The 143426-nt window shown below is 40.3% G+C and overlaps 1 protein-coding gene and 1 long non-coding RNA gene across 2 annotated transcripts; both read right to left on the bottom strand.

Moving 5' to 3' along the window:
• Window positions 1–46676: 46676 nt before the first annotated feature.
• On the bottom strand, window positions 46677–49925 carry LOC134529346 (uncharacterized). Its single transcript, XR_010074545.1, has 2 exons — window positions 49643–49925; window positions 46677–46970 (listed from the first exon to the last, which is right to left on the bottom strand). It is a non-coding gene; the product is annotated as an uncharacterized LOC134529346 (long non-coding RNA).
• Window positions 49926–54400: 4475 nt separating this feature from the next.
• Window positions 54401–102748, bottom strand: LOC134529345 (RING finger protein 11). The gene is made up of 3 exons (XM_063363308.1): window positions 102294–102748; window positions 77676–77824; window positions 54401–62281 (listed from the first exon to the last, which is right to left on the bottom strand). Exons 1-3 carry the CDS (start codon window positions 102405–102407, stop codon window positions 62110–62112), a joined length of 435 nt encoding a protein of 144 aa, XP_063219378.1. The 5' UTR covers window positions 102408–102748; the 3' UTR covers window positions 54401–62109.
• Window positions 102749–143426: the final 40678 nt, after the last annotated feature.

Here is a 143426-nt window from a genome sequence, read left to right on the forward strand (position 1 = left end):
ACATCACAAACACTCCGACGAAGCGCGCCACAGCAGGAATCACTGCTCGACGAATCTCTGGGCCAGGCAGGGGCTGCGTAAACAGTACACGGAAGTCTCTAACACTACGAGAGGGCCAACCTCGTAGGAGACAACCAGCAGGAGCGGCGGGCACACCGACGAGAAGAGATGGCGCAGTCACTGTCGAGGCTTATGTCCACAACACGTAGGAAGCAGGAGCCGCCCGAAGAGCGTGACGCAGGCAGTGAAGAGTGGACGTCTCCTCTCTTCGCTGGGTGATGACTGAAGAAAGGCGGCGAAGACGGCTCGCCAGCAGCAGGGTAATGGAGTGGCGGAGAGGAAATTACAAAGAAAAACATACAACACACTGCGCCACCCACAAATACTAAAAATATAGCTTCCCAATCACACAACTTACTTTCCAGTGCACTGGAAAGATTCACATAGTTTAGTAGGGAATAAATATACAACAAAACATAAAATACATTGTAAAAAAAAATAGCACCCCACTCAGCCAACAACCCTTTTATAGAGCTGGGCTGCCATACTAGTTGCGTACTGTAAACACTTATTCAAAGATTATTAGGACATAAATAATAAATCATAATATGGCTATAACTGTTAAAATACAAGTCTTAAACTATCCCTAGAAAATAATTCCAAACTTCCATGGGAAAATTTTAACAATAAGGCTAGGCCAGAGCAAGTAGCTCCAGATGAATATTCATAAATGACATGCAGGTAAAATCAATAAAAATACAACGGGAGAGAAAACCTGCTAATACTTACTAACAAAACAACTTACACATTAAGACACATAAACTTTCAGCTGGCTTACATGGCACTTTTTATACCTGGTTTTTTTCTTACAATCCTGGAGAAGTACAGTATTACTGCCCAAAAAACGCACAATAGTGAACGGGCCTTCATATGGGGGAAGCAACTTAACATTGATCTGTGCCGCTAAAGAAGGGAGAACATATGAACGCACCAGTACAATATCGCCAACCTTAAAACCATGGGGCTGCCTAGTTTTGTTGTACTGCGTCTCGACAATGTGGCGGGCCTTCTGGAGATTACAAGGGACAAGATCAAGAATTTTCTCGAGGTCAGCCTCAGTTAGGGCGGAGCTTAGAGACGGCAGTTCCCAGAGATTCAGGAGAGGGTGAGTGAGCTCGCGGCCCAGAAAAGGAATGGAAGGAGGAAAACCGGTGGCGGAGTGCACAGCAGAGTTAAGACCCATGTTAATGTAGTCCAGATCGGAATCCCAAAGTGTCTGATCGGAACGATAAAAGGAAGTGAGAACCCCCTTGAGCACCTTGTTGACACGCTCTGATTGGTTGCCCTGAGGGAAATATGCCGAACTATAGATAGGTTTAATTTCCCATTCAAAGCACATATCCTTGTAGATGTTAGACTGGAAGTATCTGGCATTATCAGACACGAGCATGGCAGGGGCTCCAAAGAGCTTCCACACTTGTTCCCGAAGGGCTTTGACAATCGAAACTGCTTTCATGTTTTTTAGAGGTAGAAGTATGACAAATTTAGTGAAAATATCGACCAAGACAAGCAAGCATATATTACCCTTACGCGAGCGCGTCAATGGTCCAAAGATATCTAGATGGACAACATGCCAGGGTGCCACCGGCGGGTCTGCACAGTACAGGCCCACCCTAGTGTTTTGGGGTGGCTTCGAAATCTGGCAATCATGACAGGATCTGACAAAGGTACGAACGTCGTTGCGAAGATCCGGCCAGTATAAATGCGCAGAAATGCGGCGGAAGGTTTTATCCATACCAAGATGGCCTCCGATCAGGGACGAATGGTAGTATTTAAGTACCATAGGCCTTAATATTAATGGCACAACTGCCTTACGAGCTCGACCCGAGCTGCCAGTAAAATAAATCAGACCCTGTTCCTCCACAAATGGGACCACTTTCTTGTCTCGCAAGTCCTTACGGATTTTCTGACAAACAACGTCGTCAAGCTGACACTCACGAACATTAAGGTAGGACTCCGGGAAAACCTTGCACACACATAGGAGTTCATCGGGACTAGGTGACTCGTTCTCTTCAACCAAAAACTCCTCGGGACAAAACATCCGCGAAAGCGTGTCGGCCACTACATTGTCGGCTCCTCGAACATGATGGATAACAAAGTTAAAACGAGAAAGACGAAGTATCCAACGTCCCAGCTTGCCCAGTTGTTGAGGATGGTTACAGAGCCAGCTCAAAGCCTGATTATCTGTAAAAAGATCGAATTCCCTACAGTCGAGATAACATTCGAACTTTTCCAAGCCGAACAGGCAGGCAAGAGCCTCCTTCTTGTAAGTACCTAACTTTCGTTCAGACTCCAGTAACGAGCGGCTGGCGAAGGCTATTGGCCGGAGTTTGCCCTCTTCCAGGTGGCCGAGAACAGCTCCTAGAGCAATGGACGAGGCATCAACAAACAGGGCAAAACGCTTGCTGAAATCAGGCAGGACCAGAACAGGAGGAGAGCCCAATTGAGACTTCAGGGTAGCGAACGCCTTTTCCTGTTCCGGGCCCCAAACAAAGGGAACGTCCTTCTTACGAAGGGCATTTAAGGGGGCACAAAGGGCAGCAAAATTCTTGATGAAGCGGGAATAATACCCAAGCATGCCCAAAAAACGTTGCACGCCCTTGATATTCTTAGGTCTGGGGAAGGCGACAATGGGGGCAACCTTATCCGGGTCCATGAGCAAGGAGCCCTCGGAAATAACATAGCCCAGAAACTTCACGAACTTTCGGCCAAGGGAAATTTTCTTAGGATTGACCGTAAGTTTGGCAGCACGAAGGCGAAGGAAAACCTCCCTTAGGTGGTCAAGGTGCTCCTCAAAAGAATTGCTATATACAATAATGTCGTCAATGTAGTTGAAAACAAAACGAAATTTGAAATCACTTAACACGTGATCAAGCACGCGGCTCAAGGCCTGGCTGCCAAAACTGACGCCCATAGGAATTCTGTTAAACTGGTAATGACCGAAAGGGGTTGAAAAGGCAGTATATTTACGGCAACTTGGGTCCAACATACATTGGTGGAAACTATGATTAAGGTCGATAACAGAAAATATACGAGCCTTGCCCAAGTGCTGTAGAGCACTCTCCACTGTAGGTAATGGCCATCTGTCATCAATAATCTTCTGATTCAATTCCTGGAAATTATGAACTAATCGCCATTCCGTACTGTCCTTCTTGGGTACCAAGAAGGTTGGGGTACTGAAATCGGATGTAGATGGGGTAATAACATCGGCAGCCAACAATTTTTGAATAATTTCTCTCATGAACTGAAGTTTCGGGGGTGACACTTTTATATATCTGCTACGAACGGGTACCTCATCCCTCACATAGAATCGATAAGGCAGTACAACACACCTGCCAATCTTTCGGGTTATCACATCTGGAAACTCGCTTACTAAGTCAGCGATAGCCTGGTCGGATTCGTGACTCGTCAGTTCCTTACAGGACATGACAATGGGCACGCGTTTTTCGTGCCGCAGCTGAATTTTTATAGATGGCGCAAAACCAAAAGACAACTCGTGTCTATGCAAATCCAACACGCAACGCGTGTTACTAAGGAAATCGAGACCCAAAACAAAATTAGACGCAAGTCCAGAAACCACAATAAACTTCCAACTCCAAGAAAATCTGTTAACCTTAAAGTGTAAAATCACCGAGCGACGGGCGCGCACGATGTCGCCATTGGCCACGGAAATGATTACATCAGGCTCATTGACAACGAAACGCTTCAAATGACGATGCTGGCTAAGCAAACTGTCAAAACATGCCTCGCTGATGCACGAACAAGTGGCTCCTGTATCGACGAGAGCGGGGTAAAAATTACCCAGTACAAGTAAGGGAAGAAAATGTAAAAACGCTTGAGGAAAGGATTTGCGCATAACACGACGACTACGACCCTTCCTGCGTGTCGTCAATGCCGGTTTCCCGGACATTGGACTCGGTAATGGCCCGCCTGACCGCAGCGGAAACACCGCCTATCGCCAGCATTAACTCGAGAACTAGTGCACTCGGCCGTAACGTGTCCGAAAACACAACAATTAGCACATCGGCCACGGCCGCGAGTATCAATCCTAGCGGGGAGCGCGGCTGCGTTATTCACGGCCAAGTTCAAGGTCGCGGCAAGGGGCGGCTCGCTTACACGAGCAAGCGCCGCGCCGCTCGACACACCGCGGGGGCTAGCAAGCGCGCCAGGCGGCTCGCTTACACAAGCATGGATACCGCCGGTCGGGCGGCCACGCGGACGGGCCGGCCCGCCGGGAGACTCGTTCACATGAGCGCGCACCCCGGCGCGCGTGGCGACATACGGGAGCAACTCTTCGAACGAATGACGTAACACGTCACTCACTGGGGCGCGTCCCTCGAAAACAGGCGCGGCGTCGCCGTAACATGCACTTCCGTCAGGTGGTCGCGCATAAGTAGCAGGCCGACAGTCAGTCATGCCGACATGCCTGGGGGGAAAATATTCTCTACTGAAAGGTGGCGACTTAGAGTCAGCGCCGCGCGTAGACACGGGAAATTCAGAGCGGTACTTGCTTGCCGCAGCGATACGGCTTTCTACCTCACCGCCCCACTCACGTAAGGCATTCAGGGTAGATGGAGGTGTCAACATAGCGCAGTTCTGAAGCACCACCGGCGCAAGATTACCTAGGATCAACTGCACAAATTCCCCTTCAGGAATTCCCAAACTCAAAGCATCGGCATAATCACTAACAGAATTTACAAACTGAGTGACAGATTCATCGGGCTTTTGAAAGCGAAAAACCAGCTCTCGTTTACACACGTCGAGAACACGGGGCGGACAAACAGTGTGAACCAACTGTTTTTTAAACGCCGCGAAATCGTCTCCATGTGAAATAGCCTGCGTAAGAAGTTGCACATAAGTGCCAGTGCACTTACTCAGTAGGGCTTTCATGAAAGCCTCAGCAGGAACCAAATTCAATTTAAACAATCGCTCCGCGGCGATCACAAAATCCAAAGCGGCACGCGGCTCGCTTCCGCCCAACACGGGGAGCGGCTTTAAGGCTACAAAGAAGAGCTTCTGATTAAAGGAAGCGCCCGTGGGCGGACTCACGTCAGGAGGGGACTGCCGTGTCCGGGGCTCAGGAATGGCTGCACACGAGTCACGCACGAACTGAGCGAGGCGCGCGCGAAGCACCGCCACGGTGTCCGTCGCCGAAGCCTCTAATTGATTTTCTTCGCAATGTTGAATGAGTTCCTCCTTGTGCAGCTTATATAACCAGGCAACCCCCGGCGAAGACATGGCTCTGAAACAGTAAACACAACAGCAAAAACACTCCGCAAGCAGAGTTGCGCAGAATTTGAAGTATCGTGAAGGGGAAGGGGAAATCCACCTCACTTTACCTCAATGACGTTAACAATAAGAAACAAAAAAAACTATGGCCCTTGTAAAGGGACAGGCAGAGTGCCAGACGTGTTGTGTAACCCCTAAAGAAATAAGCGTAAATATCAGATATACAAAAATACACAATTTTATTATTCTTTAAATCAAGCCCCATATGAATATAGAGGGGCAACATATAACAAGAATTACGAAAGAAAGAATTACGTAAACAGGTACTGATGAGCAATACAAATAGCCAATATACACATGTTATGTGCTAACGTTATTTAAATCATGGTAATAGCAGGTAGAATGCTGTCTGTCCGGACGTGAGAGGTGCGGCGGAGAAAAACGACAAACGCCCCGACGAAAATGGGTCGAAAGCAAGAAACAAATTCAAAGAAATGCACAAGGTGAAACACACTGGCAATGCAAACCAGGAATTACGAAACAAATTCGGAGTCCAGCAAACATTACTTTATGAGGCCAAAAAAGAGGCAAACCAAACATGACGCAGAAGGCAAATTACATAATTATCAAAAAAAAAAATGTAAGACACCGACCAGAGAACACCTCGTAGCCATGCGTAACACGGCGCGACGCCGAAGCACCCCTCACGGCGATCGCTCCCGGAACAGAACAGAACGAGCAAAATAATTACACCCCTATATATAAAAAATCCAGATGGCTCTAGTGTCGCATTCAGTAGGCCTGGAAGGAGGCGCCTACGTCACGCGGACGTCACAAGGGAGTGCGGGAGGGGGTTTTAAGGGGAACGAGGGAAGGGGAGGAGCCGGCGGGCCTCTGAATGCCGAAGCGCACGTTTCAAAACAATAAATGAGATACACATTTTTTTTGTTAACTTATCTCAGTTGCAATAAGGGTCTAATTTCAAAACTGACCACATTATCAATTTTTAATGATTCTTAGCCCATAATTTCCCCGGACTTCATCAGATTCCCTACTATATAGTTTTTTAAAATCCAGGAATGCCTGTTCCACAATAAAGCTAAAACAAAATAAAAATAGAATCAGATTACCTATGGAACAGCAAAATATTAACTTTTCACAATATGTATGTATGATGCTTTCACAGTGCACAACAACATAACAAACAGCAACCAATAATATAGAACATCACGCTTACGGAAAATTAATTAAATAAAGAGTAGATAATAAAATTACATGGTAAGGATATATACACAATAAAAATAAATCAGAAGTAATAATAAAACACTAGTTAATCTTTAGTTTGAAAACCTCTTAAAGTATTTAAAATATAACAACACATAGCTAAGGCCGTGGCCAAATCCTGGTGTTTTATTTGTCGCGCACTAAAACATAAACAGTAGAGCTCTACAAGGTCGAGCTAATCCGTATGGGCCCGTATCACGTGGACCTCGATATTTCCCCCCACCCCAACTTCCACCATTTACCAATCAGAACAAAATTTTGTCCATTGTTTTTACTCAGTTTGTGCTACATAATTCAGTTTGTGTTAGTCTTGTTAATGAGATATTAATTAAATAAAGTGGGTGGGCTAGTGAAATGGTAGCAACCCCACCTTCACAAACCAAGAAAAAGATTTTGTCAGTGGTTTGTGCTCGGTTTGAGTTAGTTTGAACCACAAATATAAGAGTCTGGTTAATGAGATATTAATTAATTAAAGTGGGGAAGCTGGTTAAATGTTGGCCCCACCACCAATAGAGATAAAGTCTAATATGTAATTTGTGATCAGTTTGTGCCACAAATTTCAGATTTTGCTCATTTTCTTAGTTGACCATCCAGATTAAAATGAAATTTTGTCAGGAGGTTGTGCTCAGTTTGTGCTGCAAATATCGGGGCTTGTGCTAGTCTGGTAAAAGTGATATTAATTTAGGTTTGGGGAAGGGGGACAAACAACATGTTAGAATTTCCATAACGATCAATATATTTGGCAGTGGTTTGTGTACAGTTTGTGCCTCAGATATCAGAGTTTGTGGTCGTCTAATTAATGCAATAATGCTAGTCCCCAACCATCGCCAAACAAGATGAAATTTTGTCAGTGGGGTGTGCATAGTTAGTGTTCGTTTTTGCCGCAAAGAACAATGTTTGTTGTAGTCTAATTCATAAGATATTAATCAATAGAATGTTAAGGAGTGCTGGTGACACACAGCCCCCCCATTATCTATATAATAAAGAAGAGAGTTTACACGGACTCCTTGCTGTTCATCAACACCATATTTGTTCCAGTTGTAAAAGTAAGTAGGTATGTGGCATATTTAATTTTAACAGTGTATTCCTTTCTTTAAAGCAGTCGTGTGTGGATGTTAACATTGCAGTTTTGATTTTAGGTTCAGGATAAAATACTTTCTCTGTGGTAGTTTTGAGTAAATTATTATTGCATTCTCTCCGCCTTAACAAAGGCAAAATGTGTAATACAAATAGATAAATATTTTCAAAACCTTTCATTTTTAAACCCAAACATATATTTTGATTTATAATTATTGTTATTATGTATTCTTTTATAAATATACTTTTTTTCATAACTAGGTTTCTAAAACTTTAATTTATTTTATTTTATTTGGTGTGTGGAAGGATTGCACCATGAAGAGGGCAGAGGCAGACTGACGTAGTGCGGCAGTGGCAGACGTGTAGGGACGGGCAGCGGCGTACCCACAGGGAGGAGCCGAGGTGGACTTTCGTAGTGCGGCAGTCGCTCGCTGACTAATCACAGTAGGTGTAACTTAATAAAAAAAATTAACAGCTAATATAAAAAAACATAGCCACTGTAAAAGCACTATGGTTATTTTCCCCAATTCATGCATAATAAGTAGTGCGAGTGTGTTCTACCTGTAGCCTTACGTAGTGACGCACTGGTACAGTAGCTACTCAATAATAAAGATGAAACTTTATCAGTGGTTTATACTCTGTTTGTGTTAGTTGGAACCGCAAATATCAGAGTTTATGCTAGTATGGTTAATAGGAGATTAATCAATTAATAAGGCGGGGGGGGGGGGGGCTGGCAACATTACAGATAAAGATAATATTTTATCAGTGGTTTGTGCCAAAAATGTGAATTTTTGTGCTATACTGATAAATGAGATATTAAATGATTAAAGTATGGGGGTGTGACGATATTGTAGACAACCCCGCCCATGCCAATGTCGCTCAAGATGTCCTCAGTTGTGCTGTAAATATCAGTTTGTGTTGTCTAATAATTAAAGAAGGGAGGCTCTGCTAACATTGCCATTAAGATTACAAATGTGCAAAATTGCTGTTAGGCTTTGCTCTAAATATCAGTTTGTGCTAATCTAATCTAATTAATAAAATACAACAGGTGCTAGCGACATAACATTTTATCTGTGGTTTGTGTTCAAGTTTAAGTTAGTTTGTGCCGTAAATATCCAGAGTTTGTGTTAAATAGTTAATGCAGGGGTGCCCACAAGAGGGGGTAACGACGCAGATTGCGTCATTAAAATTTCAGGGGGGGGGGGGGGTGGTTAAAAGATGAGAAAAATGTATATATTATTTACATAATTATAGCTTCTAATGTGAAAATACGTTTCTGGTGCTTTGATAATTGAAAGGGATGTTGTAAATCAAATTGGCAACCCCGCACTTTCCTCAACAAAAGCAGTTTGGTATCTGTCGGTTCAGGATGGAAATATTACCTGATATGACCAAAATTATTATTAGAAAATCAGTTTTAATTAATGCAAAATGTGATAAAATATAATACTAAAAAAGTATAATATTATAAAATAATTGAGTAAATCATTGAGAAAATGGCATAAAAAAAATTTTTGGGGGGGGGGGGGGCCGCATCATTAGGTTAGGGGGGGGGGCACCTCTGGTTAATGAGAAATTAATTGATTAATGAAGGGGACCTGGCAACAAGCTAGGGGGCTGGACATAAGATCAAATGACAAACTTTCATCTTGATAGATGATTGTGGCAGGCTATCATGTCGCCAGCCCACTTCATTAATAATTTAATTGATATATCACTAACCAGACTAGTTTACTATAATTAATAATATCTCGTATACCGTACTACACAAACTCTTGATATTTGCGGAATAAACAACTGACAAAATTTCTTCTTGTTTGTTGATGGGAGGGGGCTGGCATGTTTTCTTTCCACAGGTTTTAATTAATCAAGAAGACCAGCACAATCTTTAATATTTGCGGCACAACTAGTATAAACTGAGCACAAATTACTGGCAAACTTTCATTTTGATCGGAAATGGCTATATGCGCCCGTAACAGTAAGTTTAAATTTGAAAATAAAAACAATGGCCGTAGTGACATTACGAAATGTTAGAAGAACTAAAAAAATACCTTTTTCGAAATTTTCTCAAAATTTTCTAATGTTACCAGGAAGTACCAAACAATAAAATTGCTATTAATAAAACATTTAGCACTGATTCGTCATGTGTACTATTTTAAAATAATACACGAAAACTAAGTTGAGATTAATACGGTAACCATTCTTAACATTTTTTAGAAACAATGTAACACAATTACACAATCCATAAATAATACAAAAAAATCACCTGTTTCATGCACAGTTTTTAATTACTACCTACAAGCCGTTACACTACAAATATCCTTAAATTTTAATATGTAAAAAAATAACGCACAAAAATTCGTTTGTTTAAAAGTTTCTTATTGACCTGTACTTTCCTGCATTCGTTCTTTTCAGCAGTTATATTCTTCTTCTTTTTAACGAATATTGGCCTACGTCTACGTTGCAGCCATAAGCAACTCTGGTACTCCATATTTCACAGTAAGAACGAGAAAAGATTTATTCTCACAAGTGATACAGAAGCTGACACGAGATGCTGTAAGAATGCTTTAGTGTTCACGATGATATCACAAGCCAGATGCGTAGTTAGTTATCAAGAAGTCTGTGTGGCAGCTTCGGACGTGCAGATTGAACACGAAGTAGACATAACATAGAGACATATGGGAAAAGACAAGTTAAAAGACGATATTATTGACACTTATAAATTCGTACATAGCTTCATAGGCCTAGATGTTCAAAGGTGACAGTACACTTTCCTTGTTATAGGGAGGATATAGACCACATGCAATAAGCTTCCTGTTCATGATGTATCGAGCTAGCAGGAGATGGCATAGAAACAATACCTATGTAATTTATATCCTGCCTTTCATATCCACAGTCACAAACTAGAGTATCAGAAATAATTATTTTATGCAGATGTTGCTTGAAACGGCCGTGATTGAGGTGGAGACAAACCATCATTGTAATGGATTTGCTTTTTTCGGTCACCTTACGATACTAGCCTATACTCCAGTCTGTAGTTGTGGTTGAACCAATCGGTATGACTGGCCTGTCTTGGAAGCATGTCAACCCTTTGTCCACTGCTGTCGAATTTCCATTTGAAGAATATTAGTAATATAAGCCAGAGTTAAATTTGCAACAGATTCACCAGAAACCATTTTAGCCATTTAAGCAAGTTTGTCTGCATGCTCATTTTCTTGTACTCACATGTGGCTCAGAGGTGGAATTAAAGATTGCAGTCTCTATTTTTTAAATTTAAACTTAGCTCGTACTATTGCATACTTTGATATCTTATATTTCTTATTTATTTATTTTCTCTTCAACTGACCTCATAATCAAGTGGCTGGCACCCTTACAAGAAGAATTGCCATATCTCATTGTAGAAGTGAATACACAATCAGCTGATGCGATCATTGAGGGACAGCGTATTGTCGATTTGCAAAAGGTTTAAAACAGCATGCGAACATTGTCATGCACTATAAATCGAAGTGCACAGGAGGATGGATGGATCTACAAAAAGAAGTACCGTAACCTGGGGTGAATGGGGACATGAGGGTGAATAGGGACAAAAACTGGGAAAAACTATATTTATAATATATTTTGCTTAAACTAATGAGTATTAAATTTATATATAGTAGACTACGTTAAAAAATTGTTTGTTTATCTAAAATAGCAAGTGCAATTGTATTTTGTAGCTTTTATTTCATGTTGGCAGCCCTAGTTAACAGCTGTTGAATTGGGAGGCCATATTGTGCCATCACAAATGTTGTTTGCTACAAGCTTATTTCAGCTTCTATGTTTTATTGAAGTAAATGTCAGCTTTTAGTGTAGTCTGGTAAGTTTTTACAAAAAAAATATTAAAGATCCTCCTATTTTTAAAAAAATGATCAGTTGATTTTTATCAAGCTTGTAATTTCTTCATAAAAATGGGGTGAATGGGGACATAAAATCAACTTGTACAAATCACTTATAAAAAAATTTTGTTACAGTTTTTGTTATTAGTCATATTATTAAATTAAATTTATTATAACTAACATTATTCAGTTCTATATTTTGTTTTGTAAGTTGTAATTTAGGACTTTACTTTCTTTTGCAGTGATAAAAATGCCTAGAAAATACAAAAGGGATCCTCGTTCAAAAGAGCATCGTCCTATAGACAGGAAAAAGGTGAATCTGGCAGTGCAAGCAGTTAAAAATGGCATGACTATTAGGAAGGCTGAAGAAAAATTTGGAGTTTCGAAGTCTGCCCTGCATCGTTATTTGAAGCAGTTTAGAGACAATGAAGGTAAACATATTGATTTCAAGAGTAAAGGTGGTCAAACTTTGCTCCCTTCAGATTTTGAGAAGGATATTTTTGAGTGCCTCCAAACTTGTGCTGGATGGGGATATCCTCTAAGTGCGTTCGACTTACGCTGTTTTGTCAAATACCACTTAGATAGAGAGGGCAAGACCATAGCAAAATTCAAAAACAACATGCCTGGCTATGAGTGGGCACTTCGCTTTTTAACTCGACACAAAACTGACCTCTCTCAAAGATTATGTCAAAACACTAAAAGGAGCAGAGCAGAAGTCTCACCTCCTGTCATCAATAAGTTCTTTGATGAACTAGAAGCGACTGCAGATGGCATACCATCACATTTAATAATTAATTATTATGAGACAGCACTCTCCGACGACCCAGGCCGGCGGAAACTCATTTTCAAAAGAGGCTGCAAGTACCCCGAACGAGTAATGAATCAGAGTAAAGCAAGTGTATCTGTCATGTTTGCTGCAACTGCTTCTGGGAAGATGTCTCCATATGTGATTTACAAGTCCACATATTTGTACGATTTGTGGAGTGAAGGTGGACCTCCTGGAACCTTTTACAATCGTAGTAAGTCCGGTTGGATGGATGGCAACTGCTTTCTCGACTGGTTCAAACGAGTTATCATCCCATACTGTCGTCGATTCGAAGGAAAGAAACTTCTCATAGGTGACAACTTAAGCTCACACTTATCTCCTACAGTAGTCAGATTATGCGAGGAAAATGAAATCTTGTTTGTTTTCCTTCCTCCAAACTCGACACATCTGACACAGCATTTGGATGTCAGTCTATTCAGGCCTCTCAAGATGAGCTGGAGAAAAGTTCTAGAAGAAACGAAGGCCAAGGCTCAAGGAAAACACAAGCCATTTGATAAGAAATATTTCCCTTCCCTCCTGAAAAAGACCATGAATTTGATGGAGAGGGAACTTGAACATAACATCCAGGCTGGATTTGCTAAGGCAGGCATTTTTCCTCTCAACAGGAAAAGAGTGCTCGACAAGCTACCTTCTGGACATAATGAGGATGAACAAAAAGAACAGACTGTAGACAGCAGCCTAACAGAATTCCTAAAAACTATGAGGTATGGAACTTCTGATGAAGAAGTAACAAGGGGCAGAAAAAAGAGACTAAATGTCCCTGCAGGGCGTAGTGTGACAGTTGCAGATTTAGAGGGATCTGATACAAGTGATTCTGAATCAGAACATGTGATGTCAGAACATGATGAATTGGTTTTAAATAGACACGCATCCAGTGAATGTGAGATACCTAACGGCAAGGAAGGAGAAAAAGATCCAACAGAAGGGGACTGGGTAAAAGTCAGATTTGCATACGATCGGGGCATCAAGATTTTCATAGGAAGGATAATGAAGAAATTTGAGACGGATGAGCACCGGTACATTGGAACATTTCTGCGGCAATCAACCAAGTGCTCAAACATATTTGTTTTTCCCAATGTGCCAGATGAAAGTAACTTCTCAAAGAATGACATTTTAGCTGTCCTGAATGAACCAATTGTGCGCAGGGGACGTTACTCATTCACTCCAAATCCACTTTCGACTTGAACTCAGTGTAAATTTGAGAGCAGTTTCATGATTCTTATAATTATTGACATGTGTTCCAAATATTATTAGTGTGCATTGATCATTGCTATAAAGATTTTTTTTTTGGAAATAGAACAATATTGTCAACATTTCGTTAGGAGCCTCCTTTCATTAAATAAAATAGAAAATACCATGTAAAATTAAATAATTACTATTTACTTATTTGGTACAAATGTAAATGTCTGCTTGATGCTTTGTAAATTATGTCCCTATACACCCCAGTGATTTAAAAATAGGGACTACCATTAATGATACACTATTGTCCCTATTAACCCCGACATTGGGGTGAATAGGGACACCAATAAAAAAATTAATTTATGTTAAATGACCGCAGGTAGCAAACATTTATAACAGGCTATGAATAGCTTAAGGGTAGTGCAAGAAGGAAAAAATACTGCCTGTTCACAAAAAAATTACATTTAAAAGTTACTTGTAAAAACAATTAAAAACTGTCCCTATTCACCCCAGTTTACGGTACGTAAGGGTGTTTTTAGTATACTCACATTTCATTGCCTGATGTGTGATACGGATGAGAAGCTATTTACTGATAAGCAAGACAGACGACCTTCCATAAATGATAGTTTGGCGTGGGCGGCAACTGCTGTTGGTATTGGGCACACACAAACAGAGGAATTGTTTGGAATTTTAGATGTGCCAACTTTGGCTGCAGGTAGTTACAGGTCGCATGAACAAAAAGTTGGCAAACTGTATGGCAAAGCTAAAAGAAAACATGGAGCTCGCCATATAAGAGGAAATCCAGCTTGCCCGAGAAGAAGGCCATGTCGATGAGGGGAAAACCTGGATAAGTGTAACAGTCGGTGGTAGCTGGGGCAAGCAGACATACGGGCATGGATATTGTTCTAATTCAGGATTTGCTTGTATAATCGGGACTCGCACACAAAAACTGCTTTACATGGACACCAAAACCAAGTTTTGTATGGTATGTGCTTCATACTCAAATCAGGGCACAGAGGTAAGAGAACACGAGTGCAACCGCAACTATACTGGACCATCTACAAGCATGGAGCACACTATTATTGTCGAAAGTTTGAGGAAATTGTATAATGACAATGATATTTGGGCCCCATACATTGTTGGGGACGGCGATTCCAACGTATATCAAAATATTCGGCAGTTGACACCACGAGGATGTGAGGTCGTAAAGAGAGAGTGCGCAAATCATGTCACAAGATGTTACACTGGTAACCTTCACAAGTTGTTGCACGACACATCTGTTGACATTTTTGCAAGAAATATTCTGCGCGGGAAGATTCCTCGACTAACAAGTGCAGTCCGAGGTGCCATTCGCCAGAATGAGGGAAGTGAGCTGATTTGAGAAATGGCCCGAATCAAGTTTTCGGCAGTCATTCAGCATGACGTGAGACATATTGCACAAGAAAAGACACAGAAGAAAAAAACTTTATTCCAGCACTGGCAAAGAGTGGATTTTTGGATAAGATTAACTTCCAAGTAGAAAAGGTAGTCCAAAAATCTGATCGTCTAACTACAAATGAGACTACAAACACAGCTGAGCACCTCATGTCGTTTGTAAGCAAGTTTAATGGTGCAAAACGTGTGGACTACGCATAAGGCCAATCTTATCATCGTCAATGTGTAATGGCTGGTCTTGCACATACTGGTGGACTGACATGCTATGTAACTAGTCCGTGGAAATTAGCATCTGGAGCTAGCCCCGGCACTATCACAAAGAAAGTGGTCCAGAAACATCAAGAAAGAAATTAAAAGCGAAAGTTGCACTATGACAAAGAACTTGAAGGAGGTAAAAGGAAGAAGAAGGTACGATCAACTCCACCAGACAAAAATTATGGAGCTACATTAGAGCAACAACCTGATGTTAGTGATGAAGAAAGAAAATAGAGGGAGCAAGAAATTCTTAAAATGTTGCTGGATAAGTCAAAACTGTTGAGGATACAGCTAACCTCCAGCAAGCTACAGTGGGGCAAAACGACAGGAAGGACGATGCTTGACGTAAGGCACGCAGGTATCGTATCACTGCTTCAAAGTTTGGAGTCGTGTGCAAAAGAGCTGAAAGCACTCTCTGCGACAAGCTCGTCAAGCAAATCACAGTACCACCTATCCTTCGGATGAATGCGGTGCTTTATGGCCTACGACACGAAGAGTCCGCGAAAAAACTGTACGAAGCACGATACAAGGTTGACGTAGAATCCTGTGGAATCTTTGTGCCACACTGGTTACCTTGGGTGGGAGCCAGTCCTTATGGCTTGGTTCTGGAAGACGGCTTTGTGGAGGTAAAGTGTATTCCTTCCTTGGGCAATTATTCATTAGAATCGTGCCTGAACAACCCTGCCCTACGTAAACACCTCCCAGTCCAGTAAGTAAAAACCAAGGAAACCAAATGCCAACTGAAAGTGAAAAATTCCCATAACTACTACTACCAAATACAAGGTCAGTTAGCAGTTACTGGGCGAAAATGGTGTGATCTACTACTTTACTGGCCTGGGGGGTTTTGAGTGCTTGCGCATTCATGCAGATCAAAGTTTCTGGCTAGAAAAAATGCTTCCAAAACTAGAGCGCTTTTACATGCATTGTCTACTTCCTGAGTTGGCAGACAGTCGTTCGTCGCGTGGGTTGCCCTGTCGTGAACCAGAGTACATCATTAATGCCCGAGCACATAAAGCACATATTAAGTTGAGCTGTGGAAAAAATGGAAAAGAAAAATTGTAATATGTCATGAGTAGCTACAAAGGTAATAAATAGTCATGATATTCCACATGAAAGTGTGTACCTATTTAATGATTATCATTCGCTCAAATGTTTTAAGAGTGGTACAATAGTTGCAATATTATATTTTCGTTTCCTTTATTTAACTTTGTACGATAGCACTATTTTGATACTATGGGTGAAAGCATGAACAATAGTTTGCACCTTATGAACTCATATGCCAATAAAGTTGCTTACGGAAATAAAATGTAAAAAAATTGACAAGTGGTGCAAAGAATTTTCCGCTATTACTTTCAGATAAATGAAACTTGAACATTTTGTATATTATGCAATGTTTGTCTCATATTTACATTTTCTTTATGCATTTTAATTGAATATAAAACGAGTGGTTGTTTTGTGTAAAAAAGACAATAGGGCCTTATTCTTGTATAACAGTGTATAATATAAAGTGTTATAAATTTACATCTTTATTATGATTTGCTACTGTCTCTTTGCTAGATGTACTTGATAAATTTCACTTATTTATCGTATAAAATTGTGTTTGTTGTCATAACATCGCATGCAGGTTTGATATCTTACAATTTGTAATCCTCTGACTGTGACATGTTGTTATGAAATATTCTGTGACGGTGTATGGGCGTGTTTCAAGAAAAAATGTGCTTAGTGACGTCTGTACAAAATTAATGGGTGACTTGAAATAAGGCAGTGTTTCAGTTTGTTGTTGTACGCAATTACTACCTCCATGGATACCACCACCAAACACAACAATCATACAAGCTTTTGGCTTCAAATGGTATATAGTCTATCCCATGAACGAGTGTAGGCCTACTTCTTTACATCTCGTAAAAGTAATTTTAAAAACTAAACGTAGTACCTATTTATATTCGAAAATCTATGATATAACTTGCCACAGGGACGATTAAAGGTGAAAGCGGAGTCACATTAGTGTTCAGTCAAGAATACTTGGAAAGAAATGTCTGCCATTTTTTTTTCTTCCAGTGGAGCACACAATCTGAACAGAGTTGGTGTCAATGCTGCTAAAATGCATCATGATGTTTTGACATTTTTCGGAAACATTGAAAGTTTTTATTCTTTGCTCTCCAGCAGCCCTGGTCAATGGGAAATGTTACAACAGCATGTTCCTTTGTCTTTGCATGGCCTTTCTGAAACTCGTTGGAGTAAGAGACTACAAGCTGTGGGCCCGATTGTGGAGCACTATTCTTCTATCCACAAAATTTTAGATGTGCTCATGTAGGATAAGGTACCTACAATAACTCCATCAGCAAGAAATACTGTTTTGGGACTCAAGATGAAATTAGGATCTTTCAAAGGCTTCTTGATGTCATCGTTTTGGCACAAGATATTGGCCTAAATTCATCAGAAAATGTCATCATCCAGAACAAAGAAATTTCCTTCAATTGTGACCGTGTATGGTCACGAGACGTTAATTTAAGATTCTACACACAAACGTTTAAGGACATAAAGAAGCTTACATTTCATGTTAGCGGGTAGGAATAAAAAAACCTCTTGTAACGTCACGACTCATAGATAGGCTACGGCTGTGTGCGGCAAAAGACAGTGCACTTTCAAACAAAAACCATAGAGAAAGTGGAGACTTCATTCCAACACAACATCGAATTCAGTGTTACCAACTCCAGATTTAGCAGGAAGAAGAATAAATCCTGGAAATCGGTTATTTATCGATTATGTGAACTGGTGTGAAGATCCTTCTAGAACATTCGAGAATCATCTTTATTAAACCAGAGAATTGGAGGGGCAATAGGAGGGAAGGGGAGAGAGAAAATGGGTATATAAGCCCAGGGTTTTGACCAGTTAGGCATGGAGCAGCAGGACCATCACCATCAACATCATGAGGCATTAGAGAGAGAGAGGGATCGACAGCAGGAAAGGTGTTTTGGAGAGCTAAGTATTTGTAGGGTTGTAATTATGAAATGCCCAGTAGAGTTTGAATTTGTAATAATAACTTTGAGTAGTTTGTGTATTATCTGTTGGACTTTTTTTTTGTGAATATGATGCACCTGTTAAAACTTAGTGTTGTTTAGGTGCTCATAATGTGGATTGGCACTTGTTCCATTTTTCTGCACCTCCTGTGCATTTTCTCGTTTAGTGGCCATATTGCTTTCAATAACTTGAATTAGCACTCCAAAGACCTTGCCTTATGAGTTGGTTAATAGTTTGTTAATAATTTTTGTTAGTAAAGATATTAAGCACACAAATGTACCTTATAAACGTTGGCTTTATACCAAAGAAAACTATAGTCAGATATAGTATTTATTGTGTGTAAATTATAATATTTGTTATTTATGAAATATGTCTAGTCATCACAAGATATAACTATTTTTACTGAAGTTAATTATTAGATATGTTTGCAACCGCCCTGCTGCTAAAATGCCGCAACAGTGCGATTAACAACTTTTCCCCACCTTCATGCACCAAGGCCAACCAAACTTAACCAAAATTAAATGGCTACTTATCCGCTTATAACCCGGGCAATGTGTGAGTTCCATAAAAAAAATCAAACAATTTAGTGCAGTCATTATTTACTTTCATGGCTATTACTCATTACCAAGGATTACAACCCCCCACGTATAAATTAAATACATAGTTATCCTACCAAAAGGTATACAAAAATATATATAAAATCTATAGTTGAAAGATACTATACAATTTAAGAGATAATGTTTCTATCAGTCCTGTGCGCGCACTTTCCCTAAACTCGTTTGCTCGTGGGTGATACTGCAGTCCTCGTAATATTCAAACAAAAGTACGTAAACTGTCTCCATGCACTCCATCAAAATTAGTACTATGCAGGCCCGACTAAAATAATAAGTACATTAATGTTCATCCACCAAAAATGTATTGACCGGTCCTGAGTAAAGTAAAATTACGTTGCTAGTCATTTATTTCAGCAAAACATATTTCACAGCCCCGAGCTTCGCCTATTCTGGCCATAACAAGTATGAGTGTCGACTCCTTAATTTGAGCATGTTGACTGGGGCCCCAGCTGGTGGTCAATGCGCCTCCACGCCGCTGCCACACCGCGGGCCGGACGGTCACACCGAACCATCCTCCTGCTGTCTCTCCGGCTCGCAAGTCCCGTTCCGCACACTCGCGCGCCACCGCTGAGCGCGTCACTCGGCTACGTCACCATCGAGCTTCTTCGGCCGTCCTCGGGTACACTCGTAACAACCAAACCCACACATCACTAGGCGGCCGTTGAGCAAACAGTTTAATTTCTTTTGTGTCCTCCTGATGCAATTTATTAATTTAAAAAAGGAAAAACCTAATAAACATAACTATGAATAATTAAATAACAATAACAAAAAGAATAAATAAATTATTAATAACAAAAACAATATTTAAATCATTAAATGCAAAACCAAAGAAACGCTTCTTAAAAGAAAACAAGCAACAGCCAACTAAATCGCAAAGAAAGTTACTGGAAACGGTAACATGTTAAAGATTAACAATGAACGTTGGAACTAATTTGATGTGTTCGGTCAATGTTCTGCCACCTTACATTTTTCAGCATAGGTTTTGTCCCTTTGATTTTGTTTTTGAATTTAATATGCAGTTTTGGCCCCATCTGGGCAAGTGTTTACCTTGTGGAAGGTCAGGCGCTTAGGAACCGTGGGAAGGTGGGGGGGGGGGGGGGGGCGACCCAGGGGACTGCCCGGCCATAACATTTCATGGCCGGGCAAATTGATGGTTTTGCCCGGCCATTGCATCAGATGAACAAGAGGCATTGTCTTCATTGCAAAGCTAAGTGGTTTTGTGGGATTTTCTTGTCTGTGCGTTACTTTATTCTTCAAATAAATTAAGACTTTTCGATAAGTGTACAGGCACAATAAATACGGCAACTGTTCTTGTTTTCTTCTAAATATTCACGTTTCACAGTGCTGATAGCGGAAATATTGTGGAATACAAGACCAGTAAATGTTTTCGCTCGTTGCAGTAGCTTACGCTCAGTTTTTGTCCACCCTTGTCTACCTGGCCTTCAGACCCTTGCATTTACCCCGCCCAGGGGGGTTAGCCAGGGGGGGGGGGGGGGTTAGGGGTTCTAACCCCCCCCCCCCTTAGTCAAAATTATTTTTTCTTAACTGAAAGCAGGTTAGCTAAAAGCCTGGGTGTCTTACTGCTATCACCGGCTACTGCACTGGAGGGGAAGAGTAAGCGAGCCCTACCGATTCTCCTTCCCTTCCCCTTCTTTCAAATATCTTACACATACTGTATTTAACTAACGCGGTAATTATAAGCAGGTGTTGACTGGGCTTCCAAAAGTGTAAGGATTGCTGTGTGTGTATAGAATTGAGACGACGACATGATGTCATGTAACTCTTTAAACTAAAGCTAATTGTTTCCAGGAATAGATCAGTTCTGCCGAAACCCAACCCTTTTTATTCTTTTTTTTTGTATTGTCGAGCTTCGAGTATGATTTATGATTTTGAGTGGACGTAAACAAGGCACTTGGTTGATAAAAATATCTTTAATTAATTTCTTACTTCATCACTCAAACAATTTTGTTATTAAAAAATTATAATATTTTTATTAATACAATATTTAAAGTTAAGTACCGAAAACTGCTAAAATAGCACTATTTTACACCTTAAAATCCAAATTTATTTCTGGGGGTGGAACCCCGGTCTTCCCCGTTTTAATAGGGGGGTGGGAACCATACTTCTTAACCCCCCCCCCCCTCCCCCGCCATACACAAATCCTGGCTACGCCACTGATTTCAGTGACAGATGGTGGCAATTTCTCTAACTGACCGACAGCCTTTTACTGGCGTAAGGTCGACCTGAAGCTATGTCACCACTCTGGAGTCTAGTCCGACGCCACAGTTCGCGACCGCCCCACTTACACGATCATATTACACAGCCACAATGAGTGCTAACTGGCAGCACGACGGGAAACGGCATAAGCCGCCCCCAAAAAGACCAGACCTGACCAAACCAATGCGGACTAAAAGTCCAAGTGCCCCACCCCTTGCATAGTAGAACTTCTACCACGCCCCACTCTTCTTCCAGGACCATCCTTCTATTCCTGTAATCCACCTGCTTGTAATAATGCATGACCTTTGCATCCCGCATGTATGTGCCCAGGGTTTTCCCTCTGTCTATGGAGGTTTTACCTGGGCCCAACTTATCTAGTTTTAGTCTAGAATTAAGAGTGAGGGGAGTTAGTCATGGCGAAAACGTCTGCCATGGCTGGCCAATCCCCTCCTAGCACATGATGCACGTGACCTTTTCTGCATGGTTAAAAACCCGCATGTTTAGAGCGTATAGGGCTTGCCCTGAGACGCACTTAGAGTCTTCCCTACCTAGACCCCTCCCTTACACACTTAGTTTTAACTTAGGTTAGGAAAAAAAAAACGCCACTGATCCCCGCCTCGTTTCTACCTAACGGTAACGACCTGACGTGCAGAGCGCTTTCCACATCTGTCATCATTCAACAGCTGTACGTCTTGCTTTTAAGTCCAAGAAACTTTGTGAGCCGTACTACAGAACTGTTTAAAATAAACTTATTTATCTGTAGTATCGTGAGTGAGTAGTGCGGAATGGCAGTGATGAAAAACATTTAGGGTTTAAGGAGAAAATTTATAACAATATTTTAATTTTTGCGGCACACAATGACTCAGAAAAGCATCAACTTTTTCTTCAACAACCGTTCTGCACAGTCCTGCAGTTCATCACAACCACCGCCTAAAAAGCAGTGCACATTAGGCTGTAATGCCTGTGAAGAAAAAGATCCTAAAGAAGAGTTGGATTCATTTAACTCAGGTATTACTTTTCAGCAGTTTAGACTAAGACAAATTTTTACATGATCCCGAAAACCATAGCTAATATACCTATTTAACATTAAAGTTTAGCATGTCTGTACATTATTTTTTTCCGCTCGTGGCTCGTGATTATTCCATCAAGTAATAAAGAAATTTCTTTAAATCTAAAAATCATTGAACAAGAATTTATCAAGCAGTTTTGCAGTTATTTTTAAGCATCTTCACTCGCCTATTCTGTGGGGTTCGCATTTTAAACTTATTCTTAAGGGGAGTCTGACAGTAAAAAAAAATTAAAATATTGACTTTTTTAATTTTTAATACCAAAATAAAATTTCGACTTTCCTGAATAAAATGATATGAGTGTTATTGCGAAAACCTTTTTTCCATCTTTAATTTTTTATTTTCATTTCTAGTAGCTGTGCAGTTGTCAATGAAAAAATACGGATTGTTTGTACAAATAATTATGAGTACCGACAACCGCAGAGCCTGATCACGTGCAAGGCCGGGCTTCTTCAGGGGGGGGGGGGGGGGGTGTGTTTGACGTCGTACCGACCGAAGGCCATTAGCCCGGCCTCAGCCCGCAGTACTGGCTCCTGCTGGCGAAACGCACCCCTCGCCAAGTCTCCACCCAGATGAGACGAGTGGCGTAACCTTGGCGCACGGAGGGAGTGTCCCCCCCCCCCACCCCACGCAAACCCCTGAGGCAGTTCTGATCAGCTCGCGGGCCGGAGCGGACGTGCGCGTACCGTGGGGAGCCTTCTAGTTTTGTCTCTCTGATTCCTCACGACTGGTAACTATAGTCATCACCAAATACCTTCTTCAACACAAATCCCCACGAGACTCCGGGTCGGTTTTTTTTCTACGGTGCAGGGATTAACCCGGCCGTCGCTACTTTCCAAGTCAAGCCACCGAGTCTAGGGGACACGCTGGGGCCGATCGACCCACTCACGGTTCGACGACAGAGCTAGCCTGGCGCCCTCCCGGAAAACACCCCAATTTTCACGTACAGCTCCTTAGACTTGCTGCGGGAATCGCACCCGAAACCCCGGCTGATGGCAGTACCACAGCATCAATATTTACAGGATCGTGTCCTCAGGATCAAGTGATCTCCTTGGATACGCAATACGAAACTTTTACCAATATTACAAATAAATGTGTGCCATCATAAGAATAATAGTTTATATGAATTAACGGTACCGACATTAAAATACGGTAAAACTGGAAGTGTAACGATATCTGTTAAAAAAATTATTAAAAATCCCAAAATAGTGTCATTTTGTACTCCTTAACTTCCCTTTTTTCATTTAAGGTGGTGGAGATAAAAAAATTCCAAATATTTAGGAGAGATCACCATTTTGGTAAAACTGGAGAGTAAAATTGTGTTTTTTAAGGAAATACCGTACTGCTAATCTACATATTTACCCAAATATTACCCACAATTCTTGTATTGAAACTGCAATGGTATTTTTTAATGGTAGCACATCAGAACTTCAAAGTATCATTTCAGTAGGTTAAAGTGAGCCACTGCCCCTATTTTTACCTGTAACCGTTTACCACTGCAACAGGAATCAGAAACATGCATTATTCTGATTTCATACGTAACAACACGCAACATAACGTACCCAACCTAACTTAACCTTTGTTTGTTTGGTATAGTATTCTACAATACACCTGCGAATACTTTTAAAAACTAACAAAATAAGTCTTCAATATATTATTCACAAAAAGTGACGGGAACTTTTGTGTACACAAGCCCAACATTATATATTCGGAAACGGCCGTACGTGAAGTGTGTCTATGGAGGTTATGTATACAACATGGTATTCGCGAATCCACAACATATACACTTCATCATTCTAAACATAACAAACAAAACTGCATTAAATAGTAGGCCAACATAGCCGTTACAAATCTAAACTTACCAAACTAGTCCAGAACAACGCCAATAATATACCAAAAACACGCCTTAACCGGAAATGACCAACTGCGCAGAAATAATTCAAACATCTGTTGAAATCTAATTTTTAAAAAATACTTATTACATTTAGTAAAAAGGACAATAAACATTTATTAATGTTATATTATTATAATTTTACATTAATTAATTATACAGTTATTACTTTATAAAACTGAACATGATGGTCGAAAGATAGACGTCATATCGACGTCTTGTAGCCGACTCTAACCTCAGGGAAACTGAAAAACACGTCGCTCCGACGTGGACAATGTACACTTACTTCATGGTTTCAAAGACCACGTCGATTCGACGTCGGTTTTGGTGGCGTGACCACATTTCGACATTACCACGTCGATGCGACGTTTCTTACACCAAGTGTGCTGTATGGGTTCATTTACCATCTGTATTTGAATCAGTTTCTGTAATTTTGCCATTTCCATTACAATTATTCCTTCCTTCATAAATGAGACCACGTTGTACTGGTTAAGAAAGTCACACCCAAGGATTATATCTAAATTTAGGTTTTCGATTAGGTACTAGAAATATATGTGTGTATTAATGCACCTGGTGTGTGGGGGCCGGAAGTGATTCTGTAGCTCCTACGAGTGTAATGTTTTTTTTCCATGGTTCCATTATTTGGCTGGTGATTATAGTGGGTGCGATGTAACTACGCGTACTACCTGCGTCTATCAGTGCAATCCTAGTTGCGTCTCTTATTTTGACAACAACCTTAGGCATTCTTTGTGTTTCATGTTGCTGTTCCTGCATATGGCCAGCTGATTCTCTCCCCCTCTAGCTGCTATCTTGTTCTTCGGACCTGTTATTTCCACTCTTGTTTGCGTGCTGAGGTGCGCGCGTGTCTGATGTCACCGCGTCATCGGGTTCGCTGCGGCCTTTCCTATGCGCGCCGTGCTCACAGGGAAATACATTTCTTGTCAGGCGTAGCATTCTGTCTGCTAATTTGAGTGTAGCTACTTTTTATTTGCAATCGATTTCCATTAGTTTTGTTTTGCTTTGGGAGTGTGGAAATCACTGTTTTCACTCCCTGCGATGCTCGTGTTTTGAGTGTTGTTCGTATGACATGCCCTGATTTGTGTATTTCCTATTTCCCCAATTTCTTTCTCCGCTCTCGCTTCTATAACCTCTATTTATACTCCTCCATTGACTGTCTTCGATCGTCTTCGTCCATCAAACAACTTCTTGTTTGTCTCTTCCTTTCTCCTTTCAATTCTTTGTTTATTTTCTGCTTCATAATAATTCGCGCGCTTCTCTTTTCTGCGACTCTCGCTATTGTGTCGTCTCGGCGACTGCCTGAAATGTGTCTGTTGCATATAGTATCGAGTGTGCTGACACTGTGCGCAACTGTTATTATGAGCATACTGAGGCGGTTTGCTTCTGAATACCGACCTACCTGTACTGAATGTTCTACATCTATCTATTTCCTCTGCGGGCCTGCGCTGTGGTATGCTTATGTTTTCGTGTGTGTCTCGTATGTGTTCCGTTTCAGACTGACTTTGTCGATTGTTAAATTACGTAGTTCTTCTTTCAGATGATTTATTTCTTTTTCTAAGAACTCCGTAGTCTGAGCTGTATTTTCGATATTGACTTTGTATTTGCTATTTCCTACTTCTATTTTTTCAAGCATGCCTTAATGTCGTCTAACATACGAATGTCTTGCAAGATCAGTTTGTCTACGACAGATGGCAATAATGAATTCCACAAAAAAATCTAAAATTTCTTCTTCCTTCATGTTCGCCTTATAGCAGTTTGCAAGGTAAACATTATTCTCTACATGCAGAATACTGCTCTCGTCGGTCTGTTGTCTTCGAACAGTTATCGTCTACGTTTTTTAACGTTTGTTATTTTTGTCTGGCGACGTAAACAAGGTTTTCAATCTTTCCACCGTCTGTTGCCAGGTCATGTTTGGCTCCTGTTCTGCCTGCAAGTTTTCATACGCCCTCTTGGCTGTACCCCGTAAGTATAGGCCTAACCGCTGTTATCATTCCTGGTCTGTCCATCCGTTAATTTGGCCAATTGTGTCATAGTTTTGAAGAAACTCTTCTATGTCTTCCAACACGGTGCCCTCGAATGTACCTATAAGTATCTGTGACTCTAGAAATACTTTGACTGGTTGTTGCGCCATGTCGTTACCGTATGTGTGTGTCTCTAAGTGTGCACTCCTCGTGTTTTCTGCGTTTCTATCGTGGTTCTCCCCAAATGAATTTCCTGAACCTACCTCATGAAGAACATCATCATACTGTGTATCGAGTTATTTATCATTCGCCTGTGCTTGGTCTAATCCCTGAGAAACAAGTTTACCGAGGAATGCTCGCGTAATACATCTTCCGGTGTTATCCAACTGTTGTAACACCTCTGGATTAGTGGTAACAAGCTGCTGTGCCCGTGAAACTAATGAATTAAAATCCTGTGTTACATTTGTGTCTGTGTCCTGACTCAGGCCTAACTGCAAGGCACTTGCTCTGGAACCTGGGCTTGCTGACAGTGTCTCGTATAAACACTTGGCTGAACTTTAAATGTGACGCGATCCCTCGTCATTCGCCATGTACTATTATTACTATCCACATGACACTTTTATTACTAGAATTAGTTAAAGCAAGGCAATATTAAAATAGGTTAGTTCACATGCAACTGTATACAAACATGACCATTTATATGTGTGATAGGTCTGGCTGTAGCTGTTGATATACAAAAATAAAATAAAGGATAGGGTGGGTGATAGGGTGATGGACTCCTTTCTTGCTGTAAGAGGTGGGAACTTAAGGCGCCTCCACCAGTGTTATGTCAATTTCTCTCCTAATGAAAGTCTTATTACCTTCTTTCATAAATGGGGCTTGAAGGGAATAAGCGGTTATAAAATAAGGTCTCGACATTAACTTTAGTTCCACTTCAATTTACTATTAACTATTGCAATTGCCAATGCCATCACCCGTTGAGTTAAATCTATAAAATATATTTAAGTTAATCTACGTGCTTCGCTATCACACCTGTAAGTCGGCGAGGCGGGAAGCGGCGGCGAGAGACACACGACGCGCCCCGGGCTCCATCTCTGCACGGCCACCCCCAAAAAGCCCCCTTTCGGGCATGGCTGCCGTATTTGAGACCTTGGGTCCAGGGCATCGTCGATAGTCCTCATTCTTACCCCCTCACCACCCTGTTCGCTTTTCGCAACGGTGGCCAGCCTCGTTCCGAAGCACTGTCCCAGTATTTGCGCTGACGCTGCTGTTGCGCTGACGCCGCAATGAGGCTGGCCCACACGTCGCTGCAGATGTGTCGTAACAATATGCACAGAATAATCTAGTGGCCACGATTTACTTAGAGTTTTGAAATTTTCTAAAAATTTTATTACCTATTCAGAACAAATTTTTTATTATTTTTTGAAAAAAAATTTTTATATGGTTTTGAAATTTTTTTAAAAATAAAAGCTGTGATAAGATATGAATATTTCTTGATCTGGTTTTAAAAAATGGCTGCTGGATGAACAAAAATAAGTAGCTGTTTCAATAAAAAAGATATAGTTGTAGTAGTTAATAATGTGAGAGCACGGTGTTTCTGTGCAATTCCAGAGATTATCATAAAAAAATTATAACCTTCCTCCATGTATGTTTTCAGCTTTCCAAGGTAGGCTACCTAAACTTCCTTTCTTAAATGTGAAGGAGCTGTCTGAAGATCGGTTTCAGTTTATGGTAAATATATCAGTTGCTGGTTTCAGTCACCTAGGAAGTTCGGGCCAGTATTCAGATATGTTTAGTTTGAATCAAATGTGGCCTTCAGGTTTAAACTAATACACCTTAAATTAAGACAAACAAGTAATTTTCTTTGATTCTGGTCCAATACTTTTGTACTACCCATTAGAGAAGTCATAAAATTCTTGTAAAAGAGAGTTTATACATGATACAGGCTGGGGTGCTTTTTTGACTCTTTAATAGCTTTCACAAAGTCAGCAGGTACACAGTTGATGTCGAACCTCCTGTAGCAGTAAAGCCCAGTCCCCACCCTGCCAGTACCAACCCCTACTGACGGAATGCACCATCCAGCCTGCACGCCCGAGTCAAGGGCGCAACTACACAAGATGTGTTTGCCATTGATGTCCATTTAATACATGTCTACTTGGCCGCGAGTATTAGGGGTGGTCTTCTCGAGAGTAGAGACCACAAGTCAAGGCAGAATGAAGACCAGAGAAAGGGATAGCTGTGGCATTTTTGTAAATAGAGAAATTCGGGTACAGCTTTTCGAGACAGGAGTTACTGTCCTTAGTCGAAAGATATGTCGAAACCTTAAAATGCCATTCAAGGATCCAAAGCCGAATTTTGATTGGCTATAACTATAACAGTTCATAAAAAGACAAAACATTTCTCTTAAAAAAACACCAATTGTGGAAATTCCCAGACAATGTTACGTGGATCTGTTTGTGATTTATCTATATTTTGAGGCACTAAAAGAAGCCATACAAATATTAGGATTAGCTGACAAAACTCACCTTATTTTTAATTTGGATGAGACGAGTTTAGTGCAAGATCTCAGCAAAACTAAAGTTGTATGTGGTAGAGGCCTTCCATCTTCTTCTTCCACAAGCTTGTGCCGCAAATTCCAAATAATTGGCACAATTTTTTTTTACCTAAATTCCCTAATATAAACTTTGTTAGCCCATTGTTCATTCTGATCAAATCTTTCCTACTAGAGTCCCGCTAGCTTTCCAGTGCTGCAACCGATAGCCTGGTGTTATTTCGCCAGGCAAGTAATAGCCATCATTTTTCTTCCCGCCTCGAGCCACGAACGCGACCAGTGTTTGACTTTGTGACCGATAGTGCTTATCTCGACATCCTCCCAGGGCAGCCCTCTTCCCAGAGGTCAGCTTAGGTTAGCAGCTCCAGTCATGTCCCATTATAATGTTCCAAGGCTGTCGGGCACATATAGGCACTTGCCCTAACACTTTTCTCACGAGCCAGCAGACCCCCCCTCCTTCTTTTCTACGAAGTTCAGCAAGTGTGAGCCTAAATCTTCTGGCTGGCGAAAGGTCTGCATTCGACATCTAGTGGCGAAAATGACAATCACTTAAATGTATTAGTTCTACGAACTCTAGAGCCGCCACCACACCTCTCTCTAGTTACTTTTTAGCCCGACAGAGCACGAACCAGTTGGTCCCATAAGGGCTACGCTTACACTAGTCCCTCTTGTGGGACTTTTGTGAACTAACCCCGAGTCTGTTTCGCTTGTGCCCCGATGGAGCACACTGCCTTCCGAAGTGCGAGTGACCTCCGATGCCCTTTAAGTTAGGCTACCAGCCAACTTTGATATTTTTTCTTTTGGTTGACAGAGCGAGCTCTCTGCCACCCCTTCCAGCCATACAGAGGCCAGTTCCCCCACTTCCTGGGCCTTCGGGCCCCTAACTCAAGTTTTTAACTACATGCAACCCTATGGATTCATCGATTCATCCTTCTGTCGTCACAGTGGTCGCTTTTCTCCTGTGCTTCTCGCCCGCGACTCCATTCGAGAAGCTGTGCCGCAGCAACTAACTTAAGGGATGTGATCCCATGTAGTTCTAGAGTGATCCCTAAGTTTTTTTTATTTTCTAGTTTGCTTGTCGTTTTAGTTTGGATTAGGTACTAGGTAATCTCGTGCCGCGAGTACTAGTGCTTCTTCCGAGGGAGTGATTTTCATCATTCCACCCCCAAAATGATTAGTGGAAAATTCTACGCCCTTTTGCCTATAGTTGGCTCCCTACTTAACTTTTACCCTGACTTCTCGATTCCTGTTGCTTGCCAACTCAATTTCTATTCTTGACCACTGGATTCCTTATTTTTGGTTCCAGATGGGTACAAGAGATGGTGTAAGAGTTCAGGTTTTTATTCGGCTCAAGCCCATCACGAAATTCAACTAAATGTACATGCTGGCTTCTTACACTGACATGTATTCTACACGTCTCTCCCGCTTCTAGTTACCGCCAGTGCACAGGCAACAATCAGATATTGTTAAATCAGAATAATCATAGTCCCGCACTGGTTGGGCTAACAAAGGTTTAAATTATGCTAGTTAAATTATTTATGTTAGTTATTGTGTAAGCTTGATTATGTCAAAGGAAAATGTAAGATTTATATGCCAGATAAAATTAATAATCTGTAATTGATAAGTTTGACGGCCGAGGCCCCAATGAATTTTTATCTGTGTAGCCCTATTCATGTAATTCTTGAAACTATCAAAAGAAAATAATGAAAACTATAATTAACAATAAAAAGGGCAAGTTTTAAGCAAATTTCCCTTTTTTATTTATTGCTTCAAATACGATCCATTTTCTACTTCCAATTGTGAGAAGTAAGTTTCCCTTTTTTTAATATTTCTCCCTTGTGTACCTCTGAGTATACTGTAGTATCTTTCGCCCACTTAAAGCAACTTCCTGGGATTTTATAACAAAATTAATTTAAGGCTTTCTTTAACTACACAAGGGCAGTAACAGGTGGTAGCAGAGCATGATTTGCTTATAAGCATACCCTAGTGTTACAGAATAAAATTTTAAAACCAAAAATTTTTGTTTGATTTCTATGTAAACTGTAAACTGGCAGATAGCATTTTCACATCATGATACTAAATTTTACTCCTTAAATGATTTTCACTTAAAAAAAATTGTCAGCATTGCTTCTCATTTCGGCAAATTATTCTCCTTTCAGTAAGCATTATAATTGTTTATGCAATCAACTCCTGACCTATGGGGATGTTGACATATAAGATCAGAAGACAACATTTAGTTCAGTCTCTCGCTGGCCATCACTAGACTTCGGCGCGAACCAGCCGCTCACAGCTGCAGCGCGACGTGTCTTATCATGCATGCCCCCCCCCCCCCCCCCGCGACCCTGAGGGCCAAGCCAGCAGACGACCGAATGCCCAATGCTATCGCACGCGCGGATAACATGCGGCTACATGTACAACCCCCCCCCCCCCCCCCCTCTTTCTTCAAACTATCAGCTCCGCGGGCCATTGTACTTCTGTATTTCGTGCGAGTGAAACAAATTATAAGTACTCATCTGACTGATTGTGGTAAAACAGGGTGTAGACACCATCTATTATAAATTAAACATATACCTACTCCTTATTAAAACACAACAGTACTCTAATTCAATTTCCTTTGATTACAAGCAATGTAAACATGACCATATCATTTATTTGTGTTACCACACACCTTCAAAATAATCACCCATCAATGTGTCTAGCTTTGTTTTGATTGATTTCGATATCACCCAATGAGGTGTAGTCACTCTTTCTTTCGATGAAAGGTTTTCTCAATTAAATTTTCTGTGTGTTGGTAGAATTTTCCACAGATTTCCTATGCTAGCACTGAGATCATGAATTTTTTTTAGATAGTCCTTTTTTTTACGTTGACTGTTCTAGCAGCAATTAAGCTGTAAATTCCAATTTGCACACACAGTATCTAACATTGAATCATTTACTAATAATTTCTTCTGTTGTAAATGTCAGTGTCATTAATGTTGACACAGGTTCCATTTTCCTTTTCTTATCATTTTCTCAGCTTAACTTCTCTGGTTTTCCAGGTAAAATTTTGTTTAAACACAGTTCACAGTGCTGTTTGATTTTCACAGTAACAAGCTCACGAGGACGTAACATTTCTGTGTTTAAATGGTTTCTGCAGCAGGTGACAAATTACCACTATTGATAATCTTTAAAGGAAAGAATACGTGGGATTAATGGCAAGCCCCTGCAGCGGAAGCTTATCCTGGGTTGACTTACTTATACAGTTACATTTAATGGGTGGATGGAGTCAGAAGTGTTTGAGCAGTACTTCGAAAGAACATTTATACCTCTCATCTTGGAGAAGACAAGCCTGCTGCTCTAGTCATCTGTGTTGGACACAAAACTCATGTGTCCTTAAACATGATTGAATATACAAAGAAGGCTAGTATCACCATTTTGGACACTACCTTCTCACTCATCGCACATTCTTCAGCCCCTCGACCTGAGTGTAACGAAGTCCTTAAAGAGTGCTTGGAATGTTGTTTTAGTGGATTGGCAAAAAACACATTGAGCAAAAGCTGCTGAAGAAAGAATAAATAGTGTGGCATGGAAGAATGTAGAACCCAGTATAATTATATCTGGACTCAGAAAAGCAGAGATCCATCCTTCAGATAAGGAAAAGATCCCAGAAACTAAATTTGATCCCATAAGTCTCACAGGTTGGAAAAATATCCATTCAGAAGGAACCAGTGAAGATGTACGTAACACATCAACTCAATACCTAGAACATGAGTAAAAATAGAAAGTGATCCAATCATCCAAAACCAGGCCTCTGAAAGGGATGATTTTTCAGCCATACAAATGGTAACCCTTTCTTTTACTTGTACTCAAACTTCCCACCTTGCAACATAGACTCAGATGTGCACAGTAACAAGATCCAGCCTCGAAGAGAAAAGAGTACCATTGCAGCCACCCTTATCTTATGCTGTGTCATGCACTTCCCACCACCAAACAACTGAAGGTTTAGCAACTTCTGTAAAGTCTTTTCAGATGATGGTTCTGGAGACAATTAAAAGCCACAAGGTCCCAGAGCAGAAAAAGAAGAAAATGGTAGCATGTGGGGCATTAGTGATAACATCAAATGAAGTTTACAAAAGACTTCTTGAGGAAAAACATAAGAAAAAATAAATCAATGATGCAAAGGAAGGAGAAAAATTATAATATAGAAGATGAAGTCAAAAATGCCAGAAAAAGGCTAAAAAAAAAAAAGGAAGTCTATGGAAAGTTCATCAGAGTCTGAACAAGATAACGGTGATCATGGTTTCTCAGTTCTAGACTCTGATGTGTGTGACATTTTGATGGGTTCATGAAAAATATGTTTGCTAAAGAGGAACCTTCTGATATCTTTAAATCAGTAGATGAATTGGCCTTCAGAGATTAATTAACTGTCAAGTTTGCAGGAAATGCTAACATTAAGCATTCTGTTGGTAAATTAATTAAGTTTGGAGAGGATGAACCTTTATTCAAGTAAGTGAGAAAGTACTCATCACACACTGGAGGTTTTACAACTTTCAAGTCACCTCTAAAAGAAGAAATAAGCTCTATGGTGAAAAGTGGCATTGTATGTGTATTTACAACTCCCAAGAAGGAAAAACTTGGGAGTAGTCAAATTTGAAATTAATTTTTCAGGTTATAGTGTTCTATAATTTTATTAAAAATTGTTGTCAGATTCATTTTACTTATATACCATTAATATTAGTGTTGGTCTTAATATACATAGTATTGTCTTCTTTAATTCCTATTTTACTAATGTAAATATTATTCTTTAACTGGTCTCATACATTTGACGTCGTCCAGGACTGCGGCCCCCCTTTCAGCCCGATATGCCACCGCCCAAACACCACCATCTCTGTTCAAACCTCCCGCTTGTGCGTGCGTGTGAGCGTGTGTTGGTAGTCCGGCAAGAGGGCGCTTAGCTGCAGTGGGCCGCACCCCTTTTTTAAATAATAATATCATTGTAACCTTTTCTTTTCGCCCCAAAATAGTGTCACAACGATTCTGTATGTGAGTGCCTTTTGTTTCATTAATATATTATGTTTTTCAATAAAATACATGCAAGCACGGACAAGGACCCTCCCTAGCGGGCGATGACGGAACTAACAAATAACTTTATTTAAACTATTTTTTACCACATAAGTAATAATTACAGACGGTTTGGTCGTGGATGTGTATCTGGTAATTTTCTAAAGAGTTCATGTTATTTTCTATAATAACCCGGGGCACGCAATAGCTAAGATGTTAACGGTAATTGTGTTGGGCGCGAAGGGCGCAATGTTGCCTGCCACAAGCCCTTGTCTCAGCCCAGTCTCCTTCTTCAGCCGGCCGAGAGCGGACGTCTCTGCAGACACCCCGTGGACATCACCGTTGACTCACCGATAAGTAGTTCTGCTCAGTTAATTTATTCAAATCGTTTTCTTTATATCCTCGGGGCCTCTCTCGGTCGGTGAGACTGTTTAATTAGTAATTCTCATACTGTCTGGAATTTTCAACCACCAGTGTTATAAGTAACGACTTGAGGCGACCACGTGCGTGGTTCGCCTCCTCAACTAAATCGATTCGTGCCTCGGGCATTTTCTAACAGTAACAAGGAAAGCTTGTATAAGGGCGTTTAACGTGAGTAAATAAAACCAACTTAATTGAGTCACGTGTCTTTGTGTTTGGGGGGGGCCACGTGGGCCCTTAACCCAGTCAGCGGCGTGTGGGACGCCCTAAGAGCCCACTGCGGTTAATTAGAAGCTTGCTCTACGCTGAGAGCGGGCTCGGTTAGGAACAGGTGCTGGATTAAATATCAGACGGGCTAATATCTCGCCGCACACGGACCACGTAACGCCCTGAGTTAGAGTATCAAGCCGGGTCCACATGCCCACTCACGTGGTGGCGCCCACTATTTCCACCAGTAATTCGAACCTTAAAGCCGGTACGCCCTCAAATGGTGCCCAAGAGCGTGTGGCGAGATATCGAACGTGTCGTGAATACCAGGCCCACACGAGTTAGCGCGTGTTAGGCGGTCGTACACCGGAGCGCGAGAGATAACGGGACTGGCCGGCCACGTGACCAGACGAGTGCGTGCGCTTCCGAGAATTCCCAGCGAGCAGCCAGGAGGCCGCATTCCGCGCGAAAACAACACATTCCGAGCAGTATGTTATCGCAGTGCTGATGTGGACGGAGGTATTCGTGAGTAGTTCATGAGAATGTGGATGTGAGGACTGATCGTGTGAAGAGGACCGCATGTGTAAATATGTATGCAGACGAGTGTATCGGGTGTTACTTCCCCTGCCCGAGTTGGGACTTGTATGGCAGGACAGCCGCCGGGTACGAGTGTGGCTATTGCACCGAGTACCGCATACACGGGGTGATGAAGTGTGGAGCTAGGTCGTGTCCCGGAGGTAGTAGCGAGGGATACCAATGTCAGGAATGTGCTGGCCTGTGGCATTGGGGCTGTAACGGCGAACATGAATGGACTATACTGCGCAAGTTTTTTACCTTTACATGTGCGCGATGTACCGCCTACCTAGCCACCCAGGTGCAGTATCAGGCAGAGACTCCGAAAAATTATCCTGCACGACACGCCTCGACGCTTCCCGATCCACCGACGCCGCTCACACCGACGCCAACCACGCCGCTCATGCCGACGCTGAAAATGACCCTGCTCGACTCGCCGATGCACCACGTGTCAAGGACGCCATTTGTTGCCGTACCGGCATCCCCGCAGCACCAAGTCGACTCCTCACGCACGACACCGACACCAGCATCACGAAGGTACGTCCTGACGTCACCCAAACCGTCACGTGTTACATTACCGACGCCTACCGCACTGACGTAGATGCCCGTCGCCCTGACGCCGACGCCTGTCATGCCGACGCCGAAGCTCATCGACTTGACGCCTCTCGACACAAGTCCGATGACGCAATCACCTGCAAGACCACGTTTCATCGACCCAATGCCACTTATCCCCACACCGACGCTCGCCGTCCCGACGCCGACAAATCCGCTCCCGCCACCTCCTGTCCCGGAGCCGCCAGCCTCGGCACCTCTCGTTGACCTGACGTCTCCCGACACTGGTCCGAACGCATCATCGCCAGCAAAACCACGTTTCGTCGATCCGACGCCACTCGTCCCGACTGTGATGATGCTTGACCCGCCAAAGTCAATTGAGCGACGCACGACGACGACCGTCCCGTCTCAGTCTGCGACACCGTCCAGCACCCGCCTCGTGTCGGAGACACCTCCCGACGCCGGAATGACCTCGCCACCGCACCGAACCGCCGTCCCGACGCCACTAAGGTCCATTCCGACGCAACCCGCACCGTCTCCGTCACACAACTCGCCACGGACGCCACCAGACTCGACGCCGACGCTTCACGCCACCTTGTCGCCACCACCTGGCTTCGACGTCATCCTGCCTTCGTCACTGCCACCCGATTGTGCAGTTGCAAACGGGACGCTTTGCAACACGATGTCCAGGGCCCTGACGCCAAAACGCCTGAGCGCTGCCACACCACCTGCGTTTGCCCCTCTGTGCTCGCCCAGCTTTGCTCCTCTGTGCCCGCCTGGCTTCGAGGCACAGCCAGTTGAACATTCCCGAACGAGACGGACGCGCGCGATGCTGACGCCGCCTACATGGCCACCTGACGCGATGCCAGGAACGTCCGAGACGCCACGACGCCCGATTCCGACGCCGAGCGCCGCAGTAACGAAACAACGGTCCAGGGCCCTGGTTCCCGTTATGCCACGTACCTGTCGCAAGTTGGCAACATTGAGACGCCGCACCTTCAAGTCACTGTGGCTACGGGGTCGCCTGAGCTCCCAGCATCCGCCTGTCGCAATGCATGTCGACGCCACGACACCTGGACGCACGAACGTCCCACCACCGAACGTGACCATCACCCGGACATCTGCACCTGTCACCCGTCTATCACAACAGGCCGCGAAGCGCCCACATGTCGGCGAGGCTGAGCCGGGCCGTGCCGAATGCCGCCCACGCTTGCTGCCTGCCTGCCACGAGCCGCCTGACCTTGGTCGCCGCCGCCCCTGTCGGCCGGCGCCCTGGCCACCGCCGCGCCGCCACATGCAGCAGCCGCCGCAGCCACAGATTCGGAGCTCGGAGCAACTGGTGGGTCTCCACCCCCAAGGTTAGTCCGCCAGCGCCCAATCTGCCCGTGTGAATTGTTCGTCCATCATGGAAACATTGCTCTCCTTCCATCATGTAAACATTGTCCGCCCACAACGTCAACATTGCCACCTGTCCGCACGGACGTAAACATAAACATTACCATGTGGGAGTGCTCGATGTAAACATTACAGACAACGCCCCCCAACCATCTGTCACACGGCGCTGTCATATCGGCCTACTTTCGGAGGGGGCAATTGATGTCGTCCGGGTCTGCGGCCCCCCTTTCAGCCCGATATGCCACCGCCCAAACACCACCATCTCTGTTCAAACCTCCTGCTTGTGCGTGCGTGTGAGCATGTGTTGGTAGCCCGGCAAGAAGGCGCTTAGCTGCAGTGCGCCGCATCCCTATTTAGAATAATAATATCATTGTAACCTTTTCTTTTCGCCCCAAAATTGTGTCGCAACGATTCTGTATGTGAGTGCCTTTTGTTTCATTAATATATTATGTTTTGCAATAAAATACATGCAAGCACGGACAAGGACCCTCCCTAGCGGGCGATGACGGAACTAACAAATAACTTTATTTAAACTATTTTTTACCACATAAGTAATAATTACAGACGGTTTGGTCGTGGATGTGTATCTGGTAATTTTCTAAAGAGTTCATGTTATTTTCTATAATAACCTGGGGCACGCAATAGCTAAGATGTTATCGGTAATTGTGTTGGGCGCGAAGGGCGCAATGTTGCCTGCCGCAAGCCCTTGTCTCAGCCCAGTCTCCTTCTTCAGCTGGCCGAGAGCGGACGTCTCTGCAGACACCCCGAGGACATCACCGTTGACTCACCGATAAGTAGTTCTGCTCAGTTAATTTATTCAAATCGTTTTCTTTATATCCTCGGGGCCTCTCTCGGTCGGTGAGACTGTTTAATTAGTAATTCTCATACTCTCCAGACTTCTCAACCACCCGTGTTATAAGTAACGACTTGAGGAGACTACATGCGTGGTTCGCCTCCTCAACTAAATCGATTCGTGCCTCGAGCGTTTTCTAACAGTATCAAGGAAGGATTGTATAAGAGCGTGTAACGTGGGTAGGGGAGAACGGGGCACGATGAGTCGCAAAAATTTTAACTATCAAGTTTATGTCTAAATATGAAATTATTGGTTCACTATTGTGTACATAAATAAAGAAAGGTATATATTTCAACACACACTTATGTTATTTAGCCTACTTCGATTAGTATTTCATACATAAATTTAATATGGTTTTTTTAGAAGTGACCCATAGTGCCCCAAACTTGGTGCACTATGGGTCAGTATCTGGGGCACTGTGGATCATTCTTATGAAACAGAGTTTTGGTCTAAAACATGAAGTTGAATTGTTTTTAAAATAGGTTTAATTAAATAAACATGATTAAAATATTAAATGAACACAAAAAATAATTACAGTTACAGCAAAAATATGAAAACCCGCCATAAAAATTACACTTTATCCATAGCAAACGATTTAGAAATAGCCACTTGTTGTCTGTAAGTAGTCTTTTTAGCGCATGTTGAATAAATAAAATGACACAGCAAATTTTAAAAATGATCTTTGGTGATCAGTTTTGTTATCACATGTTTCAGGCCTTGGCAAGACAAACAAGATATCGGAGCGTCCCACTATCGAAATATCACCTTCTTGTGGAAAAATAAACTTATCAAGGGTTTTCTTTGAACTTCTCATAAATTTCACCTCATATACTTTTCCTTAATTTGATGCATTTGTAATCGTCAACACCTGTCCAACATAGTGCAATTTACTTTTCTTATCCTGAAACTCCACAAGAACATAGTCACCTTTGCCGTCGCCCGGGTTCTCGTGTTCGAGACTCGGCGGTGTTCCTAGCAGGAAGGCTGTTTTCTTGCGGGGAAACGTGTCCGGGAGGGCACCAGGCTAACTCGGTGTTTAGCCACGAGGTGGGTCGTGAAATACGAAGGCCCTTGCGTGGCCCACTAGGAACGGTGGCAGTGGTCGTGATGTTAGGGGTCCCTAATGCCTGCTGTATCACTGGCCCTACACAGCATAGGACGCTGATCCCTAACTGGATTGGGGAGGTTCACAAATAACGTACACGGTTTTGCACTGTCGTTTACACGTCGCGCACGGAGTGTGCGGAGTGGACGTTTAATTACGCTCGCATTTACACTTGCAAATTACAGTCACACGATTTCCCTACATAAAAAACACTATCATTATACACTGGGCGCTCTGGCGCGCCGTCACTAAAGTTACGTCCTCACGCCAGTCGAGGTTGAGGGAGAGATTTTGATTGGAGTCGGCCAATCCCGTAATTTGTGAACGGCGATGCGCAGGCTCACCTGTGTGGACCGCGGCTCGCTATTAAATTAAGTAAAGGTTTCGATTAGATGTAGCCAGTGCCTGTGCACTCGGCAGTTAATTGAAAGTCTGGTATGGCGGGAATCGGCCTGTGCTGTATATTGCACTGCCCCGCGTAATGCGTTGTGCGGGGCGTGTTATGTTTACGCGGCTGGGATAGGGCCTACACCAGAAAAGGACCGGGCGCATACGGGGAGTAATTTTAAAAGGTTTCGAAGTTTGACTAGTTACCAGAAGGAAGTTCAGTGAAGACAAAGGATGATGTCTCTCCGTGGGACGTGCGTCCGTCCCGGTCCGCGAGTCGCTCTGTACTGGCATCTGGCCCTGGCACGAGGGGAGGGGTGAGCATCCTGTCGCGCCAGAGTTTCTAAAGTTCCGTTATTCGTAAAAAACTATATTAATAACAAAATGTAAGTGGCTCTAAATTCACCTAATAAAACTAAATAATTAACTCTATATATTGACGCCACTCCCGCTGCCTAAGTTTTTTAATTGATTATTAATGTTGAAAGTGATCTCAGGGGTTTTAACGGGGGTTCGGCCTCGTGACTGCAGGCAGGAGCACGTCGCTGTTCGAAACCTACCCGCACTGTTCAGGCCACCCAGGACACCATATAAATAACTGGTAAACGATTTGACACGACACTGCACTTTATTCAGAACCGATACTCTTATTGGTCCAGGCACTGGCCGCTTCTGTTGTCTGACCGCTGCGACACGCGTATCTCTCTACGTAAACGGTACGCGCGACCAGGATAGGTTGCTAAGTGGTGTACACGGACTTATACAGTGGCCGATTATAAATGTGAAAGGTGCGGCGGATAGCCACAGATCTCCTGTGCTGCAAGAACTTCTACAGGCAGTTACGTTAACATGGAAAACAGCACATACAAACGGACGTTCCAAAGTTATTTGCAATCTAACCTAGGGCGAAATATTGAGGTCCCGAAAAGTACGTAACCCGGTACGCTGGAATCATACACGTTACAGTCACTTTGTAATTGGAAATTACTCGGTTATATTGCACATTACAAGTTACACATTTACAGACGATGAAAGTTAGAAGGCGAAAGTTAGCGAGTAAGAACTCGACACACGTTGCTTAAAGTCTTCGATGATAACAATTAAGTGGCTGTGAAGCCGAAACTACGTAACTCAATTACGCTGTCCTTAATCTCTGGACACGAAATTACGTAGAAAATGTAAAGTTCCCTGTTGGGATAAAATTAATTAGTTACGAGTCGCACGAAATATCGTGCGACTGGGTGGGGTCGGCGCAGAGCTCGTAAAAGGATTTTAAAACTTACACTATTGCTGATATGTAGATGTAGCGCGAAAGTTGATGGCTCTGCGTTCGCGGAGCGTCCAACCCCTGCGAGCTCCCGACGGTAACTGAACTCGAGACTGCCCTGCGGCCTCGCGCCTAAACGCGTGGAGCGCGGGGAAACAGATCCGGCCAGTTTTGGGCTTAAAAGACATGTTACACAATATATGATTATAAAACAATTAGACATGATTTCCCTTGAATTAATTATCTTTTAAATTGTTATTAAATTGGTTGATTTTGATTTGAACAGAATAATTACATATTTAATTCGGTGCATTGCCACACCCGGCCGGGCGCTGTCGTCGCTTTGGTGTTCATCGCGGCGCACTTTTACACACTCGGCGGAAATCACGCTCGGGCGTGTTCGATGCACTTAAGAGGTGTGTTGTGATATAACGGCCTGTGCGAACCAGAGGGAGCACCGGCGGTCGGCGTCAATATATATATGTTTTATAAATTAGATGTAACAATTTTATATAAAATAAGTTTGAATTATCAGAGTCACACTGGAGACTGTTCGTCGCTTGATGACTGCTCCAGTGGCGAATGATAAATGCTAATTTGGGGCGGTTTTAAATAAGTCACATATTACACTATTTAAATCAGGCTGAAGGCCGCAAGGGGAGCACTCACAGCTGTTTTACTAAAAAAAACCACGTGACTGACCCGGGCACTCCTACGTCGCACTTGTGTTGCACGGTGTTGTTAATTTAAAGTGGTGTATTCTTTAATGTGTAATGAATTGACAGTGTACGGGACTCAGTTTGTCTAGCCGATTAAGTTAAGGGCGTTGATTATACCTATGTTCCGCGGCACTCGCCTGACTCGGGTGGGCCATGGCTAGGGGCGCGTTCCGTTAGAGGGGTCGGATACTGGCGGTTGCAGGTCGGGCTTTATGGTGGCCTTCGGTCGGACGACGTCACCTTCATTTGGCTCTGTATTGCGTGAAAGAAATGATTTATGAGTTTGCTGAGTTTGGATTTGGGATTCCATACAGTTATCACAATCACTGTCTGGTGGGCTAATCACCTTGTCTTCACCTTCGGATTCTGAATAATCTTTCTCATTAACAAAAATTGGCTGTCTGTAAAGTCGGTTTACGGACGATAGTTTAACGTGACGTCATAACAAAACATTGATGAAATGATTGATCCAGAGGAAAAGGAAATATCATATTCGGCCTGAGACTGAGCCTTAATAGGTTTTTGTACCCAAACCATTTAGGCATTAAAAATATTATATTCTTTGAGGAAGATTTTTTTTTTAATTTGTCTAACTTTTGTATGATAAAATCTACCTCTGCATACTTTTATGAATCAAATTGAATCATTTCTATTGAATTATCACTATTTTGTATGGATACAAAGGAGTGAAATGAAATGTACAATTTAATTAATAAATTTACTTTTATTTGCATTCATTATTCAAATATATTTATTACTTTTGAAATGTTACGTGCGCCGTATTTATTTTTACAAGTTCAAAAAAAAATTTCGCACCTGCCGGGATTCGAACCGACAACCTTACGATTAGAAAATAATTGATAGTTTCAAATGTTATATATACCTTTATAAAAATTTTGTTCACGGTAGGGGAATAATATTATTTCGTTTTAATAACTCGATTTTATAACAAATACGCATCCCAAATACACCAAACTTATTTATAAGGTGTTACAATATTTTTTAAAACATTGTGCAAAAGATCCCGGTTGTAATTTGAATTATTATGTGTAACCGTAAAACACCATTGTTGATTCAAAACGTATTTGAATATTCAAAATTACTTTTAAATAACTGTACCGACTGTGCTGAAAATCGGTGAACGATCGTTAAATTACATAATATTAACAATTCAAACGACGAAAATATGATTGAAAAGTCAAATTGATGGTCGTTCCAACCGAGTGGAAGAGAGATGCCACGCATGCGTACAATGAGCATGAAGAGAGATGCCACACATGCGTACAATGAGCAAACAGGAACATCCGTAGTGGGACATCCGTAGTGGGACACTTTTTCGTGCATGCAGCCGACGTTCATTGATTTATTAGACGTTGTCACGTCAAAAAGGCGATGTTTCACTACTGCTGATTTTATTTTCTTTGTTTTTTTTTTCTTTTCCCCAACAGAATTTCTATCTGTGGTGTAGCAGTCAAAATCTTGCTGCTTCCCAACTGTCTGCGTTTCCTAGTGTCTGTTCGATATTCTGCTTTTGGGTATCCTAGAAATTCTGTAGGACTTTTGAAATGCCGTGGAGCACTATCACCTATTTCTTCATCATGTCAAATTTGATGACTGGGACAGTTTCGAAACTGAGCTAGGGAGGAAGTCATCACTAAAAACATGTGGATCATGAGGGAATTCCAGTCTTTTTAAAAGCACTGATGATGTTATTTGGCATCATAGCACGTGGGAGGGATGTGCCAACAAATCCACCTACATCGTAAATTGTACCGTTTTTCCTGGGTGAGTCAATAGCAGAACTGTAAAACTTCTGAAAGGGACCATACAAACCAACATCCAGGGGCTGCATTCGGTGCGATGAATGTGGAGGAAGTGTCAAAATGTGAAAACCATTTGCTTTTGCTAATTCGAAGACTTCTAAATTAATGTGGCTCTCATGGTTATCGTATATCAGCAGACTAGGATTATCTTTCGTGCTGTAGGAATATTTTATGAAATGTTTAATTGATCTTACAAAGAGTTCCCCAGTCATCCATCCTTATGGGTTGGCTAGCCCCAGTGTGTTTGGTGGTGCCCCAATCAGCATGTGATCACGAAAATGCACTCGAGGAAATATTAAAATGGGCGGCAGATAATTGCCATCTGCACGGACAATACAACATGTTGTAACCAAAGTGCCTTTTACCAAACTTTTGACTTTACACACAGCTTTGCAACCTTTCTCAGCAATTACTCTTCCACTTTTTTGAACAGTCATTGTTTTGGTTTCATCTAAATTGAAAATTCGTGAAGGATTTCCAAGCTGTGGTTCTTTCAACAATAATGCCTGGTAATTGTTAAAAAATGCCTCTACATTATGAAGATTGAAAGCAGTAGCGCGAGCAAGACTACAGCCCTCTGGAGACCGAAGTGACAGATCTTTGTGTCTTTTAAAAAATCCTGCTAACCAATCTTCACCTGCCATTTGTTTTGCATGCCATGATTCAGGACATTTTACACCATTAACAACAGCAGTTTCATATGCCAGTTTGCGACAGTCTTTTGTTGTCAGTCCATAGAACATTTTGCAGCACTTTTTTAAATATTCAACAATTAAAAGTTCTTCGTCATCACTATAAACTTTTTGATGGCTGTAGTTTGGTTTAAGTTCAAATTCTACTGGAGTTTGTGAGTTCATTAACTTACTCTTGTGTCTTAGAGTCTCTCTTTTGACACCACACTCGTCAGCTGCACTTCGAATTCTCCTTCCTTCTGCGACCAAATTAAGTGCTGTTTGAAGATTAGCTTCGCTGAATAAGCTCTTTGTAGTCTTACGTTTGTATGTTCGAACCATGATCTAAAACAAAAAAATTTATTAGGCCTAACTGTTTTGTATTTGATCCTTTCTAGTATAGCTAACATAAACATTTAGTGGCAACCCATGGTTCCCCAAGGTTGCCTGACCCATCGTGCCCCAAAGTGCTTGTAACAAATAAAATTGTTGAAACATAACCTAAAATAAATGAAACTAAATTACCTGCAATTTATGTAGATGCGATAAGATACATATACATTTGTGCTGCTCAGTCAGTATTTGTACCTTATAATGCAAACAGATTAATAAAACAATAATAACTGGTTAGCAAAATAGTTTATCATCATGTAGATAATAAACACAAAACACACGGACAGCCTAAGTTTCACCCCCATAGATCGACATGCACGAACAGTTCCGAAGTACGTCGCTCGATCGGGTAACTTCGGTAGTAGAAAAGCGCGGGCTATAGCTACAGCTTTTGAACGTGAACAATGATATCGTTTTTTGATCTAGCAAGAGATAAATTGCAAAATTGTACCAAAAGTGATAAAGATAACACTATTCCGGGATATGTAGACAGTGAAATCGGTTATAACAATTTCTTTGATGCCTTAAAAAGTGCAGGTTACTCGTTCTGTTAGAAGTAGTGCAGCACAGGAGCAATTCAAAATATTAGATTTAAATTTTCTATAGAAGACGAAGCAAGCAACTTTAAAATGTTTATCTTGCTTGCTTCAAATCCTCAACCCTTATATCTGTCAATGAAGGAAATTAATTGAGCTTTCAGCTTGGTGACCTCTAGATCATTACAAAAAAATGAATGGCTATAAAATGCTAATGATATGACAGAATTGATGGGTGAAGTAACGTAAGAACTCTGAGAAAACCAACTAACCACTGCAATGTTTGCTATGTCCCCCACTATCAAAAGATCCATTAATGACCCTGCTGAGAATCAAACCCAGATCACTTTGGTGACAGAAAAGTGAGCACTTAAAAACAGAGACCTAATGTTTGCCTCTAATGACCACATTTATAAGACCACAAACCTAATGCTTATTACCTTTTCCACCATTAATTTAATTACCTTACCTTTACAGATCTTAAGCAGCAGGAAATGACCAGTATACTGAATGAAGTCTTTGAGATTAAGGGCTTCTTATGTGTAGGAATGTTTGCAATTTTTGAAACAGCCCTTTTCGGAATTTTATTATTCTACTACTGTTAAAAGTCTCTTCTCTACAAATTTGCTTTGTTCTCTGTTACTAATTATTATTAATGTAGGGCATCCTCCATCCATTGCATACCTTTAGTGAACATATTAACATATTATATTTTTATTCTCCTCGCTGGTTCTGTACGTTCAACTACAGCTGATTCAGTTGTGTCTTTATATTTTTAATTATTTATTTGTTTATTTATTTCCATAGTTTTCCATGGCAAACAATGCAAAACTTCAATGCCGTTTATCCAAAAATTGGAAGTATATCATATTTTGAAGGTTTGCTATGTAACAAATCATTAGGTATTTAAAAATTTATTGTAATGTTTAAATTCAAGAAAAGTTTTCTGATGTATGTTCTGAGAAAAAGAAACATTTATGGAAGCTTACTGTAACACCAAAAATGAAGTATGATGTTACTGATATCATTTGTGTTTGATTTAATTAATTATTAGTGTTAAAAGTGCATTTGCAGTGCTAATTTCTGATCCCGTTCACATACAAGCATAAGTGTGATAACTAAAATGAAGTATGGCAATTTAAGAGTTAAATGTTATGTTTAATCTCTTTCCCTAACGGTTTGATGAATATTTTAAGTGCAAATGTGCAGTTTGTAGTTCTTGTTAGATCTAATTCATACTATACAGGCTAATGTGCATTGTTTTATGAAGAATAGTGTTGTAACAAACTGTCAGATTAAATTGTTTTGTTCCAAAATAGAGCAATGCTCTTTGGAACATTGCAGAAAATAAAATTTTAAGAATTACAAAGTCTAGCACAAATATTAATGTAAATCAGCTCCAAGACTTAAGTTGTAAATGTGAAATTAGGCCTATGTGATTACAATCTTATGGCATTAAAGGTCTAGTAAGCCTACCTACATTTGTATTTTAAATAATCCAAGTTCATAAACATTTAAAGAAATTGCTGCAAATATTTCAGTTTAATGAACTGATTCAAATAATAAATTATAGGTTGAAAGATAATCTAGTAATGAAGCCAATAGTATTATTAATTAAAATCTTGTCTGTAATCTCAGAAGTCAGAGAAGTTGAACCTTCATGCAAAACCCAGAGCTGGTAGGCAATAATTTTTTTTAATTTACTAATCATTTTCAGGATTTTTTTTTATCAAAGATTGATTAATTTACATTGATTGATACCAAACATATACAAGAACTTCAGAATACAGATTTTCCTTCATATCGAAATATTGTTATTTAAAAAAAATTATTTTCTTTTATTGATAATACACTTATTGGAATTGGCTCTAGAATATAATAGTGAATAATCTGTACTTGTCTATGATTTTTTTTTTATGTAAGTGTATAGTGTTTTTTTTAATGGTTGTTGGCTAGTGTTATGTATGTATGTGCACTATATGCAAATGGTAGTTCTGATAGTATATGTTCATAATAACTAATATACTGATATCAGACTAGCTCAAAATTGGTCTATATTGTACATATATGAATACTTTATAAGATATGTATTGAAATATAATTTGAGTTAAGGAAAATTGTTACTGTAGAGTGTAGATGATTGATTGATTATTGAAAAAAAAATTCCTTCTGACAATCATTAATAATTTTTACTGCTTTTTATTAATCTTCATAAAAATTCACAAGTCACCATGGTTACCATCTTCCAGCCACAAAACAAATATTATCAGTAATTTTAAAATACATCAATAAATATTATCAGTGATTTTAAAATACATCAATAAATATTATCAGTGATTTTAAAATACATCAATAAATATTATCAGTGATTTTAAAATACATCAAATAAACTCTCTCGCTGCATTCATGAAATCATTGTTTATTTACATTGGCCAGCCAAACAGTAGATAAAAAAAAGCTGTTCTCCACAAGCCTGAAACAAAAAATAAATCAAAGTTAAATGATAGATATTGTACTAAAGAGAAATGAAACTGATAAATAAATGTATCAAAGAAAAAAGTTATGCATACGAGAATGATAAATTAATTTCAAAACCATTTTAGTTAGAAATTTGATACTTTCAATATTTTGGTAAATTCTCATTTATGTACTACAATTAACATTTTTCTTTGTCCTTTCAAACAGATATTTTTTTCCAAATACTTTTTGACAAAAACTCATTTATGTGAAAAAAATTATATGAAAAACATAATTCTATTGCTCTTGTGCCCATTATTGCAGAAAAATTAGGTATTTAACAATCCAAGTAACTACACAATTTCAGAAGTATGTTTCTCAGGGCCTCAAGTGATGTAATTGCTTGTTATTAGCTTAAGCAAATCTAGGCTTTGACTCAAGCAAAATGTTTACAAGTTGAATTAATTTCACATAATGCCCAAAGTCTTCGGGGAGAGTATTAGTAGGTAGGTTATCAAAATTTGTAAGATTCTATATATATATATATCCTATATGGTCATATTTTAGTCGTATCAACAAAATGCCTACACGAGAATAGATGTCAGCATGTTATTTTGCAGCAGTCGATGGCATTACTTCATAGTACAGTTGTGAAATCACTACAAAATGTGTCGGATGTATATTGCAATGATTTACAATTATTATCGGTAATCGCATAACTGCAGAGTTCAGAGGGTGTTAGAAAATTAAAATATACCACACATTGTTTTTTTTGTTTCTAATAATATTAGTTTATATTCCTACAAAGATGGATTCAGAAATTTCCTAGAGTAACAACTTTTCCACACAAACCAAATTTGATAAATAGTAATTCTTAGTACTATGTACTTCGCCAAATAAATTATTTTTAAAGTCTAGGTAAAACTTACCTAAAGAATAATTGCTTACACCATTTTACAGTAGTTATGAAGAAGTTACCTTTCCCTAACCATTTTCATGATTTAACAGCACTTATGTAACTAACCTAACCAAGTATTGCAAATGTGAACTACAGTATAACCCTGTAATTGTTTTCAAGTGAGCATGCGGAAAAAAACATAAGCAGTCGATGGAAATTTAGCCATTCCAGTGTTTTAACGTTTTACCAATGGACTCATTAAGAAAATATAATGTTAAAAACCATTTATCAGTACCCTTGATGCTTGAATTAGCTTAACCAATCCAACAATTATACAACTTTGTTGTGCATCAATAAAGTAAATCAATCATCAATACAGTAAACGTCTTCGATTATACTGCGCTAATTCCCAAAGATATTTTTAAAAAATTGAAATAAATTGTTTAACAGTAGTTTAATGTTAAAGCAGGTAAGTATAAACAATACAAAATTTGTAAAATCATGTGAATGGTTGGTTAGCTAAACTTAAAAAAGGTAATTTTCTTTTGTTGCTGCTTATCCATAAATTAAATTATAAAATTTTGAAAATACCTTTTCAGACACTAAAAACCTTCCTCTATTAAAACTGTAAACAGTTTTTCTTAATTCCTACTGGTTTTCAAGAAATCACATTTTGCAGGTCACACTAGATAGCTTATGCAGTGAAGCAGCTGTCGCCATTTTTCCCTCTAATTGCATTGCAGATCCTGTGGTTTTCCATATATATAAGAATGTATATATTTTTTATTTGAATATTATAACCTAATGAAACATAAATAATAGTTTTAAAAAAGTTACGAGTCTCTAATGTGTATCCAAACCAAAACGCCAACCCTTGACAGGGATTTTTTATAGCAGTATGGAGGCGCAAAGCGCAGATTAGTTACCTGCAATAGCACGTAACCTGACATATAAAAGGAATCATTTGTTACAAAATGAAAATTTATTTTATATGTCAGGTTATGTGTTGTCTCACGTAAAAAATCAGAATTTTGCACTTATAAACTGCTAAAAAATATCGCTCTCAAGGACTGATGCTTTGGGTTTGGAATGCACAATAAGGAGTCACATAACTTTTTTAATGTGTTAATTTACGTTTCTGCATTGCATTATCCAAATAAAAAATATACAATTTGTGTATAAAAAAAAAACAGGATCTGCAACTCAATTAAAGAACAACATTGTGACAGGCCCTTTACTGCACAGGTAATGTAATGTAACCTATAAACAGTGATTTCTCAAAACCCAGTCTGAATTTAGAAGAACTTTTTTCAGAGTAAATACAGGTACATATTTAAAGTTTAAAAAAAAAGTGTCCAAAGTTTATTTTGCATACAAAAAGCAGCAACGTGAGATGATAAATTAAAAAATCACTGTAAAATGTATATTGGTTGGTTAGATTAAGTTAGTAACATCCAACCGTTCAATTGATTTTACAGAATTTTTAATTGGCGCTATCCGAAGCTAACCAAATGTAAATTCCACTGTACTTAGAATCACTGTACGTATAATGTTACTAACCTAACAAATTTCACTGTATTTTTAATCCTGCTAACCCAAGGGCAGTATCTCAATATTACAGATTTGTAATAAATAATCCTAACCTATCCACATGTTAAACATGATAAACTACTTGCAGTATCAAACAACCCTCATAGAGAATAATAATTTTAAACATGTCAGGAAGAAAAAACACTTTAGGAATTTATAATTTTTCCTGCAATACCCCAAATTATATTAAGTGCACTCACCTGAATGTAATTCAGCTCTGGTAAAAACTATTTTAAAATATTTTTACTTAAATGCGGTTAACTGCTACACACCAACAGAAAACATTTCTTATGATTTTATACGTTGTGCGCTCATGAACATAAGATGAAATCTCCACACGCTACCTAAAATTTAAAAAGATAAGCCTATAGTGTACAAAAATTTATATAAGAAATGATTACTTGCCAAGAATAACACAAGCAATGTTAACTTGTAAACGGACAAAACTAATTTCCTAACAAATCAAACAGAAATAGCTGAATAACTTACCTGAAAATCTCATAATTAGTAACAAGGAAATATTTGTGTACATTTGTTTTACTCTTAAAAAAATATAAAATAACATTGGTCAACAATTTTTTGATCAATAATGCAATGTTTGTTTTGAACGTACAGATAAAAAAAATAAAAAACAAACCCGAACATGTACGAACCAGCCCGAAGGGCATGTCGATCTATGGGGGTGAAACTTAGGCTGTCCCAAAACACACACTGAAAAAACAGAGACTGATCACAGATATATAGATACAATATGTGGGCCACTAAATGGAAAATATTTTATGCAAGTTTTGCCAACCTAAACATTCTGGATTGCTCTAAACAATTGCTGACCCATGGTACCCCATGACTCATGGTGCCCCGGTCTCCCCTAAATAAAACCAACTTAATTGAGTCACGTGTCTTTGTGTTCGGGGGGGACACGTGGGTCCTTAACCCAGTCAGCGGCGTGTGGGACGCCCTAAGAGCCCACTGCGGTTAATTAGAAGCGTGCTCGGTGCTGAGAGCGGGCTCGGTTAGGAACAGGTGCTGGATTAAATATCAGGACGGCTAATATCTCGCTGCACACAGGCCACCTAACGCCCTGAGTTAGAGTATCAAGCCGGGTCCACGTGCCCGCTCACGTGGTGGCGCCCACTACAGTAGAACCCGTTTATAGTGAACCCGCCTATAATGAATTCCCGTTTATTGTGAATTTCCATCTCAGTCCCGGCAAAATGGTGTGAGGTTATGTATTAATTTATTGGATATAGCGCACAACTTTTGTCAATGTTGATACGTTTTCCCGCGTACCACGAACAAATTTTGCCGACATAATGCACATTTATCTCTATATTTTCATATAATTACAAGTTTTTTTCTCAAAACGTCTATTTTGGATCACATTGAAGTTTTTCTCCGCAATACGCTACTCGATTGTCCACTGTTCATATTATAAACAAGACGTATTCCAGTGGCCTCGGCATGCTACGTGCAGCCAGAAATGGTGATCAGTTTGGTGAAAACAAAAAATAGTTTTCCCTGCAAACTTAAAGAATGAGTGAACGCGTGTACATTTAATATGTTATCAAAATTAAAAATAAATTACCGCCACACAAATACGTATGTACATTATAGCAGCAAATTCAATATTTTTACGTCTCATTTTTATTGTTCACGTTTCGGACATTTTGATCGAGTAAAGTTCGTAAGACTACCACTCTGTCTACTAAATTTTTCCATAGAAAGTGAGAAAATTTCGTTCCAGCTTTAGCAACTGCGATACTAAATGATATGTAGTGATCTTTGATGCACCAGACTCGTTATTGATCGTTTATTTACTTTTGACGGTTAAAAGAATTTTGTGTTATTAAGCTGAAAATGTGCTTCAATAAGAAATACGTACATAAAAAAGGGTGAAAAACGCGGTAAAAAACGTAAGGCATATTTGTGTGAGATAAACTGGACATTATTGAAAAGGTAGAGGTAAATATTTACTTGGGCGGTATTTCCGAAAAAAAATGTTAAAAATCCGAAAATACCTTTATTAGACACTCTTCAACTTCCTCTTTTCATTAAAATCGGCGGAGATTAGAAATTCCAAATACTTTAGGAGATATCGAATTTTTAAATGTCTTCATATGTAGTTGAGCGGTATTTGCGAAAAAAAATGTTAAAAATCCGAAAATACCTTTATTTTATGCTCTTCAAATTCCTCTTTTCATTAAAAGCGGCGGAGATTAGAAATTCCAAATACTTTAGAAGATATCAAATTTTTAAATTTCAGCACAAAACCAGTGCATTCCTGTGGCGTGCGTGCACCATTGTTTCTTGTTTACGTACGAGTATCTATTTTTTTATTGGATAATGATGTCACGTGATTGTTCGTGATAGGCCAGAATTCAAATGAACTAATACGTGATTATTTAGTTCAATTATTGTTTAAAACGGTGTTTAATTACCGCCTCCAACTTAGGTGAGTTTTTAACGTTTCTAATTTTAAAGTCTTATTTGTTATTTTGATATTGTTGCGCAAGTAATAAGTAACAAAAAAATTTACATGAGTTGTTACTGTACATCCTTTGTTACGGGTTTGTTATGTAAGGTCAGTTACATTATAAATAATTTAAAACTAAAGAATAATTAAAATTAAATCACATTATTTTTAATATCACCTTAGTTTGAAAGTATTTATAATGTAACTGACCTGACCTAATCGACCATTTTAGTTTACTGTTCACCCTCTGTCCGGGTTTGTTTGGTCAGGTCAGTTACATTATAAATATTGTAAAACTAAACAGCCATTAAAATTAATTCACAAAATAATTTTTAATGTCGGCTTAGTTTGAAAGTATTAATAATGTAACTGACCTGACCTATTCAACCATCGTATTAATTACGCATTCACGATTCACGTATTCACGAACACACGGCAAAATAACAAAAATGGCGCCGCTCGAATGGTTCCACAGGTCTTGTATTGCAAATTAAAAAATTCGATATCTCCTAAAGTATTTGGAATTTCTTATCTCCGCCGCTTTTAATGAAAAGAGGAAGTTGAAGAGCATATGATAAAGGTATTTTCGGATTTTTAACATTTATTTTCGCAAATACCGCTCAACTACATATGATGAAATTTAAAAATTCGATATCTCCTAAAGTATTTGGAATTTCTTACCTCCGCCACTTTTAATGAAAAGAGGAAGTTGAAGAGTGTCTAATAAAGGTATTTTCGGATTTTTAACATTTTTTTTCGGAAATACCGCCCAAGTAAATATTTACCAAGGTAGACTTTAACCTCACTGTCCCGCACGTGTTAATAGCAAAGGAACTGGGAATTGCAACATCCACATTAAGTACAATATTAAACAAGCTGAACAATCTTCTTTCTCAAGCTGCGAATACGTCACAGAGTACCTATTAAACGCCTGAAAAAAGGAAAATACGCAGATGTTGAAAAACCATTAATAGAAAGTTTGTACATGCATGTATAGTGCATTAAAATAATATCTGCATTTGCTCGTAAAACTCTTGCTTTGAGTATTTTCATTCGTTCTTTTCTTGTCTTAGGCCTATGTGTAGTTAAGATTTTGCTTTTGAGTATGTATTGCCAATATAAAAGTTTTCCCAGATATAAAGTTTCCCCTCTATAGTGAACATATAAACTACTCCCTTCAGATTCATTATAACAGGGTTCTACTGTATTTCCACCAGTAATTCGAACCTTGACGCCAGTACGCCCTCAAATTTATCAAAGTTTTTCAAAACTTTCATTGACATTGCTTAACCTTTGAGACTGATAGGAAGTATTGTTTTTGTACTAGTTGTTTGTAAAAATCTTAAATGGCACAAACACGTTTACTTTGTTGTTACTTAATAGTGTTTAATCCCCATTTCATTGAACCATTACTTACAAGTTGAAAAATGCACGTATGTTGGCAAGTTTTCAGTGAGTTTTGAAATTTCAAAAAGCAAAAAGATATTTAAATGAACTATCTGCACTTGCACCAAGAATGCTGTCATTTGAAATCAGTAAGAGTTATTGACAACGTACACACTTACCCAATGAAATAGGGGAAAGTGTGTAACTGGGTCCAGTGGGAGATTTTTAGCTTTTACAAACTAACATATGCTTTAAACTTGAATATTAATATGCACATCAAAAAAAATCTTTGAAGAAGTTTCCAAAATTAAAAACAAACTTTGCTTCAAAAATAAAGTTCCTACAGTCTTTTAAAGTTAAACTTTTCAAAAATTGGTATGCAGTTGCCCCACATGACCTTACCGGTATTTGTTCTTTTATTTCAAAGTACCAAAACTAATAAATTTGATCTGCTACATGCTTCAGCACTGCGGAACAAAACTAGTGTGGCCAAACTGTATAGTTATAAAATTTGGTTATTCCATTTTTAATGCTGTTAAGTTGCTTGAAAATTTTTGGCTCAAGATAGGTTTCTTTACAAAAAAAAAAAGCTAATTTACTATGACACAATTTCATCTTTCCATCTTTATTTATCCTGTAGTGTACATTAGCATAAGGCTTATGAACCAAGAAGCAATCTGTGTCAGCTTTCCCCAGCCGAAGTATCAGTGTTATAAAAAGAACACAGTAACATATTCAAAAGCTCAGGTAGGTACCGGCTCATGTTCTGAAACTAGTATTTTTACAGATTTCCCCCGAAAACCTAATATTTTATCCATCTATTTCTTGATCTGCTACTGAAAGAACACGTAAAGAGATGAAGTTGGAGGGAAGAGAGATCGTAGTAAAATATTTTTTTATCCCAGAGAACAATAGAAGAAAATATATCTTCCATAAAATGTCTTCCCAACTACATATGTATATCAACTGTTCATATTATTTAATAATTGCATAAAAATAATTAAATGCATTCTGAGAGAAAGGTAATTTATAAAATTAAAATATAATAGGAAGTAACATAACAGGAAATAAAACAATTTAATATTAAATGATGCCATAATCAATTTTTATGGTGTTTATTGCACTTTATTTAAAATAGTCAACATTCAAAGTTGTAAATATAACACAGTAAATGTTTAAAATTGTAAATAACATACTGGACATCGTAAACTGTCAATATAAGATACTGAATGTCTAAAATTTTAAATATAACAATCAATGATGTACAAAGTCATAATAAAAGAAAAAAACTATAACATATTAGATTTTTTTAATACATAATATTTATGTTCTAAAACTTAACTTTTAAAGGGTACAGCGAGATAAGCAGGTGAAATGGCCAATAAAGCCAATATTTTAAATATTGTATGTCACGATATTGGCCTGCCATGTGAATTCAATACATACAGATTTTAGTGCCTGACCTTGAACTGTCCTTGAGATAATCGAAAAAGTACATATATGGTTGGTTATTTTACAAACTTATTTTTCTCAAAACATGTAAGAGCTAGAAAAATAAATCCAATGGCATTCATTACAGAATGCATAAGAGAATATGTATTTTTTTCCAGATTTCTACGTGAGTGATATGTAAGAAAAGATAAATATTTTTCAATACTTTTGTTTCATGGTTATAACACACTTATACCAACCAAGAAAACTGACAATATGGTTACTAGAAAAAAGTTCACCAAAATCAAAGATATGCGTTTTCAGTAATAGATAAAATAACTTTGATTCTAACTAGGTATTATGGAAAATATCTTGCCAAAAACTGCAAATTTTAAATTCAGATTTTATAATTTAATTTTTGCCTTGAATTTTGTAAACTAGTAAAAAACTTTACATATCAAAAATTTATTAATAAATTCTTGAAAAACTAGTTCTCTTTAGCTTCAAACCATATGGAACAACCGCTAATATAATATTGTTTGGAAAAATAATCTAATTACTCATACAAATAGAATGCTACTTATATCTATCATATTAAAAACTCAACAATAAAGCCTCAGAAATTAAAAATTTAGAGGTGGTATTAAATAAATGTCCTCATTAGTATGAATTAATTTTATTTATTACTGAAAACATTTAATCAATTTTGGTAAAACTTTTTAGAGTAAAAATATATACTATCAATAACAATATATTAAATTTTTTTGGTTGGTATAAGTGCATCAGAGCTAAGAAAAAACTGAAAAAATATTTATTTCTTAGCTATCACTAACATAGGAATCTGGGGGAAAAATATATAAATATATTATTCTATGAAGCATTTAAAAATTAATACTGCTGGGTTTATTTTTCTAGCTTTACTATCTCAAGGACAGTTCAAGGTAGGGCACCAAAAATGGTATGTATCTTATTTTCATGGTGGACCAATATCTCTACATTATTTAAAAAATTGGCAATGGGGACCATTTCGCAATGCTTACCTCACCATACCCTCTTATTTGTAACTGCACATAAAAGGTCAACAGCCCTATATAAATAACAGACACCAACTAAAACTCCTGAAAACTTGTCACATTTTACATGATAAATTAAATGTAAACTCAAAATAACAGACATAAAACTTTCATAATCACAGTTAATGAAAATAAACAACTCATTATATTTTCAAACACATCTACAAAATAAATATTGGTCATATGGTTTCTAATGCCATGCAAAATAAAATGTATTTAATATTATGAAAATCTCAATAATTTAAAGTTTGGTATTCTCTGGCTCTTGTTTACATTACTATGCACTAACAATTTGGAAATTTAGTTCAGTTTATCAGTTTTACCTACCATGTACTTAGCATGAGAATAAACATTCTCATATTCATATTTTATATCAAAATATTGAAGTTTTCTACATTACTCAATTACAGTGCATGAAGTTACATTTTTAGAGTAAAGTGGGAAAATTATGTATGCTAGGGTGATTCTAATCAGTATCAACCTTTAAAAGCAGCCAAGTTTGAATCACCTATAAAGTGCTATTCTCTATTGTTTGATAATTAATCACATTTAGGAAGTGATGTGACAATGGCCACATGGAACAAACAGAGTGAGAGCTGCTTTGTTTCATTAATATTTCTAGCAAGAAAGTTGGATCATTTTAAATAAACACCTGTTTGTGTATGTAAGTACAATAAATAAAACCATGATATTAAACATTTCAAATTAGTTCAACTAAATTAATCTTATGTAATGTTTGCAGATACTCTGCATTGAGCATGAAATATGCAGATACTCTGCATTGAGCATGAAATATGCAGAAAGCATCATAAAGTGCTGAAGCCCTGACGTCAGCTGTTAAATCTATCAAAAATGAGAAAATTAATTTGGTGGACAGCTCAATGTTATGAAATCTCATATGCAACACTCCATTAATGACTGAAATCCACACTTAAAAAAACCAAACACTAGGAGTTCAAAAAAATATTATACATGGTTTTCTATTTTTGAGAAAATTATTCATAGCTGTACTGTGTACAGCACAGTGGATGGTTGGTTATGGTAAGTTTACACATTTAGCTTTAAGTGATTAGTGCAGTGTTGACTGTTAGTGAGTATAATGTTGTGATTACAGCTTTGCCAAACAGCAATAGCACAACAGACTTAACATTTTAAGAGAAGGTCGATATGTTAATGGTGTACAGGCAGATGAAACAAATTGTAGCAGTAGGAGTGCACATTTAACAAAGGCACTTTCACAACAGACATGTAGGCTACCTATTAGGAAGATCTTAGTACGTCTTAACTAGCGACTGCCTGAAACTGGGAGTTTCATACCACGAAGCGTAATTACTGCACATCAGACTGCTGGTTGCTAGTGTGTATGGCTAAACGTCTGAGCCTGTCTCATCACCTGCTTCCTGCGGAACATTTGTGCCATTGTGTTGCGAGCGCGCATCCTCTCAATCAGTAGAGCAATCCCATAAAGCTTACGCCTATAACTTTTCAGGGTTTTGTTTCCAGATATATGTTCGATAGCAAAAATTGCTTGTTTTGGCAACCTCTGTAACCCATTAAATTAATGCCCTGCAAAGGCCATAGCTGGCTAAGTAGGGGTGAGCGGCCCCCACGCGCATTGGTTCCAAATTTTGGCCAAAAGTTGCGTTTGATGTGTTACACTCACCCCAAATTTCAACCTTGTAGCTGCACTAGGAACAGAGATAAAAATACCACTAGTATTTTTGGCTAAGATTTTTTTCTCAGATCTACTGGACTGATTTTTATGAAAAAAAAGATATGTTGTAAATACATTCAAGGCGATTCACAGAAAAAATCAAGTACCTAATCCCACAAACATAACTACCTGAAAAAAAATTATTTTAGTTTTCATGATTTTTTTTTCACTCGCTCACGCGATACAATTACCAGTTGTTTTTTTAGACAATCGGACCTCTTTCTACAACATATAATTTTTCTAAATTGATCAATGAGGTGGAGCATAGTTAAAAAAATTTTAAATACACTTTCGTTCTGGACCGTGGCTTTTGTGATGTGAAATCTCACTTAGAATCAAAAGGTTTTCGAGTACTGATGCCAGCACTTAAAGGAAGGCATTCTCAGTTATCAGTTCAAGAATCAAATGAGTCGCGCTTCGTGACAAAAAGTCATTGGCCAGTTGAATCTATTCATGGTATAATCAAACAGAAATATCAACTCCTTGATAAAAAAATTTGATGGTAAAATGCTTCCAACTACCCACAATTTATTTTTGGTATTGTAGCCTCGCTCTACATAACTGAAAGATGTTAAACCATAATAGGTGATACATTTCTGTTTCAAACAGTCAGATTAAACAACAATTACTGTGAGAGAGCTAAAAATTCTGTTCACTGGGTCATACCAGTTTTCACAAGAAATATCGTATCTTGCAGAAATAATTGACGAAGCTGGGAATGTAAATATACAATTCGTCAAAGATAAATCAAACGTTTTGAAGCTTTAAGTTCAGTTTCGCCACATATCTAGGAAAGTTTATCGCTGCTTCGTTGAATACCCCCTCACAGTATTGGCACAAAAGGAATCACAAGTCATTATTGTGAATGCGCCAATGGGAGGACTGTCGGTTGCTGTTCTCACGTAGCTGCAATAATATATTACCTGGCACGTGGAAGATATTTCTCCAAGATTTTACGACCAGCTGTGATTCTGAGTAAATTGTTTGCAAAGAAGAATACAACTGCCATCATCAATGATGACAGCGACGATGAATAAGGGAGGTAGTGAAAATCTTCATCGGCCAGTAACGTAAATGACAGCACCCAAAATTTATCAAAAGTATAATTATATTCTAAGAAATCTTAATAAAATTGAGATAAAATGTGAAAAAAATTGTATTTTTAATTTTTTTAACTGTGCTCCACCTCTTCGATCGGCTTGAAAAAATTAAATGTTGTAGAAAGAGGTCCGATTGTCTAGTAGAAAGAAAACTAATAATTGTATCTCGTGAGCGAGTGACCAAAAAAAATCATGGAAAACTAAAAAACTTTTTTGGGTAGTTACATTCATGGGATTAGGTTCTTGATATTTTTCTGTGAATCACCTTAAATATATTCAAAACATAAATATTTTTTTTAAAAATATGTCCAGTAGATCCTGAGAAAATTTTTTTTCACCAAAACTACTAGTGATAATTTTATCATTGTTCCTAGTGCAGCTACAAGGTTTAAATTTGGGGTGAGTTTGTAACCCATCAGACGCAACTTTTGGCCAAAATTTGGAACCAATGCGCGTGGGGGCCGCTCACCCCTACTTAGCCGGCTATGGCCTTTGCGAACATCTTACATTTATGTAATTATTTTTATGTGACAATGGAGAAATTAATTTCTTGGTCATGAATAAATACTGGCAAACAAACAAAGAGCCAATTAATATGATTATGTTTATGTAGTAATATTAAAACCAGTTTGAGAAATTTAATTTTATGGCAGAGTTACAGCAATAAATAGTCCTACTACATGTCTAGTTAAAAAAAAACCTGGGAGAAAAAGAAGTAAAAATTCATTGTCTAGTCACATAGTCTGCAAAATATTTTTTATTAGTAGTAGGTTCTTTATAGAATGCATATTTCTAAACATACTGGTTAACTAACAGCCATTAAAGATGTATAACTCTATGAGTACTGGTAGGTCAAAATGCTGGTAAACATAACCTATCCCCACTTTTCCAAAAGAAACCTGTATTATTCTAGCATGGTTTTGTCAACTGTGGAAATTTTTTAAAACATATCTCCCAAAGTTAATTGGCAAGGAATGACTGCATAAGACATCCTAGCACTTACCTAGATGAACGCAGGCACGAATAACAGAATTATAGCTTTTAATAAATATGTAGTCAACATATCTGATGACAATCTACAATGTGTGAAGTTTGAAAACCATTTTAAACTAACACAAAATTGCGAAGAAAGGTGAGAAGAGGTTTAGAGTCGTAGTCAGCTTAGAAATAATTTGACAGTTGTGAGTGCAGTAAGTACTTACGGTACAGATCACCTCTAACCACCAACCCATAGCAAAATCTTAACAAGATAATGAAGAGACTTAATTCTCCTTGTTCTTCACATCTAAGTCATAGTTAAATAAGGAACTTTTTAGCATGGTTACATTTTCTGAGTATTTTGCATATCAGAATTTAACACTCCCATATTGTTTATGCTGTACAAACATTTCAATAATATTTCCCCCGAAAACAATTCTTTTGCCCCTAATTATATTATATTAATTGCACTTTTAAGATGCATTCTATGCAACTTTCAAGAAAAGTTATAATGAAGCATGCAAAATATGGACAGTAAATAATCACCACAAAAACCTCGTGCACGGTAAGCTAATATTTCATAGTGAAGGTATTGACAACAGAAAAAGCTATCAAACAGTTTCAGAGTATTGACATTTGCCCAATGAACCCTATTATTTCCGATAAAGGGGATTTCCTTCCCTGTAGCCTATAAGAAGTGAAATACACAGATCCAGTGTGTGTGTATGCAACTTCTCCTTTAAGTAGCATGAAGACCCTATCTCAAGCACTGCTGGGTCTACAGGTAGGCAACATTGTTTAATCTGACTGTTTGAAACAGAAATGTATCACCTATTATGGTTTAACATCTTTCAGTTATGTAGAGCGAGGCTACAATACCAAAAATAAATTGTGGATCGTATTTAGAGTAAAAGAAAAGGCCTACAATAACAAGGAATTATGAAATACTTAACAACAACAAAAAATGTCTTTATGATAAAATCAAATGCTGTTAAAAAAACAAAGGTCAACCACGTCCAGCAAGACTAAATGTTGAAGCCAACAAGTGGAGGTCAAGATGGGCCTAGACAATGGCTTAGTATTCCAACAAATAAATTTGCAATAAAAATTTGTGGAGTTTAAGTACTATAAAAAAAAACTATGAAAGTGGTTACTACACAAATAAGTGATTAAAATAATTTACTTTCCAAGGTAACATCTTACATATGACTAATAAAAGCTTTACATTATTCTTTGCTCAACAGCATTTTTACATCTACTAGTGCAAAAGATAGTAATGCAAATATTAATTTTATACATTTTCCTATTGCACACAGTTTTTTTTTTTTATAATAAAAATTACAGCTTAAGTGACTGGTATTTACCCCACTTCATCTTTCTTCACATAAACTTTATTTCATGAAATAAATTAATATATAAGTCAAGGTTGAAAAACTAACTATGTTAAATTGCAAGAAGTACTGCCCAAAGCCAAATTCTACATTTATTTAACCAAATCCAATTTTTAATTTTTTTTTTATTTTCCCTATCTTTAAATTAATACCAGCCATTTGATTAAATAACTACATATGATAAAGATCAGTCACAAGTATCATAGCAAAGGAAAGAAAGGAACTAAGAACATATTTCTTGTTACATTGTTCTTTACAAGTACAAAAAAAAAGTGCTAAACTTGAGCATATGTTCCAACCCTAACCATAAAGCAAAAACCTTTTAACATTTTGTGAAAATTTTGTTTTTGCCAATGATATGATTAACATTATGGGACTAGATAAAATAGTTTTTGCTCAAGTAATTTTTTTTTAAAGATTTCTTATGAAACTAAAAAAAGCAAAAAATGTGACATTACATATAAAACTAGTGTTAATCAACAAACAAATACACATTAATGGTTACAGCTAATAATATACATGATAGCAGTCAATAACAATTAAAACGTAAACTTTTTATTATGACATGTGACTTAAGCACCATAAATATTTACTTTGTTGTAAAAAATTTAAGTAACAAAATGAAATGAATTATATATATTTAAGTATCATTTCATACCTTGCCAAATTAAAAATTTATCGATCGCACTTGAGTTTACAAAACACTAACTGCCTGGCCAGTGCATATATTATAACATAGTAAAACAATCCTAAATAAATTAATTCAGTATCGGTAGCAAAAAGAACAATCTTTTCATCAGAATAAACAGTATTTATGTTCCTGGTTGCATAATCTTACATCAAGCACTATGTATAAATAAATAAAATTATATATAACTATTTATACATAACTTAACAATTCCCATGTTTATATATGTGTTACTCATATCATGTAGAAAATATTACTTGCTTAAAATTTTTATTGTTTCCAATTCATTTACCCTGATTTCATTTCATTAATATATCACACAGTACTTTTATGTTCATATTCCATCACAGTTTACTGCAGTGAAGAAAACTTTCTTCATTGTGTCAGTCTTTAGTTTTATTTTTTTCACATGATGATTCAGATCTGCATGACGCTAGTTTGTCTCATAGCTGGATAACAAGGCTGCATCTACAGGTTCCATACAGCAAGGGCATGTAAAGCTGCGCATCAGCCAGTCATCAATACATTTCACATGGTAGGTGTGCATACATGGTAAGTAGCGTACAGCATCACCAACCAAGAATTCAACCATGCAGATCACACACCTTAAAAAAAAGTGAAAACAAACCCATTAAATTTTTAACTATAACACACTTAAAAATTAATTCACAATACATGTTAAAATTCCCATGCTTTAAATGCATAAATAGGGTTTATGTTTTCAGTTTCATGCACATGTGAAAACCATTATTAAAATATGTACTGAAGGAAGAAACTGTAGAGGAATAAAGAAGTTGAAGTTACATGCCATAAATAAAAGAAGTTGGACAGAAAAAACCATTGAAAAAGTTAAAGAAATGGTATAAATGCAAACCCATGCACTACAAGATATAAACAACACTGAACCCCTGCCAAACGACAGTGCCGGCACTTCCACCCAGAGAGGTAGCAAAGAAAACTTAACTATGAATGAAGTTATGGATGATAAATGTATTGGGCCACTGGAAAAACCAAAGAAAAATCGATTTGCTAACCCTGTTGTCTGGAAAAAAAATTGTCAGAAAATGTTAATGCAATTCTGGCGAGTCTTACATTAATGTTAAAGGAAAAATAGTTCCAAAAAAGTCAGTCACTGTCGGTTGAAATGTGCAGAAAATATTAGGTATGATGAAAGGTGTAAAAACTTTGAAAGGTTTTACAGTAACGCATCATGGGAGACCCCGACAGCTATTTTTGCTAGTGCAGTTAAAGTTGTTGCAATTAAGCAAAAAAGAAAGAAGGAAGAGAAAAGGTCAGAAACTCAAGCCATGTTCATGAAAACCTTCAATGTTAATAGCACCAGAATACACAGAGCATTGTTAAAAGCTAACTGTAGTAATTCTTTGATTGATAAGTGAGGTAAGCATAATCCAGCAAATGCGACCTCCGATGAAAAGCTTTTAAAAGTACGACAGCCCACTTCATCATTCAGTGCCTATAAAAGTCACTACAGACGATCAGACACTCCTGATTGCAAGTATCTTCCAAGTCTCTTGAATATGACTGTAATGTATGAAATGTATAGGGAAAGCATAGAAAAAAACATAACTTAGAAAAAAGGTGATAATGGAGATGCTTGGCAGGTAAATTGTGTCAGCATAAATACCTAAAAAAAGAGTATTTTGCACGGAATTCAACCTCAAATTTAAATTTCCTAAAAAGGACACCTGCAAGAAATGTGATCATTTAAAAGTGAAAATAGATCCAGAGGAGTCAAAGCCAACTCCGGAAAATAATATTATTCTTGATGGAACTAAAATCTGAACAGGAATATCATCACATACAAGCAGAAAAATCTACAACCATTCGAGATGACGATGTTGCAGAAGGGAAAATGGGCAATATTCATGTTATTTCTTTTGACTTTCAGAAAGTCTTCCTGCTACCCAAGATAATTACTAATGAAGCATATTATGAACAGCAGTTAAGTGTCTTAAACTTAGGTGTTCAGAATCTGGCTTCTGAACAGGCGTACATGTTTATTTGGCATGAAGGCATTGCCTCACGCATTCCCCAGGCAGTAGCATCTTGCCTTAAGAAGTATGTACAACAGAATGTCGAATGTACTAAACTTGTGGAGGCCAAAACCGAAACATCAAGTTAGTGTTGACTTACATGTACCTTGTAGCGCAACCAGACAGTCCATTGGATAAAATTGTCCACAAGTTTTGTGTAAGTGGACACAGCTATTTGGCAATCAACAGAGACTTCAATCAAAATGAAAATAAAATTTGCAAAATAATATTTACAGTTTTGAAGTCTTCGTTAGGATTGTAAAATCCTTCAAGCAAAATAAACGTCCTTTTGAGGTAACAAAAATGCCTGCTGAAGTTTTCTTCTCAACTAGAAGTTTAGAAACACAACTTACATATCTAAAGAAAGATGTGCAAAGGAAACAGTTTCCTGGCTAAGAATGATGGAAATACAAGTACAAAAAGACAAACCAGGCATTTTGCAGTTTAAGTACACGCATGACAAGGAAGTTCCCTACTATGAACTAGACATTCAAAAAAAACTAAATGGAGTAGCTCCTAATTTTGCTGGTCATGCATTGGAATATCTTCATCCCCAAGGCCATGTAATTTCTGCGGACAAGTTAAAGGACATCAAGCACCTACTTAGATATGTCCCACAAATCTTCCATGAATTCTATCTAAACCAGCAACAGGCGGACCGCGGTCCATTTGCGGACACGAAAGGTCGAACCTCGGACCGCCAATATTGTAATGTATTGTATAGCAAGTACAAATTAATACGTAGATAAGGTATACTATACCTTTATTAATTGAAATAATATTTTTAAGCCACATAGAATCTAACTTAGTACTTATTCTATTTTAAGTTACCTAGTAAACTGTTTTACAAGTACCTACAACTGATATGGTTTGATTAGTTTCCTATCTAGACTGTATGTGTGTGTTTGTGTGAATTAGTTATAACTGATATGATTTAAATATTTTTAAATCTTTGTTATGCACACGAAACATCCATAGATTGAACTACATACCATTTTTATGGAAATATGTGTGGAAGCATTTCACAGCGCCCCGCGTACTTACTTTACTGCGGCGCGCTTGCGACTGTTTTGTTCTATTGAAACAAGCGCGAGCTAGTATCGAAATCAGGGGTGAGGGCGTGTGGGCGGGGGAAAGCAGACTGCCAGTCGGTCGGTCGCAGCGCAAACCGCGGAGCAACCGTTCATTTGTTTTGTGATTTGTCTCGTTTTCGTTTGTTTGATAAAAAATCTTTTTGTACCTAGGTTAACATGGATCCTAAAAAGTGAAAAGTGGACAGTGAAAATAGGAGGTTTCTGGCAGAATGGACTGAACAAATTTGTTTTACGCTGTCTGGTAGGCCTCAAGCGGTTCCAGTGTGCCTTATATGCAATAAAACTGTCGCTATTGTTAAAAGTGAAAATTTGAAGCGACACTATGAATAAACTTATCAGCAATTCCACAAAAACTTTCCTCTTGGCAGTGAGGCTCATAAAGAAAAACTTCAGGCATATCTCAGTTCTTACAATAATAGCACACAATTACTAGTTCGTTGCATGAGCGAGCAAGAAAAATCCACAGAAGCAGCGTTACGTGTGTGCTGGACGCTTAATAAACACCAGAACCATTTTCAGATTCTGAGATAGTGAAGAAATGTAATTTGGCAGTAGTCACGGCACTTTTTGAAGAAAAAAAAGATGTCGCTGCAATTCAAAGTATTCCATTGTCAGCGAGAAGTAATAAACGAAGAACTGAAATTTTAGCTGCTGATATTAAAAACACTCTTCTCAAACTTATGCATAAGGCACCTTGCTACGCCATAGCACTTGATGAATCATGTAACATTGTTGATGATGAACAAATGTCTATTTTCGTAAGATTTCTTGAAATTGAGTGTCAAATTTTTAGGGAAGTGTTGCTAGCAATATTGCAGTTGAAAGGTAACACTTGAGGAGAAGATTTATTCAAGGTCATTGATGAATTTATTACTATATCTAACATCAGTTACGATAAAATGGTGTCACTTTCAACTGACGGGGCCCCTGCAATGATTGGCAAAGTAAAAGGTGTAGTAAAGAGAATCAGGGATAAAAATTCAGGTCTAATATCGTATCAATTCATAATTCACCAGGCAGCCCTTTGTGGAAAACTTAGTGCTATACTGAAAAAAGTAATGGACAGCTTGGTAAAGTTAATTTTATTAGATCTCATTCTGCTCTTGAGCACTGACATTTCAAGGAGTTTCTTTCTGAATGTGATTCAGCGTAGTCTGACTTACTGCAACACAACAATGTTCGTTGGCTAAGTAAAGGTCAAGTTATTGAATGTTTCTGGCTAATAAAAAAGCAAGTAACCTCCTTCTTGCAAAACTTAGATACGCAAGGAGCCAGAAAGCACTTTGAGTTTGTAACAAATAAGCGCAATATGCTGGTTGTGGCTTTTCTAAAAGATATTTTGAAATATTTAAATCCGCTCAACACAGAGTTACAAGGAAATGGAAAATTAATATGTGATCTGATAAAAAGCGTGTCTGCTTTTCATCGTAAGCTGGATATCATTGAAAAAGATATTGCAAGATAAGAATTTATTCATTTTCCGACAGTTCTTGAATATAAAAAGGAGAACTCTGAAGAAGACATTGCAGTATTTGTAAAAATTTTTTGCCGATCTTAGGAACGAATTTGCTTCAAGATTCCAAGACTTTGAAAGGATGGGCAAGCTATCTCTGTTTCTTAAATCGCCATTTGAAATTGATGTAGCGGCAGAATGGACAGATGTGGGTGCCAAGTTGTTTAATCTGTCAAAGCCATCACTTCAAATGGAAATAATTGACATGCAAGAAGATGTGACTTTGCAAATACATAAAACTGTATCCACTGAAGAATTTTGGGCCAAACATGTCCCAGAAAAATATGAAAATTGCAAAAAACTAGCTATCAATTTGGCCACTATGTTTGGCTCGACATACGTATGTGAATCATCTTTCTCAAAGATGAATTTTTTGAATAACAAATATTGTTCGAGATTAACGGACGCCCACCTAGAAGAAACACTTCGAATTTGCTGTTCTTCTCGAGAACCAAACATTAAAAAAAATTGGCTCAAGACCGTCAGTGCAGTTTCTCACATTAATTTTAGGTCTTGTGTTTTATAATTCAGAATTTTATTTGAAACCATACAATAAATAGATAAAACTTAATTATTATCAGTTGTTTTTTTTCTGGACCTCGTTAAAATTTTCCCACAGTATCCGGACCCCACCTAAAACTACTTGCCGACCCCTAATCTAAACCTAATGCTGACTGAGAACGTGGAAGAAGAGGACAGCGATGGAGTAGTCCTGGAAGATTTAATTTCCGAGTCATATGAATATTAAGACGATAAGAGATGGAAAACATTAAATAAGCTAGAGTACAATAGGAGAGTATAGTACGAGGCTGTGCAATAGGACTGCTCAATATAAGACTATGCATAGAGTCTACGTTTTGTTTATTTAATAAAAATATTTATTAAAACAACTATTTATGTCTAATTTGTTTCAATTAGCCAAATACCTTTTTGATTAACATGGTACTTGTTTTTATTACATTGCATCAAGTATAATTATCCAGCCAAAGTGAACTAAGGTGCTACTTTAAACGGCTCATATCCAACCAAAGTGAACTAACTAACGGTATACCATTTTAATAAATTTAAAAAATTACATATTTTTAATTTTTTAACCATACTTATTTGTATTTGAATAATATAAGAGGCAAAGTAAAAAAAATGTAATGATTCAAAAGTGTTTAAAGTAAACATAACCCTATTTTACAACACTCAAACTTTAACTTCCGTTTTCTCAAAATATGGAGTTTGGCGCTTGGTTCACTTTGGCCTTATACCGACCAATTATAGTTGTAATGGTGAGTAAATGAAGAAATCAACATGGCATGTGACACCAATCCTTAAGGAACTAAATTAAATTTAATCTTTCCTCAAAAATACTTCAGAGAAAATATCCCTAATTGTGTAGATGAACTACATTAGATATTTTTCAATGGTTGTGGTGGCCAAAATAAGAACAACAGTGTTGTTCATTTCTTACTAGCCACAGTGTCATCTGGAAAATACAAACGTTATTTCCCACTATTTCCCTGTTTTTTTCCGACCATGGCAAAAAGGCTAAAGCAAAAGAATAATAGGATATCCACTCATTAAAAAATTAATGATCTAATCGCTAACCCGAGCAAAACTTCCCGTATTGTTAAAGAAGGCTTAATACATTATTGATTATAAGAGTTAGTGGCCAGCCTACAATAAGAAAACAGTACTATCTGTAAGGCCTATAGCAAAAATTCCTGAAGATCAGAAACGGTCATTTCACGTTTTTAAATATATGATGCTCGAGTATAGTGCAGAGAAATCAGGCCTTTTGCAAGCATACAGGTGGATTGATGGGGCACTAAAGGAAAAATTTTCATTGGCAAAACCTGCTGGCACACACCATCAACTAGTATACCTGCACGTAAGGCTTACAATAGAAATTTATCACAAAAAAAATGGCAGACATTAGAAAACTAATTCAGTATGTTCCCTACGAGGAACAATAATTCTATAAAGTGATATTCTCATGGCCCACTTCTGAAAGAGATCATATAGAAGTAAGGGTTTCAGCTTTGCAATAATTCTTTTTAAATTTCTTCAACAATAAACTCCTCTACTAGTTTGCATATCTTTATACTTGCACATTATGAAACTTGGTGTAAATGTAAATACATTTATTTTCATAATAAAAAAATTAGAGTGAAAAAAGTTAAAAAAAAAAAATATCAGTGCAAAGGAGAAGGCTACATCTCCATTACAATTATGGCCATTTCCCACAAGACTGAACAATAATTTTAAAAGTCTAGCTAATTTCACGGATAAGTTTACAAATTAGATAAAAACTAAAAAGGCTTCGGAAAAAACTATTTGATTTTTAGATTTACGTTTTATTGCTGCCTTCAAGATTTCATTTTAAGGAGATATGACCTTTTTCCAACAGGAATATTCAATTACATTATGCTCTAGCATAAATTATACATTTATGTATTCTTATGCATATTCAGTATTGAATCATATGAGCCACTGTTTCAAATATTAACATTTATAGTATTAGTATTACTATCAAAAACACAACTTACAAAATTATTTTCCTAAGATTTTTTAAAAATCTATTGAAATTATATATGCAGGCTAATGTACTTAAAGTATATGTGTTGAATGTTTTGTAAACTATGTGCCACTGCCTCAATATATGCAGTTATATAATCACTTGTCATAGATCTTCAGTTTATAAATTCTTATCTTATATATATATATATATATATATATATATATACGTATATACACACACACACACACTCACGCACGCATGTGCACACACCACCCACACACACACTCACGCACGCATGTGCACACACCACCCACCCACACACACACACACAGGATGGCCACTCTACATACAATTCTAAATTCCTGGTTACTTCCAGGTTTTAAAGACTCTGAATTAAAAAATTCCAGGTTTTGTCTTCCATTATATAAAAACAATTCACACTGAAAAAAAATGCAATTTAATAAATTTAACAAGCCAGTTTCATTATTGATGTCATACATATATTAGACACAAAACCAGAGAAAAGTTTCTCACTTGTTTTGAATCTCTTTGGAATGTTTCCTGTCACTATACATATTCATATAAGATATTCCAATAAGACACACACAACATTCATCTTAATGCCAAAATCTCTCATAAAGTCAAATTATGATATACTTGCTATTTTTTAGATGATCATTAAGCATGTGTCTAAAATGTGATGCTAAACCATAAACAATTGTGTAGGCTATCTTAGTTATTTGCAGTTGGCACATTGAAGCTATTACACTTTCTGGAAACAGGGCACAAAGCTAGCAGCACTGCAAAATGAACATGTGGTTAATTACAACTCAAAGGCACCAAATTATTTATTTCTCTTTTGTGATCTCTCCTGACAAGAGATAGTTCTTCAGTGCACATGCATCTTTCTGGTCTTTCTTTATTTGTTTGTGACAGGTCACAATCTGAAGCAGCTTGATTTAAAAGAAAAAAAAAACATTAAGATGAACATGAAAAAAATATGTTACTGAATTTATGGATGAATTGTGGGTTAAGTACAGATTGACCAGGTGCAGCGTAGAGCGGCGAGGTGAGTGATGGGTATATGGAGGAGAAGGGACGGGCAGGACAGAAAAATGCATAGCCTGACAGAAATATTAGGGAGCTGGAGTGGGAAGCATTACAAGTGAGGAGAAGGGTGGGGTTAGTCAGACTGTGTAAGATGATAAAAGGAGAGGGGGATGGGAGCAGCTGGGTACTAGGGTACACAGAGGTGGGAATAAAGGGGGGAGAGATCACGGATGAAAACTCCAGAGGGAATGGAGGCGGATGGAAAGAGGTAGGAACGCTTTCCTTGGAAGTACAGGGAGGAAGTGGAATGAGCTAGATGAAGGAATACTATGGGTGAGAGATGCAAGGGATCTGAGGAGAAGACTAAAAGGTGAGGAGGGGGGGGGGGGAAGTTAGTGAAAGGGGAGGACTCCTTGCCACCGGGCGAAAGCCCAATTGTGAGCATAACATATAAAAAAAACACATGTAAATATTAAAAAAACACAACAAATATAAAAACACAAATAAATATTTATCACATGTGCCTTTGTTTTATTTTTTGCAGATATACAACCAAGACAATATCTTAAGGACCAGGTTTCAATTCGTGAGAACAAAATTAAATTCTTTGTAAGTTTTCCTTGGCTTGTCCAAAACTTTTAATCTTTCTTTGCAGAACTATAAAAATATGAAAATTTCTAATGGATGAAATGACCTCAATGCACATTCAGCCTAAATACCATAACCTCACCAAAAAATATTTTGGTGCACACCACTTACCTTAAAAAATTTTCCAGGTGCTATATCAGTATCATTTTGTTTAAGGATTCAATTGATGTATAAAGACTTTTAGTGCACTTTTCTGGAGCAGTGTGCTTAATTTATTTTGTGTAGCTTATTAATGCAGCATTCCCCATTCTGCATTCTATTTTGCACAACAAACACTGTGCTAAATTTTTTAAATTATGGTCTTCGGACAACCATGAAAATTCTAATTTGTATTTCCGATTATATGTTGTCATACTCAGTTTGGAACAAGACATTTTGGTGACTATTTCACACACATATTACAAGCACTACTCCAAAACCTTAATAAAACTTTATTCAATTCAACAAAGCAAGTTGACCCTAACTACTAACAAGGTTCACAGCAGAAAATGGACGTAATTTGATAACATTTGACATTGATCCAAGAAAATTTCCAGTCAGTAGAGTAGAATAAAACACTAATTAAAAACCAAAAAGCTTTAAATTTGTGCTTACCAAAACCTATTTACTGAACTACCTTTTACACTTAACTTTTAAGCTAACTTAGTAAAGAACTGTCAACATTTGCGGTGAACGGAGAGTTCGATATCGAGTATATGATGTCAAAATAGCACTTCTTGAGTACTACCATACAAAACATTGTTGCCATTCTTATTGGTAAATACCAAATTGGATTAGGATAAAAAGCTTCAAGCATAACTTACTAGTATTTACAACATGTTACACCTAAAACCCAAATAAATAAAATTTGAGTTCCACAACACTTATATTACTAATGGTCACTTTAAGACAGTTGAATTCCTGGGAAATTCTATTGCCAGGCCAAGATTCCAGGTTTTCTCATGTTTTTCCCGATGTATGGTACATTCACGGCTTTTTCCTGGATTCCCGAAATATACGAGTGGCCACCCTGATATAATACATAACCATATTTATCAAAATGAAGAAGTGTATTAGATGCTTTAGTCATGTTTAAGTGTTGCATTTTTAACATAAAAGACACCCATGTAGTAATTGAAAGAAGAATAGTATTAAGTACATTAATTTATTAGTAAAACTAAGCTTGCTAAGAAGTTTACTTAACACAATGGAACTGCTCTTACACCATTTTTCAATCCATCATCAGTTTCATGATTATAACAAGGCCTAATAATTTGTGGTACTTCTCAGTGGACATTGGAACATTTCTCAGTAGTGGTGTCTTTAAAGCCATTCACAGCCAAGCATGCACGAATACAAACTTCTGGCAAACTTGTGCAAATTTTTACACTAGTGCAAAATTTTTGCCCCATCTCAGAGCAAGTGTTTAAGTTTTCAGGCTCGCTGAGATCATAAATGAACACACAGTTTGTAGAAGAACATCTTGTAGCAGCCACCCAGGGTGACAAACCTATTTCCTACCACTTTTGGTTAGTAATCTGACAGCAATCCAGCTTCATTATATATAGGGAACTTTATTCTGTTAAACAGCTTCTCAGAAACGCTCAATGGTTTCTGGATCCATTTCAATACACAAAGTAAAATATAAATACAGAAATCAGTATAGAACACACAACTGCAATTAAGTCTCAAATTGCAAAATGCCTATTGCCTTGCAGTATACGTCGGGTTGATTCTTAGGAAGCGAGTGTCACTTCCCTTCCCCTCCTTTCTCTCTGCCCTCCTCTTTTGTGCCTCCAAACTCCCCTTGATTCTATATGATAGTGCAGATGCTTCCCTCCCCTCCACCTTCAGGAACTATTTTCCTTCTGCGGATGTATTTCTTCTTTACACCTTATATACTCTGTTTTTAACTCGGCTCGTTCTTGTGCGTTTAGTTTTTGAGGCTGACAGTAAGCTTTTCGGAGTGCTGTGGAGACGATCATGGACAAGTGAGTACTTGGGGAGTTTACGTGTTTGTTGTCTTTTAGTGGCATGTAGATTAAATTTTGTTCATGCTCTCCTTTCTTCCTAATTTCTCTCTCTTTCACCACGTTCCAAATTCTGCTTCATGTAAGTATTTTTTGCTTTTATGTATTTCTAGAATCTGTCCATGATCGTCTTCCTGTTTGGTTTCTCTGTGGCACTCCCAATAAGATCTTGTCAACACTTTATGATAGCCTCACGTTCAGATTAATTACATGTCATGTTTGTATTTGACTTAACTTGTAACGGCAATTCACTGATGGTGCGTACATTAAGAGCTAACCTGCAGGCTAACCGAGCCTTGTTCAATTTATATTGGGAATATAAATTATTGTAATCATCTTTGTGAATTATGGGTTTCCAAGTTGTTAAATATTCAATGTATGAATAAATTTATATTGTTGTGCTTCATAAATTCATCCTTTTTTTCTAAGTAGAAACATTCACTGCTTATCTGGTGCTCCTATCATAAGAAGCTAAATGATGTACGTATACCTTATAATGTGTAACACTCAGTTCAATATGTTATTGTTTAACTCCTCAGCAGGTTGAAGTTTCCTCTGACGGAGTTACGTTCTTTGTTTATACGATCACTGTAAGCTTCAGCCTACTGATGAACAGGCAAACTAACCCACATGCACAATCTGCCTAGCCATCTGCACAACGGACCGAGAAGCTATCTTGCATACACTAACAGCCCGCCCACTGGTGGGTGTCAATGCATGGTTGTACATGTATCAAATTAACCAAATTGACATACAAGCTCGCATTCACCTTGGTCTGTGGAAACCTTATGGGTGTAGTGTACTCCGAAAATATACAAAAAACTAAACAAAATCTACAATGAAGGTACATACAGATAAAACATATTTCAATTCAGCAGGATGTTTGATTTGATTTCCAACACAATAAATACAGCTAGATGGAAAGCCAATAAAAATTTTATCCTGGAAACAAAAATGAGCTTCGATTTTGATAGTTTGGCACAATAATTAGATCACAAACCGACTACAAAAACCCATTTCTTGTTTTACAGCCAATTTTACAAAGCCTTGCAAATAAATTTTACACTTACATCACAAATGCATAATTTGGCATCATTATTTTCCACGTTGAAACTTTTTCAAAGTATTAACATTTTTCTAAATCGAATTCCCAGATCATTATTCTGTCTGACTATGTCTGTATGCATGTCTCTACATGTATGTATGCATGTCTGCAATAATTGCATATGTATCAGCATTTGTCTCTACATGTCTCAACGTGTCTGCATGTGCCTGCAGGACTGAATATATGTCTCTGCATGACTGAACATGTGCATTCATGTCTGCATGAGTATTTGCATGTCTGCATGACTACATGTCTGTATGTCTGTAAAATCGCATATGTGTCTGCATGACTGCATATGTCTCAGCATGTTTGCATGTGTGTCTGCATGTCTGTCTGTACATGTCTCCATGTGTCATAGAAGTCTGTAATGTGTCTGCATGTCAGGGCCCCCACATGGCCGGTGCTACCGTTGCTACGGCAACGGGGCCCGCGTGTCTAGAGGCGGGGGGGGGGGGGGGGGGGGGGGAGCCGAGGGGCCCCGCAAAGGAAAGAAGAAACAAATTAAAACAAAAAAAGTAGATAATATTAAAATAAATCATAGAAAACAATTAAACAATCAGGCTAATTTTAGTTACCGACGAAATATCACACCAGAGTAATATGATTCGGAATGTGCTGTGCGTACAGAACGTGTCTGAATCTACAACTGTGAGTTACAAAACAACAAACATCCGATGTGACACCATGTTACACTCATTTATTTGCCATTATTCAACATAAATTTACATTGACAATCTAAACACTGTCTTAAAACTATTTTCAATGTGTGTTTGAAAAATAATTGTGATTAAGGTTAAGAATTAATATAGCTACAACAATATACATAGAAGTCAAAAATTTTTTAAAAATCTTTTTAGTATAAAAAAAATGGGGGGGGGGGGGGGGGGCATCATCATAACCTCTAACAACGGGGCCCACAGAATGATGTGGGGGGCCTGCTGCATGTATGTCTGTACATGTCTCCATGTGTCTTATCATATCTGTATTGTATCTCTGCATGTCTGCATGTGTGTGCATGTGTCTGCATGTTTGCAAGTATGTTTGCAAGTATGTTTGCATTTCTGCATGTGTATGCATGTCTGCATGTGGCCTTGCATGTCTGCATATGTCTCTGCAAGTCTGCAAATCTCTGCATGTCTGAACACATATGTATGTGTGTGCATGTGAGCAATGTGTGCATGTGGGAAATGTGTGCAAGTGGGCAATGCATGCACGTGGGCACTGTGTACCTGTGCACGTGCTGTGTCATGAAAAGTTATCATTCTTTATGATTTAGTACAAGAGCACTATAAATAACCAAATAACCCAACAATAAATACTGAAAAGCTATCAACTGCAAAAAATAATTAGATAAATTTACCTCTTTAAAATAAAAACAAGCTTGTCCCATGTCACACTCTAAGTAAAATTAATGATGACGATCTTACACCTGGTCTTAAAATTGGCACTGGTGATTATTAAATGTGACTTTGAGACAGCGTTATCAAATCGTGACTTTGCAACTGCAGCTTTGGTAACGTCTTCAGAATGGCTTAAGCTTGAGTTGAAATAATTTTTAAAAGCTAAACAAGCATATTAATAACTCAAATGTCTTATTTTTACACCAGCACAGCCTTACGAAAAATTGACACAGTTAAGAAAAACTGTTACAGTTAGAGCCATTCTAATGAAGTAGCAAGTAAAACGTTATAAAAATCACAGGTGATTTTTATTAGTGTACTTCACAATGCCCATTCATCTTCATAACTATTGAACAAACCTTAAACTCAGTGAGGTGGTAGAGTGGCAAAACACTGAACTTCCATTCCCATTTTAATTCTGGTCAAACTATCTTAATTTGGTTTTTAAAAAGTTTCCAGAGACATAAGGCCCCAATAAAAAAAGTCTGAAGTTTGCCAAAATTAAAAAAAAATAGTCCTCTTTTAACATAAAAAAAGTTTATTATGTAACTAAAGCCAACTTTTATTCCACAAAATATTCTTTAAAGTAATTTAAACAAGGATCTCCATTCCTATCAGTGAAATTTTTTTTATTTAAAATTCTTGTGATTATGACTAGATTTTTCTATGAGTGAGGAACTTGGATTTCAAAATAAATTTTCACATTTAATCTATTTTTTAACAAAGAGCCACAATTTCAAATTCTTCTATTCATAATCATTAGCTTAGTTAAAAAAAAAGGAATTATAAGTGATAATAGTCAAAATACTTAGGAAGGTTTATATGATTCTTTACTAAACTCTTAATGAAATTAATAGAAGTAGGTCACTATAAAAATTAAAATAACAAAATTCCAAGATATTTGAATTTTTAATGGATGAAAAATTTATATCAAAATGTTTTACATCATTCCTTATCTAAATAAAAGACTAATTAATCTGTAATGTGTGTACCTGCGTACACATGCAAAGGTTAGTGCCCCTGACTTGTCAATGAATACCACCTGCGCAACAGTAAGCGCTCGGCCGTTAAAACGCTGCGGCAGGTCAGCAGTCGTTGGACGAGTTTGTGCGCTGTCGGCTGCACGCGGATCTGGACGGAAACGGAAGTTGGGATAACTTCCCCCAAATAGACGAGACTGTTCTTCTTCCAGCTCGTCTGAGAAGGCAGCGAGTATAAAAGGGCATGCGCCAAGTCAACCGAAGAGCAGAACAACTGGGACATCAGCGGGCAGGCTGCCACGCTGCTCCGACACCACTCGCCGGCCTACACCGTCAAAATACCACAGAGTTGCTGCCGCCCGAGGACCAAGAAGACTTTGACTGGGTGAGACCTCTTCAAGTTGTAAACCGGAATTAAGACAGTTAAGATGAAGCGTCGCTGTATTTGGCATAAAATTCTTCAGAGTGGTTATTAACTAAATTCGAAGGTCCTACAACAAGGGCAAGAGAGCGCGCGATAGCAACTTTCGTGAGGGCTGAGCAAGCTGGTGTAGTGAAACTATTACGACCCTATCACGTCACTTAAACACTATACGGACTTGAACTCTCCACATCCTTTAATGAAGAATCGTAGTCATAACGACCCGAAGATAGTACGTACGGGATGACTACTTTCAGACACAAGGGACGGCGCGCACGATAAGAAATTACGTGTTACGGAAGCAATGTGTAGGGGGCTTCACGTGGTAGCGGCGGAAGAGAAACATAAAACTGATCGTATAAACATAGTCTCGTGCTATGTTACGTTATAATAATGTAGGTTTTGTTAATCTTAACCAAAGGTTGTGTGCTATAATAAGTTTAAAGAAATAAATGTAACCACTTGTAAAGTACAATGTATATGGACTAAGGACCTGGAGTTAATGTTAAGAGAATTAGTTATTAAGGTTATACATGTTCATGGTGATTAACACTTTGTAGTTTTTGTAGCCTCCGCAGTTTAGATTGACGGCATACTGGTCGTAGGCGGTGAAGAGCTCACTCCTCGACAGAATTAAGGCTATTGTTTTTACATGTTCAATAATGATTCACAGAGAGTTAATTCGTATGTCTTGTGTTGTAGTGGGATCATGTATCAGCCGTCCGACATCACAAGAACCCGGCTTATTTACAACATATGTCAGTTTGAGGTTCAATGAAATACTTGTTTGTGTTATTGGGCTTGTTAATAAATTATCATTGGAATGAATTCTACTTAGCAGCTAATTTACGAACCACCCGCAAACGTACTTTTTCCTCCTTGTTAGGGCTTTCCTATGTTTTTAGTAAAACCCGTGACAAATCTTAACTAAAAATAATTTTTGGAGAAAATATCAAATTTTATAAACAAAAAAACCAGTTCATGGGTATTTCTCATGGGCCAAATATATTTGGTTCGGTGTAGGTACATTGATTGCATTTATATAGTAGTGAGTTGCTAATACTACCTTATATTTACATTTCTTACATTAGGTTTTAGTAATTTTAGGAATGATTCTGGTCCACATCCTATTAAGGTACGTACTTATTTTTTTACCAATTATCATACACATATTATAACTGTAAATATTAAAATTAAACTTAAAAAAAATTCTTACTCTCTGTTTTTCTTGCAACCATCATAGGTTCCAGTTGGAAGATGCTGTATCAGTCCAATTCGTTTAGCAATCTTCACCTGCTCTTCTTCACTGAGTTGGGTGGCTGGTCGACTAACATTTGGGGATGGATAATATACTGGTATGGCTTCCTAAAGTAAAAAAAAAATGTTAAATAACATTTAATCAACACAATGTTTAAAAGCAAAAATATTATACAATGACTCTAAAACTTATATTGCATCTAATATTAATCTGTGAGGTTATATCACAGATAACCAGAAATTAAATTTTTACGTTATGGTTCACAATCACAATGTGGCTCAGTTGGGCTTCCCTGGAGCAATATACATGGTGTTTGCAAATTGCACAACATAAATTTAAAGGGATGGAAGAAAAGCTGAAACAAGCAATTTTTGTCATGGAACGTATGTCCAGAAACAAAACCATGCAAAGTTACAGGCATTAACAGTAGTGCACAAATTTGAATTTGGTGGGCTTCAGGGGACTACTCCACTGGCTGAAAGGATGCAAGATCGCAGCACAGTGACATTAAAATGCTCCATGGGAAGCAGTTAATGAGCCATGCTCAAATCTTTAGAGTTAGTCCAATGCACTAGCAACAAGTAGTTTGGTGTAAGCACAGTGGTTGGTTGGTTTTGGTACAATTACAAGTTTTGCTTTGGGTGATTAGCGAAGTGTTGACTGTTAATTAGTACGGTGCTGTGATTACAGATTGAACAAACAGAAATAGCTAGCAGAAATGACATTCATAGAGATGGCCCATATGTTAATGGTGTATGGGCTGGTGAAAAAGTTGCAGCAGAATAAGTGCACATTTACCAAGAGTGCTTTCACAACAGACATGTACTGAATAGGAATACCTACGTACTGCTTACCAGTCACTACCTGAAACTGGGAGTTTCATACCATGCACGGTAATATCCACCATACTGTGAATGGTTAACTCTAAACATCTGAGCCTGACTCATAACCTGCTTCCCGTGGAGCGTTTGAACGCAACTGCGTTGCTATTGCATGTCCTCTCAGGCAGTGGAGTAATCCCCAGAAGCCTGCCAAATACCAATTGGGCGCTTCTATTTGCGCCTGTAACTTTGCAGGATTTCATTTCTGGACGTAATGTCCCTTCAGAAAAATGGCATGTTTTTGGCATTTCTTGTACCACATTAAATTTATACCCAGTGATTCACAAAAATCTTGTATAAGTAAAGACATAATATTAAATCAGTAGAGAAACGTGAAAGGCCAACTCTTGCCTAATTCCCTAGCCGCCCCCGACAACTATTGAGTAAAACTTCTGTGTCTCACAAAGCAGCTGTGTATTCAACAACTAACAAAAACCATCAAACACAAAAAGAAAACCTAAAATCATAAGGTAAGTTCCAGTATTTACATAGGATACCAACCTAAAAGTATCATTACCGTTGAAACTTTGCATGCGCCATACGACCAAAAACTGTATTTTAAGCAGTTGCAACAAGAAAGAGAGTTTTTGGTTATTAGATCATAAATATTAATAGATCAGCATTAAATAACGATTAAATCCCAATGCACAAATTTAGTATGAAATACAAGGGTGCAAACCTATTTCATTTTTCTTATTAAGGAGTATTATTAAAAGTTAAACAGGGTAAAGAACATCGCAAAATAAAACACAATCCTCGGGATAGTGAGTTGTTTAATATTAAGTAGTATTCAATATTTTTCTAATACTATTCCTAAAAATAATTTTCAAGGGTGATATTTGCCCTTAGAAATTCTGCTAGGCTAGACTTATATAAACTCCACCTCAATTTTCATAAGGAATCACTTACCACAAGAAATTGGGGTGAGTTTTCAAACCTGTATATAGATACACATAGCTGAGTCACAGCTTTAGCATTACTGGAAACTCTTGATTGGAGGAACGAGCAAGAGGAAGGGCTGCAAGGTTGAGATTCAGAGTACCAGGGCAGGCCACAGGACTACCCAAGGATAGAATACATCAGCTAGGCAACCAGCAACCGTCCTCATGACAGGAGAGGCAAGGTAATTACAGGCCACCCAGGTGAAGACAGAAGCAACACCAGTGGCAACAAGGTTAGGGTGGAGCACAGGACAGACAGAGGGATGGACAAGTACGAGGAAGACTGGAGAAAAACAGGCATTTAAACCAGTAGAATGGGAGGATGAAGCCTCAGATCCCTTCCATACAGGTGAGCAAGGGGCAGTGTCTCAGTGTCACATTTTGCAAAATTGTCAAGGAAAACAGAATGAATTTACACATGAGAGGGATGATTTGTTACAGAGAAATGACAACACTTCAAAATTGTTACAAGGAAAGATTGGGATTTGTTCCTATATTCAAGGGGAATTAAAGGCTACAAACACAAAAGTAAACATGTTAGTTGATTCAGGTAGTGAGGTGAGTGCAATGTCAGAGGAATTTTTTAATTCATAGGGAAATAGAGTGACTAAATCTTTAGCAGTGTTACCCATTTCAAATTTTACTATTGTAGGAGTCACTGGGGTTAGAAATAAAACTGTTAAGAAACAAGTAATTTTGAAAAACAAATAAGAAAACAGTAATGTGTGCAGTATTCCTTGCGGTTAAAGGATTAAATATTAAGATGGTCTTAGGAGCTGATTGGCTACAGGAAAATATATCCAGGTAACAGGAACACAAATTGCTTTTGAAACCGAGAGAAAAGTGCTATGGTAGAAGTTAAAAACAAAAAAAAAATGAGGGGGTTTTTGATTATGTTCAGATGTTCGAAAATTAAATCTGATAATTGTATCAGATAGGGAGTTAACAGAACCTACGGATGAATTATTACAAAAATTTAAAGGTTGCAAATATTTCTTGAAGACTGATTTAGTTGCATCTAATCGTCAGATCCCATTAGCTGAAAAATCAAGGGCATGTACTGTTTTATTTATACCAGGGTAAAACCTATTGTTTCAAAAGATTGCCTTTTGGTTTGAATGTATCAGTAAGTTAATAATGTTCCCAGGCTTTCATGGCCATTTTCTGAAGTAGCTTGGCTTCTGGGTTATAGCAGTGTCCTTGGCGAATTATTCACCAAGGACACGGCTACAACCCAGAAGCCAAGCTACTTCGTATCAGTAAGTTATTTCATTTGAGGGCTGGAAGATGTTTTAGGGCCAGAAATACTTGATTTGGTAAAAATGTATGTAAATGACATTCTAATTGCAACCAAAACATTTAATAAACATTGTTATGTAATTCCTTTGGTCCTTAGGAAATTACAACAAGGTAATATGGCACCAAATCATCAAAAATCTGAATTTTTGAAAGATGAAATAACATTTTTGGGTAATGTAAATGCACAAGGAAATCACATTGACCATGATAAACTCAAAGCTATTAGAGTAAACAGCAAGAGAGATTAATAGGATTGTTTTTAACTTTACCACTGTTCTCACAGATCAAAAGGCCTTATGCGATGTGAGTTCTTGTAAACTACTACATGGTAGAAGCACTAGGTTGATTTTAGCCTTGCAGGAATACGATTTGGACATACAACACATTACCAGAAAAAAACAAATAGTAGCAGATGCAGAAGTAGCTTGGCTTCTAGGTTGTAGCCGCGTCCAAGACAAATATTCATTCACCTTGGACGCAGCTACAACCCAGAAGCCAAGTTACTTCAGACAATGGCTGCAAAAGCGATACTTTATCCATTGGGATAGCAGACACATAAGCTACAGAAATGAAGGAATTTCAAGTTATAAGTTTGTGTAAACAACTTAAACAAATAGAAAATGACAAAATTAATTTCTGAGGAATTAGTTATTGAAGTAAACCGGGATCCGAGGCTACAAAAGGCAGTGCAGAAATTAGAATCAGATGATTGCAGAGGCATTACTGAAGAGAAATTTGTAATCCAAAATGGGTTTTTGTTTAAAAAAATAAATTATATAATTCCAAAATGGGTACTTTGAATTGATAATACTTTGAGATTAAATATGTACATTGATTGATATAGTGTGTTGTTTGTTACACTTGTGTAACTGGTGGATCATTTAGTTTCAAAATTCAGAACAAAGGGAAAACAACAAGGCGTGATTTTGTCTAGATATAAATACCTCTATGTTTATTTAACTCTTAATTACATTAAAACATTTGATAAATTGGTTGACAATTATATTAAAATATATTACAATTAGATATGTTAAAGAATGGGCCGGCCCTAATTAGAAAATTACCATTAAGTTTCATTGGACATAATTAAAATAGAATCAGAAGCAATAAACAGGTTAAGTTTTACAATCCCAGGGTGATAGTTTAGAGCGATTAAAGTCCTGAAAGAAAAATTTCTGGTGTTCCGATCTTTTCAACGTCGTGAAATAACTGTTATTCTGAAGATATTAAAAAAGCTGAAGGACCGGAGTTTTTTCGTTCGCTGGCCGAAGTTGAGCTGTTAACGAGGCGTCAGACGCCTTAGTCGTCCTGATTGCTGGAGGAAGGATTCCAGGGTGGTGTTGTTAGGTCTGCATCTGGCCCTTGGACCCTGTCATACAGGGAGATAGCTTCTAGTGTCAGCCAGGGTGTGGAGCTCGCGAACACAAGGTTGTCGTGGACGTTTCCATGATTTAAAAAGATAGAAAATATTATGAAGTATTATTAACGAAGCACGACTACTTCTATGAGGTACACAGACTGACTAATTACTAAATACTAATAGTTGTAGGGACCACAGCCCTTGCCTAGCTGATTACATTTTTGAACGACCGGAGTGAAATCTTGATGTGCGGCTTGCAGACGATGCGGTGTGGTCCGTCTGCTCTCGCAGTGCGAAGTAACTTTGGAGCAGCGACTCGTAATTAAAAGACAAAGTCAATCAAAAGAAAGGGGGGAGACTTCGGCTTCCGGACCGAAAGGTTCCGAAGATTTCCGAGGGGGTGGTCGAGAAATACTGACTGATATCTCGAAGTTGGTGGTACTGGCCGATGTTAGTGACCTACTGAGGAGTGTCCGAAACAAGGAGAGATCGACTCACACGAGGCGACTGCTAAAGCATTGGGCTTATGGAGGGGACTAGTGCAGTGCTCTGGTGGCTTGGAAGAAAACTACCGGGCACTGTTTGTTGCGTGAGGTGCCAGAGGGCAGCTGTTTAGCGGGCGTTCAAACATCCAGGGAAAATAACTCGCAACTCTGCCACAAGAGGGCAGATGCGATACATTCGGAGACTGATAGGTGTCCTTGAGATTGGGCCGGGGTTGTTGGCCGGCCATTGAACTGGGACTGGTTCCTGGAAAGGCTGTAAGGGAGGGGGGGATGGGAAATTTGCTGCTGCCATCGGGGAAATTTTCTGCTGCAAAATGGGAAAATCTCACGGCAGGGGCCCGGGTCATGCCGAAACGTAATTTAAGGCGACCCGTGGGTGTGCCAGAAATCTCTTGCATAAGGCTAGCTTTCAGAACCTAGTTGCTCTAATAGCTTGCAGGACATAGCACTTCTTGTCACGGCTCGGAGGAGAATTACAGGCGACGGACGTGCACCAAGGCAGGGATAAGACGATCGCATTTGCTGCGTCATTAGATGGTTGGCAAAATTAGATTTAATGCTGGGAAAGATTGGGGAGACTGGCCTGATAAAGAATAAACGGGAGTGTACAGGAGATGGAAAAAGTTTAAGTTCTTGCAGCAAAAAATGACTGGCAACATTATTTTTCAAAAATTCAAATTTAGAATTGTGCCAAAAATAATATTTGGCGGCACAGTGTGGACATTTTGGAATTCAGAACTGTTAAATATAATCAAAACATTTGTATTTTTAAGGACATGTACAGAACCATTGCATAGGTTATTGGTAATTGTTTATTATGTGCCCAAACAAAAGTAATGAACAGAAAGTGTCAGGGTGTGATGCAGCATGTTATGGCATCAAAACCATTGGAAGTAGTATGAGTGGATTTATTTGCTTAACTGCCTCTAGGAAGAGATGGGGTCAAGTACATCTTTGTAATACATTACCTACTAAGTATGTAAAACTTTATCCTATCAAAAAAGCTACGTCTCAGGTAGTTACTAAAAAGGTCATGGACATTTATGTAAAAAGAAATATATGTGCCTGAGAAAATAATTTCAGATGATGGACCCCAATTTAGGACTGATGTTTTGAAAACATTATCTAGTAGTCTAAGCATAGAGTTAGGGCATACTGCTGTATACCACCCCGCTGCCAATCCTGTGTATGGAACGATTAGTGAGGGAGTTAGGACAATTGTTTTGTGTCTATTCTAATGAAAACCATAGCCAATGGGCAAATGTAGTGACATTGAAAAACTTTATTGTAGGCACGAAAGTACAGGATTTACACCCATTGAACACATTCAGCAGACTATCCCAAGAAGTAGGTGGCAGAAGATTATTCCTTTTTCTGAAAATGTAGACATATCATTAAACGATAAGTTAAGCAAGGCAGGTCAATGGCTTGTATAAAATCAAAAGCCAGAAAATATAAACTGATGAAAGGCTTTTTGAAGGCCCATTTGTTCTAGAATCAATAGTTGGTCACAATGTATATAAAGTAAATAATGCTACTATTATGTTGACATCGTCCGGGCATGCGGCCCCTTTTGAGTCCGATATGCCACCGCCCAAACACCACCCACCCTCCATTCAAACCTCCCGCTTACGTGTGCGTGCGTGTGTTGGTCGCCCGGCAAGAGGGCGCTGTAGAGCCAGTGCACCGCACCCCTAAATATAATTAAATTCAAATTTGTAAATTGTTTTTATTGTTTCCCGTGGCACGGAATCAAAAATACCTTTAACGGCAATTGTTTCGGCAGGACGCCATGTTAGGCTAGCAGAGCCATGAGCTCACCGCAGTCTTCCGCCATCAACGACCGAGAGCAGACGCTTCAGCACTCCGGGGACCTCACTGCTTGTTCATCACTGCTTAGTAATTCTGTTCATCCTTAATTCTTTTCAAATCTTTTTTTGTTTAGTCCTCGGAGCTTCTCTCGGTCGGGGGACTGCTTTAGTAATTACCTTGTGACCTTTATCGGTCTTTTCTTAAACTTCATACGTAAGTCGAGGTGTGACCACGTGGTTGGTCACTGCACTTAAAACGATTCGTGCCGCGGACGTTTGTTACAGTTTAAATTGTGTGCGTGTGTAATCAAAGTTGGTCAAATAAATAAGGGCGTGTAAATTTAAATGAATTATTTTATTTTTAAATATGTGTGACCATGTTGAGTTTGACGGCGTGTGGGACGCCTAAGAGCCCACTGCGTAGGTGATAGCGTGCCCGACACTGAGAGCGGGCAGGAATTAATACTAGGCTGTCTTTAGGGGGAAATTAAAATCACGTCTCACATGGGCGACGTCATGACCCTGGTAAAGAGTCTCTCGTAGGTCCGTGCCCGTTGCACGGTGGCACCCTTAAAATCTGAGCATTCATCGAAAACCCTGCTTATAAAAGATCAGAGGCCACGGCCCCGTAACAATGTGTTGTTAAAGCCATGGAAAATAGTATAGGATTTATTTTAAGGGTGTTATCTAAAATAATGGTTACTAGTCTGAAAATAAATGACAGCAGAAAATGTTACTGGTGTATTATATGGCATACGGATAGAGTTGGACATGATGATTAATATGTTGTTTAGTGTGATGATATTTTTTTTTTCAAGTGGACACAGGCCCTCACTTCCTTGGCCGATCCACCATTCATTTTTGAAGAGTTTTTGTTGTTGTTGTTGTTGTTGTTGTTGTTGCTGTTGTTGTTTACTGTACATGGAGGAAATATTGATGAGCAATGAAAGTAAACATGTATTGTATCAAGGTTTTGCATCAGAGGATTGATGCTTGTTAGTATGAAGGTAAGAATGAATTTGAAGGTAGAGAAGCAGAAATGATTACTTTAAAGTAGTATCGTAAAATTTGATAAGTTAAAATGTTTTCAAATTGAATAATAGAGAAGATTCTACATTACAGGTGCAAAATATAATAATGAAAATTTCAAATCAATATTTAAGAAATATAAGGTAAATGAGATTGTTCTTTTCAATTATTGTGCTGTAATGACGGAAAATACATTTTTCTAATAGTTTAGAAATTGTGTTTCCATTTGAGATATAACAAAATATTGTTACATTCTGTTTATTGCTGAGTTGATTTGACAATTGGTGATTAAGGTATCTTGCTGTCCAGAAGTTAAGCATTTTGTATTTTGTGTAATGTTTTGAGGCACTTGAGGCAAGAGGCATAATTTGATGTAATCAGGCAAAAGGCCAATTTTATTGTTTTTTTATTCAGGGCATTCCCTCCCCCTTGGTCACTTCCATCTCTATTGATGTGTATTATGAATAATGTTGTTTTGCTGGTGAGGTAATTAAAAGCCAATGTTTATTGAATTTGCATAAAAGAACAGCAATATTACTATATTGTAAACAACACATCACACAAAAGAACACTTGTTAGATTTGGTTTCAAGCATTTTTAATTATGATGCAAGAGTAAAGTGTTACAATATTTATGTGGCAAGGGGTAATACCATAATTTAAATTTTCATGTTGGTGGTGAACAATAATTCTTTATTCACTGATAAAACTTATGATGTATTGTGTGAGATGCTGTTAAAATTTTGTAATTTTGTGGTACTTCCTTGACATTTTTCAATGTGTACTTTTTGATTTAATTTTGCAAATTCAATCAAAATGTATGGGGGTTATGTAACATGGCATAATTCCTGCCCGCTGCTACTAATAACACTAACTGAGAATGTGTTAAGTTTCTGATGTTTTCTTCATGTTTCATAATTATTATATAATCATGTTTCTTCTATTATGCATAGGCATTTCATGTCTTTCGTTTGTGATTAAATATTTATTATTATTATTTTCGGTTAGGTTTTACATAAAGATGAATATATTATTATTATTATTTTCTCTATTTTGATTGGTTTGTTAAAATTAACATGCAGTATTTACATTTTTATAATTTTTAAGCATCTTCTGGTTGTGAGGCTGTAACATTTCTAGAAGATTTAAAAAGAAAGGAAGACACTGGCGCGACACTCTTGCCAGTTTGATATTTTTCAGGCTTCAAGTTAGTGCGTTGTTGGGAAAAACCAGCACGTAGGCGCATCACTGCACAGCTATGGACTAGAACTTTTGTTGGGCACTATCTCGCCAGCCAATCAGAACGAAACTTGAGGTGGTGTGATGTGCCTTTCCACACATTCAGAGAAAAATTCTAGCAGCATACTATTCCCTATGTGGTCATGCTTCACGTTCTGTATTATGATTGGTCAGTTGAAACACAAAGTTGCCTTCCCTTCGTTTTCACCTTTATAAGGGAAGGCAACTGCATGACGCAAAAAAGTTGTTTGGGTTGATTGTTGCCATGTTTGGTCACTGGTCTGCAGCTCACAAAAATTAATTTATTTTTAAGGAATAGATAATTTCACGCCTGTTGTCCGCGGCCAGGCAGAAGAGTAGGTAACCTTTTTTTAAATTTGTTTTTGTACTTATTTTAAACAATAAATTCAACCCCAGGTGTCAGCATCAACACAAGGTGACTGCTATCACCCTTTCTGGACATACCCACAAGATATGTTAACTTAGTTGACAACTTAACTAAGGGATTTTTTTTATATAGATAATTGATTGACAAGCTACAGTGAAAATGTGCAGAAAATCACCTGGACATAAGTTGTGGTCTACGTGTTGTGTTGGAAAAAAAAATACTAAAAAAAAATACTAAAACAAAAGACAGTCGGGTCAGTCCATATCAAGTGGTCCAGCTCTGGTTGCTCGACTATTTTTAAAAAAATTCATAATTTGAGCCTTGTTAACATTATGTATTGACAGTTTAAAACTGACACAGTTAAATTTTTATTCTCACTAGTTTGATTATGGCAGCCATTTTTTTGTCATGGGGCGCGACAATTTTTACATTTACAAGGGTTCAGCTACATTGCTATATCTTGGCTCTGGTAGGCCATATCATGATGAAACAAAATCTGAGGGGTTAAGCACATTTTAAGCTACAATCCTGATGACAAACCATTTTTTTAACATCACTCAATCTTGCCAACTTTAAAGGTTGAACTTGTGCCTTAGAATTGCAAAAATTTGCATTTTCATAAATTTTTTTAAGAGTGAAGGCAGTATCTGTTGGGCTTCAAAATATTTATGGATGTGCTTATGTAATAGTAGAGTAAATACAAATTATTTGGAGTGTGAGACTGCAATACTTTTTTTTTTACAATTTTGTAAAAACCAGTATTTTCAGATTTTTGCTTACTTTACGGCTTAATATCTCTGGTGGGCAGTTATCTAAAAATCTTAAATTTACACACAATTAAGTACTCCATGGTACATAACTCCTGTAAAAATTTAGACTTTGAGATTCAACTGGTTCGGTAGTTACAGCCTTACCAAACTTGTGTAAAATTGCATTTTTTTTTGCAACAATGAAACTATGTATAATAAATTCTAATTATATTTTTAAAAATCTTAATACCCTAAAATTGGCATTTACTATGCAATTGAAAAGAGTTCTCCGACTAAGAACATTAAAAAAATATGCCTGAGATGTTTACCACTGTTTGGAGTGTGCAGGTCTTAACAGGCACGGACTTGCTCTAGTATGGTCTGGTATTTGTTCCATCCTGTTAGTCTGCCAGCAGCTCTGGTATAGGAAAGGTGGTTTGTGTTTCCATGAAGGTTTTTTGTTTTTCGGTATGGAGAAAGTGTTCAATAGGACATTTAACAAATGAACAATGCCACAAATGTGTTTATGGTTCAGTGCAACAGGAATTGAAGAAAATCTGTGTGTTTAGTTTAGAACAGCAACAGCTAATATTTACCAGAGTTTCTAGTGATGTTAAGTCTGTATGTAAGTACCATGAGATTAAGTATCTTATTAAATATCACCATATATTTGGCCGGTATTGCAGTGATCCTTTACAAATACATAAAAAGGCAATCACAAAAGGACTTAGGGAAATACTTCCTGAACACATGTATAAAAAAACAAACTACAATTTACTGCTTGTCCCTGGTAAGTCCTTGTGTCCTACATGCTACAAAAAAATATTTGTGACAGCAAATGATGGAACAGGGGACACATGTGATTCAGACTTTATTACAGAGATTGAAAAGTTGGGAAAAGTAGACAATGTATGTACTCAATTAGGGGTTTCGCCAGCATCTAAAATAAGGAAATTGGGTTTAGATAAAAGACCACAAGCAATAGCTGACAAGATCAGTAAAGTTTCAAATGTTTTGAAAAGAAATCTTGAGGAATCTTTTGATGAAGTGATGGAAAACAGAGAAGCAAGTGAAGAGTCTGTAGAAGAGTTTGACGAATTAATCAAGAAACTGAAGGATAAATGTGCTGTTGCAGGAAAAGAAATGAAAGTGAAAATAATTAGTTTACTTCCAAATTCATGGAGTCGACTAAGAATAGCTCAAGAGTTCAATGTATCTGATCGTTTGGTAAAACTGACAAGAGACCTAGTGAAAGATCAGGGCATTCTACCAGAGTTGGGAAAGAAAAAGGGTTTTAGCATTCAATCAGAGGTGGTTACTACAGTCCGTGAATTCTATGAAAGTGATGAATACAGTCGTCTTTGTCCCGGAAAAAAAGACTGTTTATCTGTAAAAATAAATAACATGAAATGTCAAAAGCAGAAGAGGCTGGTGCTTTGCAATTTGAATGAATTGTTTGTGGAATTTAAATCTAAACATCCAGACTGTAGAATTGGAAGATCAAAATTCATTGAACTCAGACCTAAGTGGTGTGTCACAGCCGGATCATCGGGAACACACAATGTGTGTTTGTACTTATCATCAGAATGTTAAGCTAATGGTTGACGGTGCAAAGCTTATGAAAGATTACAAAGACCTACTTGCTATACTCGTTTGTGATATGAGTAGTTACGAGTGTATGATGGGCAAATGTGTTAAATGTCCAGGAAGTGAAGCCCTAGTATCTCTGTTTGATGAATTTGAAGAAAGTGATGCCATCCCAGACAACATAATTTTTCAACAATGGACCACAACAGATAGAGCTGAAATGATAACTGTTATTCAGCCAAAAGAAGAATTCTTTCTGTCCCTTATTGAAAAACTTGATTCACTTAAAACTCATCATTTTATATCAAAGATTCAAAGTCAGCATTTGAGAGAGAAGAAGGAGAAACTTAACGAAACAGAGTGCATTGTTCTTGCAGACTTCGCAGAAAACTTTACATTTGTTATCCAAGACGAGATTCAGAGCTACCACTGGGTAAATCGCCAAGCAACTGTTCATCCTTTTGTGTATTATTACAAAGAAAACGATAAACTTCTAACCCAATGTGTTTGTGTAATCAGTGATCATTTGGACCATAACACAACAACAGTGCATACATTTCAATCTCATCTTATGAAACACTTAAAAGACACTGTTCCTTTGGTTCAACATATAATTTACTTCTCAGATGGATCATCAAGTCAGTACAAAAATAAGAAAAATTTAATTAATGTCTGTCACCACAAGAATGATTTCGGTCTTAGTGCTGAGTGGAATTTCTTCGCAACATCACATGGAAAAAATGCATGTGATGGTGTTGGAGGAACAACAAAAAGGGAAGTAACAAAGGCAAGTCTTCAAAGAACAGTCAAGGATCACATTCTTTCCCCTGAAGATATGTATATGTACTGTACACAGACTATTAAAGGTATCAAATATATATATGTTAAAGAAGAGGAAATTACCGCTTGACAAGAAGAGTTGAAACCTAGGTTCGACAACTGCCAACGGCTCCCTGGAACACGAAAATTTCACCGCTTTGTTCCTCTCACCGAGATTATAATGAGATGCTATGCAACGTCCAAATCAGAAGAGTATGAGGATCTTCCAGTTTCAACCAAGTCCATCCCCATGAATCTTCGGAACAATGACATTATCGCCTGTGTGTATGACGAACAGTGGTGGCTAGGAGTCATTGAAGAAGTTAATTTTGTGAACAATGATATTTACGTAAAATTTTACAACCCAGCTGGACCTAGAACATCATTTAAGATGTCATGTGCAGACAGAGTGTGGGTGCCGCTTAAGAATGTGTTGAGGAAGCTCAGTCCATCAGAGCTATCCACAGCAACTGGACGTTCACACAACATTTCAGCATCATTATCTGAAGAAATTTCAATGCTGTTTAACAAACATAAGAAATAAGGTACAAATTAAAATCGTAAATCATTTGTCTGTTTAAAAATGTGATATAAAATGACTGTTATAATTAATATTTTTGTGCATAGTATAAATGTGTTTTGGCAACAAACTTTAGTGTAATACTTTTTATGACTTAGTACAGCACTTACAGCATATATATAAAATAATTAAGAACGTATATAAAATTACTAGGGTTGCTTTTATTTATGCAAATAAATAAAAAAAATTACGAGTTTGGCAAGGCTGTAACTTCCGAACCAGTTGAATCTCAAAGTCTAAAGTTTTGCAGGAGTTATGTACCATGGAGTACTAAATTGTGTGTAAATTTAAGATTTTTAGATAACTGCCCACCAGAGATATTAAGCCGTAAAGTAAGCAAAAATATGAAAAAACTGGTTTTTACAAAATTGTAAAAAAAAAAGTATTGAAGTCTCACACTCCAAATAATTTGTATTTACTCTACTATTACATAAGCACATCCATAAATATTTTGAAGCCCAACAGATACTGCCTTCACTCTTAAAAAAATTTATGAAAATGCAAATTTTTGCAATTCTAAGGCACAAGTTCAACCTTTAAAGTTGGCAAGATTGATTGATTTTAAAAAAAATGGTTTGTCATCAGAATTGTAGCTTAAAATGTGCTTAACCCCTCAGATTTTGTTTCATCATGATATGGCCTACCAGAGCCAAGATATAGCAATGTAGCTGAACCCTTGTAAATGTAAAAATTGTCGCGCCCCATGACAAAAAAATGGCTGCCATAATCAAACTAATGAGAATAAAAAATTAACTGTGTCAGTTTTAAATTGTCAATACATAATGTTAACAAGGCTCAAAATATCAATTTTTTTAAAATTGATGAAGCTTCCAATAAATTTTTTTTTGGACCACTTCATATGGATTGACCCAGTCCCAAATTTTTTTTTAAATTTAAAACTCTAGCAGAAAAAACTACTTTCATGAAAGAATAATTCATCCTCAATGTTGGCAAACAGACGAACATAAAAACATAATTTCAAAGTCATTGTCTATCAAATTTCCAGTGATAGGTGTTTTGTTACTATTCTGGGTTGCTTAACCGGGTCAACCTGGAATATAACAAGGTAGACTGTTTAGGTTGTATTGCAGTGAAAATCATAGCCAATGGGCTAATAGGTAGTAATCTATTTTATGATTCCATAATTACACTTATGACATCCCCACGATGGCATTACTTACATCATTACAACCCCTACATTATTATGGAACAAGTGAGAAGTATGGCGGTTTTGGGCAGGGAACTAAAAACATACTATTTTTTACTAGTTTAATTTTTTGAGTAATATGTTCTTTTCAGTATCATAAACTAGACTGTAATCTCCCACCCCCATTTCTCCTCTATTTTCAATACTGATATTTTATTTACAAATAAATTATGCCTGTAGACATTACAATTTAAAACGGTATTGTCAAATATAAAAAAAAACATAAAAATATAAAAAAAAAACAACATGGCACCAGCGCAGAAGTCAAATTCGTTAGTCTCTCCAAATAACATTTTGAATGATAATAAGTGCGGAAAATGCACAAAAGTGGTGCGCAATGGTATCCTTTGCGAAAACTGCGACAAATGGTATCATTTAACAAATGCAGTGACATAGCAGAGAGAAATATTCCGACCGACGAGTGGTTTTGTGCCACGTGTTCAACACGAAACGGGAATGATGAAGTTGGTGATGAAGTACTTGTCTGCAAACGTGACTCAAAGGAATGCGCGTGAATGATTGATACTCTAGTTGACGAAATTGCGTCGTTAAATGAAATAATAAAGATCCTTACAGAAGAACTGGCAGGTAGGTGTGCTCCACGGACAGACAGTGCTAGTGCTCAAAAAACACATACATGGTCCGACGTAGCAAGGAAAAAATCAGAAGAATTCCAAAACAACTGCATCCACCTGAAGTTATCCCAGTCAAAAACAGGTTTGATGTTTTTACCAGTGAGGTGCGGAAATGTGGTGTGGCTGAGTTCAAACCCTCAGCAAAACCAAAGGCAGAAAGGAGAAAAAAAATCAGGTAAAGTAACGCTGTATTCTGACACCCATGGACGCGGACTAGCATGTACAATGAACGACTCCCTGAAAAACATGACAGTCATAGGAAATGTAAAACCTGGTGCTAAAATAAACTCTGTAACAAAAGACTGCAAATTTAGTTGTAAGGACTTTAACTCTAAAGATACTGTGATAATTATGGGGGGCAGTAATGATGTAAACAAAAATGAGGGAGCCAAAGTGGTAGGAAATTTAAAAAATGATCTGTCTGAACTAACCTCAACAAATGTTGTCGTGGTGAGTCTTCCTCTTAGGCATGATTTACCACAGTGCTCTTGTGTTAACATGGAATTAAAAAAAACTAATGCTCAAATTGGCCAACTATGCAAGCACTTCAAAAATGTTCACATGGTAGATATCAGTGACTTTGAGAGAAAACTTTTCACAAGGCATGGTCTTCACCTAAACAGTGCTGGTAAAGATTTGTTAAGCGCAAAAATTTGCAAAATAATTGAAAGCACAATAATTAAACAAGTATCAATCCCATTAAAATTTCATTCATATCAGGGAAACTAAATATAGAGGCTGAGTTTATCAAAGTAACTCGGCCACCTAAATCATTTTCAAGTTCTATTTCAGTTTCTTCTCAAAAATGTTGGTTTGAAGCCCAGATTAAAAAAAGTCAGCCAGCTGTGCAACCTAACTTAAGTTCAAAAGACTACGTAAGCTGTGAACCATTAAACATGTTGAAATATAACATCAGTAGTACATTGAGTCAATTAAAAATTGTTCCTAATTATATCCAATGTATAAAAAGTAAACACCTTGAGATAGAACAAAAAATAAGTGACCCCAGATGTAATTTGAAACCAAATGGTGTGTGTCAAACAACACAATGCTTTAGAGCAGAGTCTCCAGTAAAAAATTACTCAAAAAATTCAAAACTTACCTCAAACAGTAATTTGTATAATATATTACACGTAAATATCCAGTCAGTAAGAAATAAAACATTGGACTTGGAAACTGTTCTACATACTGACATAAATCACTACAATGTAATTTGCCTTACAGAACATTGGTTAAATGATCAAGAGCAGTCATTAAATCTTATAGATGGCTACCAAACAGTCTCAATTTTTTGTAGAAAAAATGGCTATGGAGGAAGTTGTATTCTAGTTGATAGTTCAAAAAGCAGTAACTTTCAGGAGTGCACAAACATAAAGAATTTAAGTGTTGAAAATGAAATTGAATGCAGTGCAGTAAAAATAAATACAAATTTATACCATATTACAATTTTATCAGTATATAGGCCACCAAATGGTCAAATAAAACTCTTCTTACAGCAGCTCGAACTAATTTTGACATTGACACTTAAAACCTCTAATGATAAAGTTTTGCTGTGTGGGGACTTAAATGTTGACTATTTAACTAACTCTAAAATTAAACATGAGTTCATTGATCTGATGGAAACATTTAATATACAAATTGTATAAATGGCCCAACTAGAATAACAGAAAATACTGTATCACAAATTGACTACATGCTGACAAATCTAGAGATGTATGATGCCAAAAATATAAATCTAGGATTGTCTGATCATATGGCACAAACTATCACATTACATTTTAAAATGGAAATTTGTAAAACAAACATTAGCTATAGACTCTTTAGTGATGAAAATATTTCTCAAATGAACAGTCTCTTATTGAAGGAAAATTGGGAAGATATATATCTCACAAATGACACAAATAAAATATTTAATTATATCTTAAACATCTATTGTAGAAACTTTGAAGCAGCTTTCCCTTTGAACCATAAAACACTAAAAAAACTTGTATAATTTAAAAAAAGATAAAAATTGGATAACTAAAGGTATTAAAATATCTTGTTCAAAAATTAAAGAACTACACCGAACTTATAAAAAAGGGAACACTACTAAAGATTTTTAAACTTTTTATAAAAATTACAAAATTATATACAAAAAGGTATTGAAACGTGCCAAACAAAACTACAACAATCATAAAATAGAAACTAGTAACAATAAATGTAAAACAATGTGGAAAATTATCGGAAATGCAAATGGGAAAATAATAAAACAACGAACAGACAAAATCTCTTTAAACATAGAAGGAAAAAATGTACATGACTATCAAGCTGCGAATTTCATAAATAAGTACTTTATAAACATCTGTAATAATGAGACACCATTAGATACAAAGCTAAATAAAACTTCTTTGCAAACGTGCAAATTTCCTCATACCTCCAGTTCACTATTTTTAGCACCGGTTACAAAAATGGAACTCATAAAAGTACTCAAGAGCATAAAAAACAAGCATACACAGGACATATATGGTATATCAAGTTTTATAATGAAAAAAATGTTTTAACCCTATAGCACAACATTTTCTTTATTTAATAAATACAGTAATAGCATCTGGAATATTTCCAGACAACATGAAAACAACTAAAGTAATCACCCTACATAAAAAAGGTGACAAAACAAAATTATAAAATTATAGGCCAATAAGCATATTACCCTCATTTTCAAATATAATAGAAAAAATTATTTCAAATAGAATTATACAGTTTTTAAACAAACATAATTTATTATGTGAAGAACAATTTGGATTCCAAAAAAAAAAATCCACTACTACAGCGACTTAGCACCTTCTTAAACACATCCTAGAATATCTGGATAAAGGTAGTGAAGTGTTTGGCATTTTTTGTGATTTATCAAAAGCATTTGATTCTGTACATCATGGAAATTTAATAAGAAAAATGGAAAATTATGGTATAAGAGGTATTGCCATTCAACTACTCTCATCATACTTAAAAAATCGAAAGCAAAGTGTTCACCTAAAAGAAGATACTATGGAAGTAACATCATATTGGGATACAATTAAAACTGGAGTATACTTGGGCCGCTACTCTTTCTTCTGTACATAAATGACCTTCCTTCTCAAAAAATAAATGGAAAGATGATACTCTTTGCTGATGATACAAATATTGTTATAACAGCCCCGAATAACACTGAATTAAATGTGTTAGCCGTAAACACTCTAGATAGCATGGAATCTTGGTTTACAGAAAACAGACTAAAACTAAATCTGAATAAAACAAACTTCCTACAATTCAAGAGAAACACAGTGTTCAACCCCACACACACTTCTTACACTTATAACGGTCAATTAATACAGGGAAAAAAATCAACAAAATTTTTAGGTTTTGAAATAGACACCCACCTAAACTGGCACTCGCATATACACAACACTGTTAAAAGACTAACCCGTGCTTGTTATGGTCTTTGGGTGATTCGAATGTATTGTCTAAAGACTATGTAAGATCTGCATATTTTGCAAATTTTCATTCCATTATGTGTTACAGCATGGAACTTTGGGGACACACAGCAGAAGGAAACAGAATATTTAAGCTTCAGAAAAAAGCAATTCGACAAATTTCATTTTCGAAACCATCATCATCCTGTAGACACCTATTTCAAGATCTCAAAATTCTACCTTTTTACTGTCAATATTTCATCCAGCTAATGATTTTAATGAAAGATAACATACATCTACACAAAACAAATAGTGACATACACCTGTATCAAACAAGAACTACACTCGACCTCAGAATACCATCTCACTCCACCAGCCAATATGCCAAAAACTGTAATTATGTGGGAATCTGCTTATATAATAGTCTACCTCGGCATGTAAAAAATATTAATAATAAAAAAAATGTTGCAATAGAGTTAAAAAAAATAGCTGAAAAACAGTTTTTTTATTCTTTCAAAGATATTGAAGACTTTATAAAAATAAAAAATAAAAGCAAAGATTTTATAGGGTAATTTCAATCCCACTTGTAAATTATGCTATTAGGCCTACTATCTTTATTGCATACAAATTATGTGTTATAAGTTCTGTTTCACTTTTAATTATACTTTCAGTAGTTTTATATGCTGTAATTAATAACTTATAAGTACAATGTAATTGTATATTTTGTGTGTGTTTTTTTTTTTTTGTGAAATTGTATATTTTGTGTTTTTGTTTTTTGTGAAATTGTATATTTTGTGCTTTTGTATTTTGTTAAATCGTATATTTTGTTTTTTGTGAAACTTTATATGTATGTATGTATCTATATATATTTTTTTCCTATATGTACTTGACATGTATCATACCCCAGAAATGGGGTCAAAGGATATGAAAATAAATAAATAAATAAAAAATAACACAGTGTCCTATTTATTATTCAACTTCATTAAGCTGAACAATGATTTCTATGGGAAAAGTATTGAATTATAAGAAATAAAATACAGGCATTCCAAAATAGTGTTACGATTTATTAAAATTAAAATAATAAATCATAATGGGAAAAACTACTGGGTTCATAATGGATAGCCCAATTAAAGATTTTACTACAGTTTTATTGATTGCCAATATTTACATCACTAACAAATAATCTTCTAAAAATGCCTAATAATCAATTACATTTAAAAATGTTTACTCCCCCGTCACTCGGTTTTTACACACCACACACCTCGCTGGGCCGCACTTCTGGCACAACTCTCGCCCCAGCACCCCTCGTGGGCCTGTCACGTTATTCCGCGCCGACCCGACATCAGAATTCTCGAGAAAGACGTTGGCAGCTCCCAAAGCGGAGAGTGGAACTACCCAGCCAGCCGTCAGGTGTCAGGTTAATGGCACCGTGCGGGGAGTGGAGGGAAGGAGGGGGAAAAGCAACCCTTGTAATCAACCAGATGCGCGTGGCACGTCTCACGTTGCGGCAGCCACGTGACGTCAGTGGCTGTACGGGTATGCCAGCCAGCTCTGCACCTGCGCGCACCGTGGCCCTGCTCACGTTCGTAACAATAGATTAGACCAGGTGGGACTGTATTCTACTTCACGATACCGAGAAATTATTTCAAAATGTTTCACATTCTAAAAATTAAATACTGGTATCGCATAAGAGACTAAACGGGGTGGGACTGTGTTCTACTTCATGATACCGAGAAAATATTTCAAAATGCCTCATTTTAAAAATAATACATACCGGTACCACAAAATAGACTAGACCAGGTGGGACTGTAGTCTACTTCACGATACCAAGAAAAATTATCTCGAAAATATTCATTTTCATCAAATTAACTACCAGTATCGCAAAAAATATTAGACCAGGTTGGCATTAATTCTATTTCACGATACCGCAAATATTTATTCACGAAAATTCTCTATATCAACAATTGGAATACTGGTAACTCAAAACAAACTATACCTCATAAACTTTTAGTCTGCTTTACAATACCCAACATGTATAATTTAACAAAGTTAATTATGCAAACATTTTTTATTACGTAGTGAACCTACCTTCACCAAACTTTTCACTATGTTCTTATCATTTTAACGATAGAAAAACTAACATTTTGGAAAACGAACCTTTTTACATTACCTACCTATTACATTTATCATTGACCTAACGAAAGAATTTTTTTCTTACTTACTATTCCAAATACTTTTAATATTTCCTAAATGAATAGGTGCATGAAAATTCCTGCCTACACATTACTCTGACACTAACCTACATTTTTCCATGCTTATCACATTTTATGTAGCATTTTAATATCTTAACCGACCTCCATCACACAATACACTGTTCCTTCCATAATTTGTTTTATTATTTTTAACGTAGCTGAAATTCCCTCATCAAATTTTAATTCTTTTTCATTACCTCAACATATACTAACCTATTTCACTTACTCCTTTCATCATCTCTTTCACTCAACATATGCACTTATTTCTTACAAACACCTGATTGTCCATTTCCGACTTAATTTGTTTTGGGCTTTTTTTGCCTAAACTTTTTTCACTTTAAACCTATTTCAATATACTGTATGTAATTTTAACACACATTTGTTACATCCTTTTCTTCTATTTATCATATCGTAACCCTCACTCCTCTTAACACAAATGATACATGTCACACAATTACATTATTTAATACATAGTTACTGATATTTCCTACCTCTTTCATTTCCTTTTATTATTCATACAACAAATATTACATTTTACATGGTCACAACCAATTCAAACACTTAGTACACACTTACCTTTCTTGGCTTTATGGCAATTATCTTTCACTGTTGATATTGTTATGAACACAATAGACAAGACCGCGATGCGCGAAAGGTTCGGAGAGAGCTGGAGGCCATGCATGGTCACTGACGTCACACGCAGTCCACTGACGCGTCCTCTGACCGTGCGGCAAAAGCTCACTCCTGGCTTCCGTGTGACTCGGCGTCTGCGGCCCTCTGCACCCCGCGTCGGCCCTCGCCACAACTCTCCCGCTCACCCCTATGTGGCGTTTCCTCGCTTATCCCCCCTTAACGCATCGTCATGCCTTGGGCTATTATCACCTTTAGCAGCCTGAGAATTCCGGGCTTACAGAGGTCACCGCATGGAGTGGCGTGAAAAAGCATCAATATTCTCGATGTTTCGGGCATCGGGTCGGCCTAGGATAATGCATCTCGTTACAGCCGCTCTAGTTGGTTCGAGAAGGGCCCCACAGGTATATAAGCAGTGACGGCAGCCTCCGCGAGTGTTTCGAGCAAGTTCCAAGAGTTTGGAGAGTTCAGCAAATGAACGGAAGTGCAACATCGGCAAAGAGGGTGACAGACGCCCTCGAGAGTAGCGCGACACAGAGCGACGGGATTGAGAAAGTGCGACTGACTGGCACGAAACTGGGTGTGTGGACAGGCGCGAGGTAAAGGGCAAACCACTGTTGAGTCTAGCTCCAGTGAGGAATGCGAAATGCAGAACTAGACAGACATTAAGTAGCTTGCGAATAATCATTTTTAAGTGGAGGTGATTGGTGATCAGACATTTTAAGTACAGTTGTTTATTAATAATGTAAATATTAGTAATTATTAAAACTGTAATAAAACTTAATAGGGCTAATAGGGCTCAGATTTGGATGAAATTTGATACATAATACTTTAGAAAATATAAGAACCTTCTTTAATTTTTAGAATATTGTCTCTAGTGTGGAATAAAGCCCTTCAAAGTTTCCTTTCGTTTAGTGGAATTTTTTTAATCTGCAAAGTTGAGACACATCTTACTTTAGCTTACATTTGTAATAACAGTTATTAATGTAGAATCGTGAAATTCACTTTACTTATTCAAAATTTTATGTAGATTTCAAATATCACTCGTAAAATGTAATTAAATCCCCAGAAGTATGTGCAATTCATGTTAGAACTGGAAAAAATAATTATCAACAATTGTAAAAATCAGTTTAGTAATCCTATTGTAACCTTTTTCTATTGATCTTCACAATCTCAGGCTTGGTACCATTAGAAAGAGCATAAAATTTGCTACAAATAAAATTTGTGGACATTTACCTTCCTTCTTTATAAAAACAAGTTCTTTGAGAAAGATGTGGTTCTTGCCCTTATTTGCCATTCAAGCAATTCATACTGTGGAATTCGGACCAATTCATTTTTGCAATTTGCCATTTTTTAACAGTTTCACAATATTTTGTACTCTGAATTTTCTGTAGGTTTTTAGTATTTTTTATTTTAATATTATTTGTTTGAAGATTGGTTATTATTCAGTATATATAAATACATACCTAATTTTTATGACTGCTATTTCAAGGTAAATAATGAAGGTATAAAATATTTTTAAAAAAACAAAGAGATTGTTAACATGATCCTTTTGTGTTCAAATAATAACAACATGTTAACAGGAATGAGCAGCTAGATCCTGAAGTTTTTTTTGCAAGGAAGTTTATATTTTAAAGGTTTCAATGCACATTTTGTGAAGAAGAGAGTTTATTTATTTAATGTTGTGTTATGGTAAAATGTTATGTAGAATTTATTATGAGTTTTACTTGGAGAATCAAGAGAATTTGGAAAAGTGTAGTTAATGTTTTCTAATGGTTGAAAGGTGCCAGATATGTTTTAGAAACAAATGTACACGAGTTGAGTTTTTTTTTTAACACTATAATGTTAATAATTAGGTGCCTGTTTCTCTGTGTTCAAAAGTAAATTGTAGGTGTTATTCATGTACATACTTAGTTGTTTTTTTGTAAAAACAAAATATGTTCTAGTGTTGAATCATTATGACACAGTATGACGTCCTTGAAATGTTTTGCAGTGCCACATGTTGTAGTGCTCTTTTCTGTGAGGCAGCTGGGAAGTTAACTTTAAATGTATTTAGTGTGATTTTTTTTTGCAAGGGCAGTTAAGTCCCTTCTCTTTGGCTGCTCCCACCACTCATTTTTGAAGATTTGCTGTTGCTTACAAGACAGGGAGGAAGTATTGAAGAGTAATTAAGGGAAACATGTAATGTATCAAGGTTTTATAGGCTGTTGTTTGTATAAGGGTAACCTTCAATGAGTTTGAGGGCACAGAGCTAGAGATGGTTATTTAAAATATTATCTTACGTAGTAGTGTTTGTGATTTTTGTTAAATGTATACATGAAATTTTGAAAAAACGCCTATTTTAGAATTCCTTTCAATAGGGCCTACATTTATGGCTACATATTAAGCACATGGGTGCATCAAAACAAATACAACAAAAAATTCAAAATTGAATTTTTTTTAATATCAATCTTTTTTAAAATCATTGTGTTAAATAGCACTGTGTTACTTCAAGTAGTTCAGCATAAAGTACCATTTTATAATGGTTATGTTAGGTACAACAAATCAAACATGTTTGTCAGTTTAAAGTTTATATAAAATTATTGTAATCATACCTATAATTTTAATATAGTGTAATAAATTTGTGTTGTGCTTTAATTGCGTAGCAGAGATTATTCTCCACAATAGACATCCCTGTCCTGTTGTCGCCACCCTGCTGTTTAATAGATACTAGATGCAAATGGATCCTGTGGATTCCCAAGTGAGTATAAAAATAAAATGCAATTTCAAATTTAAAATGACATGTACACATCATGTTTCAAGAATTCAACATAGCAAAAATATTATTCTTATATGAACATGCTACTGTAAAATAATTATGACATAGTTTATGAAATATTAGAAATATCACATTGCCGTATAACACAGTGATTAAGAAGAAGATAAGGAAAAAAGAAAATGCAGTTTTAAATTTTGTTTGCATGTTTGATGCGCCCCTGTGCTCAATATTTGCCGATTTTGTTAATTAGCACTCATTTGAGACAGATCCTTACAAAAAAAAAAAAAAAAAACAAGCTTATAAACATGTAAACAGTTTTTTAATGAACTGCAAACATCAATTCAACATCCACTAGATTTGAAGCCTGTGAACTTATTATAGACCAGGCTTTACCACACAAGATTTCAAATATACAAATAACTACAGTGAAACTTCATTCATGTAAATATACAATTAACAATAAAAGTCAAGATCTTACTTGGTACGGTGGCGGAGGACCCAACTGATCTGAAGATGATGTATCACGAGTACTGTCACTTCCTCTCAACAGAGAAATGTCATCAGTTGTAGAACGTTTCAAACAATTGCCCATTGTTTTTCATTTGTTTACGCTAACAAACTCTCACTGTCAGTCCATGGCAAAAATATAACCACGATCAGTAAAAAAAGTATGTATTGTCTTCGAACCAACATTGAATCAAAATACTTAGATACGACCATATTATACAGCTTTTGCACTGTAAAGCGAATAATGTTCGTCCGTGTACTGACGTAAGCAATATAAGTATCACCTACATAGAAGAAAGTTCCTCTATTCAGCTAGACAAACATAACAACTGTATTAAAACACATCATACAATATTCCCACAAACCATAAGAAAATCACAGTACATATTGTCAACATCCTAAGGCCGTTTTCCAACAATGATACACATAGAGTGAATCATCGGTCCTGCCATGGAGTTGTATTTCTGTGCATTAGTCTACCATTAGATTGCGATAGAACAGTCATTGTCAGCATGTGAACAAGGAATGTGCGTTTGCAAAAGATACCCAAAAGAGATTCCCGAAACGACAACTGGATAATATACAGACGGACAAATAAAAGTGATAGCTGGTTAAGAGAACACTATTTGAGATTTTAACTATCTTGCAGACAATTAAAAATTACAAAACAAAAAAAAAAACGAATATTTAGTTTGTCGTTCGTCTATTAGCTATCCATTCAGCCAATGATTCTTTTGTTGTCTTTACTATACTATAAATCAGTGTGAGAGGTATATTCAAAATGTCAATTACTGATCTCATTTTGCCCCATCATAAAGATAAGATATTATAGTTAAGGGAAATGGTGCACCAACATTATAGTAAATAACACAATATATTTGCTAATGATTCAGCTGTCACAGACAACTTTTAGCTTTCTAGGAGTCAAGTTATTAATTTTTAATGTAAAAGTGAGTAGTCTGTTTCTGGAATGGCACTGGAAGCCATGGTACGACAGTCAACAGATCGAGTACTACACCTCACCAGCATACTACCCAAGGGCGAACCCAACAGAGCACCGAAAACCAAATCTGAATGTGCAACTGCGCATATGGCTTGGCACAGACCACACCCAGTGGAACCTACATGTAGCTTATGGCCTGTTCTGCATCCGCCGCTGTGTAAAGGCGGGAATTAGCAGGACACCCGAAGAAATGATGCAAGGGCACAACCTGCCACTGCCTGGCGAGTGGGACATGTACATAACTTAATAACTTTACACCCAACAGAAGCTGTAGCCCAAGAGAACATGCAACAGAGCACCAGAGTATGTAAGGGCATGGGATCACACCTGTGCCATCCAACCTTCCTCCTACCTAATGGGCAGGAGACCAGGTGTTCGCACGAGTGCACCCCATGTGGGTTTTGGTGCAATATGATGCTTTCTCCCTCCCTCGCGCCACAGTCTTCATCAGCTCATGGCCCAGGGTGGACATACTGTTCCGTGGGGAGCCTACAACTTTACTTCAACTGATTTCTTAATTATTTTAATTATAATTCTACATCCTTAGACCTATTTCTTAACACATCCCCGGGTCAATTTACGGTGCCAAGCCTATTCCACACATCTTAAAATTAATTCCCTTCACACAATCTATTTACATGGGCGGTCCACGGCACAACACCAGTCCCTCCGTGGAGTGAGGCTCGGCTGCACGTGTTTGGGGTGGGCAGGCACCGAGTGCGGGCTGCCCCCCGTGGTCTCGTGTGCGTACCTTGATGATCCCTAGATGGTCCCCTTTTCAATGATAGTAGTGAAAAAGGTGAATTTAAGTGCCGGCGCCTGAGGCATAGAGCCCGCCTCTCTACGGTAAAAACGTGTCCGCAGATACGCGCAAGTTCTGGTCACGAGCGAGAACCTGATATATATTAAACTATTTACAATGGCTACTCGTAGTGTCACACATGTGGTCGCGAAATACTCCCCAGACTCGATCTCACCCATCGTTGCTCTGCGACACTCCTCTCCATGCGCATCTTGCTCGTCCGGCCGTCAGATGCCTACTGCCCCCTCTCCTCCCACGCATCGCGCCTCTTCGCCCAGCCTACCCCCACTCTGTGACACGTGCAGCGCTCGGAGAGATTCCGGGTGTTGGCCTCGGCTTCGTCGCCCGGTGAACTGTCACGTAAATATTTAACAAAGTTTTTTGGAAAAATATATAATATTAATATTAAAAAATTTTATGTAAAAAATAATGCATAAAAATTATATTAATAAATACACCTTAAACATATTAAATAATAAACACTAAACATATAAGAATGTTCTTAATATTAGCACATTATCACACTGCATGGGGCAGGGGTGGATCAGGGGTTGGCACAGCATAACGGCCTTTATGAGCAAGGGAGACACTTGGGTCGACGTCAAATGCCCCCCTTCCCCAACAACGAGGCCGCTATGTGCGCCAATGCCCTTCTCCAATGAACATATTTACAAAAGGTCACTTTCGGGTACGAGCTGCATGCCGGCTGGCCGTCCTAGCGATATCATGTCAGGGTCACTCCTCTGTGCGAACCAGGGCAGCAAATTCATCACACTGATGCATCGCGTCTCCTCACGAATGGTTGTCTGAATCGGTAGGGGATGGTATTCGTAGTCCTTTAGGCAGGCTGGTGCCCTCCGCGCCCGGGATGGCCTCCCGTTCTCGTCCCCCTGTACTGCAGGTCCCAGCCACCCCCCCCCCCTTGACGTTGTGGGCCTCTGGACATCTTCGTCTGTTACATCACACGACGTGTCTATCAGGATTCCCACCAGTACCTCTGCGCCGGACAGCATGTCTGTAGGGGGGCTTGCCGTCGACGTGGCAGGTTCCTTCTCCCCTGGACTGACCTACTCTCGTCCGACTCCTCCCCTTCCGATTCCAGCTCAGTAACCGAAGCCGTAAAACTACAGGTAGCCAGGCTGATGTCCACTGGCCAGATGGGACTATACCAGTCCCCTAAAGACTCTGTGTCTTCGTTGTCCGATTCTGGCTCCATGACTATTCCCTCATGCTCATACCCAGCCAGCTCGTGGCCCGACGGCCATACTATCATGTCTCTTTCCTCCAATTCCGTTATCTCCATTTCCCCACATCCATCACTTGTCACTTCCAGTGCCCGCCCTATGTCGTGTTCCCCTTCCGACCTCGGCTACTCCCCCTCCTGCCCCTTCAGACATGACACTTGCTCCGCTTCCCCGTGATGTGATGACGCCTGACCTTGACCCCACCCCTTTTCACATGCTACCCTGTCCCCACTAGCCTGCGGGCTACTTTCCTGTTCCTTCCCAGGGCTCGCGTCCTCTGTCCGTGCGGCAAAAACTCGCTCCTGGCTTCCGTGTGACTCGGCGTCTGCGGCCCTTTGCACCCCGCGGCGGCCCTCGCCACAACTCTCCCACTCACCCCTATGTGGCGTATCCTCCCCGGTCGCCAGACTGCGCCTGCCTCCTATTCTCCTGTGACCCACCCCGCGGCTCTGTCGTCCCAGACTCTGAATGGTCCCCTCCCGCCCGCCGGAGGTCGTCCCTATGTATCTTTGACAGTCGTCCCTATGTATCTTTGACGGTCGTCCGCTCGGCGTCCGTACTAGGTACATCGTGGGTCCGAACTTGCGGATGACCTGCCTTGGCTCTGACCACTTCGGAGAAAGCCCTGCATTGAAGTTCTTTGCCTTAGATGACAGGTGGTGCTGACGCACATGCACCATATCGCCAGGTTCCAGCGGCGGGGAAGGATGTCCCGTCACCGGCGTCGTCTTCTGGACGTACGCCTCTTGGTGCTGACGTGCCTGTTCCCGCATGACTGACAACTCTGTTCTAAGTGCCTCCCCCAGCTCCCTCTCTGTCGCTGCGGTGGCCACCCGGCACTCGCCCGGCAGGGCCAAGTTCTGGCCCTGGACCAGTTGCGCGGGCGAGTACTCAGTAGCGGCATTGGTCCGACGCCTCAGGCAATATAGCAAGTTAGGTATATGCACGTCCCACTTTGTGTGATCATTCCCCAACCGGAGACGGAGTTGAGCCTTGACCTCCTGGTTCCTTCTCTCAGTTGGGTTCGCGCGGGGATGGTACGTGGGGGTCGTATGGTGCTCGACCCCCCACTTCCTGCATGCCGCCCGCCAATGGGCATCACTGAACTGCCCCCTGTTGTCACTCAACAGCACAGCCGGATGGCCAAACCAGGGAAACACCTCCCCCTCCAACAGCGCCACCACTGTACCCGATCTGACATTGGACACTGGGTATGCCTCCACCCGGCAGGTGAACAGATCGGTCACGACCACCAGGAACCGTTTCCCCTTGGCTGTCCGGGGATACGGTCCCATGATGTCCAGTGCTACCGTCTGAAACGGCTGCTGTGGGCGGCAGGGTCGCTGTTGCTCCTCTCTGTCTGACCTCCGTGCTTTGCGTTGATGACATGTCTGGCACTGGCGGACGTAATCACGGACATCACGCGTCACACCCGGCCAATGGAACGACCTGCGTACCCCCTCTATCGTCTGGTCAGCCCCAAGGTGTCCAGCTAAACTGTGATCGTGGAAAAATTTAAGCACAGCGGCTCGTGCCCCCTTTGGTACGTACGTACTCCAGATCTCCATGGCCCCTGGACTCTGGGTCTGCACGACTCCATCCACGCACCGCTGAAACGGCGAGAACTCTGCCTCACATGAATCCCTCATCGTCAGTGTGTCCGCGTCCCCCACCTGGGTCCGCTTTATGGCCTGCACCAGGCCATGCAGGGTGTCCACTGGCCCTGGATTCGCCTCCGGCACGGGCTGTTCAGTAGCGTACAGTACTGCGGGCGTGTTGATGCCCGTGGCAGCGTATCCCCTGCCCTTTGGTGGTACAAGGTCGTCCCAACTGCCCTCGTCCTAGAATTCTACTTTCCTGTCCGAGTGTCGGGAAAGCTCATCGGCCAACTGGTTAGCTTTTCCCGGGACATTCTCCACCTGGAAGTCATATTTCTGCAGTGTTATGGCCCAACGTGCAAACTTGGACTTTCGTCCTTGCATGGTATTGAGCCACTTCAGGCACTAGTTGTCAGTGCGCAGGGTGAATTTACGTCCTTCCAAATGGTGCCTGTATCTGCCAACCACCCACACCACGACCAAGCATTCCTGCTCGTTTACATCGTACCTCTGTGCAGCCAGGCCAAAGTTCGCGCTGGCATACTCAATAACGCACCGCTCATTGTCGGGCCCAACTTGGTACAGTACGGCTCCCATACCTACTTGACTGGCGTCAGTCTGCAGGTACAGGGCCTCGTACGGTGTCAGTCTTGCCAAGGTACGACAGTCGGGAACAAACCCTTGTACGCAGTCTGTGTGCGGTCCGCCTCCGTCCACTGGTACTTTGTCTTAGTAGGTAAGTCATTGGTGCAGTCACTGTGGTGAAGTCTGGGATGAATGACCTAAGCCAAATCAGTAGCCCCATGAGTTTCTGCAATTGTTTACGTGTCTTGGGTACTGGCTTGGCCACAATCAGGTCCAGGTGCTCGGGCAGTGGCCAGCACCTGTCCGCACTGACAAGGTGCCCCAGAAACTGCAGCTCTGCTGCTCCGACATGGCACTTACGTGGATTGCAGGTTAATCAATGTCTGGCCAGCCGCTTCAAGACAAATGTTGCGCATGCTCCTCCCACGCATCAGACCAGATAATCACATGATCCAGGTAGGCTGTGACGAAGTCGCCAACAAATCTGCCCAGGACGCGGACCATCATGGCCTTAAACGTCACAGGAGCATCTATTAGTCCGAACGGCATGGCGCAGAACTAGAATCTGCAGCTGTAGGGAGTGGTGAATGCCGGCGGGGCAGGAACAGACACAGAACTAATGGGCTTAAAGTTCACACAAAATCTTAGCGAACCGTATTTTTTCTTTGCCATAACAATGGTGCTATTGTAAGGTGACTCGCTAGGTTCTATGACTCCGTCACGTAACATGTCTTTAATTTGTTCCTGTATGACTCGCCGCTCACCTGGGCCGAACTCAAACGGTTTCACGAAAATAGGGGCATGTGGACGAGTCGGGATCTTGTGTTCGGCGTACGTCGTGCGCCGCATGAGGTCCGCCTCTGCAAACACCTGCTGCTGCTGCTCCTCCAACACCTCCTCAAACAATAACGCGTACTCGGGCGGCACCTCGTTGCGAATCCCTGCCAGACCTATGGATGGGGGCATCGGGGGAGGCCGTCGTGGTCCGACGGCGTACAGAGTACGTCACCCTTGCAAGCCCACGTGCATCTTATCATCGCCGATGTCGATCGCTGCATCCTTCTGGATCAACCAAGGCAACCCCAGATTCAAGTCCTCGTGCAAGCCTGGGATCGCCAATGTGGTGGTCTGACAAAGCTTGTCTCGTATGGCGATGGTTACCTGCACGCGCCCAGACGTGAGCGTGTTTACTCCGTCTGTGCCCAGCTGGATGACGTCCTCCCCGGGCAGCAGCTGGGCCCCCGGCACTAGGCGGGCGGCGACGAACGTGTGGCTCGCCGCCGTGTCCACCAGGGCGTGGATGGGCCGCCCATCCAGGCAGACAGGTACCCGCAGCAGCTGCACCGCGCTGTCTCCCAGCTGTCCGAGCCGGGCAGGTGTGGCGTCCGGTTCCGCATCGGCGGTCGCGCCTCTCGCGGCGTCTGGTCATGTGACGTCCGGGGCAGTTGCCTCGACGTGGATGTAGGTCGTAGCCGGTGTTCCTCTCAGAGTCAATGTTTCCGTGGAACACCTCGTGCCCTGGGTGGGTGGCAGTGTCGGTGTCTTCGTCCGACGGCCGTCACGGTTCTGTATCGGCCGTAATCCCCGCGGTGCCGGTGTTGCTTTGCTCGTCCTTGCTCCCATGGCTGTGGTGTCCCCCTTTGGTGATGGTGTTCTGCTTGCATCGAAAGGACTGGTCTCTAGGGGGCAGTGGTCCGACTGAGTCACTGTCCCCTACTGTCTGTTTCCCGGTTGGCGTCCCTCTCTCGCCAATTTCTCCCACAATCTGGCCTTGGTCGGACACTCGGCGTGCCAATGATACTCTACATTGCGGCAGTACAGGCAATGTGGTGGTATCCCGTCGTCTCCCCCTCTGTCCGGGTGCCTCGACTCCTGCCTCCCCGGGATAAGTGGTGCTGGTCTGCTTTGTCGCCGCACGTCGGTTGTTGGTGCGGATACGTACAGCACTACTGCCAGTGCCTCCTCGGTCTCCACCTGCTCCTGTATCTGTATCCCGCCGCCCCGCTCCTGCGACTCGTGCACTCTTCTAATTCTACACAGATCTTGCTCCACTCCCCGGGTTATTTCCACAAAGTCTATTAAATCCCGGTCCGCCACTCCCCTCAAAAACAGTCTCAGTTCTGGTAGCACTAATTCGCCGATGACGGGAATGATTTGTTTCACGGGTACGTTCGGATCCAGTCGGCGATGCAATCGTGCTATCTTGTGTATAATATCTTCAACACTTTCATCCCGGCCTTGTTACTCACAGTGTAGTGTCTGTCTGCAATGTGCCCGCGAGAGAGGTCCGTCGAAACGGCGTTCGAGTGTCCGTTAGAATTCGTCCCAGTCTGCTAAGTAACCCCCAGTTTCGGTCCACCACAGTAGGGCCCGCCCTCGCAGTTGTCTGCTCACTCTAGTCACCCAGGTGTTCCGCGGAACGTCCCTCAGTTTATCCCGGCACATCTGGATAAAAGCGCGTGGATTTTCGAGCAATTCTCCCGCGAACTCCGGCAGCGGAGTCGACCTTTCCGCTAACTGCAGCACCACGGGAAACTCGTTACGTCCGGCCAACATCACTGCTACCCCTACTCCACTGTCCGTGACTTCCCCCTCATCGCCCTTCACATCCGCACTGGTCATTGTTTGTGCGTCCAGTTCCCTGTTACCCTTGCTTTTCTCGTGCGTTAGTTCACGGTTACTGTCCCTGTCACACTTTTCCGTCTTCGGCTTCACCTCCTGGGTTCACAGACACGCACACGATCTCTCCGTGTCACTGCCCACGGCGTTATCATCCTGACGCTGTAAGTCACACAACTCGTACTTTCCTGACATTATCAGTTCCGTTGACATTCACTATCTTCCCGTCGCTATCTTCCTGTCGCTATCTTTCCGGTGTAGCTGCCCGGCTTCTGTTACGGGCCAGCGCTGTGGGACGCGTCGCAACTCGATCCGCTGCTATTTTGTCACGCCGCCTTATGTCCCCGCCCTGTCGCACCGGTTTCTGCTCGCAGCTACGTCTCCCACGCTCGGCGGCGGCTGTCTAGGGAGTGTGTATCTGATTCAATAGTTAGTTATTTCAGTCAGTAACATTCATAAGCCTAGCATATAGTGGACCACACTGGGGCCAATGACTTACCCCTAGGAAATGTACATTTGATGCAGTCATTCAGTCAATGTTGTCAGTACAATTCCTCGATACACTCCCACCGAATTCCTAAGAAATTTGACATGACTCATGGTTAGTGGAACATCTTGTCGGTTTGCAGATCATATCTTGTAGGTTTAGCACTAAGGGCTCAAGTAGCATCACCGTCTACAAATGCTCACAAAAAGTATCTCTTGGGCAGACTAAGAAGGTTCACTTATTAACAGCATGCACATGTCACCATCTAAACATTTGGCACATTATTTATCAAAATGTGACCAATGAGACACAACGATGTTCGAATTAGGAAGAGGAAGGGCGTGCAGCTTTTCAAGGGGGAGGGAAAGGGTTGATAAGGAGTAATTATTGAAGGGGAGCTTGCAACAGGTGAAACTTGAGACCTCTAGGATTCGAGGCGATGGAGTGTATTATCGGTGCCTACGTCCGGTGTTGCAGTGATCAAATCCTGGTACTGGGTAAGGAGGTAGCTTAGCATCATCACGTGACGAGGAGCATTTTCGGCCAAGAGGGGTACCTCCAATTGTTCTAGCCAGCATACTTACAATTTACCGCAATGTTCTCATTGTTCTGTTGTCACAAAATGTTTCCCTGTAAACTATGCTGTTCGCCAAACAAAGGGGTACCAAATGTATTCACCTGTGGTTTCGTAGCTGAAACACAGGGTTAGCCTAGTGGAATGATTGGTGCTGGATGGTTGAAAACTATCTAGGAGGGTGCCAGGATAGCTTGCAAAATAACCAATTGTGGGTGCATGGGTCGTCGGCCCCAGTGGGGTGCATTAGTCTCACTGCTGTTTGATGTTGCTGAACGATATAACTATTAAAACAGGTACACACTCCCAAAAACACATAGTGGGCTGATTCCTGCCTATATTAGTTTTTCAATCCACTTAAAGAAAAAAATATTGAAGAAGACTTGGTTATAATCACAGTTTATATTTTGTACAGTTACAGAATTTGCACAGGAAAATTTCAGTGACAATTATAAAAGCAAAATTCTTTACACACCTGTTATTCGCAAGACACACCAGAATAAGTCCTGCGGCAGTCTCGTTACAAAAAAGATAGATAAATGTAGATCAGGCTCTGCTGTACATGTCGTGAATCCTACATTGAATGGTTGAAGAAAAGTCACATGCATGACCTAATCAAATAAAGTTATCTTCTCTGGAGTTGGCAGTTGGCTAGTGCCATAACAAGAAACCATGCGATGCAGAGGTAATGCGGCAGTTGATGTTGAAAGCAGCCGGGGTATGCCCTGCACTGCAAAAATGATCCAGTGATGTGTAGGGAGTGAATAGCAAAATGTTTTAAGGTCGATGAAGTATATTTACCAGAATGACTGAATCAGTGATGCAGTGTGATGGCTCCCGACTGGACGATGCGCCCACTGCGACTGTAGCCTGATGAAAACTGCTGGAGCAGGGGTGGCAGGAGTTGGGGGAAACTGCACCATTTCATGTAAAACCCACTAAAAGATTAGGTAAATATTTTGACGTCCCTCGGCTTCTGGTCCCTGATTCCCCGTTTACGTAATTGTCCGGTTGTGCCCGTACTGCTCTCGTCGGTGAGGTGTGGGTCCAGGCCAACGTGGCCGGGACCGGGAAATACGGGACCTGGAGGGAGAGCTAGGTGAGGAGGAAGAATGGTAGGCGGTTCCAAGGATAACTCGATGTTAACAGTTCTACGAGCCCCTTTTATTGTAGTTTTGAGAGCCTGCCGCAGCCTGGCGGATCCGTCGCGGAACGAGACCCCTTCCCACGACGACCCGGACTCCAGGAAGACCGTCCCGTCCGTTAACACGTCCCGACACAAACTGGAAATTCTCCCACGTAACAATGTCCCCTATTAAAGTCGTTCCACAAAGATGCGTGACACGTGCGCGGTCCGTTACGTAAAAAGTCTCGTAATGACGGCGTAGGTTCGGCGGTTCATAACTACGCTTACGCGTTCTAGGACGTTCGACTGGTGACGTAACTCGTAACTCGTAAACTCAACAGAGTGAGCGACTCGGCGGATGCAGCTCAGCTGCTGCAACAACCCGTGCAGTTACACTGTCGTCGGACCACGAGCGCAGACGATGCGCCTCGCAAGCAGCGCGGAGCGGCGTGCACGTCTGTCCCTGATCGAGCCCTGAGCAACACTGCCCTTCCCCGCCCGCCAGCGGGCCGAGGCCCGCGGGCCGCGGAGGAGGGGAGGAGAAATCGGCCAGCGTGGTAGAGGCCCCACCTCGCGACGCGCCAGGCTGCGATTACATACTAGCACTGCGAAACATTTGAGAAAAGTTACAAGATTATTTACACAACTTAGCGAGACATTTATCAAAAGCAAATTTACACAAGAATTAATAAATTACGATTACATTATTTACACACTTATTGAGGCTCGCGACCATTTGAAAAATACATAAAGCAGAATTATTTGTAACTCTAACGAAGCTCACTGGCATGCTAGGGCGCACGTGGGTGCGTCCCTGGCCGTCGCACTTCACCGATGGTGCACTCGTATCGCAAGGGCGGATGTTGACGAGGCATAACGGCCTGAAGGAGCCGAGGAGACACTTGGGTCGACGTCAATTTATATGTTAAACTTACAAAACTAAACATGCAGCTATTAGCTTGATTAAATTCTTTGAGTGAAAAACAAATAGCGAGATGCTTAAACCTGTGGTCATTAAATTTTAATGTAAATAATTAGTTTTAAAAATATAGGCGAGTGGGTCAACTGAAAAACTGGCCTTATATAAAAATATATAAAATCGAGTAAAGAGTCGATTCAGACTCAGTTGGTATTACTACATCTACAGTGTCCATATTATGTTTCAAATGTCCTCCATTCCTTTATAAATGATGTGGTGAAATATGTGGTGTGTTTCAAAACTGTTGTTATCCATGAAGTCATATGCAACAAAACTATTCTTATCCGCAATGTGACACAATGTTTCAAAACGTTCCTATTACTTAAGTGGTACATGTTTGTGCACACTTGTAACAGAACTTCCTTCTTCCTGCAATTACATTTTTACATAGATTGCAAGGTGAAAATGTGGTTTTGCAAACATTTACAGCACTGGATTATATTTGACGAAATAGCCAACAAAGTGAAATATCTGTTGTTTTAGAAAATTATTCCTTTACACGTTCAATAACAGTTTTAAGACACCAGCTATGGATGCATAGTAGACAGTTATACTACTGCAATTTTACAGTTTGTCATGGGCACATAATACTAATACAGTTACCATGTATACCTGGCTGGAAAATGAGAGATGTAAGGGTTCGAATGAAATCGCTTCAGCCTTACTGGATACTCCCAGGAATGCACCACTAGAAGACAGCAATTACTATTGTGGTCGACCCTGTTCAGATGGCGGTCCTGTACATAATGAAAACTCCACTGTGATTGGAAGTGGCTTAAAGATGAATCACCAAAAACAGCACAGAAGGTTGAATTTGTGTTCCCTGTTGTAGGACATTCTTTCCTACCACCCGACAGGGTTTTTGGGAGAGTAGAAAAAGTAATTAGGAGTGTGGGGACGATTGAAACACGTAGAAAATTCACAGCTATTTTGAAGGATTTCGGGACTGTTAAGAGAGTGGGTGCAGAAGTGCCTGTCCATGACTGGAAGTCTGCTGTTAAAGAAGTAATCAAGCCGACCGGAAAATTTAATTTTATGTTATCCTTGTGTAAAAGAATGATCTTAACTTGAAACACCAAGGGAAACATAAGTGTGCAAGGCGAACCACACTATTGATGTGACATAGGTGTTTCCGGATAATAATAAAGAAGAAGTCGATAAGCAGTACTAAACCTTTTGAACTTGATAACATGGCTCATGTTAAACATGAAAAGTTAATTGATGTTCCTAATCTTTTAACTAAACATTTTGGATCCAACTGGAGGGAAAGAAAGACCTTGCATATTAAAAAAAATATAATTGATGGTGAATAAGACGTCATAGATGATGAAGTCCCAGATGAAGATGACAAATGGATGAAGAAATTGTCTATTAAGTGCCTGATCATGTTATTTTAAATGTTGAAATGTCCTGCGAGTGTGAAGAATTAATTTTCATTGATATATGTTATAGGTTTGGTACATTAATTTTTATAGAATATAGAAGTTAACATTAAAGTATTTCAAAGAAATTACTTTCAAAACTTCCTATTTCCCGAATTGTTAGCTTCAAAACTTTCTTGATCCAATGGTTTTTTTTTTTCAAACTACCCTTATCCGTCCTTTTATATATATATATATTAGCGACACCATGGGACTTTCATCTGCCAAATTGGATATTTAATGAAAAATACTTATGATCAATCTCTGCAAATAAATATACTTCAATATATTAATAATTACACTTTGCATACGTTTTTCGTGATTTTCCTAAAATCTCTTGAAGTAGATAAAGACAGTTTTGCATTTCACTAACTCAAGTCAAAATTGGGACTGTTTCTTCTTTTGACAAAACCATTGATTTTTTAGGCTGATCCACCATTAGGAAGCACACTTGGAAATATAATTTAAATTAGTAAATTAAAGGATAATGAACAACGAACAACACACAGGACTTTAGTTACTTGTGTGTGACACTTATCATTTTGGACTCGTGTGTGCTGGTAAGAGGGAATGTTCAGCCAGTGGGACAGGTACTGGCAGGGTTGGGAGTGGGCTTTACTATCACAGGAGGTACAATGCCAAAGGTAATATGACTTTAATATAATTTTTTATAAAGGTAGTTTGCATTAATTTTTTATGTAGAACAGTATTGACGTCGTCCGACCGAAGGCCACCCTAAAGCCCGACCTGCAACCGCCTGTAGCAACCCCGCTAACGGAACGCGCCCCTAGCCATTGCCCACCCGAGTCAGGCGAGCCACCAACAACTAAGGTAGAACCCGGCCTCCCCCAAATAAACAGACCGTCACTTCAATCAACCACGTATAAAAACAAACACTAATTATTAAACTATATTACGTAGTAATTTAAAGTCGATTGACAGAAGTGCGACGTAGGAGTGCCCGGGCACTCACGTGTGCAACTACATAAATACGCGTGTGAGTGTTCCCCTGGCGGCCTTCTGCCTGAATCAATCAATCAGACCTTATGACATAATTATTCAAACCTTGTGTTGCGTCATTAACCACACCAGAACAATCTGACAAGAAACGAACAGTCGCTGGTGTGACGTAAAAAATTCAAACACAATAATTCTTAAATATAATAACTTTCAATTCATAGAAGGGACAAATGACCTTAATTCAGCCTTTATAATTTATATAAGAATTTAACATCATTAAATTCTCTTATTAACTTATCAGATCAGAAATTAACGTAATGAGGTCAACCCTGGCGCGAGGGCCACCGAGCCTCGGCCGGACGCCATGACATGACGCCAGTACAGCGCGACTCGTGGACCGGGGCGGACGCACGTCCCACGGAGAGACATCATCCTTTGTCACACCGAGTTCACTTCTGGTAACTATAGTCATTCTTCAAAACCTTTTTAATAATCTCTCCGTGTGTACCCGGTCCAGCTTTTCGGTCCAGGACCTAATCCGGCCGCATAAATATCACACCCCCCCCTGCACCACACTTGGTCCGCGGGGTAGGTGCACTATCCGGTACGGGCCGACTCCCGAGGACAGAACTTTTGTTAATCTCAGTCGCTCCGGCGCTGACACTCCCCGTAAGGGAACTCTTGAGCGAATTTAGCTGCGGTCCGCGCTCCACTGCCGTGGACGCGAGCACCGCCTCAATACGCAGATTTACGGGATTGGCCGCCTCCAATCACCCTCACCCCTCGTTGAGCAGTCAGGCTCAGAAACGCCTAGGGACACGATAATACGGAACAACTACTAACGTTGTAACATTCTTTTATAAACTTGTGCAACGCAACCTCGTGTAACATTTCTTTTGTAAACTTGTGCAACGCACCCTCGTGTAACATTCTTTTGTAAACTTGTGCGACGCACCTCTCCACGTAACATTCGTGAACTTATATAACGCAACCTTGTGTAACATTCCTTTTGTAAACTTGTGCTACGGTAATTCAGTAACTCTCAGACTCAGTTGAGTGTAATTGTGTAATTTGTATCTTGTAACGTCACCTATTGTACGACGTGGCGTGTAACCGACAACGTTACACCAGAGCCACTGTCGACTGAATAAATGACACACGTCATTTATTAACTCACTCCAGCGTACGCTTCTTTAAACCTGCTATCCCCAACCACCGCCGAGTAGGGAATCTCTCAGACCCACGTAACACTGCCGACGGTCCTAGTGGGCCACGCAGGGCAATCGACCCCACGACCCAACTACAGACTAGCACCAGAACTAGTCTGGCGCCCACCCGGACTCATTACATTCGCAACAGCCACTCCCGCTAGGAACCGCACCGGGACTCGAGCCCGAGACCCCGGACGACGGCAGTATTACTAGGAAGAAAACTGTAAAATATAGTTTACTAACTTGAAAACACTTTTTAATTTTCGCAATTTATAGGTTTTCAACTTAAACCTGTATATTAAATTATTTTTATTATGTTTTCAATATTTTAAAACAATTGTTACTTTAATTGAGTTAAGAAAACTAAATAATCATTGAGGAATAATATGTTTGGCAAAGAATAAAATAAATGTGTTGCTTCTATGAATACCAAGTATTTATCTTGTGAGTGTATGTTTATAAAATAAATCTGTGAGTGAGGACAAAATCCCATAATGCTGATTCTTCTGAATTTTAACTTGACGTGCAACTTCATTGCCCTCAATATCCTTTAAGTCCACAATCAGCTTACTGATGATGTAGCAAAAACGGACCTTTGAAATATAACTTGTGGTTGGACTGTATATATGGAAAGTCATATCCGATCAATGAGAAAGTGAAGAAGTGTGCATTCAAGACATAGGCTGCATTAATTTACAGTTCTGACGATGTGAAGCAAACAGTTAAACACAGTATCCAGAAACTCTGTCAAGAAGAGGAGGACTATGTCTGTAAAGGTTCTGGTTGGTCTCTGTCTAGTATAGACCGATTGGAGCTAAGAATTAGTCATTTCACGCCTATGCAGAGCTAAATGTTTATAAGATTGTGTTCCAGTATTAGAATAGAAATTATGTAATAAATATTACGTTTGTAAAAGAACTTGTGGTGTGTTATTTCTCGAACCTGACACTTTTCTGGTATTTTTATTAAAGTTATTTTTAGCTTCGTCCATAGATTGAACTAACTATCGATTCAATATTTAAGTTAATGTGTGATTTTTTTTGATGAATTTTAGAATTTTTCACGATTTTCTAGGTCAAAAATTACGAATCTCCAATATGGCGGTCGGAATGGCTTATATGATGGTTGACTTGGAAATTATGCTTCTTTTAGGACTTTGATCATGATTTATTGAAATTGATATTTTTACATAAAATTTAAAATTATTGCATCGGCCAGGGATCGAACCGAGGATATGAACTGATTGAATCAATAGTATATTGATTGCAAATTTATTTAATGAATTTTGGATTTTTCCCAAATTTCTAGCTAAATAATTACACCATTCCAAGATGGCATCAAAATATCAAGATGACAGGTGTCTCAGTAATAATAAATGATTGCTGCACTCTTGTGGGTAAATATTATACTAACATGGCATCAACGCATTCTAGGAGCCGAAAACAAGATGGTGGCCTCCATCACACAAAAACAAGATGGCGGACATGATGTCATACCAGCTGATGATATATATACCTTGGTATTGGTGGGTCGGTCGGTAGGTGGATTCCATGGGAGAAGGGTCTATCGACAAATTCTAATTTTTGCTCTTACCCAGTTCAAAACGAGGACTTCAAGGTGCATTAGTGCGTTTTTTTAAATATTATTATGAATTTTAATTTTTTTTCAAATTTCTAGCATAAAAATTACGGTTTTCCCAGATAGCGAACGTAACAAAAAGTGCAACAGTGTTGATTAAAGATTTTTTATTAAAATATAATTAATAAATATTTTTTATAATTTTTAAAATTTTTCCCGATTTTATAGCATTAAAATTATGTATTTTCAAGATGACAGACATGACGTCATACCAGCTGATGATATATATTCCTTGACATAAGTGGTGGGAGGTCAGTCTGCCAGCGGCTTCTATGGAGGAAGGATCGATCGCCATTTTTTTTGTCCTCACCAGCCTCGAACCGAGGACTCTGAGCTCCACGTCATAGGTGTATGTTTTTAAATATTTTTATTACAATGTTATTAATTAAATTTTTTATAAATTTAAAAATTATTTAATTAAATTGGATAATAAATTAAGATTTTCAAGATGGCGGCCATAACGTAAATTGCATCGGTGATGTCATAATTCAAAACTGCTGCCACGGCACCCTAATTCAAGGACTTTTAAGCTGCTTCCAGGATTTTGAGTTCTTTCTAAGGCAAAAAGACTTTTGAGGTTTTTCGAAATCCTAATTTTTTATTTTTCAAATTTTTTGAGAATTTTTGGCATAATTCTTTTTCCAAAAAACTGAAACTTTTGGCGAATTTCGAGTAATTATGGGCAAAATTTGGCAAATTTTAAAGGTCAAGGTCAAAGGTCATGGTCATAGTCATCCAATATGGCCACCGTGACGTCACAATCCAATATAACGGTCGGCACCACGACACCACCGCCTGGTGCCTGCTCTCGGTGGCCCCAAACTATACTACTCTTATCATATTGCATAGTGGATTCTTAACACAATCATTCTTCTTGTGTTGTCTTCTATTCTTTCACAAGATAAATTCTTTGCTGCAAAACGTACACCTGTGTCCATTCGATACAGCGACTGACACCGAATCAGGATCCATATTAGTTACTGAGACTAATGTCAGATGCTAACTGATAGTTTTATTTTTTTATTTTTTCCCCTAACCTAACTAAAAACTAAGTGTGTTGGGGGATGGTTCCGGGTTAGGGAGGCAGACTAAGTGCGTCTCAGGCCGAAGCCCATATGCTCTAAACATGCAGGGGTTAGCCATGCAGGAGGGGTAGCATGCATCGTGTGCTAGGAGGGGGATTGGCCAGCCATGGCAGCGATTGGCTCCATGACTAACTCCCCTCACTGACTATACTAGACTAATACTAGATAAGTTGAGCCCAGGTAAAACCTGCATAGACACAGGGAAATCCCTGGACTCTGACATGCGGGATGCAAAAATTTCATGCATTAAAATCAAGCAGGAAGCTTACTGGAGACGGAAGGATGGATCTGGAAGAAGAGTTGGACAGAATAGAAAAGTCTCTACCATGCAGGGGGTTGGGGGCTTGGACATTGCTGTCCGCATTGGTTGGGATGGCACTGGTTGTTTCAGGGGCGACTTTTGTCGTTTCCCGCCGGGCTGCCAGCCAGCCCACTTAAATTAGGAAGAAAGAAAAATATTTAGTTTGAGTATTTAATTATTTGAGCTGTAATTAAAACTCTCATGCCTTTCAGAACACAGCTGGCACGGTAGGTGAGACCTGCCAGGCTACCCATGCCATCAGACATGAGGGTCAGTACTAACATGACAGGCAGAGAACCCGAGGGGGCCGACCATTCACCTGTGTGCTTCGCACTATTTTGAATTAGCATTATGGTGGAATTTAAGCATAACAATTAAGTTATTTAAGTATTTAAATTTTAGCTTGCAATTCAAAATCTCATGCATTTCAGCACACAGCCAGAACTGGAGGTGAGGCCTGCCAGGCGGCCATGCCATCAGACATAAGGGTCAGTACTAACACGACAGGCAGAGAACCCAAGGGGGTCAATTCATACACATGCGTGGTGCGCACTATTTTGAATTTGCACTTTGTGTCCTTATCGCTAGTGGTGTTGGTGTGTGTTCTTTCACATGTTTAACGCAAAATGTTGTGTACTTAAAGCTAAATACCTAAAAATATACTTTTTATTTTTTTTTATTTTTTTCTATTATAAACATTTGTAATCAATTTTAGAGCGTGCGATTCAAAATCTCATGCCTTTCAGCACACAGCCGACACTGGAGGTGAGGCCAGCCAGGCGAGCCACACCATCAGATATGAGGGTCAGCCCTAACATGACAGAAAGAGAACCCGAGGATACACTCGCGAGCTTCGCACTATTTTGAATCTTGCACTATAGTTTGTTTATGGAGATTAGGTGTAGTTTAGGGGGAGGGAAGGGGTTTCGCATGTTTAACACGAAATTTTTAGTGTAATATCAGCGATTTTTTTCCTAGCCAAAATTATTCTAAGTGTGTAAGGGGAGTGTCCAGGTTAGGGGAGGACCTAAGTGTGTCTCAGGCCGAAGCCTATACACTCTATCATGCGGGATTTTAACCATGCAGGACAAGAGCGCGTGCATCATGTGCTAATTGGGGTTTACTGGCCAGCCATGGCTGCGACTGGTGCCATGGCTGACACCCCATTGAACGTCTAGCTTAAAATCTAATTAATGTGACCCAGGTAAAACATGCATAGACACAGGGAAAACCCTGGGACGGGTCATAAGGGGATCAAATAACATGCATTAAGCAAGCAGGTAACTACTGGACAAGAGGGAAGAGGGTCCAGGTAAGAATATTTGGGCGGGGTTTAAAAATCAACCATTCAGGGGACGGGTGTTTGGACCTTGCGGCCCGCATTTAATTGTTGGGCACTCCTGGGTTATTATTAGCCAGGGGCGAGCGACTTCACTCGTCAGCCCAGCCCAGCTGCCCAGGCAGCCACAGCAGCGAAGAAAGATGGCCGAAAGCACAAGTGCTCTCGGCGGTGGGCAGACGAGCCAGTAGACCGACTCGAACTGCGGGCGCACGGGGTGTAAGGCAGCCTGGCATTGCTCCATCTTCATCTTCCTTCTTCAAGTCAACAGCAGTGTACCTTTCAAGCCAGGGTGGGGGAGGGTCCCAAACCTCGCTGCCCAAAATCCCCGAGATGGTTGAAGGTCGCGCCGCTCGAGGCTACTACTGCCAACATACAGTAGTGCCAGCTGAAGGTCTCTGAAGTCTTACTTCGGAGTTCCGATGCTTTTCAGTTCCATTGCACGCGCAGCAGTCCACAGCTCCGCACGTTCAAGCCCGCAGTGAGTCTACACTTCGCATCCAGGGCACATTCAGCTCCCCTGCGGTGCCTTCGCCGACGGAACAGCTTCCTGCCACGCGCCGAGCAGCATCCAGGCTACCATTCACCCCGATAGCCGTAATAACGACTCCACCAGGCCGGCCAGTGGTCCGCGGACTATTATTGGTTATTCACAGCCACTCCAGCGAGATTGCAACTCTCGGGCTGGAATCCCGTATCCGCCACCCGCGGGACGCGGTCGGTAGCAGATGGCGCTGCTAGGCCGCCTCCAGTAAGCCCACAAATCCCCAGCGCACTGTCAGCCTTCGGTTACCCAATAGCTCACAGAGAACACCCAGCCAACAGCCCGCGAGAGAGATGTGCATGCCCCGAGAGACGACCGCCGACCCGTAGTAGCCTAAATTTTTTTCCTAACCTAAATTAAAACTAAGTGTGTTTGGGAGGGGTTGGGTTAGGGAAAGACTCTAAGTGCGTCTCAGGCAGAAGACTATACGCTCTAATCATGCAGGGTTTAGCCATGCGGGAGAGGATGCATGCATCATGTGCTAGGAGGGGGATTGGCCAGCCATGACAGCAATTGGCACCATGACTAACTCCCCTCACTGACTATTCTAGACTAAAAACTAGATAAGTTGGGCCCAGGTAAAACCTGCATAGACACAGGGAAAACCCTGGGCACTTAATGCGGGATGCAAAATTTCATGCATTAATTACATGCGGGTTGGCTACGGAAATAGAAGGATGGCTCAGGAAGAAGAGTTGGAAGAGTAGAAAATATCTACTAAGCAAGGGCGGGCACTTAGACATTTTTTGTCCACATTGGGGGTTTTGGGCATTACTGGTTTTTAGGGGGTGACTAACGTCATTTCCCACCAGGCTGCCAGCCAGCCAAATTAGTTGAAGAACATAATTATAATTATATGACCGCAGCAACCAGGTTGCCTCAGCCGCCGCGGCTATGTATGTCCCACACATTGTGCTGCCAGCCTGGGCATGTCAATCATTGGCTAGTCCAATGTTGCTTATTTGCACCGCAGGACGTGGTCAGGAACATGGTCAGACACCTATAAATCATAAGTTTCCGACTCGGTTTCCCGGTGCAAAGCTTCTACAGAACAGTAGCGTGGGGCATCTGTAGCAATTCGAATACACCTGTTCTAAATTCGCTGAAATTTTTGTAGGTGTGTAGGGGCAGCTGTTGCCCAGACAGGGGCTGCGTACGTGATTATGGGGCGAATTAGAGCTTTGTACAGCAGTATGCCGGTTTTAACCTTGCTGCCGCGTCGCCTGCTCATTACTGGATATAGTGCACTAATCCTAGCCTGTGCTTGCGCTCGCTTGGTGTCTATGTGGTAGCGCCAGAGAAGTTTTCTATCCATGTGTACGCCTAGATATTTCACTAAATCGTTATGCGGTATTATTACGTCAAACAAACATATTTGCGGCCTGTGTTCTACAGACGGGAGATTTTTGCGGGTAAACACAATGGCCTCTGACTTAGTTGTGTTTACTTTGATACGCCAAGTCGTGCACCATCGTTCAAACTCAGTGCGCGCGACTTGCAATCTGTTTGTAGCTAGCCGGAGGTTGTGGGACCTGCTAAACAGCACTGTGTCATCTGCATAGCAGCCAAGCTGTACTAGGCAGTGTGCGGGGTTTGGCATGTCACTGACATATAAATTAAAGAGTACATGGCCTAAGATGCTTCCCGTGGAACACATGCACTTATTTATTTTAGGTCAGATAGAGCTTCTTCGGCAAATACACTAAAGGTTCTGTCTGCTAATATGACGCGACTAGCTTGATATAGCAGTCCGGGAATTCTGTTTGGTAGAGTTTGTAGATTAGACCCGCATGAAATACTCTGTCGAAGGCTTTTTCTACATCTATAAACGTAGCAACTACATAGTCTTGTACGTTAAATGCGCTTGTGATTTCCTCAGTCAGGCGCATTAGCTGATGCACTGTCGAATGTGTACTGCGAAATCCGAACTGTTCATTCGGCAGTACGTTATTTTCGTGAACGTGTACGTTAAGTCGGTGAAGTATGATACTCTCTACGACTTAAGACACAGTACTTAGCAGACTGATAGGTCTGTAATTATTAGGCAGTGTTTTGTTTTTGCCTGGCTTGTGGAAGACTATAACTCTAGCCTCTTTCCTTTGCAAGGGGAAAATATTAAACCTAAATATGACATTTATGCACTCGGCTATATATTCTAGTGTTTCGTCCGGGAGTTGGTTTGAACACCAGCCTGTATGCCATTGTTCCCGGGAACTTTTCGCGGCTAAATTTTTTTGATAGCACGCTTTATTTATTGTGCCTGTGTTAGTAGAGGCGCAGAGATTGTGGGAAGTCACAATTTAACACGGAGTTCGCGGTAAATTTGCGCTGTGAATGGCATATCGCAGGGCTGCATGTTGGACTGGAATGCTGTTTCCAGTGTGTCAGCGAAAGCTTGTGCCTTGTCAAGGGACTGGAATACTACGCCATTGTTTGTTTCAAGGGGCGGTATTTTATCCGATTTGTTTAAAATTCGATTCGTCATTGTCCAGGCGCTTCCGTCCTGGGTTTCGAGTCTTGCGATTTTAGTTTCCCACTGGCTGCTTCGCCAGAGTGAGATTTCATCGGATATTACTGTTTGCAATTCATTTATTCGGCGTTTCGTCTGCTGTGTGCGACGCCATGTGTATTCGCGCCGCAGTCGATTTTTTTGTGAAATCAAGCTGCGGTTGTATTCTGGCAGCTCGTCGTGTGCTAACCTAACCTACTTTTCTGGGATGCACTCTCTAATACCATCCTGGATTTTCTCTGTTAATTCTAGAATCGCGGAATTTAAGTTATAGCCATTTTCAATGTTTATTTCGGCCGCGTCAGGGAGATTTATTGTTAAATAGTTTAAAATCCTTGCCAGTCCGCATTTCTGTAGTCCCTGAATTTTCGTGGTGGGTACCAGTATACGTTGGCGTCATCAAAGATCAAATGGACTGAGAAATGATCCGATTACATGTCGTGTATAACCTCGAGTTCGAATCCCGTGTGGACACGTTTATTCAGGGCGATATCTAAAATATCAGGCATGCTATTCAGTCGACCAGTGTCATGTTCGGGCTCTGAGGGAGCATATAAATGGTAGTTTCTGCTAAGTTGGTGAGTGTAGAGTAGTCTGCCGTTCGCTAATGCGTGCCACTCTATGTGCTTGGCATTTATGTCACCTACAGCGAGGAGGCTCGGGGTCACCCCATACAAGGCGTCCAGATCTGTTTCACTGAAGGACCTGCCTGGTAGAGCATACATTGAGATTATTTTAATCTGTTGTCGATTTATGTTTAGATTAATTCCTATAGCCTCAAGCTATTGAAAGTCAGGGAGATGGCAAGCAGAATGTTTTACACTAGAGTTGGCAGCAAGGGCTACTCCGCCTCTTCGTGCATCTCGGTCGCGCCTATATATATAATAATTAAGTATTGTCAGCCTGTCTGTTTGTGTTAGATGCGTTTCGTTTATCGCAGATATTTTTATTTTATATTTGTCCAGGTGGTTGACACATTCCGGTAATTTATTTTTAATGTTGCATGCATTCCAGAATAAGAGGGAATGTTACTTATTACTAATGGCTGGGGTTGTGATGCAACTCGGGGTTGGATTATTGATGGATATTAACGACTCCAGCAAGCTCACATACACTGTCAATTGTGGCTCGAAGTTTGTCAGCCATGGATTTGGTTGGGTCTAGCCAGATTACTAGGAGTTGGCACAGAGGGCCGATGGCACTCTGCAGTTGGACGTTGCCCCTTATGGCTTCGTGTGTTTGGTTGGCCACCTCGATATCCGCGAGCGCTGGTGTCTGTGCGCAGGTGGATGGTGTCGGCAGGGCAGTTGGCTGCGCAGGTGCTGCGTCAACTGTCATGGCGGCCTCAGGTGTTGCCTGCGGCTGGGTGGGGGTTGGCGTTCTCTTCGTCGGTGTTGGTGCTGGCTTGGTTGCTGTCAAATTGTCCTGGGTGGGCTGTTTGGGCCTGACCTGGGTGGGGCGCGTGGGTTTGCCTTGGCTGTTCTTGTGGCCCATGGGCTTCTTCTTGAATCCCCTCTTCCTTTGCCACGGGTTCTTGGCTAGGACTGGGTAGTCCAGCTTGTTGTGGCTGGGCTGCCAGTGCTCCTGCAGGGGCGTGAACCAGCTTCCGCTGGCCTGTGCCTGGTACTCGCCGAAGCTCGGTGGCGGATCGCCCCAGGGGTTGTGTCTTAGGGGAGGGGCATGGTGTTCCTGTGGTGCTCGCTGTTGGAGCTGGGGCTGTTCGGTGGCGTGCTTGCTGTCGCGCATGTCACGGCGGGATTGTTGCTCCCGCCTTTTGCGATCTTGGGGGGGAAGGTGCCTGCGCATCTCCTTCTTGTAAGCACTGTACACTTAGTAGTTGGCGCAGTGTGGTTCTTCACAGTGGGCACATTTCTTGTGCTCCTGCTGGCCTCCATGCGGGCAGTCAGTAGCACTGTGTGGTCGGCTGCAATATCTGGCAGACTGCTGCCGCGCTGCAGCCCTTGCCAACGTGGTTGAAACGTTGGCATTTGATGCACAGTGAGGGGCCCTTCGGTCGTTTGTAATCGTCCACGCGAATCCGCATTCCTGCAAATTCGCGCAGAGCCTGGATGTGTGCTGTGTCGCACGACTGTGGCTCCTCAATGACAAGGACATCGCACTTTTCCCGCCTCCGCCAGTTTTCCAGGAACCAGTGGTTCTGGACAGGCAGGTTCAGCGCGGCGAACTCCTCTAGTAGAAAGTCCGTCGGTGTATGGCGGTGTACGCCACGCAGCACGAATTTCTTCGGCACTTCATGCTGTTACAGCAGCACTTAATGCTGCTCCCCAATGGCCTGAAGGTCCTTAATTGCGCGCTTGTATTCCTGGATGCTGGCGGTGTGCACCAGTATCTCGTCCCTACCTCGGTTCACGCACGAGAAGTGTTCGGTGATGTAATTTTTCAAGGTGTGGTACACACGCGTGTATTGATGTCCCTGGTCAAGGAATATGAAGAGTGGCTTGACACGAGGTGCCTTGGGCTCTGCCCTAGTTGGCTGGTGGGTGGGGGGGGGGGGGGCGGAGCCCGTCTGCTCGGCTGAAGTAGAGGCCGCCATCTCGTGGTGCGACCTCTTAGCCTTCTTTGTGGCGACTGTCTGCCAGTCGCCGTCGGTTGTTTCCTCCTGAAGGGAGGGCGTTGTATCATCCATTTCAGTCATGTTTCTTCAGTGCCTCACACTCGTGAGCACCCACTGACCGTCCCCCGGGGCTAAGTTAGCCGGGTTCAGGCTAGGCTGTAGGGGATCTACCTCCACGTGTGTCTCAGAGGTCGTTGGTCGTCAACAATAATACTGTTACCTTTTTATCGTTACAGTTGTTACCTTCCTGTGCACATTGGATGCACAGGCTACTTTTCAAAAATGCTGCTGGGTAGCACTGACAAATGCTACACACAGTTTAGGCCTGAAGGTCTAGACGAGCAGCTCCGGGACATGTCTGTCCTCCTCCGAAGCGCAGATGGAACTCCTTTCTTTTCTTTCATTCCCGTAGTAGTCTTTTTTTCTTTTTTCTTTTCATAACCTAACTAATAAATTAGTGTATTTGGGATTTGGGAGGGGTCTGGGTAGGGAAGACTCTAAGTACGTCTTAGGCCGAAACCTATAGTCTCTAAGCATGCAAGAACCATGCAGGAGAGGAAGCATGCATCATGTGCTAGGAGGGGATTGGACAGCCATGGCAAAGTTTTAGCCATGACTACCGCCCCTCGCTGACTATTCTAAGTTAAAACTAGATTAATTGGGCCCAGGTAAATCCTGCATAGACACAGGGAAAACCCTGGGCACTGACATGTGGGATGCAAAATTTCATGCATTAATTACAAGCAGGTTGGTTACAGGAAACAGAAGGATGGTTCTGGAAGAAGAGTTGGACAAAGTAGAAAGACTTCTATGCAAATGGGCGGGAGCTTGGACATTTTGTCCGCATTTGGTTTGGTGGCACTGGTTGTTTCGGGGGCGACTTTGATGTTTCCCACCAGGCTGCCAGCCAGCCTAGACTAAGTTAAGAAGGGGAAAAAAATTGTAAACGCTGTTGATTTTAAGCAAATGTGAAGAAACATTAAATTAACATAAAAATAAACATTTAAAATGTGTTTAGTTTGTAGCTTTAACTTAATCGTGCTTTTTCGCGAGCTGGTGCATCGAGCCTGCACTCAGGAGTGGACAGAGCCTTAGATTGACCAAAGTCGGTTAGGGAAATTGAACAGTCCTTCATCGCGAGGCCCTAGCCTCAGCATCTATGCATTCGTAGGCTACGGAGTGTGTATAAGTGCACTGTCACGAGCTGGTGCATCGGACCTACCCTCAGGAGTGGACAGAGCATCAGGTTCACCAAAGTCGGTTAGGAAAATTATCCAGTCTTTCATTACGAGGCACTAGCCTCAGCATCTACGCAATCGTAGGCTACGGAGTGTGTATAAATGTACCTACTGTCACGAGCTGGTGCATCGGACCTACACTCAGGAGTGGACATAGCCTCATGTTGACCAAAGTCGGTTAGGGAAATTATCCAGTCCTTCATCGCGAGGCCCTAGCCTCAGCATCTACGCAATCGTAGTCTACGGTTGTGTGAAAAATATTAGGGACTCTGAAGATGAGGAGGGGCCTTAAATGAAATATAATTAGGTTTAATAGAAATATAACTTAAACTAAATGAGCTGCCAGCATACATGCATGTGGTGCGCATGTCATTTTGTGGTACAATTGGACGCACACTGCCTTTCTTTGTGAGAAGCACATAGGCAGATTTGTTTCCGCCAGTCCGTAACCTTATTTTGCCGAATGACCAGAGTTTGGCGTGTGTGCACGCGCTCAAGGTTAGCGGGCGCCGCGCGGGAGGCGGAACTAGTTTTGTTGTAGTGAGGTCGTGCGCCGCACGCTGTGATTGGCCGACAGACTTCTTGGCCAATCACACGTCACTACGGCGACCGGTGCGCCAGGAGTGACTTCAGGCGTTTATACTTCTGTTCGACATCCGGGTCATAGTTCCCTAGTGAGGAAATATGTGGATTTAGACTATTTACGCATTTATCGTAAAAAGTCTGAGTTGAGTGACTGTAGAAGTCTTGCAAAGTCTCCGACCCGCTTCACGATGCAATGCTTCGACAGGACAGTACACTGGGGCATCTGTAGCGATTCGAATGCATCTATTCTGAATTCGCTGTAGTTTTAGTAAGTGTGTCTTTGCTGCAGTGGCCCAGACAGGGGCTGCATACGTGATCATTGGTTGCATGAGGGCTTTGTAGAGCAGTAGGCCGGTTTTAACTCTGCTGCCGCATCGCCTACTCATAACTGGATACAAGGAGCCCTAGTCTGAGCCTGTGCTCGCTTAATGTCTAGGTGATGGCGCCATGTTAGTTTCCTATCCATGTGTACACCTAGGTATTTAACTACATCTTTGTGCGGAATGTCTTCGTTAAACAAGTTCAGTTGCGGCCTGCTGCCTGCAGGTGGGAGGTGTTAACGAGTGAACACAATAGCTTCTGATTTCGTTGTGTTCACTTTAATGCGCCACGTCGTGCACCACTGTTCTATTTCAGTGGACATGAACCAGAGCTGCACGCCTAGATCTTCAAGCCTAAGCTGTGTAGCACTTATCAGTGCTACCCAGTGGAATATTTGAAAGGTAGCCTGTGCACACAGTGTGCGCAGGCAGGTAGATACTGTAATGGTAAGCAGGTAAAGATAATATTATTGACAACCAACGAGCTCTGAGACACCCGTGGAGGTAGATCCCCTACAGCCTAGCCTGAACCTGGCTAACTTAGCCCCGGGGGACGGTCAGTGGGCGCTAACGAGTGTGAGGCACTGACGAAACATGACTGAAATGGATGATACAACGCCCTCCCTTCAGGAAGAAACAACCGATGGTGACTGGCAGACAGTCGCCACAAAGAAGGCTAAGAGGTCGCACCACAAGATGGCGGCCTCTACATTAGCCCAGCAGGCGGGCCCCGCCCCCCCCCCCCCCCAACCCAACAGCCACCTGCAGCAGCGCCCAAGGCCCCTCACATCAAGCCACTCTTCGTGTTCCTTGACCAGGGATATCAATATCCGCGAGTGTACTACGCCCTCAAAAAAACCCTCACTGAACACTTCTCGTTCGTGAACCGAGGTAGAAACGAAATACTGGTGCACACCGCCAGCATCCAAGAGTACCAGCATGAAATTAAGGTCCTTCAGGCCATTGGGGCGCAAATTAAGTGCTGCTGTAACAGCATGAAGTGCCGAAGAAATTCTTGCTGCATGGCGTACACCGCCATACACCGACGGACTTTCTACTAGAGGAGTTCGCCGCGCTGAACCTGCCTGTCCAGAACCACTGGTTCCTGGAAAACTGGTGGAGGCGGGAAAAGTGCGATGTCCTTGTCATCGAGGAGCCGCAGTCGTGCGACACAGCACACATCCAGGCTCTGCGCGAATTTGCAGGAATGCAGATTCGCGTGGACGATTACAGACGACCGAAGGGCCCCTCACTGTGCATCAAATGCCAACGTTTCAACCACGTTGGCAAGGGCTGCAGCGCGCCAGCAGTATGCCGATTGTGCAGCAGACCATACAGTGCTACTGACTGCCCGCATGGAGGCCAGCAGGAGCACAAGAAATGTGCCCACTGTGAAGAACCACACTGCGCCAACTACAAAGGGTGGTGTGCTTACAAGAAGGAGACGCGCAGGCACCATCCCCCCCAAGATCGCAAGAAGCGGGAGCAACAATCCCGCCGTGACATGCGCGACAGCAAGCACGTCACCGACCAGCCCCAGCCCCAACAGCGAACATCACAGGGACAAAATGCCTCTCCCCCAAGACACAACCCCTGAGGCCCTCCGCCACCGAACTTCGGCGAGTACCTGGCACAGGCCAGTGGGAGCTGGTTCACGCCCCTGCAGGAGCACTGGGAGCCCAGCGACAACGAGCTGGACTACTTAGTTCTTGCCAACAACCCGTGGCAAAGGAAAAATGGAATTCAAGAATAAGCCCACGGGCCACAAGAACGGCCAAGGAAAACCCCAGCGCCCCACCCAGGACAGGCCCTACAGCCCACCCAGGACAAGCTAGCAGCAACCAAGTCAGCACCAACACCGACGAAGAGAACGCCAATGCCCACCCAGCCGCAAACCGCACCTCAGGCCGCCATGCCAGTTGACGCAGCACCTGCGCAGCCATCTGCCCTGCCGACACCATCCACCTGCGCACAGACACCAGCGCTCGCGGATATCGAGGTGGCCATCCAAACACACGAAGCCATAACGGGCAACGTACAACTGCAGAGTGCCATCGGCCCTCTGTGCCAGCTCCTAGTGATCTGGCTAGACCCGACCAAATCAATGGCTGACCAACTTAGAGCCACCATGGACTGCATATGAGAGCTTGCTGGAGTCGTTAATGACCAGCAATAATCCGACCCCGAGTTGCTTCACAACTCCGGCCATTAGTAATAAGTAACATTCCCTCCTATTCTGGAATGCATGCGGCATTAAAAATAAATTACCGGAATTTATCAACCCCCTGGATAAATATAAAATAAAAATATCTGCGATAAACGAAATGCATCTAACACAAACAGACAGGCTGACAATACTTAATTAAGTCATATATAGGCGCGACCGAGACGCACGAAGAGGCGGAGTAGCCCTTGCTGCCAACTCTAGTGTAAAACATTCTGCTTGCAATCTCCCTAACTTTCAATAGCTTGAGGCTATAGGAATTAATCTAAACATAAATCGACAACAGATTAAAATAATCTCAATGTATGCTCTACCAGGCAGGTCCTTCAGCGAGACGGATCTGGACGCCTTGTATAGGGCAGCCCCGAGCCTCCTCGCTGTAGGTGACATAAATGCCATGCACATAGAGTGGCACGCATTAGCGAACGGCAGACTACTCTACACTCACCAACTTAGCAGAAACTACCATTTATATGCTCCCTCAGAGCCCGAACATGACACTGGTCGACTGAATAGCATGCCTGATATTTTAGATATCGCCCTGAATAAACGTGTCCACACGGGATTCGAACTCGAGGTTATACACGACATGTAATCGGATCATTTCTCAGTCCATTTGATCTTTGATGACGCCAACGTATACTGTTCCCCACCACGAAAATTCAGGGACTACAGAAATGCGGACTGGCAAGGATTTTAAACTATTTAACAATTAATCTACCTGACGTGGCCGAAATAAACATTGAAAATGGTCATAACTTATATTCAGCGATTCTGGAATTAACAGAGAAAATCCAGGATGGTATTAGAGAGTGCATCCCAGAAAAGTAGGTTAGGTTAGCACACGACGAGCTGCCAGAAGACAACGGCAACTTAATTTCACAAAAAAATCGACTGCAGCGCGAATACACACGGCTTCTACAGGACAGTAGTGTGGGGCATCTGTAGCGATCGAATACACCTGTTCTGAATTCGCTGTAATTTTAGTAGGTGTGTAGGGGCAGCTGTTGCCCATACAGGGGCTGCGTACATGATTATGGGGCGAATTAGAGCTTTGTACAGCAGTAGGCCGGTTTTAACCTTGCTGCCTCATCGCCTGCTCATTACTGGATATAGTGCACTAATTCTAGCCTGTGCTCAGTGAGCAATACGAGTGTATGTGTGAAATTTACCCGCCAGTCGGCAACAACGTGGTTGGTGTCCGGCCTCGGCTGTCGCAGGCGGCTGTGATTGGCCGACTGCTTGGCCAATCGCGCATCGCTACGAGGGGCAATGCACGAGGATTGATTTCGGGTGTTTGTTATTTTGTGTTATGTCAGGATCGTAATTTCCGAGTGAGGAAACATGCGGATTTAAACTGTTAACTCATTGATCGTAGAATGTATGTGTTGTACGAATGTAAAAGTCTTGCAATGATTTTGATTCCGTTTCACGATGCAAAGATTCTACAGGACATTATACTGGGGCGTCTGTAGCGATTCGAATACATTTGTTCTGAATTCGCTGTAGTTTCTGCAAGTGTGTGCGAGCTGCGGTTGCCCAGACAGAAGCTGCATATGTTATAATGGGGCGGATAAGAACTTTGTAAAGCAGCAAGCCATTTTTGACAGTGTTGCCGCGTCGCCTACTCATGACTTGGTAAAGTGAGCTGATTCTATCCTGCGCTTGTGTTCGTTTGGCATCTATGTGATTGCGTGAAAGCGATTTACTGTCCATATGTACGCCTAGATATTTAACTATGTCTTTGTGGGGAATGTTTTCGTTGAACAGACTAATGTGTGGCTTGTTGTCGACAGGTGTATTGCGTTTGCGGGCAAACACAATTACTTCGGACTTAGTTGTATTAACTTTTTTTTCGCCAGGTCGTGCACCAGTGTTGGAACTCGGTGAGTGCGACTTGCAGTCTGTCTGTGGCTAGCTGGAGATTGTGGGACCTGCTATACAGCACAGTGTCGTCTGCATAGCAGCCTAGCTTGACGAGGCGATGTGTGGGGCGTGGCATATCGCTTACGTATATATTAAAGAGCACAGGGCCTAATATGCTACCTTGTGAAACTACTGCTGTTATTTGTTTGATGTTAGATAGAGCCCCTTCAGTGGCTACTCTTAAACTTCTGTCTTTTAGGTACGACACGACTAGCTTGGAATAGCGATCTGGTAAACCTGTCTGATATAGTTTGTAAATTAGCCACTCATGAAATACTCTGTCGAAGGCTTTACTACATCTCTAAATGTTGCGACTTCATAGTCTTTTACATTAAATGCGCTCGTTTTTTCTTTAGTAAGACGCACAAGTTGGTGTACTGTCGAATGTGTACTGCGAATGCCAAACTGTTCATTCGGAAGTATGTTATTTTCGTGAATGTGTACGTTAAGTCGGTGTAACAAGATACTTTCGGCGACTTTAGATACAGTGCTTAAGAGGATGATTGATCTGTAATTTTGGGGTCTTATTTTATCTTTGCCCGGCTTGTGAAAGATTATGATGTTTGCTTCCTTCCATTGGGAGGGGAAAATACCTGGTCTAAACATTGCATTTATGCATTCCGCTTAGTATTCAAGTGTTTCCTCCAGGAGTTGTTTGAGAACAACAGTATGTATGCCGTCGTTCCCAGGGGCTTTGCGTGGCTTCATTTTTCTTATAGTTCGCTTTATTTCCTGTGCTTGTATTCGCAAGGATTCTGAGACTGTGGGCTGTCGTGATTTATCACGTAGTTCGCGGTAAATTTGTGCGGAGAATTGCCTGTCGCAGGGTTGTATATTAGACTGGAAAGCTGTTTCTAGTGTGTCAGCGAAGGCCTGTGCCTTTTGTTGGGGCTGGAAAACCACGAAGTTGTTTGTTTGGAGGAACGGAATTTTTTCAGTTTTATTTAGGATTCGTTTCGTCAAAGCCCAGGCACTGCCGTCCTAGGTTTTGAGTTTTGAGATTTTTGCTTCCCACTGGCTGCTGCGCCAGAGTGAGATTTCATCGGATATGACTGTTTTAGTTTGTTAATTCGGCGTTTCATTTGTTGTGTACGGCGCCGCGTGTATTCGCGCCGCAATCGATTTTTTTGTGCAATCAAGCTGCGTATGTACTCTGGCAGTTCGTCATGCGCTAACCTAACCTCCTTTTCTGGGATGCACTGGCTGATACCATCCTGGATTTTTACAGTTAATTCAGTCATCACGGAATCTAGGTTTTCACTATTTGAAATGATAATTTTGGCCGTGTCAGGAAGATTTATCATTAAATAATTTTAAAGCGTTGCCAATCTGCGTTCATGTAATCCCTAACTTACGCGGTGGATTTTTATCTTAAGTTGCATCGTCAAAGATTAGGTGGATGGGGAAATGGTCTGACGACATGTCGTGAACAACCTTGAGTTCGAATCCCATGTTGACACATTTGTTTAGGGCGATATCTAAAATATCGGGTAAACTATTGATTCTGCCTGAGTCGTGTGTTGGTTCTGAGGGAGCATGTACATTATAGTTTTTATTAAGCTGGTGGGTGTAGAGTAGTCTGCCATTCGCTGTGGTGCTGCAGTTCCACTCTAGGTGTTTAGCATTTATGTCGCCAACAACGAGGAAGCTCGGGGCCGCCCCATACGGAGCGTCCAGATCCCTCACGCTGAGGGACCTACCAGGGATCGCATACATTGAAATGAGTTTAATTTGTTGGCGATTAGTAGTCAAATTAATTCCTATTGCTTCTGGAAATTGAAAGTCGGGGAGCTGGCAGGCAGAGTGCCTGATACTGTTGTGTACTGCGAGGGCGACTCTGTCGCCTCTGGCATCACGGTCGCGTCTGTATATGACGTACTTTAAAATGGTTGGCCTATCAGTCGGTTTTAAATGTGTTTCACTTATCGCTGCTATTTTTATTTTATATTTATCCAGGTGGTTTATTAATTCTGGTAATTTATTTTTACTGCTGCGTGCATTCCAGAACAGGAGGGAATGTAACTTAAAATTACTCGCTGGGTTTGTGTTGTGAGCCGGGTCCGCATTATTCATGTATGGTATGGGCGAGTGCACAAATGCAATCCATGGATGCAAGGATTTTATCGGCCATGGATTTCGCTGGGTCGAGCTATATTGCCATCAACTGGCACAGTGGGTTGATGGCGTGTTGCAGTTGAGCATTGCCCTTTAAGGCCTTATTGTTCAGGAGGAAGGATTGGACATTCTCCAGCTGGGGCACCAGCGTGTAGGTGGTGGGTGTGGGTGGGGAAGTTGGTGACACAGGTGCTGTGTCAACAACCATGGTCTGGTCAGCTGCTGGTGACGTCACTCGTCTTGGGACCGCGGCGGGTTTTTCCTTGGCCGGGGCGGCTGGGGCAGCTGGGGTCGGTTGTGGTTGTTGTTGTTGTTGTTGTTGCCTTGCGTTTCCGTTCTTGTGGCCCGTCCAATTTTTCTTTGGCTGCTTTGGTCGCGGCCTGCACTGTAAGGGATTGCTGGCGACGACAGAGAAGTCCAGCTCGTTGTAGCTGGGTACGCTGTGGTGTGCTAGTGCGTCGAACCTGTTTTTCATGTACTGGGTGAAAAACAGGGGCGGGGGGTGCCTCGGGGTACCCCATGGGTGGGGGCCTGGGGGCCGAAGAAGCCCGGAGGGGGTCGCTGTTGGGGCGCGGGCTGTGTTGCGGCTCGCCTATTCTCGCGGATGTCGCGGCGTGATTGTTGTTCGCGTGCCTTGTGAACCTGGGGGGGGGGGAGAAGGTGTCTATGGCTTTCCTTTTTGTAGGCACTGCAGCCCTTGTAGTTGGCGCAGTGCTGTTACTGGCAGTGAGCACATTTTTTGTGTTCCTGCCCAGCCAGATGGCAGTCGGGAGCACGGTGCTGTACTGCACCACTGCAGACAGGCGCGGCTCTACAGCCCTTGCCAACGTGGTTGAATCGCTGGCATATGCTACTTAGTTTAGGGCCTGAGGGGTGACGGTAGTCGTCGACGCGGATTTGCATGCCAGCAAATTCTTTCAGGGTGTGGATTTTCACGGCATTGTACGTCTGTTGCACCTCTATGACGAGCGCATCGCATTTCTCGCATTTCTGCCGGTTTTCGAGAAACCAGCAGTTCTGTACCGGCAGGTTGGCTGCAGCGAATTCCTGCTGTAGGAAGTCGTTGGGCGTGTGGCGGTGCACGCCGCACAGGACGAACTTCTTGGGCATCTCCTCCTGCTGGAACAGGATGGAGTGCTGAGCGCCGATGGCCTGAAGGGCCTTAATTGCGCGGTGGTACTCAGTAATATTGGCCGTGTGGACCATGAGTTCGTCGCGGCCACAGTTCTGACAGACAAACCTCTCTGCCAGAGCTGATTTCAGGGCGTGATAGACCCACGGATACTGGTGCCCTGCATCCAGGAACACAAATGATGGCTTCACTTTGGGAGACTTAGTCGATGGCGCTGAAGGTGCTTGGGGGGCGGGCCCTCCTCGTTGCTGCTGTCCGCACTTCTGTCGCTGTGGGCACGTTTTGCCCTCTTGTTGGACACTGTGGTCAAGCCTGGCTGATCGCCACTGCCTGAAGGGCCTTCGTCCATGTCGCTGATTGGTCTCTTTCGTCAAGCCTAGTGCTCAGTTGCACCCACTGACCACTCCCCCGGGACTAGTTAGCCGGGTTCGTAGCTAGGCTACAGGGGTTCTAACACCCCGGGTGTCACTGAGTTCATGGTCGTCAATACCTTACCTTTACTGCAATAACTGTAACCTCCTGTGCGCACCAGGCACACAGGCACCTTTCTAGACTGTCTGCTGTCGGCTGTGATAGCACTGAGAAGTGCTATCAACAACTAAACAAGCAAGACTGCAGGGGTTGCTCCGAGACACGTCCGTCCTCCACCAAAGCACAGCTGGAACTCATGGAGCAGTCGTAGAGCTGACTGCTGTGTGTACACTGCGAGGATATGCGCGGAAGTCGCGGCTCAGAATAATTGCTTAATGAAGCAACCCCAAGCAGACTCACGTCCGACTGACAGGGATTTCATCATCGCCAGTGTGGGCCTAGGGGCCCGAGTGCCGCGACTTTGCATCGAATCCCGAGGCCCATGTAGGAGTCCCAGGTTGCCTATTTGCGACCCATAACCTCCTGGTTTGTCCTCTAATAGTTTTTTTTATTGATTTATAAAAATGCTGCGAAGCTGTGATGAATGCAATTGGCCTTGAATATTTAAATTTAATTTCGCGTGGTGACATTACTTTAAACTCGTGGTGTTGTCCAGACCTCCCTTTAAGTTTAAGTTTAAAGGGGGAAGGGGGTGTGAATATTTGGTTAAGCTGAGCAGTTGGCCCTAGCTGCTCAGGTTGGCTTGATTTTATTATTTGTTATTTACCGTGTTGATTTATTCTTGCTTGTGGGCAATGGCTGGACTGATTTACTGTATTTTCTACGTTTTGTCTGATAGGCAAGTTTCCTAAGACCGTGGGCCGCTGACCCCCTCCCTTTAACAGGAGAAAGGGTTAGGCCGGCAGAGGGGACGAATCCCCTCTGCCCACGGCTGGCTAGCTGTGTACCTGTGATGGCTCAGCACCGCAGTTAGCATTTCTGCCAACTGCAGCACTGTGCCGCGAGGAATTAGCTGCTGCTCATTGTGGCCCCAGGCCCTGGGGAGCTGCGGCTTTGAATGTGCAGCCTCTGCTGCGAGGTGGGCGCCTCTGATGGTGATGCCAGCCTCCAGCAGGTGAGTGGCCTCATGTACAGTGGCGAAGGCCACTCTGTAGTGGCCGGTGAGACGCCCTGGGAACCTGCTGCAGACGCGCCAGCACCTTGTTGGTGTGTGGCTGGCAGAGCGCAATGCTGCATCTATCTCTTCTGTAGACACCCCGACCCCTCGGCCGCCCCTGAGGACGACAAAGTGCCAGTGCGCACTGCGATCTTGCGGGCACCGTCGGGGCTGATCATTCGTGAGCTGTCGCGCCATGGTCCCCGCAGCAGTGGTCGCCTTGGGGGCGGTCTGTGTTGCTGCAAAGCCACCGGCAGCAGCAGTAGTGGAGAGTAATCTGGAACTACGAGAAGAGCTGCAGTTGAGCTCTTCTCAGCAGTTAGTCTCCTCTGCCCACAGCTGGCTCGCTGTGTACCTGGGGCGGCTCAGAACTGCAGTTAGCATTTCTGCCAACTGCAGCACTGCGCCGCGCGGAATAGAGTGCAGCTCAGTGCGGCCCCAGGCCCTGGGTAACTGCGGTCTGGTGTGGGCTGGTTCAGCTGCGAGGTGGGCGCCCTGGATGATGAGTCTGGCCTCCAGGAGTCGAGTGGCTTCTTCAGGTGTAGCAAAAGCCACTCGGTGGTGGCTGGTGGGGCGCCCTGTTGCCTGGCTGCGGATGCGCTAGCACTTGGTCGGCTTGTGGCCGGACTCGCGCAGTGCAGACTCCACTTCTTCAGTCGGCAGCCCGGCCCCTCCGCCGCCCCGGAGGACGACAAAGTGCCAGGGCACTCTCTTCAGTTGCAGAGGCTGCTGGCGTCGATCTTCAGCAGGCTGAAGTCGTGGTTCCTGCGCAGCTGTGGTCGCCTCCCTCTTCTTGGCAGGGGCTTCCTGCATCACTGGGCGGGCTCTGGACATCTGCAGCTGTTGTGATGCTGTGTTGTCCTTGGGAACAGTGTTGGTACCTTTCACAGCCGTGAGAAAGGCGGTTTGGGTGCCAGAGTGTTTCCACTTGGCTGGGGCGGGCGTCTGACACGAGGTGTGTCGGTGCCTTGCTGGTTGGTCCGTCTGCGTGTTGCAGTCTTGCAGCTCTCAGGTGGACTGGCTGGCCTGCGTAGTCTCGCTGGAGAGAGACGACTGGGCAGTGCTGTGGTTGCACTTCAGCCGGACTCTCTCTTCGCAAGCTACCACAGTGCTGTACATTTCCCAAGGGATGTTACTCATCTTCTGGATCCGCCGGGATGGGACAGCAGCGAGGAGTCTCCCCATGTGGTACCTGGAGTCATGAACCTCGTAGAGTTTCTTCAAGAAGCCAGACTCTGTTATGTAGATCAGTGCTTCGGTTAAGCCTGCGGAAGTGGGTATAGAGACTACCACAACTTCGTGCTGATATTCTTCTTCTGGGTGATCGAGGTACTCGTAGATCAGCTGTCTTAGTTGTTTCGGCTCCAGGTCGCCATCTCATGAGAGCCCGATGGAGAATACCAGCGAACCGAAGTACTCTGGCATGTCGCCCTCGTATCTCTTCGCAAGGAGGTCGACAGGCGAACTGCATCGCATGTGGTTCGGCGACAAATCTACTCCGAAGTCTGCCTCTAGACTTGGTTCGCGCTGCTCGGGGTGCTTGTAGCCGCGGTGATTTCCCCTCTTCCTTCGGTGCGGGTCCGAAGTCACGGTAAAAATCCAAAGTGTTCTGCGATTGAACTGATTGCTCGGCCAATCACAGCGCATTATGAAAGTCTATAGGCCAATATTGAATATGGAATTTTATATTAAGTAACTCTGAAACTTGTTCTTACAGAGGTTAAATAGAAGTGTTTCTCCTTATGTCAACTTTCTGAGCAGTTCTTCAGAAGTTCGTGTTTAAGCTCCTGAGCAGGTCCAGATGGAGCAATACACAGTGGCGTCAGTAGCGATACAAATGTTCTTATTTTGCATGATCTGTAGCTTTATTAAGTGAGAGTCTGCTACTGTTGCTCAAACTGGTGCTGCGTATTTTATAATTGAACCATTTTTTTTCTGAGCTACCTAAACTTCTACTCGTGACTAGATAAAGGGTCCTTAATCATGTGAAAGCTACATTTCTTATGGCAGCTTTGTTATTACGCTATAGTAGTTTTCTATCCGTCTGCAAACTTAGGTACTATTTAAAAACATTTTGGCGCGATATTTCCTCCCTAGAGTTAAAAGTAGTACATAAATTAATGTCGGTTCTGCGGGTGAAATAAGAGTGAGGAGCTGAAGCCTGTGTCCGCCGTCTTGGATTTTCTGTCACGATGGCCATCTTGGATGACCTTGACCTTTAAATTTGACCTTCACTTCCACAATTTACTTGAAAATGCCAAAAATTTGCCCGATATTCGACAAAATTTCTAGCTTTTAGAGGGAAAAATCCGCAAAAAAAAAACTTCAATAAAAATTAAAGTTTCCCTATTTCGAGGAAAAGATGCCCGTATCATCAGAAAATTTTGGGGAAAATATTAAAATTTATAAAAAATTTATTAATTCAATTTTAATAAAAATATTCTGCCATTTTGAAATTATGAAGTCACCTAATCCATTCTGAAAATCGGTAGTCAACCAATAATTGGGGGAAAATTCAAAATTTAAATAAAAATTATTTTAACACGAATAAAAACATATAATTAATAACACACTTGCATAGTTGTGATTCGTGTCCTCGTTTCGAACACGGTGAGGACAAAATAAATATGACGACGGATTCTTCCTCCACGGAGGCAACCGACAGACTAACATTCCACCAATAATACCAAAGTATATAATAAGGCAGCTAGTATGTCGTCACGTCCGCCAATTTGTTTTCGTCTGCAATAGGCCGACATCTTATATTATGAAATCATTGTCGCCATCTGGTTTTAGTCTGATGGAGGCACCATCTTGGATCTACCATCTTTTTATGCACCTGGAGACAATCATCTTGGATTAGGACATCATAGTCATCTTGTTTTCTTCTGCTAGACACAGCATTTGTATTGTTGGTACTCTTTCAACATTCCGCGAAATGCACATTTAGCAAAGTGGAATCCGTTATAATTTACCTATAATTCACAATGCAAATGCACAATGCATAGTTGTAGGTTTAGATTCATGTCCAGGCGTCATCGCAATCGGTTGTTAATAACTGTTTTTGAGCTTGTACGCATACGAGATTTTACCTAAATCAAGGAGTCTGTCTGGAGGTAGTTCCGCAGTACGCAAACGGACTTCACCTCAACAGTTTTTCGCATGTCATTTCAAACTGTCAATGTGTGTAAACCAAACATGACACTTAGGTATCGCAGCGAAATTTCATACAAGAAAGATTCTTCGCGCATTTGCCCCTCTCGTGTCTTCAAGCAACACGGGAAAATGCGAACGACATATCACAGTAGCTGCAAGGATACCTAGTTAGTAGTATATAATAGTATTTCCTGGCACAGGGTTCAAGGTGTGGTGTTCTGCTTAACACCATCTTGGATTGAGACATCACGGCAGCTAACTTGGATGACCTTAACCTTGAAATTTGACCTTAAACTTAATAACTTGACCATCAAAATTTGCCAAAATTTACCCAAAATTCGCCAAAATTTTCAGTTTTTTTTTGAAAAAAAAAAAAAAATCAAAAAATTTGTTGATTCGAAAATTAGGATTTCGAAAACCTCAAAATACTTTTTGCCTTAGAACAAAAATTCCTTAAAACAGCTTAAGCATCCATGTCTACATCCTCCGATAAGCCGTTTCTAGGAATTAGTATGCCATGATCTCCATCTTCGGTCATGACGTCACCGCTGAAATTTACGTTATGTCCGCCATCATGAAAATCTATATTTATTATCCGATTTTATTGAAAAAATTCTAAAATTTATAAAAAATAACTAATAAGAACTTAATTAAGTATTATTTAAACCACGCACTTACGCCATGGAGCTCGCAGTCCTCGGTTAAAAACCGAGGGCAAAAAAAATGACATCAGGTCCTTCCTCCACAGAGCCTTCGGCAGACTGACCTCCCACCACTTATGCCAAGGTAAATGTATCGTCAACTAGTATGATGTCACCATTGCAATATCCGTTATGGCCGCCATCTTGAAAATCAGGATTTTTATGTTAGAAAATCGGGAAAAATTTTAAAATTCATAAAAAAATTTTAATCGATCGCATTTAGTAATAAAAATTGATAAAATATAAATTATTAAAAAAAACACTAACTTATTTCGTTAAGGTAGCCATCTTGGATTCTATAAATGATGCAATTTGCAATAAAACTGCCATCTTGGAATGTATCACATAATCGTATGTTTCGTTACAGACACCATATTGGGTTCTAGATTGTTGCAATTATCGTTACGAATGCCATCTTGAAAATCGTTATTTATTATCCGATTTAAATGAAAACATTCTAAAATTAATAAAAAAATTAATTTATCTAATTTTAATAAAATATTTTTTAAACATGCACTCACATACTTAGTTCAATCCCTGCAAGGTAAAAAAAAAAAAGACACGTCCTTTCTTCAAGGAAGCTGCTGGCAGACATAACTCTGACCACTAATGGCAAGGTAAACATCACCACCTAGAATGTCACATCCGCTATCTTGGAATTGTGTAATTATTGACCTATAATTTCGGCTAAATTCTCAACATTCATTAAATAAATCACTCGTTAATTTACTGATCGATTCGATTTGTTCCTGTTAATGGTTTGATCCATGACCGATGCAAATATTTAAATTTTAAGATAAAAAATAATATTTATAAATCATGTTAAAAATCCTAAAATTAGCCTAAGTTACAAATAAACCAGCTTTCAGCTACTCTTTATGTCCACCATCATGGAAATCTGTAATAATGAAGATGGAAATTCGGGAAAAAGTTATAAATTCGACAAAAAAAGCACATGATAATACAACGATTTAATTTATGAATTACCCTCTTGGTTCTATCCTTGATATTAAAAAAGTTTAAGTTCAGTTAAAAATATACTAATTTAAATAAAAATACCACAAAAGCTACAGTTTCGAGAAATAAAAACACCACACGTTCTCTTACAAACATAATTATATCACATAATTTCTATTATACCTACTACAGATACACTTACAAAACCTAACAATTAAATAAAAATTTAGTTCTGCATCGGCATGACATGACTAATTCTCAGCTACAACCGGTTTATACTAGACAGAGACCAGCCAGATCCTTTACTGACACAGCCTTCCCCTTCTTGACACAGTTTCAGGACACCATTTTTAACAGTATGCTTCACATTATCAGAACTGTAAATTACAGCAGCCAATGTCTTGAAAGCACACTTATTCACTTTGTTCTCGAACGAATACGGCTTACCATATACCCAATCCAACCACAAGTTATATTTCAAAGGTCCGTTTGTTTCTACGTCATCAGTAAGCTCTTTGATTACGTTCTGTCTGATATCGTCAAGATAGTACAAATGTATTTCGACTCACTAATCGTATTTAGATAATAGTAGTCTTTCAATGTTCCACAAAATGCAGACTGT

Source organism: Bacillus rossius, chromosome 2 (assembly GCF_032445375.1).
Source record: "Bacillus rossius redtenbacheri isolate Brsri chromosome 2, Brsri_v3, whole genome shotgun sequence".
Lineage (NCBI taxonomy): Eukaryota > Metazoa > Arthropoda > Insecta > Phasmatodea > Bacillidae > Bacillus > Bacillus rossius.

Excerpts from the sequence above, each read along its gene's own strand:
- LOC134529345 (XM_063363308.1), bottom strand. The coding sequence starts at position 102,407 with ATGGGCAATTGTTTGAAACGTTCTACAACTGATGACATTTCTCTGTTG. Across the intron at positions 77,825-102,293 it reads GTCCTCCGCCACCGTACCAA|GAAGCCATACCAGTATATTA; the intron begins GTAAGATCTTGA and ends TTTTTACTTTAG. Across the intron at positions 62,282-77,675 it reads GGTTGCAAGAAAAACAGAGA|GTGTGTGATCTGCATGGTTG; the intron begins GTAAGAATTTTT and ends CTTTTTTTTAAG.